Source organism: Budorcas taxicolor, chromosome 21 (genome assembly GCF_023091745.1).
Source record: "Budorcas taxicolor isolate Tak-1 chromosome 21, Takin1.1, whole genome shotgun sequence".
Lineage (NCBI taxonomy): Eukaryota > Metazoa > Chordata > Mammalia > Artiodactyla > Bovidae > Budorcas > Budorcas taxicolor.
In genome coordinates this window covers 30,803,569-30,923,210 of record NC_068930.1, presented here as the reverse complement: position 1 = coordinate 30,923,210, position 119,642 = coordinate 30,803,569, and the positions used below count along the sequence as shown (strand labels likewise).

Below are 119,642 nucleotides of genomic sequence, written 5' to 3'. Positions count from 1 at the left end.
AGTTCCCATTGTCCTCAGCTCCTATCTGACCTCACACCCCAGCTGGCACACAAGCAGAGCTGGCAACAGGGCTGAACTCAACTCCACAGCCTGTTGGCAACAACAGCGAGTCCAGCTTTCCCAGAGAAGTATGCTCAGCTGCACCCACCAGGCCTATATTACAACCTGCCCACTGTTTCTCTCATTCTCACAACTTGTCCAGAAATTCTAGATTCACCAACATGCCCCTTTCCTGTAAGTTCGTCTCGGGAACCCGGACCAATGACCTCCTACAGAAGGAAGTGGTAATGATCTGCAGTCCAGCTCTACCTGGCAAGTGTCTCCAGTTCTTTTGTTCTTGGGTCATTGCCCATGACTTTGCCAATCCCAGTGGGAAAGGCTTGGGTTTCCAGGGCGGCTGCCTTGTGGGAAGAATCTGGAGCAGCTGGGCAGAGCTGGACCTACTGGTCTAGGACTCCAGCTGGCCAGAGTCCATGATCCGAAACTCCTTCCTAAAAGGCACAACTCGTCAACACCGAGAAGAGACTCTCTGAGAGCTTTCAGTCTGCCATCCCATGTCCATTGCTGCCATGCTGGTAACAAAATATGGGTCTCCCTCATGTGGGTGACCTTGAACTTCATTTCAATCCTAGCTCCTCCACTAAAGGGGTTCCGAATGCCCTGTCTTGAAAGTAGCTGCTGGACTTCCCTGGTGGTCCAGTGGTTAAGAATCCATCTGCCAATGCAGGGAGCATGGGTTAGATCCCTGGTCTGGGAAGATCCCACATGCCTGAGGCAACTAAGCTTACGTGCCACATCTACTGAGCCCAGGCTCTGGAGCCTGTGTTCCGCAACAGGAGTGGCCACCACAAGGAGAAGCCCACACACCACAACTAAAGAAAAGCCCCCGCTCACTGCAACTCAAGAAAGCCTGAGTGCAGCAACGAAGACCCAGCGCAGCCAAAAATTTTAAAAAGTAAAAATAAAAAGAAAAGAAAAAAGTAGCTGCCAGCACTCCGGCTTGCTTCTGGTGAGTTGTCAACAAGACTGGATTAAAGTCTTTGAAGCCATGTCCACGTCCTCGTGCCCCCGTCAGAGCTTTCTAGCCACTCAGATGCATTGTGTTCTTGAGAGAACGAAAAATTGAGAGAGGAAGTTGGCTAAAACTCCTGTTTCTGGATGTCCTCTGGCAGTATTTGGTTGAGCCAATCCCTGGTTTTTCATGCTGATTTCTACTGCTATTTTCTCTGCTGTACAGAAAAATTCCTGATTTTTAGTACTTGACGAGGAGTCAGCTTGCCCATTCTTCACCAGGAGAAAAAAACTTGACAACCAACTTCATCACATATTCAGTCGGTGACTTTGAGCAAGTTTTTGCCCCTCTCTGTGCCTCTATTTTCTCACCTGTAAAATGGGGATAGTACACCACCGTCTGGGCTTCCCAGGCGGCGCTAGTGGTAAAGAACCCACCTGCCAATGCAGGAAACATAAGAGACATGGGTTTGATCCCTAGGTCAGGAAGATCTCCTGGAGGAGGGCATGGCAACCCAGTCTAGTAGGGTTGCCTGGAGAATCCCATGGACAGAGGAGCCAATGAGCTACAGTTCATAGGGTCACAGTCAGATTTGACTTAGCGACTAAACAAAAACAACAAAATTAATAACCAATTTAAGAACCCCAAACCAACAGCATCCCTTGCTCCATCACCTCTCCTACTCTATCAGCCCTGGGTGTTGGGGTGTCCAGCATCCCTTTGAGTTCACCTGTCAAAGACAGCAGTCCTCACTCTCCAGAAGCAATCCAAATGTCTATAGAATTTCTGGCAGCCAATTCCATATTAGGTTTATGTAATGGCAACCCACTGCAGTGTTCTTGCCGGAGAAATCCATGGACAGAGGAGCCTGGCAGGCTACAGTCCATGGGGTAGCAAAGAGTCAGACATGACTGAGCGAGTGAGGATAATATTCTTCAGAGACCATATCCTCCCATGTTTCCCGCACGAGGTCTTGTGCAGCACCTGACCTAGATAACTTGGCCATGGCCCAAGTCCTCACACCTTCTCAGACCCAGCCTTCATCCCAGAGCTCAGGTGCTAAGACCTCAGCCACTATTTTCTGCTCCTCTCTCTGGATGAGGATGTATTTTTGCCAAATAAATCTGTAAACCCTGGCACCATTTTCCTAACGGTTTGGCTGCAAAGATAGAGTCCGTCTCTGGCTCAGCTCTAGGGGAGGACGAGATTCAGGAATGATTAAATGCTTATCTCTGTTCAAAATCCAGATGGTAGGACTTCCCTAGTGGTCCAAGTGGTTAAGAATTCACCTACCAATGCAGGGGACACGGATTCCATCCCTGGTCCAGGAAGATTGCACATGTCACAGAGCAACTAAGTCTCAGGGCTGCAACTGCTGAAGCCCACGTGCCACGGAGCCTGTGCTCCACAATAAGAGAAGCCACCGAAAGGAGAAGCCCGTGCACTGTAGCTGGAGAGTAGGCCCTGCTCGCCACGACTAGAGAAAGCCCAAGTGCAGCAACAAAGACCCAGTGCAGCCAAAAGAGAAAGGACTCAAAAAAAATACAGATGGTACTTGCCATCCCCCAAATATCCTCAGAGCAATACCTTCTACTACAGAAGAGAGCAGGAGTACAGCTTGCAATGTGAGGTGGTCAGTTCAGGCACATGCTTAGATTCCTGGGGAATGTCCAGTCATTGTCTGTCCTTACTCTGAGCTTTGGAGGATGTCTGGTATTCAAGCAGAGTTGCAAAACATCTCTGCCAGAAGGACCCCAAGCAAGCAGCAGATAGAGAACCCGGAGGGACAGGCCAAAGGAGTTATCCTTGACACTCAAGGTCGCGCGTGCACTGGCATCACTATTCCAGTTTTAACACTGACTGGCTTCCATTCTGTTTGGCAAATAGCTGTTAACGTCAAACTGCTTACCTGTCCCTCTGCTGCAGGAGCTTTCCCAGACTGAGGCCCCAGGCCACCCAAACATCACCTCCACCACCATTATTCAACAATTAAGGATAAATATTTGACACAAGAGGAAGTCCCTACACCTCTGTCCCTGTACTACCTGTTTCTTTCTGGTTGGTCGGGGCAGGCTGTGAAATATATTGCCTAGGACTTCCCTGGTGGTCCAGTGGTTAAGAATCTGCCTGCCAATGCAGGGAACAGGGTTCAATCTCTGGTCCGGGAAGATTCCAGATGTTGCAGGGCATCTAAGCCCATGTACCACAACTACTGAGCCCCTGCTCTGGAGTCTGCCGGCTGCAACAAGAGAAGCAACTGCAATGAGACGCCCTCGCACCACAACTAGAGTAGCCCCTGCTCACTGTAATTAGAGAAAGCACAAGTGCAGCTATGAAGACCCGCACAGCCAAAAATAAATAAATACAAAATAGAAGTAACTGTCTCCACCCTTTGGGGGGGGAGAAAAAAAAAAAATATATATATATATATATACACATAGGCTACCAGCCCAGGCTGGACCCATTCACAAAAGGAAGATTGAACTGATCGGAAATTTGATATGGAAACTTTGCTCCAGTAAAGTAGCATTATGAAAAACGAAACGTACAGATCTAAGGATTTCCTAAACTCTGACCTTGAGCCAACCAAGCTGGTGGCCAAATCCTTGAATTGTAACACAGACTTGATCAGCCAGTCCTCCACCACAGAAAACAAAAGAGTCATCCCCATTCAGAACAGATCAACTGGGGGCTTGCTGGGAGGTGCTGGGGCAGGGGGGTGGGGGGCGGTGGTGGTGTCACAAAAGCATATTTGAGGAGAAAATACCTGGCTAACTCAAACCTCTTTTTGGTAAGAATGAGAGCTCCTAAGAGAGAAAAATACCTTTTTTTTTTTTTGTAATCCAAGGATAAAGGAAGATGCCTGTAATGATCTAGGCATATAAAACTTTTTGGCAAAGGAATAAAAGTGGAGCTGGTCCCAAACTCCTTGCCGACTGGATCAAAAAAAACTCTGAGTGGAGGAAAGTGTGGAAAGCAAGATTTCAAAACCCAGCAAGTTGTTGTTCGTGATTTAAAGCAATAAAAAGACATTCCAAGGTATGTATCAGTTCAGAATACGCCTGTTAGGTACCTTTCCTGAAAAATATTATGCAATTGAGCTATAAATCAAGTTAAAGAACTCAATAATAAGGAGGCTGCTTTATAAAAGGACTCATTATATAAACACTGAAAAGTGTGTATTAATATAAGCATAAAATAACTTAAGCATAGAACTAAGGTGAAATAATTATAGTGACTAGAGTGACAAAATGATACACTGTTATGTCATTCTTGAAGAAAAAGTGCTTAATAATAATGAACATTCAATTTGAATTTTTTTTTCATAGTCAAAAATTCCAGACTATACCAATAACCTAAGAGGCAAGCAGAAGTGGAAGAAAATAAAAATTGAAATTTTCTCCCTATAATAACTCCTATGGCATGTTCAGAAACCATTTTTAACACTTTATATGTGTGTATTGTCTTATCTGGGACTTCCCAGCAGGCGAAGTAAATAGAATCCACCTGCCAATGCAGGAGACCCCAGTTTGATCCCTGGGTCAGGAAGATCCCCTGGAGCAGGAAATGGCAACCCACTCCTGAATTCTTGCCTGGGAAATCCCATGACAAGAGGAGCCTAGAGGGCTACAGTCCATGGGGTTGAAAAGAGTCAGATATGACTGACCATGCACATTGTCTTATTTAGTTTAATCTCACAGATCTATGAGATAAAGGTCACCCCCATTTCATAGATGACAACGTGGCTGCAGAGAAGTAATTCCTTGTATAAATAAAAGGAAAAAAATAGAAATATGACAGACATGAAGAAGACCTTCATGTCTACTAAAATAGTTTTAAAAATAAGAATTTGGAAGGACTTCCCTGGTGGCCCAGTGGCTAAGACTTCGTGCTCCCAATTCAGGGGGCCAGGGTTCAATCCCTGGTCAGGGAATTAGATCCCACGTGCTGCAACTAAAGATCCTACATGCCATAACTAAGGGTTTGCATGGCACAACTAAGACCAGGAGCAGTCAAATAAATAAATTTTAAAAAATAAGGATTTCTGAAATGGTATCATTAATAAGTTTGACTTATTACATTTTGCCCCTCTGCCTTTTGGTTTCCTTCTCTGTCACAAGGGGGATGGGACTTCCTTCCCATTGATATGTTCTAAGCGTGCAAAGTGGACACTTCATCTCAGCAACCAGGCAGGTCAGGCTATTTGTGGAGCTTTCAGAATCAACAGGGCTTCCCTGGTGGCTCAGATGGTAAAGAATCCACCTGCAATGTGGGAACATGGGTTTGATCCCTGGGTGGGGAAGATCCCCTGGAGGAGGAAATGGCAAACCACTCCAGTGTTTTTGCCTGGAGAATCCCATGGACAGAGGAGCCTGGAGGCTATATAGTCCATGGGGTTGCAAAGAGTCGACACAACTGAGTGACTAACCCTTTCAGAATCTCTGGCCCATGATTTCTAAGGCCTGAGATGATCATCCCAGAATTCTGGACTCAATGGGAAGAAAGGACCAGCATTCCCCTTTGTTCTCAACTTCAGAAGCAACCTTTGCTCCTCCAGTTCCAATGTCATCAAGGGTCCTGAGAGGGCCTGCTGAGATCCTGCTGAGGGTCCTGGAAGGGTCTGGCAGGAAGGATTCCTCTTGAACACACCAATGACAGTGGAGGTCTCCGTGTCACTGGTCCTCAGCTGATGACCCTCGCCCTGCCTCCTCTGGCTAACTCATTCCCTCTGGGATAAACAGTTGGGCAGGGCTCCTCTCTGGTCATCTGCTTCTGGTGATAAGTTCTTGATGACTCTCTGCAGCCTCCCGTTGGGGAGATAAATATCCTATTTGGGAGGAAACCACACCCCCTCTTCCCCACCCAAGTGGCCGCATCTCCTCCGCCTTCAGCAATGGTGGGAAGTGACTACACCCACTCTTCCCAACCCTGGGGGATTCCAGCATTTGAAATTGCAGAGCTGGAAAGATAAACATCACCGCCGATCCCTCACTCCCTCTTTGTTCCTCTTCAGCAGCAGAAAAGGAACTGAGAACCACGAGGCACGGAAACTCTCCCCATCTGCTGGCGTTGTTAAGGGAACCAGTGCTTTAATTTACACTCGCAGCCTCCTCCCTTTCTTCCTCATCAACACCCCCAACCATTCCTTAAGGAAAAAAAAAAAAAAAAACTCGAATTCTTCTGTCCAAGGTAAGCGTCATGAGCCTGGCCCTTCAAACCACTCTTGCTGTAATTCCAGAAATGAAACTTAAAAAAAAAAAAAGGATATATTGATATATTGGAGCCAAATTGTATTTAGCAATTTGCAAAGTGAGAGTGAAAGTTGCTCAGTTGTGTCTGACTCTTTGTGACCCAATGGACTATACAGTCCATGGAATTCTCCAGGCCAGAATACTGGAGTGGGTAGCCCTTCTCCAGGGAATCTTCCCAACCCAGGGATCGAACCCCCATTGCAGGAGGATTCTTTACCAGCTGAGCCACCAAGGAAGCCCGAGAATACTGGAGGGGTAGCCTATCCCTTCTCCAGTGAATCTTTTCAACCCAGGAATTGGTCTCCTGCATACCAGCTGAGCTACCAGGGAAGCCATCAATTGCAAAGTACAGGCTAAGTTGCTTCAGTTGTGCCCGACTCTTTGCCATCGTTTGGACTATAGTCTGCCAGGCTCCTCTGTCCACAGGATTCTCCAGGCAAGAATACTGGAGTGGGATGCCATGCCCTTCTCCAGAGGATCTTCCCAACCAGGGATCAAACCTGGGTCTCTTCAGTCTCCTGCTTTGGCAGGCGGGTTCTTTATCACTGCTGCTGCTGCTGCTAAGTCACTTCAGTCGTGTCCGACTCTGTGTGACCCCATAGATGGCAGCCCACCCGGCTCCCCCGTCCCTGGGATTCTCCAGGCAAGAACACTGGAGTGGGTTGCCATTTCCTTCTCCAATGCATGAAAGTGAAAAGTGAAAGTGAAGTCGCTCAGTTGTGTCCGACTCTTCGTGACCCCATGGACTGCAGCCTACCAGGCTCCTCTGTCCATGGGATTTTCCAGGCAAGAGTACTGGAGTGGGGTGCCATTGCCTTCTCCAGAGAATCTTCCTGACCCAGGGATCGAATCCGGGTCTCCCACATTGCAGGAAGACGCTTTACCGTCTGAGCCACCTAGGGCCACCTGGGAAACCCCATATTGAAAAGTACACATCCCCGTATGATGATCCCTCCCTCCCACTGCCTCCTTCGTGGGTCTTACCTACCAACTGAACTAAAGTCCTCCTGTTTTTGCCAATATGGGGGGAGAGGACAGTCTATCTTTTTGAGATACCAGTCTTTATTCAAACTGTTCCTTTGATCAGAAATGTCCTTCCTTCTCCATCTCTTTTTTTTTTAAATCCTTTTCATCATTCCCAGCTCAGTTGCTATGTCCTGCCTCCAAAAGCCTTCCCCCATCTTGCTGTCTTTTTCCAGAGTCACGTGGCATGCTCTCTCTTTCAGAACTCCTCCAACCTTTCCTTTGTCCCTTAATGTCAGTGCTGACCCTGCCTTGAATATACTTCTTTGTCCATCTGCTTATCTTCCCAACAGACCAACTGTAAGCAATCCACAGGCGGAGCCATGTCATCATTGCACTCCCAGGGCCTGGCATGGAGCCTGGACGGGGGCCACGGCAGTGGTGATACTGAGAAAGGGCCCGGGGTGAGAAGGGGGTAACTGGGACATGTATATATGTGTGCATGCATGGTGTTTATCTAGGGGACATTTACTCCTCACTCTTTCCTAAAAGACTCTAAGAAACTTTAGAAACCAAACACAACTCCAAGAAAAATCCAGAGTAAAAGAGAACAATGTGCTTCAAAGCACCTGGGAAGAGTTGTTTACTACAGTAGATGGCTGGATTTATCTCTCAGTTTCCTGGATGAAAGGGGGAAACGCGCTGGCTTGTGTATTTTGCATTGTACAAAAAAAAAACCTCTGGAATCAGATTGGAAAGAGAAATTTTTCCTGGCACCGAGTTCAAGGAGAAATTTATCAAGCGAGTGCTTATATAACAGACATGAGGTAACCCAAGGAGCAGCATCTCCAACTGGCTTTCTACAAAAGGACACAGATGTCCTCAGAAGAGCAATTCTCCTGCTCAGCGCAGCTAGGAGACAGAAGGGATTTCTGCGAGAATATGAGACAGTGTGGCCCGCATCCAGGGCCTTCCCTATGTCTGTAGAAGTTCTGAGAACCCAGAAAGAAGGAAAAGTCGATATGAGTCCATTTAATATAAGATCTCAAAGACCCCATCTAGATTGATCTTAAAGATCTTGGTGGCTTGGGCTTCCCTGGTGGTCCTGTGGTTGGGAATCCGCCTGCCAATGCAGGACACATGGGTTTGATCCCTGATCTGGGAAGATTTCATGTGCCGAAGGCAACTAAGCCCGTGCACCACAACTACTGAAGGCCGCACACCCTGGAGCGAGTGCTCCACAGCAGAAGAAGCCACGGCAATGAGAAGCCCAAGTAACGCAACTGGAGAGTAGCCCCCACTCGATGCAACTAGTGCAGCCATGAAGGCCTAGAGCAGCTAAAAAAAAAAAAACCAAACAAACTTGGTGGCCAGACTGTACAAAGTGCAATCTGGCTCCAAGTGGGCAGAAGCAGAGAGTGAGCCAGAAGTTTAGGTAAGAAACTGCCCCCTCTCAAGGGGCAAACTCCAGAGGGGCTGGTGTACACTGAGTGGGCAGGACTCTGTGCTCAAGGACACAGTGTGTGTCCCTCCACAGATGAACTCAAGTGTCCCATCATTCACCGGGAGGGCAAACCTCAAAGGAGATTTGAGAGAAATATGAGAGCCACACAGATGTCCTGAAAGGCAACAAGACACTTGGGCAAAGATACCGTTCAGGACAGTAACACCAAGCCCCAGGCAAGACCACCAACATGGCAGACAAGGATACCTATATCCTGTGTCCGGGGGGGCAGGAGCATTGGGGCGCCCATCTGTGAGTGTCACAGGCCAGAAAGAGAGGTGACAGTTGGTCATTTTAACCAACCTCCTTACTTTGTATGGGAGGAACTGTTGTTCAGCCATTAAGTTGTGTCCAACTCTCTGCAACCCTATGACTGTAGCACACCAGGATCTTCTGTCCTTCACCATCTTCAGGAGTTTGCTCAACTCATGTCCATTGAGTCAGTGATGCCATCCAACCATCTCATCATCTGTCGCCCCCTTCTCTTCTTGCTCTCAGTCTTTCCCAGCATCAGGGTCTTTTCCAATGAGTCAGCTCTTCACATCAGGTGGCCATAGTATTGGAGCTTCAGCATCCGTCCTTCAAATGAATATTCAGTGTTGGTTTCCTTTAGGATTGATTGGTTTGGTCTCCTTCCTGCCCAAGGGACCCTCAAGAGTCTTCTCCAGTGCCACAATTTGAAAGCATCAATTCTTCAGCTCTCAGCCTTCTCTAGGGTCCAATTCTCACATCTGTACATGACTACTGGAAAACCCATAGCTTTGACAGAGAAACGAAAACTTAAGTGCTCCCATCTCTGGCCACCACAAAGAAAACTGACCATCTTCAATCCTAAGCTGGCCGATTTGTCTCCACATAAAGATGGGAGGGTTTGCTTTATGGGGCATCCCATGTTACCTGAGGAACATTGGCTTCTCACCACAAGCCCACGGCTGAGATGTCTCTGGGGCTTTCAGCTTGAGAGCTCTGTGTCTGGAAGGAACTCATTCTACAGCTAGAGCACCTCCTGAAAGGCTTACTTTTACTCTTTTACTCTTACTCTTACTCACGTGACTCCAAAAGCCTGAACCCTTCTCTCTGAAGGCATTTCTGGATGAGAAGAAGGGCTGGTCTCTCAGTATATCTGCCTCCAATGAAACCTCAGAATTGAGATCCCATCATCACCTCAGGCCACCCACTGACATCATAGGAAAGGTAGGCTTCCTGTTGTCCTTATTAGTAGATGCCATGGAAGAGGAGAGTTCAGAGGTGGAACCTCAAAAGGCCCAAGGAAGGGACCACCAGGATACCCAGAAGGAAAAGTACTCCTGTATTCCCTTTCCTGGTAGGTGCTTTGGCTTTTTCCTGGGCAGCCCCAGTGTGGGCATTTTGCAGCTACGCCAGGGCAGTTCTTCCTCTGCATTTACTCAACAGTGTCCAGTTGATAGGGGCTTCCCAGGTGGCACTAGTGGTAAAGAACCTGCCTGCCAATGCAGATGACAAAAGAGACTCAGGTTCAATCCCTGGGTCAGGAAGATCCCCTGGAGGAGAGCATGGCAACCCACTCCAGTGTTCTTGCCTGAAAAATCCTATGGACAGAGGAGCCTGGGGGGCTAAAATCAATGGGGTCACACAGAATCGGACACGACTGAAGCAACTCAGCATGCGTGTGTGTCCAGTTGATAAGACTGACGATGGATTTCCACTTAAGCCTGAAGTTTGGGCATAAAAACCAGTGTGCCGGTGAGGGTCACCAGGTGGCTGGCACAGTGAGGATGCAAGTCCTGTCCTGCTCCATGGGAAGCTGACACTAGAACCCGGTGCAGACCTCAACCTCTCATTCTTCTCATTGCCACGGTCATTACCACTGCTAATGGCAGCAATGGTAAGAGTGGTGTGATAGGTCAGAACAGCTAGGCAGTCAAGAACAAAACTGCAACAAGGACTTCCCTGACAATCCAGTGGTTAAGACTCCTCTGCAGGGGATGTGGGTTTGATCCCTGGTCTGGGAATTTCTACCTGCGTTGCGGTATGGCCAAAAAAAAGTGAAACCTTGGACTTACTTCGTGGTTCAGTGGCTAAGACTCTGCACTCCCCATGTAGGGGGCCCAGGTTCAACCCCTGGTGGGGGAACAAGATTCTACATGGCAACTAAAAGTTCACATGTTGCTACTAAAAGATCCCGCCTGATGCAACTAAGATCTGATACAGCCAAGTAAACAAATAAATAAAACATTTTTTAAGATGGCAACACATGTTTTCCCAAAAGAAATTAGATTATGCTTTCATTCAGCTGAACAGCTCCGAGCATCAAATAAATGAACCGATTAAATGTTTTCTTTAAAAAAAATCCTTAATAACTCATCCTATTAAATGACTATCATCTTAGGCATCCTCTCTGTGTCCATCACTCTCTTAGGCACTTTCCATGGAGACCACATCTGATCTCCATGACAACTCTGCAGGCAGATCTACCCACTCTCATTGTAGAGGAAATAGCACTGAGAGCCTGGGTACCATGGGGCCCAGGGAAGTTAGGCAGCTCTTCAGAAGCTACTTAGAGGCCTCCCCAGTGGCTCAGCAGTAAAGAATCTGCCTGCAATGCAGGAGACTTACAGGAGATGCAGATTCAACCCCTAGGTCGGGAAGATCCCCTGGAGAAGGAAACGGCAACCCATCCCAGTATTCTTCCCTGGGAAGTCCCATGAACAGGGAAGCCTGGTGGGCTGCACTCCATGGGGTCACAAGAGTTGGACACAACTGAGCGACTGAACAACAACAACAAAGAAACTACTTATCAGGACTGCTCTGGTGGCCCAGTGGTTAAGACTCCGAACTTCCATGCAGGGGCTGCTGGTTCGGTCCCTGGTCTGGGAATTAAGATCCCACATGACACTTGGCCAAAAACTGAAATTCAAAAAGAAGCTACTTGTTACCACTCATGGTCAGAGTACCCTCAGAACTGCTCTCTGCATGCAAACCTAGAAGGGGACTGTGAAAACATGGAATAAAGAAATAACCCTCAGAGCAGCTTCCAATGTAGTAAGATCTCCTGAGGCTGAATCCAAGACCAACCAGACCAGAAAATCACCCACGAATGTTTCCAACTAGACCTGGGTTCAGTCAGTCTACCCGAGCACCTCCTGGGTGCCCTCGTATACTTCACTTCGTTCCCTATCCCCGAATAACCTTTGAGTTTAATTTCTCTGTGTTGCTTGTAATGAAACAGAGGTCCAGCCAATTAGGGAAGTTGCTCAAGATCCTGGTTCATCTGCAACAAAGCTGGGACTCTAATCTAGTCTGTTCACAGATAGAGGCCAGCTACTGAAATCCCTGATCAGGAAAGATCATAATTTCATTTTTTTTGAGATTTTTTTTCGAGTGTTTTCTTTATCTTTCGGGAAGCCCATGGGTACACACTGCATAGCAGCAAAGAGGTAAGTATGGTTTTTGTCTTCTTTCCCTCTTTTTTTGTTCTCTTTCTACCTACTCCTCACCTTGTCTAAAAGGGACAGGGTTAGGACTTCCCTGGCAGTCCAGTGGTTAAGATTCCCCACTTTCAATGCAGGGGCATGGGTTCAATCCCTGATGGGGGAACTTAGAACACGTATGCCTTGAGTGCGTGGCAAAAAAAAAAATAAATAAAAAGGTTAAATAAGAAACTAAAAATAACAAGGAGAGGGTCTCTGTCTCTTTGCAGGGCTAGAGCTCCCTTACTGCTTGCTGTCTCCCGGGCACAAGGTCATCTGGCACCCACGTGATGGCTGCTATAATTATGAGCGCATTTGTGTGGCTCAGGGTGGAGAGAGAAGCGTGAGCTCACCGAGGGGCTGGGAAAGGAATGGCCTTGATCTGAGCTGCAGCCTGGTTCTAATTTTAGCAACGACGGAGCCCAGGACTTCCTGGACAGATCGCATTGCCCCGTGCTCTGCGCTCCTTGTGCTGGGCTGACACCAGACATGTGGAAAAGATTCGGATCACAAGAACCACCAAATCGGGTCACACCCATGGCTCATCCGGCCCAGCCGCTGTTTCAGAAAGTGGGGACGGGATGTCTCAGATGGCCAGAGCTTAGCCACCTCCTTGTAAAATCCCCTTACTTTATCAACAAGGACAGAGGTAAACAGCTATCCACAATGAACAGCCAGCACAGCCGGATCTCCAATCCCCAGTCTCCAGCATCCATGCTTGTATGTTACCTGTCTTGTCACCTTCTCAAGGTTGGGGTTGCAGTCTGAGGTTTGTCTTTCCCTCTTGAAGAATGAGCCATGAGGCATATTTTTAAATAATTTTCCCTCCTAATGCTACATATCTTTAATAAGGTAAAGTTTACATACAGTGAAATGCCCATCTCTTGTGTATATGATGGGATGAATTTGAAAAACATGTGTCTCCCTGGAGACAAAGAACACAACCAGGGGACTTCCCTGGTGGTCCAGTGGCTAAAACTCTGTGTTTGATCCCAGGTCAGAGAACTAGGCCCCACAGGATGCAACCAAGACCCAGCGCAGCCAAATAAATAAAAATAAATATAAGTTTAAAAAGAAATAATCTATCAGCCTCCCAGAATTCCATCATGCCCCCTTTCCAATCAATTCATAAGTCCAGGGACTTCCCTGATGTCCCAGTGGTTAAGACTTCACCTTCCCGTGCTGGGGGTGCAGGTTTAATCCGTGGTTGGGGAGCTAAGAGCCCACATGTATCATGGCAAAAAAAAAAAAAACCAAAACATAAAACAGAAACAATATTGTGACAAATTCAATAAATATTTCAAAAATTGTCCATATAGAGAAAAAAATCTTAAAAAAAATATTCCCTGAGTCCTCAACAAAGGTGGGCTTCCCTGGTGGCTCAGATGGTAAAGAATCTGCCTGCAATGCCGGAGATCTGGGTTCAATCCCTGGGTTGGGAAGATCCCCTGGAGAAGGAAATGGCAATCCACTCCAGTATTCTTCCTTGGAGAATTCCATGGACAGAGGAGCCTGGCAGGCTACAGTCCATGGGGTCACAAAGAGTGGGACACGACTGAGCAACTAACACTTTCACTTTCAACAAAGACAATTGCAGTTCTGATATCCACTGTCATAATTAGCTTTCTGGTTCTTCACTTTAAACAGAGGGCACCTTGGTGTCTGGGAAACAGAGAAGATGCTAACCAACCCTCAGCTTCTTGCAGGTCCTTCACTGGGTGGTTTCCATTGCATGGCTCTTATCCAAGCCTCTTCTTCTGGGACTCAGCAGAAAAGACCCTTAACTCTTGAGTCTCCACCCCCTGAGGCCCCAGTGAGGAAAAGGAATTCAAACAAGGCCCTGTGATCCCTGTTATACAGTCAAGTGAGAAGTCATTCGTCTAGTTTCCAGCCACAAGAGAGGCTGGTCCCTCCTCTTTGCTCCCTCCTTCCCGACCTCCTGGAACAAAGTCTGCAAACCTTCTCGTTACTTAAGAATGAGTGTTCATCCCACAATTAACCTGAATGTTTTTCTCATTAGAACACAAGCCCATTTCTTCATGCTCTCTCTCCCCAGGAAAGCTGTTGAACATTTGGTCAATAGAACAAGTAACTCAATGTGAAAGCTCCTTATATTTAATTTCATGATCTCACTGGGCAGAGATTTTCTACATCCACTCTGAAAATAATTTAGCATTGAAATGTTGTGTGTCATAACTGCTCCATCCTCACTTGGGTTTGAACTTTAATTCTACCAGTGACTGGTCCTGTTCTTGAGTCGTCATGTGTGTGTCCCCGGCAAGTCTGTTGTTGCCAGGGGAGAGCATGTGTGCATCAGCAAGTGCTACCTCCTTGGGGACATTACGCACTTGGGCTCACCTACACTGTCTCTCCTCTCAGTAACAATGAGTCTTGCCTTGTCTTCTTGTATGTATATTACCTCAAAGAACTCTCAAAGTGTTCTCAAGAACTTCTGAAAGGACATTTCTATATTCCCAGCGTTCAGAATAAGGAAGGCCTGGCTCAATAAAAGCTAATCAATCAATCAATGAATTACATTGTGAGAGTTGAGGCTGATCACTGAAGAATTGATGCTTTTGAACTGTGATGTTAGAGAAGTCTCTTGAGAGTCCCCTGGACTGTAAGGAGATCAAACCAATCAATCCTAAAGGAACTCAACCATGAAGACTCATTTGAAGGACAGATGCTGAAGCTCCCTGTGGCCACCTGATGTGAAGAGCTGACTCACTGGAAAAGATCCTGATGCTGGGAAAGATTGTGGGCAGGAGAAGAAGGAGGGGACAGAGGATGAGATGGTTGGATGGCATCACCGACTCAACGGACATGAACTTGAGCAAGTTCTGGGAGATAGTGGAAGACAGAGGAGCCTGGTGTGCTGCAGTCCATGGGGTCACAAAGAGTAGGACATGACTGAGTGACTGAACAACAAATAAACTACACTGACTCCATCTGGGGAAGAAGGAGAGACAGGTTCTCCTAAGCATTGTCTCCTCCCTTCCCATGAACTGGAGTACTGAGGTCGTCCAATGTCACTGAACCATCCCAGACTCCCCCTCAACTCTCCCCATCACCTGGGTGCCCATCTTTCAGGAAATCACAAATGTGCCCCTCTCACCACCTTTTCCTTTGTCTCTGTCAGAGGCTTATCTTGGGTACCCTGTTCAATGGACTGTACCAATCACAAAATAAGGAGTAACCAATTCCTTAAAGAAAGTCTTCCAGGGGCTTCCCTGGTGGTCCAGTAGTTGAGCATCTGCCTTGCAATGCAGGGGATACAGGTTTGATCCCTAATCAGGGAACTAAGATCTCACATGCCTCAGAACAAGTGAGCCCTTGAGCCACAACTACTGAGCTACCGCACTACAACCAGAGTCCATGCACCGCAATGAAAGATCCTGCACGATGCAACTAAGACCGGAAACAGCCAAATTAATTAATCTTTTTAAAAGACTTCTGTTTTCTTAATGTCATTTCCAGAACCATAATTCCATCAGAAAAGGGTACCATTTTGTCAATGGTGAGTTCCACTGAGCCCTCACCTTTTCCAGTATCCCTAACAGTTTCCCCTTCAGTTCAGTCAGTTCAGTCGCTCAGTAGTGTCCAACTCTGCGACCCCATGAATCGCAGCACGCCAGGCCTCCCTGTCCATCACCATCTCCCAGAGTTCACTCAGACTCACGTCCATCGACTCAGTGATGCCATCCAGCCATCTCATCCTCCGTCGTCCCCTTCTCCTGCCCCCAATCCCTCCCAGCATCAGAGTCTTTTCCAATGAGTCAACTCTTCGCATGAGGTGGCCAAAGAACTGGAGTTTCAGCTTTAGCATCATTCCTTCCAAAGAAATCCCAGGGCTGATCTCCTTCGGAATGGACTGGTTGGATCTCCTTGCAGTCCAAGGGACTCTCAAGAGTCTTCTCCAACACCACAGTTCAAAAGCATCAATTCTTTGGCGCTCAGCTTTCTTCACAGTCCAACTCTCACATGCATACATGACCACAGGAAAAACCATAGCCTTGACTAGACGGACCTTTGTTGGCAAAGTAATGTCTCTGCTTTTGAATATGCTATCTAGGTTGGTCATAACTTTCCTTCCAAGGAGTAAGCGTCTTTTAATTTCATGGCTGCAATCACCATCTGCAGTGATTTTGGAGCCCAAAAATATAAAGTCAGCCACTGTTTCCACTGTTTCCCCATCTATTTCCCATGAAGTGATGGGACCGGATGCCATGATCTTTGTTTTCTGAATGTTGAGCTTTAAGCCAGCTTTTTCACTCTCCTCTTTCACTTTCATCAAGAGGCTTTTTAGTTCCTCTTCACTTTCTGCCATAAGCGTGGTGTCATCTGCATATCTGAGGTTATTGATATCTGAACAGTTTCCCCTTAGGCTCCTCAAATTCGTGCTTATGGTTCTATTCAATGCTCCTATAAGAAAAAGAGGAGTCTCCTTTCCTTGTCTCACCAGCCCTACCTCCATCCTGAAGTCTGGCCCTACATCACAAGAGTCCTGAGTTGTTCCCTGAAGCATGTGATCTTTAGCCAGAAGCAGAACTCTTGCTCTGTTGGGTCTGCTCTGCACTGAAGAGACAAAATGAATAATAACTCCTTGTGCAAAAAATGGCTAACCTTGAGCTGTGCATTTTATGAAGCAGGAACGCACACTCCCCCTGCTCTGCCCTGAACTGCTGTCCCAACAGCATCTGAAACCTTCCCCAGGGTCATCCGTCATCACATGGCACAGTGTGTCAGCCAACCTCTGATGGAGGAGCTAAGAGCCCACATGCCTTGGGGCCAAAAATCCAAAACATAAAACAAAAGCAATGTTGTAACAGATTCAATAAAGACTTTAAAAAATGGTTCACATTAAACAAAAAATCTTAAAAAAAAAAAGAATGGGTGTGTGTGTGGGTGTGTGTGTGGGTGCGTGTGTGCGCACGGGCATGTGCGTGTGTTCCTACAGGAACACACATAGGTTGGGGCGATCAGACTGTGCAGAGGAAAGAAAAAAGTCAAATGGGAAGCGCCCAGACAGCAGCAGCAAGGCATCTGGATGCCCCTCCTTTGGAAACAAACATAAAAGCAGCAAGGCTGCGCTGAAGAAAGCACGAAGAGAAGACGAAACCCCCCACAGTCCTACACTGCTGTAACAACCACTCTCCGTTCATTTCCAACCACCATCCGAACAGACATTTTCACACACTGCTGTCAGTGTGCAGGTCATTTTGTAACGTCTGTTTATTCAATATGGTATACAGTCAGTCCTCAGGATCCACGGGTTCCAAATCTACAGATTCAACCAACTCAGGATCAAAAACATTTGAAATGAGGAGCTTCCCTGGTGTCTCAGTGGTAAAGAATCTACCTGCCAATTCAGGAGACACGGGTTCAATCCCTGGTCCAGGAAGATCCCACATGTTACGGAGCAACTAAAGCCATGTGCCACAGCTCCTGAGCCTGTGCCCTAGAGCCTGTGCCCTAGAGCCTGTGCTCTGCAACAAGAGAAGCCACTGCAATCAGAGGCCCATGCACAGCAATGAAGACTAGCCCCCACTGACTGCAACCAGAGAAAAGCCTGCGTGCAGCCCACCATAGCCAAAACATAAAATAAATAAATAAATAAAAATATACTTGAAAAGAAAAATGCCACAAAGTTCCAAAAAGCAAAACTTGATTTTCACCCTGCACTGGCAACTATTCACATAGCATTTGCATTGTTATTTACTATTATCTACCTAGCATTTATATTGTATTAACTATTATAAGGAATGTAGAGTTTATTTAATGTATGTGGGAGAATGTGCTCTAAGACATTTTATATAAGGGATTTGGGCATTGCTGGATTTTGGTATCCATAGACGTCTTGGAGCCAAGCCCTTGAGGATATATTATGGGACAACTGTATACATATTTTTTCCGAGTGGACGGCCCAGCTGGGAAGAGAAGATGTATATGGAGGCACCATTATTTTCTAACTAATTCCCTGGGGGTTGGATATTTAAGATGCCTTACAGATTTTACATAGTAAAATTGAAAAGGTGAAGAACCCTATGGTCCTTGTGCCCCACGTCCTCTGCCTGCCTTTTGTCTGTGGTTAAACTTTAGCCAAAGAATAAGTTTAATCAGAGAAGTGAGAACATGCGGAAACAAAGGAAAACAGTCAGAGGAGACCATTATTATAATAATGTAGTCATTAAGCAAAATCAAGGACCTTTATTTATTAGTTCCTTCTCAAGGGCTATAGATAATATTCTGAGCCACATCCTGTGAGATGTCTTATAGATACTAAAACTGTCACCATGTAGAAGAAGTTAACTACATGATGTTAACTACATAACCAGATTGTAGCCGTGACATAAGCTGCCAGAATTCTGAGAACTAGCCTTAAGGAAACGGGAAAAAATTGATCCCAGAACTGATAATTAACTGTACTTAAAACAGTCAAGATGATGCTGTTCAGACCACTGATGACCCGTTTCAAAATGACTGTCCTATCTGTGCTGTTCTGCATGGAGCCCACTCACTCAGCCTGTAAGAGCTATTGCCCCCTGGTTGTCAGTGGGGGGAGTCAGCCTTTGGACAGCAGTCTGTTCCTCTTCCCCCCACCAAAATAAAATATTTTCCTTTCTACCAACCTGGTTTCTTTAATAGCTTTTGAGCAGCAAGCAGCCAGACCCCACTTTGGGTTACAAAATGGACAATGACAATGAAGGTGGAGCTTTTTCTCCTTTCAAATTATTTGTTTGGGATAATTCCCAGGAGTGTAGGTCAAAAATGATGCAGTGTTTTGAGTCAAACCCCAAAGAGTTCCAAACAAGGATACTCTCACCTTAGCAAAGAGGAGACTCCATTTCACCAGAATAGTCCTCAGAAATGGAAGATGACTATTTTAGCAAGACTGTAAAACCCTCATGTGCAAGGACCAAGTCTGCCAGCTCCAGTGATGTATAACACCGAGCACAGAGTGGATGACCAAGGCTGATCCAGGCTCATGACACCTGAAGCTTAAACAAATTAAGGAACCATCTTTAAGAGGAAGAATATGAAATCACCAAAACAAAACTAGGTATGAGAACGACCTTTTCAAAAATGGTGGGGGTGGGGTGGGGTGGGGTGGGTAGGTGTGTGCTAAGTCACATCCGACTCTTTGCAACCCCTTGGACTCTTTGCAACCCATCAGGCTCCTCTGTCCATGGGATCTCAGGCAAGAATTCTGGAGTGGCTTGCCATTTCCTTCTGCAGTGGATCTTCCCGACACAGGGAATGAGGAACCTGTGTCTCTTGTGTCTCCTGCATTGGCAGGCAGATTTTTTACCGTTTCACCACCTGGGAAGCGTTGGGAGCAGGGAGTGGGAATCAAAACAAATTACCATTGTTTAAAGAGCCAAAAATGCAACAAATTCAAAAATTAAAAAAAAAACAAAACACAAATTCACAAAATTGAAAAAAAAAACAATTTTCACAAAAAAACCTGCTTGCCTGACACCCCGCTGTAATACTTCCCCCCCCCCCACCCACATCATTAGCTGCATGATTTTTGGTATCTTTTCCATATGATGACAATTTTCAATGTCCTTTTCTGTAGCAAGAATAGAAAACAAATTGTCTTCTCTCTGGCATGGCTGATCAAAATTGTTTATTACTATCATTGGTGTTCAGTCACTAAGTTGTGTCCAACTCTTTGTGACCCCATGGACTCCAGCACGCCAAGCTTCCGTGTCCTTCACTGTCTCCTGGAGTTTGCTCAGACTCATGTCCACTGAGTCAATGATACCATTCAACCATCTCATCCTCAGTTGCCCCCTTTTCCTCCTGCCCTCAATCTTCCCAGAATCAGGGTCTTTTCGATTGAGCCAGCTATTCATATCAGGTGGCCAAAGTACTGGAGCTTCAGCTTCAGCATCAGTCCTTTCAGTGAATATTCAGGACTGATTTCCTTTAGGATTGACATGGGTTATAAAAGTTTTTTTCAGCATCACAACTCATTATTAGCAATATCACATACAGTTTTAGAATGGTAAAATTGAGGAAAACCTGTAGGTCAAGTTTTTTTTCATATATGAGAGAAATTTATCTCCATTCATTGATCATAAGTTTAAACCAGAATTTGTTTTCCTGATTTGGGCAGATCTCTTGGAATTGACTTTATGATACAGTTGCATGTGGAAAATAAGCTCAGCCAAGTTTGAATCTATTTCAAACTTTGTTTCTTGCCCAGTATCCACATACATCCTGTGCTGGTGGCTGCAGGGCATATTCACACGGGGTACAACGCCTGTCCCTACACTTAGTGACAACAAGGTCCTGATGAATCAGACAATGAGTGTTACTGAAAACCATTCCTATATGGAGGATGGGGAGCAAGGATGTCACTCTACTTGCAAAGGACTGTGAATCACAAAAAGGTATCCCACCAAACCTAAGCTAGATGCATCGCCAAGTCCATTCCAGAACCCAAATAGACCTGAGTCACTCCAATGCCAAGTGACACAAAGGGAAATTAATAGAGAGGAAGTCAGAGTGGAAAGAGATAGCAATCCTAACCAGAGGTGGTTAAAAATATCATGTCTGTTCAGATTGTGCAAACACACACAGCCATGTACACACATTCCTAGGGCTCCTCCTAGGGCCCTGGAAGGGGTTCATATGAGGCTGAAAATGACTTTGCTTCACCTGTGCATTACTCTGAATTAATTCATCCATGTGTTTGATATACCAGGAATGTTTCATTACCTTCATTGTACTAGGGTGTTCTGTGAATTTTTTTTTTTAACTGCAGTTGAGAAATTCTGCTGAGGGAAAACACAGTTTGCATTTCAGGTGGTGTTAGTGGTAAAGAACCTGCTTGCCAGTGCAGGAGACATAAGAGATTCAAGGTGGGAAGATCAATCACTGGGTTGAGAAGATCCCCTGGAGGAGGGCATGGCAACCCACTTCACTATTCTTGCCTGGAGAATCCCATGAACAGAGGAGCCTGGCAGACTACAGTCCATAGGGTCGCAAAAAGTTAGGCATGACTGAGGGACTAAGCACAGCACAAACCCTCCCCCCTGCAGAGATGACTGAGAGGGAACTGAGTTCCATCCTCCTCCTCCTCCCACTCTATTTAGCAGACAGTCATAGGGGACTGGGAAGGAAACTGGAAAACTGGTTGGAATCAGAAGCCTCTGAACTATTTAGAAAGTTTGGGGAGGAGGGACGGTTTACAGCCCCAAAGCCAAATGATGGGTGGTCCAATCTGTTGTTCTTGTTGTTGTTTAGTTGCTAAGTCATGTCCGACTCTTCAGGACCCCATGGACTGTAGGCTGCCAGGCTCCTCTGTCCATGGAATTCTCTGGGCCAGAATACTGGAGTGGGTTGCCATTTCCTTCTCTGGGGGATCTTCCTGACCAGAGCACCATGCATAGTGCCTGGGGGGCTTGACATAAGAGGAAATCAACATCTTCTTCCAGCTGAAGTGTTGCTTAGTCACAGTTGGGCTGAAGTGCTTCCATGCCTTCCATTGGAATGGGAGGGGAAGAGAACTGGAGAGGAATGGTAGGTGGAAGGAGGGGTGGCAAGTGGCCATTTGAATTCCCACAATTTGCAGAATCAAGAATACATGAATTTCCTGGACCTAGAGACTACTATACAGAATTAAGGAGTCAAAGAGAAAACAAATAGTGAATATTCATCCATATATGTGGAATCTAGAAAAATGGTATAGATGACTTTATGCAAAACAGGTACAGGCACAGGTGTAGAGAACAAACGTACGGATACCAAGGTGGGAAGGGTAATGGGAAGAATTGAGAGACTGGGATTGACATATATATACACTACTGATACTGTGTAAAAAATAGATCAGTAGTGAAAGCCTCCTGTATAGCACAGGGAATTCTGCTCAGTGCTCTATAGTAGCCTAAATGGGAAGGATATCCATAAAAGAGGAGATATATGTATACGTATAGCTCAGCTGGTAAAGAATCCGCCTGCAATGCAGGAGACCCCAGTTCAATTCCTGGATCAGGAAGATCCCCTGAAGAAGGGATAGACTACCCACTCCAGTATGCTTGGGCTTCCCTGGTGGCTCAGCTGGTAAAGAAATCTGCCTGCAATGCGGGAGACCTGGGTTCAAGATCTGGGTTCAATCCCTGTGTTGGCAGGATCCCCTGGAGAAGGGAATGGCTACCCACTCCAGTATTCTGGCCTGGATAATTCCATGGACTGTATAGTTCATTGGGTCACAAAGAGTTGGACACAACTGAGCAACCTTCAATTTCACTTTCATAGCTGATTCACTGTGCTGTACAGCAGAAAATAACACAACATTGTAAAGCAACTATACTCCAATAAAAATTAATTAATAAAAAAGAAAAATTTTTAAAAAGGATACATGGATTTCTCTTAGAATGGCAGGGACAACAGAAACAGGCAAGACTGTCTTCTTGCCGGTATGTCATTCAAAAGGGATGGTCAGCAGATTGAAAAAAAATCACTAGTGGGAATCTCTAGAAAGGTCATCAAGGTGGGAGCTTAGGGGAATCAAAAGAGGTCAGGCCAGGTCAGAATGGATCTCCTATATAAGGGGGCTGTGAAGGTCAGTTGCTGTTCAGTCACTCAGTCATGTCTGACTTGTTGAACATCATGGACTGCAGCATGTCAGGCTTCCCTGTCCTTCACTATCTCCTGGAGTTTGCTCAAACTCATGTCCACTGAGTTGGTGATGATATTTAACCATCTTATTCTCTGTCACTGCCTTCTCCTCCTGCCCTCAATCTTTCCCAGCATCAGGGTCTTTTCCAATGAATTGGCTCTTTGCATCAGGTGGCCAAAGTATTGGAGCCTCAGCTTTAGAAACAGCCTTCTAATGAATATTCAGGGTTGATTTCCTTTAGGATTGACTGGTTTGATCTCCTCGTAATTCAAGGGGCTCTCAACAGTCTTCTCCAGCATCATACTTTGAAAGCATCAGTTCTCTAGCACTCAGCCTTCTTTATGGTCCAACTCTCACATCCCTGCATGACTACTGGAAAAACCATAGCTTTGACTTCTAAAAGACCTTCCACTAGATTCACATATGGGGCCCTCAAGAGCTGTTATCTGAGCACCTGCTACCCAGACAGCCATGATGGGAAAGCAGCAACACCCACGGAGACAGGCCCCTAGAAGCATCAGTCCCTAGTGCACCTCAGGAAAAGGTGACTCCACAGAGGGAGAGGAGGGCTGTGTACAAGAGAAGCCCAGTTCCATCCACTCCAGGCTCCTCATGCTGAAGCCAAGCTGGGCAAGGAGAGAAGCAGGAATTCAATTCAATGTGCTCGTGACCTTTTATACCAAAACTTCAGACCCGCCTGATCCACCACTAAGGAAAAGGAATGAGCAATCTTTCATAGAACAATTAAAGGCAGAGAGCTGAGGTTTTTTTAAAAGAATTGTCTCTGCCACAAGTTCAGACTGTTCGATGAATTATTCATAAGCACGAAGAATTAGGGAAAATGGGTTAGGAAATCTGCTGTGGGACAAGAACCATCTTTCAAACAGGTTTCTCTGTTCTCTTCCACATCCCGCAGAAGTGCTGGCACAAAGCTGTCACTGTCAGCTTTGGTCTAATGAGCACCCCAGTTTAGCAGAAGAAACATTCTCTAACACTTCTCTGGTTTCTTCATCAGAGTGATAAGGCATGAAAAAATAATGGTTAAGAAAAATGGGTGCTTTTATTCATATGTTTTATCATACATAAGTCTTCCACACATAGTGGGAAGTTCAGATATGCAATGACCTTTTTCTCCTTTGGGATTTCTCGTGACTATCCAAGCAGTGTGAGGCCACAGGGATGAAAGGGACAGTCCCTGGTACACCTGGATTCCAGGTCCTACTCTGTCGGCTGTCAAGGGGAAATATTTGCCTCTCTGGCAGAGACTTTCCCCTGTCTCAAAGGAGGTGTGCGACTTCTCTGGGGTTTCCAGATTGCCAAGGAGCAAAGCTACATCTCAGAACCAGGTCTCCTGACTCCAGAGAATCTGCGTGTACCTCTGTTTTAGTGGTCATCCCTATATGGCCTGTGTCCATTCCATATGCTCTGAAGGATGGTGATGACATCCTTCCATAATCATATCCAGCAGCTGTCAATGTCCCTGGTGTTGAGTGGGAACTCACAAAATGTTAAAACAATGACTGTAAAAGCCATGCAACCGTGTGCAAACAGAAACCGCGCATCAGCATTCACTTAAGTAGCTCCCATGATAAACAATGATGAGCCCACCCTTAACCTTCAAAGTAAAAAAAAAAAAAATGGAACTAGTAAAAAGCAGAAAGTGAAGGATGACATCTTTCATGATATGGTGGACCAGGGATTTCAACAGTATCATTGATAAAATGTACCCATCACCCAGCAACATGCCACTTGTATCAGCGAAGGGAAAATTTGCCTTCAAAGCTGGTTGTGGGGGCTTCCCTGGTGGTCTAGTGGTTAAGACTTGGTGCTCCCAATGCCAGGGGCCTGGGTTTGATCCCTGGTCAGGGAACCAGAGCCCACATGCTACAACTAAGACCCAGTACAGCCAAATAAATAAATGAAACAAATATTTTAAATAAATTTGGTGGATTGTAAGTGTGTGAATGTTTCCATAAGAGTGCCCTTTCAGTGCCACATACCTCGTTCCACCTACAAACAACCTTAAGTATTCTTTCTTGCTGTGTGAAACATCTGCTCCTCTTCCTTAAAAAAGAAATCCATTAGAGGAAGCCAGATGGAGTCCATGATATTTTTATTTGTGACAGTTTGATGGCTGGCCAGAAGGTTTGGAGAACAAGAGTCGGCCAGCTTGTCTGTATCTGTTCCCTGAGCACTTGATCTTAAGAGTCTCTGGAGGGACTTCTCTGGCAGCGCAGTGGTTAAGACTCTGTGCTTCCATTGCAGGGAGTGCAGGTTTGATCCCTAGTTGGGGAACTAGATCCCAGGTGCCAAGTGGAAAAAGAAAGTCTCTGGAGGCTCCTCCATGGTCATTTCTGTCGATACAAACAGCGGTCCCCACAGGAAGGCTAGACATGGTGGGGGTGCAAGGAAAATGGCTTGGCTGCCCCACGCATGAGAAGCTCCCACAAAAGGACCCTGCTGGGACTCCCCTGGTGGTCAAGTGGCTAAGACTACAAGCTCCCAATGCAGGGGGCCTATGTTTGATCCCTGGTGGGGGAATTAGATCTCACACACCACAACTAAAGATCCTGTGTGCTGCAGTCAAATAAATAAACAAAAGTAATAAAAAAAAATTTTTTTTTAACGGACCCTGTTGCCGTCTTGTTCCAGCTTCTCTGATCTTCTAACCAGTTATTCTCTATACCTCCCTCAGGCTACCTAAGGGTATGGGAAGAGGTGCTGAAATGCACTGTTGGTTGGATGCACAGTGGATCTGAACAGAGGCCAGCGCCTGACTGGGTGCTCCCATGGGACTGCTGGGCCATCATGTCATCTGAGCGCATCCACCATGGGGTTTCACCTGGCAGCGTCCCAACTTTCTCTGGCTTCCAGTTCAGAATTCCTCACTCTTTGGGTGGTCTCCCCAACCTTCCCACCTGCCTCAAAGAAGAGGCCCTTTTCTCCAGCATCCACCCTTCAGTTGCTCCCTTTTCCCAACTTTGTCTCTTTTCTCTCAGGTTAAATCAAAACCGCTCTCTCCCTCCTCTTCAGCTTTACCTATTGTCCACCAGCTCTCACACCAAGACCTCAGGGCCCAGGGAGCTTCCTCGTGGCATCACTTCCTTCCTGAGCCTGCCGGAGCTCTGTCCTCAGCCACATAGCCAGCTCGCGCATCAGGAAATTCTGAGCCCCAAATCAGTACCAGTCCAAGTGTCTGCCACCTCTGCTCCTTCACCCAGCAAGAACCCAGCCAGAGGCAAACAAGAGAACCACACAAATCTGCATCTTTACTTTCTATTCCTTGCCGCTTCTAGGCCATGACTCTGAGCAAACTTCCTAATCACAACCAACTTTCATTCCTCTCATTTTTTATCCACCCCAGTGAATGTCCTTTTTGAGAAACATGTTGGTTCCTTTCTCCTGGGAGGACACGTCCCTGAGATCTGGCTGAATCACTTACCAGGCATGAAAATAACACCTATTATTGACTAACAGCCACTGAGACGGAGACTATTAGTGAGAGAAATGAACCATAACCAGGGGTGGGTGTGGATCTATATTTCATGCCAAGAGTCCCCTAGAAATAGATCATTGGGCAATCCACGTCCACTTGACTTTATTGATGCTTTCCTCCCTTCTAAAACGTTCAGTTCTCTTGGAGAACAAAGGCCTTGACAGTAGTTTGGTAAATAGTCACTTTGGAACCTACTGCATGATTCCATTTCCTTTTGCACTTCAATAAAGTGAGACTATGGCCCCAAAAGCAGTGGTTAGATCTTCTATTGTTCATGCTGTTCTCATGACAGGACTGAGTGACTGAATTGAACTGAACTGAGACCTTCTACATCATTAGTAGGAATATAAACTGGCGCGGTCACTATGGAAAACAATATAGAGGGTCCTCAAAAAACTAAAAGCAGAGTTGCCATGTGCTTAGTTGCTCAGTCATGTCTGACTCTTTGAAACCCTGTGGACTATAGCCCACCAGGCTCCTCTGTCCATAGGATTCTCCAGGCAAGAATACTGCAGTGGGTTGCTATGCCCTCCTCCAAGGGATCTTCCCAATCCAGGGATCGAACCTAGGTCTCCTGCATTGCAGGTAGATTCTTTACCACCTGCGCCACCAGGAAAGCCCAGGAATACTGGAGTGGGTAGCCTTTCCTCTCTCCAGGGGATCTTCCCTACCCAGGAATTGAATCGGGGTCTCCTGCATTGCAGGTGGATTCTTTACCTGCTGAGCTACCAGGGAAACCTTGCCATAAGACCCAGAAATCCAACTCCTGGACATACATCTCAACAAAACTATCATTCAAAAAGATACACACACCCCAATGTACATAACAACACTGTTTATAATAGCCAAGACATAGAAGCAACCTAAATGTCCACTGACAGATAAATAGATAAAGAAGATGTGGTGTGTGTGTATATATATATATATATGTCATAGAAAAGAATGAAATAATGCCATTGGCAGCTAAAGGATGGACCTAGAGATTATCATACTAAGTGAAGTAAGTCAGAAAGAGAAAGACAAATACATAATATCATTTATCTATGGAATCTAAAATACAACACAAATGAACATATCTATGAAAGCAGAAACAGATAAACAAACATAGAGAACAGACTTGCGGTTGCCAAGGGAGATGAGGGGTGGGGGAGAGATGGATCGGGAGTTTGGGATTAGCAGATACAAACTATTATCTGTAGGACAAATAAACAGCACAGTCCTACTCTATAACATAGGAAAATATATTCCATATCTATAATAGACCATGCTGTTGTTCAGTCACTAAGTGATATCTGACTCTGTGATCCCATGGACTGTAGCCTGCCAGGCTCCTCTGTCCATGGCATTTCCGAGGCAAGGATACTGGAGTGGGTTGCTATTTCCTTCTCCAGGGGATCTTCCCAATCCAGGGGTTGAAATAGCATCTTCTGCATTAGTAGGTGGATTCTTTACCACTGAGCTACCTGGGCAGCCCTGTAATAAACCATAAAGTAAAAGAAAAAAAGTAGTTAGAGCCTAGGAATGGACAGACAAAAGGACAGACAAAATGTTATAAAAGTAACAGATAATCAAGGTAAAACTCAGAGCAGGATGATTTGGGTCAAGCCCTAATGCTCCTACTGAAATTTCATAATAACTTGAGGCAGATCATTTAACTTCTCTGAGCTTAGCTTTTATAACTATAAAATGAATGTAAGCCAAAGGTTTCCAGTTCCAACCTTTTCCAACTTTTCTGGATCCCTCATTCCTCTGATGTTCAAGTTGAATGGCTTGAGCTCCTAGACCCTAAATTATGAGAAATCAAAGAGGATTCTCCCCCAAGAGTTCCTCACATTCCCCTTGTTTTCCATTGAGTTGGTAAACATTTATTGAGCATGTACTATGTGCCAAGCTCATTCAAGCAGAGAACAAGATGAAGGAAATGTAAGGTATATGTAAGTCCCCCTGGTCTTCTCTCATTCTGGGGATACCTTCGGAAACCCCAATTCTCCCACATGATCAGGCAGAGCAAATTAGTGCTTCCTTCAACTCCTCTCTGGCACCTAGGCTGTGCTCAGGGGGTTTTGTCTTTCTCAACCTCATCGAGATGTTTCTTCAAAAGAAATCATCATTTCGTATGAAACATACCACTCACGCTCCAAGAAGGCAAAAGTGAATGCAGATTATGATTGTCATAAATAGAAACCAGTATTTCCTAATGTTAGGTAGGTAGAATAGGGAAAAGGAGTCCAAAATGGCGGTGGCGAAAAGACAAAGAAGGGAAAAGCCCACAGAAATAGAACAAAAGAAGGTCCAAGGACCGGAGTGAGGACCTCAGGTAAAACAAACAACACTCCTGGCTGGCCCAATTTACATAGGACAGGCCCAGGGAGAGATAAACATATAAAAAGAGGAGCCGAAGCTAGCTCTCTCGCTAGCTCGCTCTCTCTCTCTCTCTCTCTCTCCCTCCCGCGCGCTGGGGCGCTCTTCTCCTCCTGTCTTTGGATCGATGTGCCCTCACGCCTCAAAGATAAATTTTCCTGCTATCTTCTAAATAAAATAGAGCTGTAACACTGATTTGTCTAAGAGCTATAACACGGTCCATTCAAGACCTGAGAGCTGTAACACAGTCTATCCAAGACCTGAGAGCTGTGACGCGCCGAGGGGGCTTTAATGTCCATCACTCCAAATCTTTGTTGTGACGAGACAAAAAACCGAAGAACATACACTCACGTGACACTAATCTACTTGGGATTTGAGCAGCTCAAGAAGAGCACTGGTGAGCTTTATAAAAATATAAACTAACTGGCGTGTATACAGAGGCTTTCGTTTCACTTTCTCAATGTCTAAGGTTATCATTTCCCTATGTTCTAATGCTCTGTTCTTCCCCTTTCTTAACCCACGAGGGAACAATGGAGTTTGACCAGACAGAATACATTGAACCTTATGGGAACACTTCTTTAAGGAGAAGAAATCTTGTAGGAGTGGTGATTTGGAGAAACGTGACTCCTGGCTCCAGACGTATGATGAGTTAAGCTAATTGTGGCTTCCAAACAAGAGACCAACTCTTCCAAATACTTCAGGGGCTGACGTTCACATCTGACAAGACCCAGGGAAGACCCTGACTCCTATATGACAGAAGCTAATCAACATCCTAAAGAAACACAGTGGCTCCCTTCTGTTCTCTGTTTCTCTCTACACAGAATAATAGTTTTCAGCATAATTTGTAAAGGCAGAGACCAAAGGGGATTCCAGGGATCGTTTTGGCTTTGAACCTCATTAAACAGCTCTAATTTCTTTCTCCTTTGTTTAAGTAGATAACAATATTGCCAATAAATACAGTCCAGTGAATCCTCTGCCAAAAACTGAATCAGACAGTACTTTAATAAAGTAAAAAATGATCAGGAATAGGAAATTTTACATTCCACAGACAATGAGAGTCCAGAGAATACAGGGAAACTGGCCTCTGGCCATAAGAGATGTGAAGACAAGGACAACAGAGTTATTGAGCACAGGTAATTCAACATTCAAAAAACTAAGATCATAGCATCTGGTACCATCACTTCAAGGCAAATAGAAGGGGAAAAAATGGAAGCAGTGACAGATTTTATTTTCTTGGGCTCCCAAATCACTGCAGATGGTGACTACAACCATGAAATCAAAAGACGCTTGCTCCTTGGAAGGAAAGCTATGACAAACCTAGACAGCATATTAAAAAGCAGAGGCATCTCTTTGCTGACAAAGATTCATATAGTCAAAGCCATGGTTTTTCCAGTAGTCATGTACAGATGTGAAAGCTGTACCATAAGGAAGGCTGAGTGCTAGAGAACTGGTGCTTTCAAATTGTGCTGGAGAAAATTCTTGAGAGTCCCTTGGACTGCAAGGAGATCAAATCAGGCAATCCTAAAGGAAATAAACCCTGAATATTCATTGGAAGGACTGATGCTGAAGCTCCAATACTTTGGCTACCTGATGCGAAGAGCCGACTCATTGAAAAAGACCCCGATGCTAGGAAAGATTGAAGACAAAAGGAGAAGAGGGAGACAGAAGATAAGGTGGTTAAATAGCATCACTGACTCAATGAACATGAGTTTGAGCAAACCCTGGGAGATAGTGAAAGACAGAGGAGCCTGGCTTTCTGCGGTCCATGGCATCAAAAAGAGTCAGACACAACTTAGCGACTGAACAACAACAAAGTTCTTAACAGAAGAAAATGGCCACACCATGAACAAGCATAACTAGAAGGATGAAGGAATGGTAGAGTTTGTCAACATTCCAAATGGAAAGGCAGGCATTGCTGTGGAAGGGAACAGCCTTGAAACTGGTATGTAGAATTCTTAAAAGGATCTGAAGAAAAGAAGAAAAGCCTAATACATTGACCTCTTTCTTCAACATAAATAATTCAATTCATTTCAATCTTACTTAACCATTCCAATCAATACCAAGATTTGATTGTGGTTGCCAAGGGAAGGCAGGTGGGAGAAGGACAGATTGGGAGTTCGGGGTTAGTAAATGCAAACTATTATATATAGGATGGATAAACAACAAGGTCTTACTGTAGAGCACAAGGAACTACATTCAATATCCTGTTATAAGCCATAATGGAAAAGGATATGAAAAAGAATATATATATACATATACATATATATGTATGTATACATATATACACACGTTATATGTATATCATACACAACATAAATAACAAAATATGTATAACATACATATAAAATCTGTACAACAAAAACAACATTGTAAATCTACTATGCATCTGTGCTAAGTCCCTTCAGTAATGTCCATCTATTTTGGACCCTTGGACTGTAGCCCACCAGGCTTATCTGTCCATGGATTCTCCCGGCAAGGATGCTGGAATGGGTTGCCATGCCCTCCTCCAGGGGATCTTCCCAACGCAGGGATCGAACTTGCATTTCTTATATCACCTACCTTGGCAGAGGGGTTCTTTACCACTAGCACCACCTGGGAAATAAACTGTACTTCAAAAAAAAGAAAGACCAAGATTTTAATTTATGTATTTAATCTTCCTATTCCCCCAAATTTCAGTGAAATGACCAAAAAATTTTGCTTTAACCTGGGAAACACCATGTGGGCAGTAGCACCTTGGGAAAGGGGTGCTCTTAGCAGCAGTCCATCCAGTGAGTCAAGCCTCTGCATGCTGGAGAGCCGTAGGGCTCAGCCTGACCCCTTCCCCACCGATACTCACTCTCCAGCAGAAGCCGTGAAGTGTGGGGCTCTGTGTGTGATGCATTTACTGTCCCAGATGGGTCTCATGTCTTCCTGGACTGTCATTCTTGCCTCCATTCTGGTCCCCCTCCTTCCCACTCTTCACATAGCTGCTAGAGTGCTCCTTCTAAAATCCAAGTTAGGGGACTTCCCTAGCGGTCCAGTGGTTAAGACTTCAAGCTTCCACTGCAAGAGGATCCCTGGTCGGGAAACTATTTAAGATCCCACATGCCTCCCAGCTGGCGCTAGTGGTAAAGAACCCACCTGCCAATGCAGGAGACATAAGAGATGTGGGTTCAAAACCTGGGTTGGGAAGATCCCCTCGAGGAGGAAATAGCAACCCACTCCAGTATTCTTGCCTGGAGAACCCCATGGACAGAGGAGCTTGGCGGGCTACAGTCAAGGGTCACAAAGAGTCAGTCATGACTGAAGTGACTTAGCACGCATGCATGCACATGCTGTGAGGCGCAGCCAAAAAAATAAGCACAAAATAAAATAAAAATTTTAAAGGACGATTTTAAAAAAATAATAGAAACAAAACTCGAGTCAGATCATCTCAGTGTCTCCTCAAACTCAACCATGGCTCACATCCTGCTCAAGGGAAAAGACAAAACTTAAGAGAATCTGTGGGGCCCCACCTGATCTGACCTTGGCTACCTCTGTGTCCTAATCCCCCAGTGTCTCCCTCCCTCACTCTCCACTCCATTCCAGCCACACTGATCTCTCTCTAGTTCCTTGAACATGCCAAGCTCTTAGGACCTTTGCCCCTGCTGTGTCCTCTGCCTAGAACACACTTGTCCCAGAGGCTCATATTTATTTTGCCTCCTTTTCCTTCTGGTCTCTGTTCAAATGTCATTTTGTCAGAAAAGCCTTTTAAGGTCCCTGTTTAAAATTATATTCCTGGGACTTCCCTGGTGGTCCAGTGGCTAAGACTCCATGCTCCAAATGCAGGGGGGCATGGGCTCGATTCCTGGTCAGGGAACTAGATCCCACATGCTGCAAGTAAAAGTTTTCATGCCACAACTAAGACCTGGCACAACCAATAAATAAATATAAAATCTTAAGAAATAGAGTAAGAGTCCCTTACTTCCTTTATTCTCTATCTCTTTAACCTAATTCTATTTTTTTCCCACTTAATGTAGCATTATCTATCACTATATTATATATTCATGTGTTATTTTGCTGTCTACCTTCCCTTTTGTTGTTGTTTACTTGCTAAGTTGTGTCCAACTCTTACGACCCCATGGACTGTAGCCACAAGGCTCCTTTGTCTATGGAATTGTCCAGGTGACAACACTGGAATGGGTTGCCATTTCCTTCTCCAGGGCATTTTCCCAACCCAGGGACTGAACTCACCTGCATTTGTAAGCAGGTTCTTTACCACTAGTGCCACCTGGGAAGCATAAGGTTTGAATACTGTGTCTCCAAGTCTTGGACCCATACCTGGGCACAGTGTAGATGCTCAATTAATATTTATGAATGAATAAATGAAATAAGTCAATTAATTGACATGCTATATATCTTTTTTTGGTTCGTTTTTCCAGCATGGAAGAGGGTTGAATCTGTAGCAGACTTACAAACACCTAAAACCTGGTCAGGAAGAAAAGAGGGTCATAGTGCCACAATCTCACTTGGAAATGCTGGATTCTCCAGGCAGTGAAATAAAAAGACAACTAGCAAGTAAAGTAAAAATAACAAGATAAGCAGTGAACACTGAGATGGGCAACCCAGATCCCTCTTCAGGACAGATGGCCAGTGTCCCCCAGTGGCTGGATTTGCTGCCAGTGGTCAGCCCTCTTCTGAGAGAGGCTGGACTGATGAGAGCTGTCTTATCCAAGGCCATACTCCCTTCTTTGGGCTTCTCACACCCCATGACTGTTAGATGCACAGGTATGTTACTGATCCCAACTCACAGCTCCAGAGGGTCCTCCTAGTGTTAGAGGCTTCTTAAGACTGACTAGATGGACGTGAGCTTTAGTGAACTCCAAGAGATGGTGATGGACAGGGAGGCCTGGTGTGCTGCGATTCATGGGGTCGCAAAGAGTTGGACACGACTGAGAGACTGAACTGAACTGAAGTGAAGACTGACTCAGCCTAGTTCTTCCCTCTGCCCATCCTGCCAAGACATGGAAACAACCTAAGTGTCCATCAATGGATGAATAAAGAAACTGTGCTCTTTGTACACAAGGGAATGCCACTCAGCCCTGAGAAGGAAGGAAATTTTTCCATTTGCAACAAAATGAACGACCCCTGAGGGCATTATGCTAAGTAAGATGTGTCAGAAAGAGAAAGACAAATACTGTAGGATCTCATTTATATGTGGAAACTAAAAAAGCTGAACTCTCTAGTGTAGAATAGTGGTTACCAGGGTCTGGGAAATGGTGCGGAGGTGGGGGTGGGAGTGGGAGTGGAGGGGTTGGGGGCTGGGGAGGGGGAAACTGGGGAGATGGTGCTTACGATACAACGTGTTCTGGGAAACAAACTCACTCAGAAGGACAATGCAGATAGTGGAGTACAGTTTATTACACCAGCAGACCCAAGATAGAGTCTCCTCTTAGCCAAGGACCCAGACCAGTTTTTGTGAAAACCTTATATACCCTAAGTGTATGTGCCCAAATCCACCTCCCCAAATTCCCTGAAACTAGTCTGAACAAAGAAAAAGAAAGATACAACAAAAGTTCACCCGTGATTCATATGCCTTAAGCCTAGGTAGTTAACAGTAGACAATTATCAGTAGGCCTGTGGTCATACCCCAATAACCATAATAGAATGTATGATTCTATTCGGTTACACAGATAATTAATGGCAACCCACTCCAGTGTTCTTGCCTGGAGAATCCCAAGGACAGGGGAGCCTGGTGGGCTGCAGTCTATGGGGTCACACAAAGTCGGACACGACTGAAGTGACCTAGCTTAGCTTTAGGCGATGGAGAGTCTAGGTACTAGTCCCAGGGCTCTTCCTTCCAGGGGCCTGGTTTTTCAGTTGGTATGTCATTTCCATAGATACTGGGCATGTAGCTCAAAGTCCACAGTCAGGCACAAAATGGAGTCCTGCTTTCAAGACAGAGTCTGTTCTGTCTGTTTCCTCCTTCATTTAGAAGGAAAATTTTCAACTAATAGATAAACAAGTCCCAGAGATCTAATGCAAAACATAGAATTTACAGCCAGAAGACTGTATTATAAATTTCAAAGTCGCTAAGAGACTAGATCTTCATAGTTCTTACCACAAAAATGAAACGTTAATTATATGAAGCAATGGAGGGGATGAAGAGAAACAGACTAGTCTCTCACGGCCCCTGCTTGTCACAGCATCCTGACACCACCAGCACTTCCTACATGTTGAGATCCTCTCTACAAGGGAACTCTGAATGAATCCTTTCTTTATCTGCTCCCTTGTTCTCTCAAGCATCCACCTTAATTACCATTTTTTAAAATTCAGACACCAAAAATAAAAACCATGCTCACTAAAGCAAGAAAAGTCAAACTGAAATTCTAACTCAGAGAAGCTGCTCTAAAATCTTCCATGACCAAGCAATGACTTAAATCCTTGAGGAATCAGAGGTGCAGAGCCAATGCAAAATCTGTGATTACATGTAATCTCTCATAACTGTCCCTGAGGAGTAGTAGCCCATTAGTCAGGACTCTTCAGACTCTCCAAACCTGATTCAAATGAGCTTAGCAAAGTTGGAACCTATCAACCCAATTGTCAAATCATGGGAAAAACTGGGTGGAGCCGGCTACAGAAATTAGTGGAACCCTGAACTCTTTTTTTTTTCCTCTCTCATGGCTCTTTCTGCTGGTCTCATTCCCCTATGATTCACTTTTCACACTGACCACAGGACTCTGACGTTAAGAAAATCGAGCTTCTTTCTTCCAGATCCCATTTGAAAAATCCCATAAGAGGACTTTGCTTTCCTGGCTTGGATCATACGTCCATCATTTTGGCCAGGAGGTCAAGCTCTGTTACCATATGACAAAGAAAAGGGCTGAGCAGACAAAAGCAGGAGATGTCCACTCCAATTTACCGCAGTTGCAGCCCATGTTTATACAGACACTGGTCCCTGAAAATCTGGTTTCAGAACTGTATTTTCTGGCTATCATGGCCACAGAAACATAAGATCTGGATCCAGTCCTTGTAAATATTCAAGATTCCTTCATCTCTGCTCCATCCTCAGAGCCTCATGAGTCCTTTCTTAAGCAGGCAGGACTCTATACCATTGAGTTATTTCTTACAAAAGACTTTGTCTAGAATGCTGAAAGTTTATCTAAGCAGATTTTTTCAGGTTGGTTATAGCAGGATAAAAGTCATTGTTAACAGATTCCGAGTCAACTTTCCTTCACTGATTCCAAACCAATGCAAGGAGCATCTCTACTATGAAATGCATTTATGATCATTTGTTGCTTTTTACACTGACTTCCACAAATTTGGGTTTCCTTAACTTTGGAAACCACAAACTTCCAGAAATGCTGACAAAGGGGGAAAAATGGAAGACGCTAGAGTAGTGAAGCATAAATCCCAGCTTCTCTCCTCTGCCTTCCACACTGGTCGGAAAGAGGGAAAGCTGGGTGGGCTGGAGAGAAGCTTGGGAACTGTCGTTGCTATCCTCCAACTTGGAGTGACGTTGACCTAAGCCAGCAATCACATAGCTGGGGAAAATGTGCAAAACCCTTGCCAGTAGGAGGCCTGACTTGCCACCTGGGCAGCCAGTAGAGCTGGAAAGACGTCCAAGGGCTGCCAAAACAGTCTTCAGGCACAGAGCTGAGTTGGGAAAATGACATGAAGGTCAAAGATGGGTCTCCCACCGCCAGGAAACAGATGCACACCCTTCTGCTTGAGGAGTGAGCCTTGGAAGGGTCCAGAAAACATTTCAGATCAAAGTCGAGTGCAGGCCTTGGGGCCAGGCTGCCCACAAACTGACATCTCCCCACCCTCAGGCCACAGGAAGGTGGACACAGTGAGCTATTCTCAGACTGTAGCTATGATGGGAAGGCAAGCAGGCTCCAACAATTTGGGAAGGGGAAAAACTTCTGGAAAAAAAAATTTAAAAGGCCTAATAATAAGTACCAAGGCCCAATATCTGCATAGGTAAATCCTTTCTTTGACCCTTCCAAAAAAAGAGCATTCCATTCTTAAGCTCAGAATACCTGAAAAGGACTGAACAGAAAAGAAAACAAAGGAATCACAAATTCAAATGACTTCACAGACCAGATAAGAGACACAAATGCGTGACTCTGACCAACTGAAAATATGGGCTGTGCACATGTGAGTGCTGGGTCCTGGGGGGATTGGAGAGCCTGTCGAGTTTAAAGCCCTTGGACATGAGGTGAAGAGCTGACTCATTGGAAAAGACCCTGGTGCTTGGAAAGATTCAGGGCAGGAAGAGAAGAGGGCGGCAGAGGATGAGATGGTTAGATAGCATTATGGACTCAATGGACATGAATTTGAGCAAACTCTGAGAGACAGTGGAGGACAGAGGAGCCTGGTGTGCTGCAGTCCATGGAGTTGAAAAGAGTCAGACATGACTGAGGGACTGAAGAACAACAACAACAACAACCTATCCAATCCTCAGACCGTCTTTTCCATACAGAGATTCAGGCTCACTGAATTTACCTAGTTTTTCAAGAAGACCTGGATCTTTAACCCTCCAATTTTTAAAATATCAGTAAGTGGTGGGCTGCCATCTATGAGATCGCAGAGAGTCGGACATGACTGAAGCGACTTAGCAGCAGCAGGACAAACAAATATCAATAGGACAAACAAAATTTATCAGCTGCCTGGATATGAATCATGAACCATCAGTTTTCTGATACCCATTGACAAGTCATACTTACAAATATTGACCTAAAATACTATTTTTAAAGCAAATATGTTTTAGCAGTACATTAGAAAAATAATTTTAAATTATTCTAACCCAATCTAACCCATCCTTAGAATATATCTAGTCATTATTAGGAAATCTATTAATATAAGATATTATATTAACAGAAAGGGAGAGAGCATAAGAATATACCAGTAAGCACTTGACAAGCTCCAATATGCATTTTTGATTTTTTTAAACATTCTTGATTTTTTTCTGTTACTGGAACAGAAATGCTTAGATTTCCTAGACTGCTCCAGACTTTTTTTTTTATTTCCCTGTGCTATACAGTAAATCCTTGTTGCTTATCTATTTTATATTTTTATTTATTTAAAAAATTTTTGGCCATGCCACATGGCATGTGGGATCCTAGTTCCCCAATCAGGGATCAAACCAGCGCCCTCTGCAGTGGAGGTGCAGGAGTCTTAACTACTGGGCCACCAGGGAATTCCCTGCTTGGGACTTTTGATTGCAAGAGATAAAACCCAACTCATGTCATCTGCAAATAGTGAGAGTTTTACTTCTTCTTTTCCAATCTGGATTCCTTTTATTTCTTTTTCTTCTCTGATTGCTGTGGCTAAAACTTCCAAAACTATGTTGAACAATAGTGGTGAGAGTGAGCACCCTTGTCTTGTTCCTGAAATAAAAGGAATCCAAATTACAGAAAACTATAAAACACTGATGAAAGAAATCAAAGATGACACAAATAGATAGAGAAATATACCATGTTCATGGATCAGAAGAATCAATATAGTGAAAATGAGCATACTATCCAAAGCAATCTATAGATTCAATGCAACCCCTATCAAACTACCAATGGTATTTTTCACAGAGCTAAAACAAATAATTTCACAGTTTGTATGGAAATATAAAAAACCTCAAGTAGCCAAAGCAATCTTGAGAAAGAAGATGGAACTGGAGGAATCAACTTGCCTGACTTCAGAGTATACTACAAAGCTATCCTCACCACGACAGTTTGGTACTGGCACAAAGAAGGAAATATAGATCAATGGAACAAAATAGAAGGCCCATAGATAAATCCATGAACCTATGGACACCTTAACTTTGACAAAGGAGGTAAGAATATACAATAGAGAAAAGACAATCTCTTTAACAAGTCGTGCAGGGAAAACTGGTCAACCACTTGTAAAAGAATGAAACTAGAACACTTTCTAACACCATACACAAAAATAAACTCAAAATGGATTAAAGATCTAAATGTAAGACCAGAAACTGTAAAACTCCTAGAGGAAAACATAGGCAAAACACTCTCCAACATAAATCACAGAAGGATCCTCTATGACCCACCTTCCAGAGGAATGGAAATAAAAGCAAAAATAAACAAATGGGACCTAATTAAATGTAAAAGCTTTTGCACAACGAAGGAAACTACAAGCAAGTTGAAAAGACAGCCTTCAGAATGGGAGAAAATAATAGCAAACGAAGGAACTGACAAAGAATTACTCTCAAAAATATACAAATAGCTCCTGCAGCTCAATTACAGAAAAATAAATGACCCAATTAAAAAATGGGCCAAAGAACTAAACAGACATTTCTCCAAAGAAGACATACAGATGGCTAACAAACACATGAAAAGATGCTCAACATCAAGTAAACAGACATTTCTCCAAAGAAGACATACAGATGGCTAACAAACACATGAAAAGATGCTCAACATCACTCATTATCAGAGAAATGCAAATCAAAACCACAATGAGGTACCATCTCATGCCAGTCAGAATGGCTGCTATCCAAAAGTCTACAAACAATAAATGCTGGGAGGGTGCAGAGAAAAAGGAGCCCTCTTACACTGTTAGTGGGAATGCAAACTAGTATAGCCACTGTGGAGAACAGTGTGAAGATTCCTTAAAAAACTGGAAATAGAACTGCCATACGACCCAGCAATCCCACTGCTGGGCATACACACCAAGGAAACCAGAATTGAAGGAGACACGTGTACCCTAATGTTCATCGCAGCACTGTTTACAATAGCCAGGACATGGAAGCAACCTAGATGTCCATTGGCAGATGAATGGATAAGAAAGCTGTGGTACATGTGGCACAATGGAATATTACTCAGCTGTTAAAAAGAATGCATTTGAATCAGTTCTAATGAGGTGGATGAAACTGGAGCCTATTATACAGAGTGAAGTAAGTCAGAAAGAAAAACACCAATACAGTATATTAACACATATATATATGGAATTAAAAAGAGGACAATGACCCTATATATTCGAGACAGCAAAAGAGACACAGATGTAAAGAACAGACTTTTGGACTCTGTGGGAGAAGGCAAGGGTGGGATGATTTGAGAGAATAGCATTGAAACATGTATATTATCATATGTGAAATAGATCACCAGTCCAGGTTTGATGCATGAGAGAGGGTGCTCAGGGCTGGTGCACTGGGATGACTCTGAGGGATAGGATGAGGAGGGAGGTGGGAGGGGGGTTTCTGGATTGGGAACACATGTGTGCCCATGGCTGATTCATGTCAATGTATGGCAAAAACCACTACAATATTGTAAAGTAATTAGCCTCCAACTAAAATTAATTAATTAATTAAAAATAATTACAAGCAGAAAAAAAAAAAACAGCTTGGTATCTTAAGGAGAAACATAGAAGAAATTTTTAAAATTGACTCAAATAGGTGAAAAGTCCAGGGGTATCTTTGCTTTAGGCCTGGCTAAAGTGAGTGAAAGTCACTCAGTTGTGTTCAACTTTGTGCGACCCCATGGACTAAACAGTCCATGGAATTCTCCAGGCCAGAATACTGGAGTGGGTATAGCCTTTCCCTTCTCCAGGGGATCTTCCCAATCCAAGGATCGAATCCAGGTCTCCTGCACTGCTGGCAGATTTTTTATCAGCTGAAACACAAGGAAAGCCCAAGAATACTGGAGTGGGTAGTCTATCCCTTCTCCAGGGGATCTTCCAACCCAGGAAATGAACCAGGGTCTCCTGCATTGTAGGCAGATTCTTAACCAACTGAGCTATGAGGGAAGCCCTAGGCCTGGTTGGAAACCAGGGCTTAAACAGGTCAGAACTGACTAATTGGCCATGACTTACCTCTACTCTCTTCATGTTGGCCTCATTCTCTTCAACTGTTGGTGGGTTTCTCCTTGCAGCTAGAAAAAGATGACTACAAGAAACTCTCATTTAATTCCTATTTAAAGTTGGTGAGAGGGAATTCCTTGGAGGGCCAGTGGTTAGGACTCCACACTTTCACTGTCAAGGGCCCAGATTCTATCCCTGGTCAGGGAACTAAGATCCTGTAAGCCAAGGCATGGGAAAATTAATTAATTAATTAATCTAATTGGTGAGTATCAAGGGAAAAAAAAAGAATGTCTCTTCCCACAGTTTCAGTAGGAAAGGTCATTTCTAATTTGCTTAGCTTGGGACACAAATACAAGTATCTAGTTAGGGATTTGTATCTAGAACATATAAAGAACTCCTAAACTCAATAATAAAATGATAAATAACCCAATTAAAAGCTGGCAAAGGATCTGAGTAGACACTTCTACAAACAGCAAAAAGGTACATGGAAAGATGGTCAACATTATTAGTCATTAGAGAAATGAGAATTAAAACCCACAATGAGATGCCATTTCACATCAACTGTACTCAAAAAGACAGATAATACAAAGTTTTGGCAAGGGACTTCCCTGATGGTCCAGTGGCTAAGACTCTGCATTCCCAGTGCAGGGGGACTGGGTTTGATGCCCCATCAGGGAACTAGAACCTGTCTGCTGTAACTAAGACCCAGTGCAGCCAAATAAATATATAATTTTTTAAAGTATTGGCAAAAATGTGAAGAAACTGATACCTTCATACACTGCTGGTGGGAATGTAAAATAGTGCAGCCACTTTGGAAATCAGCTTGGCGGTTTTTCAGAAAGCCAAACTCCGAGTTACTATGAGACCCAACAATTTCATCCCTAGGTATGCACTCAAGACAAATGAAAACATGTTCACACAAAAACCTGGACACAAATCTTCATAGCAGCATCGTTCCTAATAGCAAAAAAAGTGAGAGAACAATCTGAGTTTCCCTCAACAGATGAGTGGATAAGCAAATAGTGCAACAGACTATTATCCAGTCATAAAAAAGGGATGAAGTACTGATTTACATCACAACACGAGTGACCCTCAAAAACATTATGCTCGGTGAAAAAAGCCAGACACAGAAGATTACATGTTTGTATGATTCCATTATGTCCAGAGCAGACATAGAGACAGAAAGTAGATTAGTGTCGTCAGGGGTTGGAGTACGCAGTGACAGCTATGAGAATGTTCTGGAATTAGACAGTGGTGACCATTGCACAACTTTGTAAATACAAAAGTTACTGAATTAATTGCATAACTTAAAATGGTGAATTTTGTAGTATGCAAACCATATCTTAATAAGCAAATTAATTTTTAAAAAATTTGTTAGAATGACTAGCTACACAATTGATATATAAAAATGAATAGGTTTTCTGTAGAAATAATAATCAAGAATAAACCACACTGAGAGAAAATCTCCCATGGACTATACCAACTAAAAAGATAAAGTACCTAGTAATAAACTAGGCAAGAACTGTGCAAAACCTATACAAAAAATCTTTTTAAAATACAAGTAAATTGAAAGACACATCTTGCTCTTTGATCGAAAACTTCTATTTTTCTTAGAGTTATAGCTGAGCTTCCAAACACAATATCAAAAAGATTATTTTGAAACTCAGTAAGAAGTTAAATGTATCTGGAAAAATACTCCTGCAAGATTAAGTTGGTAAGAGAGAATTACCCAAGCAGTTTCTGAAAAAGAAAATAACAGACTGGTGGAGGGATTGGAAAGAACTATCTCTAAGATATATTGATTAAAAAAGGATAATAAATATGTGCGTATATATATATATAGTTTTACTAAAGACCAGAACAGAATAAAGGGCTCATGTGTGTGCTCAGTTATGTCCAATTCTTTATGACCCCATGGACTGTGTAGCCCACTCGGCTCCTCTGTCCATGGGACTTTCCAGGCAAGAACACTGGAATAGGTTGCCATTTCCTTCTCCAGGGGATCTTCCAGACCCAGGGATCGAACCCACATTTCCTGCATTGGCAGGTAGACTCTTTACCACTCTGTCACCTGGGAAGTCCAAAGTGAAAGTGAAAGTCGCTCAGTCATGTCTGACTCTTTGCGACTCCACAGACTAAACAGTCCATGGAATTCTCTAGGGCAGAATACTGGAGAGGGTAGCCTTTCCCTTCTCCAGGGATCTTCCTAACCCGGGGGATCGAACCCAGGTCTCCAGCATTGCAGGCAGATTCCTTACCAGCTGAGCCACAAGAGAAGCCCAATAATACTGGAGTGAGTAGCCTTTCCCTTCTCCAGGGAATCTTCCCAACCTAGGGATCGAACCCAGGTCCCCACATTGCCATCAGATTCTTTACCACCTGAGCTACCAGGGAACCCCAAGAATACTGGAGTGGGTAGTCTATCCCTTCTACAGTAGATCTTCCCAAACCCATGAGTCAACCCATGGGGTCTCCTGCATTACAGGCAGATTCTTTACCAACCGAGCGATCAGAGAAGCCCAAAGGATTCATAAATACACTTAATTACATATATAATTTAATTCATCATAAAATTGGCATTTCAAATGGGGAAATTAGAAATTATTAAAAAAATGATGTAGAGATAACTAAGTCTTAAGAGAAAATTAAGTTGAATCCCTGCTTTACTCTTTCTACCAAAATAAATAATAGACAGATCAAAGCTTTAAACAAAAAGTAAACCATAAGACTTAAAGTATTGGAAAATCCATGGACAGAGAAGCCTGATGGGCTGTATAGTCCATGGGGTCAAAGAGTCGGACACAACTGAGTGACTGAGCATACACTGTATTCTTATATTCTCAAAGTGATGAACACCCATGAAGTCCAGAGCCATAAAAAACAATAAAAACAAAAAAATTGGTTTGTATCATTATGTAAAAATGTGTGACATCTGTATACAAAAAAATTTACCCAATAAAACAAAATATATGACAAATTGGGTGAAATATTTGCAGGACATATGAAATAGAGATAATTGTTTTCATTTATGAAGCATGAATGCAAACTAATTTTTTAAAAGCTCATCAATCTGATTGAAAAGGCAAAAGGTGTGAAGAGATATGTCACAGAAAAATAGACACAAATGACGAAATTAGCACAAACAAGTGTTCAACCTCATTTATGATTTTTTTAAAAAGGAAAATATTTTTAAAGAGATGCTATTTCTCATCCTTCAGATTGATGAAAATACAAATGCTAGCAGGGGTGTGAGCACCTTGGCATTCTTATCATGAGTGCATGAACGGATACAACGTTTTGGAATGGCACTTTTCCAATAGCTACCACATTTTGCTTCTTTGTGAAACACATGCATGTCCCATGGCCAGATATTTGCTCCACAATTACACAGACCAAAGATTACCACGCTCTGTGTGTAAGAATGCCCATTGCAGTGCTGCCAGTCATAACAGAAAATAAGGCAAAAGCAGGACAAAAATCAATGGAAACAATGAAGGAATCCACCTGCAAAGAACAGATTAAATAATTAGCACTGTGTCTTCCTGAGTCAGACCAGTCTCACCTCTGGCTGGGGTTTTTCAGGAACCTCTATATGATTCTTCTTTTTAGAGTTGACTGGGGGAGCATGCCATATGGGGATCTTAGTTCCCAGACCAGGGCTTGAACCAGTGCACCATCTCACCCTACAGTGGAAGCACAGAGTTCTAACCCCTGGACCACCAGGGGAGTCCCCCTAAATGGTTCTTCCTGTGTCATCCCCTTCCCACCCCGCTCCAATCTCAAATCCATTCCCCATTCTGCAGTCAGAGACATCTTTTCAAAATGCAAATTGTGAAAGTTCTGATTATTTTACACCCACACACATCCCGCTTGGCAGAGCTTTAAAGGCTTCCCATTGCTCCAAGATAAAACTCTGGCTTCTCACCACAGTGTATAAAGTGCTGCCATGGTCTGGTCTGCCTGCTCCCCAAGCCTTATCTTGAGCCACAGTCTAGCCTCAATCTCACTCCTTCAAACTTACAATGCCACCTCCACCCCTGGGCCTTTGAACCCACTCTTTTTCATCTGCTCCGAGGTCTATTTTTTATTCTTTGTGAGTTTGTATGTAGGGGTGTAAGTCTATATTATACTTTTTACTTTATGTGCTGTGCTAAGTTGCTTCAGTCATGTCTAACTCTTTGTGACACCATGGACTGTAGCCTGCCAGGCTCCTCTGTCCACGGGATTCCCTAGGCAAGAATACTGGAGTGGGTTGCCATTTCCTCCTCCAAGGGATCTTCCCAGGCCAGGGATGGAACCCACGTCTCCTGCGGCTCCTGCATTGCCAGTGGATTCTTTACCTCTGAGCCACTGGGGAAGCCCTTTTACTTTATACCTTCCTGTAATTAAAACAAAAAACTAAGGACTTTCCTGGTGATCCAGTGGTTGAGAATCCACCTGCCAGGGACATGGGTTCAATCCTTGGTCCAGGAAGATCCCACATGTCATGGGGCAACTAAGCCCGTGCACCACAGCTACTGAGCCTGTGTGCTCTGGAGCCCGTGCTCTGCAAAAAGAAGAGCCTGAGAACCACGACTAGAGAAAGCCTGAGAGCAGCAATGAAGACACAGTGCAGCCAAAAATAAATAAATTAATTAATTTTTAGAAAAACTAAGAGATGTTGTAAAAAATCTTCAAGCAACAGCATCAGTCCTATTATTTGCTTGCGTGCATGTGTGCTTAGTCGCTTCAGTCATGTCTGACTCTTTCTGCCAGGCTCCTCTGTCTATGGGATTCTCCAGACAAGAATATTGGAGTGGGTTGCCATTTCCTTCTCCAGGGGATCTTCCCAACCCAGGGATCAAATCCAGGTCTCCTGCATTGTAGATACATTCTTGCATTGCAGGTGGATTCTTCACTGACTGAGCTATGAGGGAAGCCCCTAATTTTAAAAATCCTGTTGAATAATTTGGCCCATCTTTTAAAAATCATCTATTTAAAGAAAAATCATAACCAGTCATCAAATTCCAATACCTGTTGAAATGGAAAATAAGGCATCTGGGAATCCATGATTCAGGGGCTGGATTCATAGGGAAAGACAGAGGATTTCCCTGGTGGTTAAGTCTTGGTGCTGCCAACGCAGGGGGCACAGGTTCAATCCCTGGTCAGGGAACTAATGTCTCACAAGCCACACGGCTCAGAAAAAATATGAAAAAAGAAAAGTCATAACTAATGCATTTCAAAAGCAAACTTTAAAAATTTACCAAAACAAAAATGCTAAGAAGAAAAAAAAAAAAAACATGCAAGAGAGCATGCATAACACGATTTTACCCATGTTTAAAGTTTTTTTAATCATCTATAAAGTTACAGAAGATGTAAGAACCTAGTGCATGTGTCTTTGCGACACCATAGACTGTAGCCCACCAGTCTCCTCTGTCCATGGAATTCTTCAGGCAAGAATACAAGAGTGGATTGCCATGCCCTCTGCCAGGGGATCTTCCTGACCCAGGGATCAAACCCACATCTCTTGCACTGGCAGGTGGATTCTTTACCACTGAGCCTCCTGGAAGCTGCAAGAACCTAGGACAGTTTTAAACGTTAAGAAATGAAAATGGTGAGCTTGGGGTAGGAGGATGGGGCAGCAAGAGTATTTTATTTTTTGTTTTTTCCCATTCTGTATTTTTAATGTTGAAATTTTTACTATAAGCATGTATGATTTTTAAAATTTATACAACTAGCTCAATCTTCTCTTTTAAATTTTCTGTAATGACATGATCTTTCTCTTGGACTTTCCATGCTGCAGAACTTGGCTCTAGTATATCTGGAGTATGACAGGCCTGGGGCTGCCTCCCACCTGGGAGAGCCCCACCCAAGAAAGGACAGCTGTGGGCGGCTTGGGCCAGCTGTGTCAAACTTTTTGTTTTTTTAAATTTTTTTTAGTTCTACCAGTTTATTGCTACCAACCCATCTCCCTCCACCCTCATGCACACATGCTCAGTCATGTAACCCCATGGACTGCAGGCTCCTCTGTCCATGGACTTTTCCAGGCAAGAATACTGGAGTGGGTTGCCATGTGCCAAACTTTAGGAAGAAATGAAACATGCTCTTCCCCTTAAGGAGACTCTCCTCCTTGTCCCGCCTCGTCTCTTCTCACCATTGGACGTCAAGGGCCAAGACGAGGGTGTGGACCTTGAGGAAGGGGCCAAGGAGGCTGCTTAGCCTTTAATTCTGGCTTTGACCAGAGGAGCCAGGAGAGTTCTGCGGCTCACATGTGGGCCTGGGTAGCTTGCCAGGGCCACTGGGTCCACAGAGGAATTTGGGTCCAAGGACCTCACTGCAAATAAGGGAAACATGTCTGGCCTGATCCATTTTGCACAAATTTCCATACAAAACATGTAGGCATGGTTGATGTCATAGCTAATAGCCAGTGTCAGCTACAGTGTGTCCAGTCCAAATGACTCTGTCAGATGCCTCTTGCCAGCCCTTCTGATCTCCCCCACCACCACCACCCTGACAGCCCCACCTAGGAAGCTGATGGTATGCACTGTGTCAATAGGCACCCCCGCCCCCCCCAACACACACAGCCCTCTGGTTTCCTGTTGGGTTTGGCCAATGGGAGATCCCAGAATAAGGGAAGAAGAGTGAGCTCAGGGTATTTGTACTCCAGGTTTGGATTTTCCAGGCAAGAATACTGGAGTGGGTTGCCATGCCCTTCTCCAGGGGATCTTCCCAACCCAGGGACTGAACCCAGGTCTCCTGCATCGCAGGTGGATTCTTTACCATCTGAGCCGCCAGGGAAGCCTTTCTCCCTTTGAACTTACCTGCAATAAACTGTCTCTCTCTCTCTCTTTTTTAAGATTAAAGATTTTCTTTTTCTTTTTTTTTTTTTTTGGTCCCACTGTGAGGCATGTGGGATCTTAGTTCCCCGACCTGGGATCAAACCTGTGCCCCCTGCACTGGAAGCACAGAGTCCTAACCACTGGACCATCAGGGAAGTTCGTTGATTGTGTCTCTCTCAAAGCACCTTCTGTGAGAGACTCTCTCCCTTCAGATTCCTGTGACTGGTCCCTTCTCTTGTCTCTTTGAGCTTACTGCACTATTGCCTTAATCTCCACTCCCGTATAATCACCCTGTTTATCAAATCTTCCTCAAATTATCCAAATTTGAGTGTGCCACTCATTTTCTCTCGGGACCCTGCTGGATAAAATATTTATCTATAAAAATACCCGGGTGGGAGTTTACCTCTGGAAGTCATGTAAAGGCAAAAGCATGGGTTGAAAATGGTGAAGCCCACTGCAGGGGGCACAGGTTCAATTCCTGGTTGGGGAACTAAGATCTTGCATGCCATGTGGTGAAAGAAAAAAGGGAGGGAGGGAGAGAGGGAAGAGGTGAGGGAGAGAGGGAGTGAGCGAGGGAGGGAGGGGAGGAAAGGAGGGAGGAAGAAAGAAAAGAAAGAAGGAACGAAGAAAGGAAGAAAAGAAGGAGGGAGGAAGGAAAGAAAGGAAAGAAAGAAAGTGGTAAAGCCCACTCTATGAATTGAAAACTATAGAAAATGTATGTACATGCCCATATCCAACCATCCACAAGCTCCTTCCCCCTAGAGGACTGGAAAGAACCCATGATCAGTGTGAGAAGACTGGTTCTGGTCCAGTCCATATGATCGCCTGTGTGTCCTACACCGTCCCTGTCTGTCCAGGTGTAGGACATCCCCCTTTAGCTTCAGGGAACTTCTCATAGCCTTGGCTTCTGCACTGTCCAGTGTGCATCTTGAAGTCACTTGATATCTGCAGGTTCTGCATCCTTGCCACCGGTGCTGAGTGTTTCCACTGCTGGTTTTACCACAAAGAAATGGACTGCTTGATGCTGCTGCTTTGTCTTTCCAACTTGAGCTGCCATCACTGTGGTGTGGTCACTGCTCTCAGAAGAGGAAAGAAGCGTTCGTGCCTTCTGACAGGCTCACCTTCTACAGGTAAGCTCCTCTTCTACAGGCAGGCTCTCCTATAGGTAAGCTCACAGATAACCAGCCTCCTCATTAGCACTTCCTGTTGTTGCTCAGTTGCTAAGTCCTGTCTGATTCTTCATGACCCCATGGACTATAGCATGCCAGGCTACTCTGTCTTTCACTGTCTCCCTGGAAACATTAAATATCTCCAGCTAGGGATGGTGAAAAGAAGTCCAGGGCCATACCACTGTCCTTCGCTTCCTGTCTACAATGACGTAGGGAGAAAGAAGTTGGTCCAAATTCTCTAGAAGCTGGAAGTTCCTGCTGCCTTTTTCTTTTAGAAACACACAAAGTTCTGCTACCTGGTAGGTGAGACCTGGAGTCCACATAAGAAGGTCTGTAAGACAGTATAAGAAGAAAGGGATTCAAATATTCATCTCTGGGGATGCCATGATCCTGTAAATGAAGAAGCCTGAAATCTAACCCGATTCAGCCACTGATTTGCTCTGTAAATTTTGAGAAGTTATTTTCCTTTTCAGGCCTCCATGTTCCCTTTTGCAAAGTGGGAGCAATTGAACAAGAATGTCTAAACTCTTTCAGAGTTAAAAGATTTAATGTGGGGATTTCCCTGGTGATCCAGCACTTAAGACTCTGCACTTCCACTGCAGGGTGTGTGGGTTCGATCTCTGTTTGGGGAACTAAGATCCCACATGATGCATGGTGCAGCCAAAAATGTAGATAAATAAATAAAATCCTACTATATAGCACAAGGGCTTCCCCAGTGGCTCAATGGTAAAGAATCCACCCGCGATGCAGGAGCCGGAGACACGGGTTCAATCCTTGGGTCGGGAAGATCCTCTGGAGGAGGGCATGGCTCCTCGCCACTCCAGTATTCTTGTGTGGATAATCCCATGGACAGATGAGCCTGGCAGGCTGCAGTCCATAGGGTTGCAAAGAGCTGGACACACTGAAGCAACTTAGCATTCACCCATGTATAGCACAGTGAACTCTACTCAATACTCTGTAAAGACCTACATGGGAAAAGAATCTAAAAAAAACAGAGTGGATGCATGTATATGTATAACTGATTCACTTTTCTGTCCAGCAGAAAGTAATACAACTTTGTACATCAGCTATACCCTAATAACAATTTAAAGAGAAAGAAAATTGGAAGGGAATATATATAAAATGTGATCATTAAGGAGGACTAGAGTCTTCCTTTTTAGGTATCTTAGACTATACAATATCACCTGTCCCAGATGCTCTGTCCCCTGTCCTGAGACAGGGGAACAAACAAAGCTCATTTCTACTCAACATGGTCACTTTCTGCTGCAGACCGAAGAATAAGGGAGCTACCAAGAATCAGTTCCATTGACTTTCATGATCCCTGACATCTGTGAACTCCTGGTTGCCAAATTGGGTCTTGACTTATAGAGAAAGTTACGACTTTCTTAACACAAGGAGTTCTTACTCCCAAAGCTGCCTGTGTATTCAGACAGCAGTACAAATTAGTCACAGTGACTCTGTTCTGCATGAATGTTGGAAACCCGTCCCAAGCGAGTCTGCTACGCAGGATGCTGGAGCTAGTGGGCCATCCTTCCAGCACAGCAGGCATTGCATCGCTGCAGGGCTGGCAAGTGAGGCTCTACAGGACAGGGGTGGGCGAACTGGCCTCCTCTCACAGGAAATGGGTGAAGCCCGGCTCGAAATTATTACTCAGACGTTTTTGTGCTGCGAAGGAAATGTCTTCTGATAGCACAAAGCAATTGGTTTCCTGTTGTGAACTGTGACTTTCTGGCCAGCCCAAGAATGGACAGGAAAGGAAAGGGTGGTTGTCCCTGGGAAGCCCTTATTTAATGAAAACGCCAGCTCTACGCTTCCCAGGACACTCCAAAAGGCCAGAAGGAAGGCTGGAGGTTGGGGATAGGTCACATTAGTAAGAGAGGCAGGGTGAAGGGGAAGAGTGTGAACAAGTTAGCTGTGGGACAGTTCAGCTCCACTGATGTTTGTTGAACAATTAATTCTGCGTGCCTTACACTGTGCTGTGTGTGTTGGGTATACCAGATGGCTCAGCCAGACCTCTCCCTCCACGTGACAGTCTTACTGGTGGAAACTGATACAAAAATAACTTTTGAATAATATGATAAACACGAATACAGAGCTATCCAAGGAACTTCCCTGGTGGTCCAGTGGCTAAGATTTCATGGTCCCAATACAGAGGGCCCAAGTTCCACATCCCTGGTAAGGAAACTAGATGCCAAATGCAGCAACTAAGACCCACTACAGACAAATAAAATAAAAACTAAAATCTTAAAAAAAAAATACACAGCTATCCCACAGTACTATGGCAATATATTTTCTTACCTTTACACCTTTCTCTTCACACCATTTTCATTCAGTTTCCCCTTGTCTGTAATGAGGGTAGGAGTAGGAATACAACTTTTAGAATATTTCTAAGATAGCAGTTTTAACTATTGAGCACAAAACCTATTCTAAGTGTTTCTTGTGCACTTTCTCATCGAATCCTCACAATAAGCCTATACTGAGGTTGGGTGAGGTTTAGAAAGGATGAAAATGTGCTGCAGGTCACAGTCAATAAGTGGCACAGCTGAATTCCAGCATCCTCCTTTCCATCTCTACTCTCCATTCTAGAGACTTCCTTCCTCAGTATATTTTGGGATGATAGGATTTGCCGTAAGTCCCAAGTCTAGTCCTGAGTCATTGTTTTGACAGGGTGCACCATTCTGCTTCTGTTGGCCATCACTATCTTCATGGTTGGTCCAGCCCCACAAGTTTAGGAATATCCACGTTCAAGCAGTGTTACTAGGGAATTGTTGGTGACTCAATGGTAAAAAATACACCTGTCAATGCAAGAGACTTGGGGTTGATCCCTGGGTTGGGCAGTTTCCCTCAAGGAGGAAATGGCAACTCACTCTAGTATTCTTGCCTGGAAAATCCCGTGGACAGAGGAGCCTGGCAGGCTACAGTCCATGGGGTCACAAAGAACTGGACAATGACTTAAAGACTAAATCAAAGCACTGCAGTGTTACTACTACTGCACTGGTTTCTGAAGGGTGATGTGGGAACCCCAACCTTCACTTAGAGATTCTCCCAGAAGCCCCTAAAACAACACCTCACAGGACTGTATACATGACGTTTATTTTACTGAAGAGCCTGGATAACTAAAGGGAATTAAAATGTAGGGAAAGAAATTTCCAATGAAATGTTCTACCATTAAAAAAAAAAAACCCTCTCACCCAGGAATTAAAAAACCACCAGGGGGTGATGCCAGTTCCTAAGCTTGCTTCCTGTCTCTGAGCTTACCCTTCTCTTTTCTCCTCACTGGATACCCTCAAAGTGTTGCTGGCTTTGCCCTAGAACCCCATCCATTTTGCTCCCACTAGTAAGACACTAGTAACCTGTAGAGAAGGGCAGAGAATGGACCTGAGCTTTCGTGCCCTGACTGCTGCTGGTTCTCACCCTTACAGGACAAATCCTTGCTTCTTTGTGCTTTTATACCTGTGTGTTGCATTAGATGGCTGGAGAGGAAACAACCTTCTTTGTCTGATCAAAAAAAAATGACAACTCTTTATTCATGACAACCTGTTCATGCTGAGTGAACAGAAACAGACTCACAGACTTAGAGAATGAACTTAAGGTTGCCTGTACACACTGCTATATTTAAAATGACAACCAACTGGTGGCTCAGTGGTAAAGAATCTGCCTGCCAATGCAGGAGAAATGGGTTCAGTCCCTGGGATGTGAAGATCCCTTGGAGAAGGAAATGGCAACCTACTTCAGTATTCTTTGCTGGGAATATCTATGGACAGAGGAGTCTAGCAGGCTACAGTCCATGGAGTTCCGAAAGAATCAGACATGACTTGGTAACTAAACAACAACATCAAACCAACACAGACTTCCTGTATAGCACAGAGAACTCTGCTCAGTGTTATGTGGCAACCTGGATGAGAGGAGAGTTTGGGGGAGAATGAATACATGTATATGTATGGCTGAGTCTGGGAGAGAAGCAGTTCAGTTCAGTTCAGTCACTCAGTCATGTCCCACTCTTTGTGACCCCATGGACTGCAGCACACCAGGCCTCCCTGTCCATCACCAACTCCCGGAGTTTACCCAAACTCATGTCCTTTAAGTCAGTGATGCCATCCAATCATCTCATCCTCTGTCCTCCCCTTTTCCTCCTGCCTTCAATCTTTCCCAGCATCAGGGTCTTTTCAAATGAGTCAGTTCTTCACATTGGGTGGCCAAGGTATTGGAGTTTCAGCTTCAGCATCAGTCCTTCCAATGAATAGTCAGGACTGATTTCCTTTAGGATGGACTAGTTGGATCTCCTCGCAGTTCCAAGGACTCTCAAGAGTCTTTTCCAGCACCACCGTTCAAAAGCATCAATTCTTCGGTGCTCAGCTTTCTTTATAGTCTAACTCTCACTTCCATACATGACCACTGGGAAAACCATAGCTTTGACTAGACTGACCTTTGTTAGCAAAGTAATGTCTCTGCTTTTTAATATGCTGTCTAGGTTGGTCATAACTTTCCTTCCAAGGAGCAAGCGTCTTTTAATTTCATGGCTACAGTCACCATCTGCAATGATTTTGGAAGCCAGAAAAATAAAGTCTCTCACTGTTTCCCCATCTATTTCCCATGAAGTGATGGGACCAGATGCCATGATCTTCGTTTTTTGAATGTTGAGCCTCAAGCGAACTTTTTCACTCTCTTCTTTCATTTTCATCAAGAGCCTCTTAGTTCTTCGCTTTCTGCCATAAGGGTGGTATCATCTGCATATCTGAAGTTATTGATATTTCTCCCGGCACTCTGGATTCCAGCTTGTGCTTCTTCCAGCCCAGTGTTTTTCATGATGTACTCTGCATATAAATAAGCAGGGTGACAATGTATAGCCTTGACATACTCCTGTCCCAATTTGGAACCAGTCTGTTGTTCCATGTCCAGTTCTAACTGTTGCTTCCTGACCTGCATACAGATTTCTCAAGAGGCAGGTCAGGTGGTCTGGTATTCCCATTTCTTTAAGAATTTTCCATAGTTTGTTGTGGTCCACACAGTCAAAGGCTTTTGCATAGTCAATAAAGCAGAAACAGATGCTTTTCTGGAACTCTCTTGCTTTTTCAATGATCAAACAGATGTTGACAATTTGATCTCTGGTTCCTCTGCTTTTTCTAAATCCAGCTTGAACATCTGGAAGTTCATGGCTCATGTACTGTTGAAGCCTGGCTTGAAGAATTTTGAGCATTACTTTCCTAGCATGTGAGATGAGTGCAATTGTGAAGTAATTTGAGCATTCTTTGGCATTGCCTTTCTTTGGGATTGGAATGAAAACTGACCTTTTCCAGTCCTGTGGCCACTGCTGAGTTTTCCAAACTTGCTGGTATATTGAGTGCAGCACTTTCACAGCATCATCTTTTAGGATTTGAAATAACTCAACTGGAATTCCATCACCTCCACTAGCTTTGTTTGTAGTGATGCTTCCTAAGGTCCACTTGACTTTGCATTCCAGAATGTCTGGCTCTAGGTTGGTGATCACACCATAGTGATTATCTGGGTCGTGAAGATCTTTTACGATCAGTTACATAGAGGTGAAGAGAAGTCAAGCTGGTCTCCACAAAGCTAAATGCCAAGCACACCATGGAGTGGTGCTTACACAATTCTGAGGATGAATCAAAGCTCAGATCTAAGGGAAAGACATAGTTTGAAAGAACTAAGAGAGAAGTTTGAAATAACTAAATGTGAGCAATGAAATCATTTAAACATGGAGTTGTCTTCCGAGATAGCCTGCGGTTTTTGGTTTTTTTTTTTCATATATTTTTTATTTGACTGCCCCAGGTCTTATTTGCAGCATGTGGAATCCAGTTCCCTGACCAAGGATTGAACCTGGGTCCTCTGCATTGGGAGCACAGAGTCTTAGCCACTGGGCCATCAGGGAAGTCCTCAATTTACTTTTAAAACATTTTGCAAGGGTAAAGAGATAGTTCTTTAATGATGATGCATGTTGTAAAAATAATCATTATTTATATACATACATACACGCATACATACATACATAAATGTTGGACTATTTTTTCTATTGCTCTTCTAACTCCTGGGCCAGCGTAGGCTCCCTTGGGCTGGTGGTCTTTGCATTCCTTTTTCAGGAATGAACTTCTCTTTGCTCTAGGAGCAGGTCCGAGGTCACCCTGACTGAGAAGCCTGTGCCTTTGTTGTTGTTCAGTTGCTAAGTCGTGTCCAACTCTTTGCGACCCCATGAGCTGCAGTGCACCAGGCTTCCCTGTCCTTCATCATCTCCCAGAGTTTACCTCAGATTCATTCAGGACCCAAGTAAGCCCTCCTTTCTGCTTTGTCTGGCAACTTTGCCAGTTTAACCAGTAGACACGCTGGCCCTCTGGAACCGAATCTTCTGCTAACCTCATCCCCACATCCTCTTAGTTGCTCTGACTCTCTTTCTGATCTTCCATCACCTCTGACCCTCCACATGGAATGAGCTTCCCTTCAACAAATTGGGAGAAGTGACTTATCCCATCCTGGGATTTCAGATTGCAAGGAAGCCATTTCAGGACAGTTCCCCCTAACTGCATTTATAAAGTCCGAGTATCCCATGAGATATTAATAGGTGACCTAAAAAAAGCTCCACTGCTAAACCCGGAGAAGGCAGAGTTAAACTGAGTTCTTATCATTGCAAATCATCTCAGGGTTTTTCTTAGGTTAATATTTATTGTAAATATTATACTCCGAACTAATTTGAGGCTCTGTCTTTGTGGAAATCCTAGTTTCATGACTCTGAATTCTAGACATTTATAGGAGAGTTTGGGGAGAAATACTGCTCCGGGGTGAGGGGTCCCCAAGGAGTCACAGATTTCTTTCTCTGTTTCCCTTCGTTTCCCTGCTGTATTCCCAAAGCCCGGCTGGTGAAGGAAAGATGGCTGTGTTCCAGGATTAAGAGTCAAGCTCCTTCTGTGAAAAAAAGGAGAAGGAAGCCACCCAGTCCTTTGAACAGTTGGCAGTGAGACTGTGAACTTGCAGGGGGCAGGCAGAGGAGGTGGAAAAGGGTGTGGTCTCCCTTTTGTTTTACTGTGATAGAAAACCCTCTGCTTAGAGATGCCTCTAGTCTCCCAGGTTGCTAATGTCTCAAAGTCAAGAACAAAGTAGGTGGAAAGTCGAGAAAACTGGAAATGGGGCAGGAGAGGAGCACAGGGATAAATATAGTGATCTCATTCTAGATGCTCTTCTATTTCAGTCTCTCTTCCCTTCCTCTCTCCCTCCCTTGCTCTTTCTGTCCCAGTCTCTCTCTCCCTCTCCCTCTCTCTCTGCCAATTACCCTAATGCTATTTGATTCTATTTCCCCAGTTGAAGCTGTCTTCTTAAGCCAACAAAACTGTGCTTGTCTAGGGAGGGTGGGATGAATTGGGAGAGTAGCATTGACATATATATACTGGGCATGTGTTAAGTCACTTCAGCCGTGTCTGACTCTTTGCAACCACATGTCTCCTCTGTCCAAGGGGTTCTCCAGGCAAGAATACTGGAGTGGATAGCCTTTCTCTTCTCTGGGGGATCTTCTTGAGCCAGGGATATATACACTCCCATGTGCAAAATTGATAGCTAGTGGGAAGCTGCTGAATAATGCACGGAGCGCATCTCAGTGCTCTGTGATGACTTAGAGGGATGGTATGGAGTGGGAAGGAGGGAGGTCCAAGAGAAGGGGTCATATGTATACAGATGGCTGATTCACTTCCTTGTGCAGCAGAAACAACATTATAAAGCAATTACACTCCAATTCAAACAAAAACAAAACAACTTCACTTATCTCACATTTAGGATTCACTTTGAACAGCAAAAAACAAACAAAAAAAGGAAAAGTGATCATGGAGATAGAAGTTGGGTGAGAAGTCTTCATTGTATTTTTGTATTTTTAACAGGTTCCATGATAAACAAAACCAAAAGTACCTTTGCCTCACTATGGGAATAGGCTTACCTAGCACTCAGAGCTCTTATAAGAGGTTACAGAAGAACCCAAAATTTATAAAACAAAAAACCCAGAGAAACAAAAAGCCCAAATATGTTTGAGATTTTGGCCTTAATTGTACAATTTTAAAGTCAAAGTCCCGGTGGTCATTGATAAGCAACCCATAGCAACTAGTCCTGCAGCTGCCTCCAGACACAGGTTGCAACATAACTCCAGGACCAAAGATGAGAAACTGCCTTCGGACAGTGTTCCCAAAACTTCAATGTACTGTTAAGCTTTTGTCACATCAGAAGCGTAAAGTCTTTGCAACCTGGACTGTAGCCCACCAGGCTCCTCTGTCCATGGGATTCACCAGGAAAGAAAACTGGAGTGGGTAGTCATTCCCTTCTCCAGGGTATCTTCCCGACCCAGAGATTGAACCCCGGTCTCCTGCATTGAAGGCAGATTCTTAACATCTGAGTCCAGAGTGAAGTCCTTAAACCTTTTTAGTTTTGTGAACTTGGAACAACACATTTAAACTTTTTTGTTTCAGTCAATGCTTACCATCTGTGGGAGGGACCAATCTTTTTTTGTCCCCCTAATTTCTAACTTTTAAATTATTGTTCAAAATTCACAAATCCCTTTTGAGTAAACGAAACTTTAAACATTACATCTTTAAAAGACCTCTTCGATATGTCTGTTGAATTTATATTTTTGAAGTTATGAAAGCGTAAAACTACTTCTGGAACAGTTACCTTATATCTTACATATGCATGTGTGCTACGTCGCTCAGTCATGTCCCGATTCTTTGTGACCCCTTAGATCTAGACCTCTAGGCTCCTCTGCCCATGGAATTCTCCAGGCAAGAATACTGGAGTGGGTTGCCATGCCCTCCTCCATGGGATCTTCCCAACCCAGGGATGGAACCCGCATCTTTTATGTCTCCTGCATTGGCAGGTGAATTCTTTTAACACTAGCACCACCTGGGAAGCCCATCTTACCTATGCTGCTGCTGCTGCTAAGTCGCTTCAGTCGTGTCCGACTCTGTGCGACCCCATAGACGGTAGCCCACCAGTCTCCCCCGTCCCTGGGATTCTCCAGGCAAGAACACTGGAGTGGGTTGCCACTGCCTTCTCCAATGCATGAAAGTGAAAAGTGAAAGTGAAGTCGCTCAGTCGTGTCCGACTCTTTGCCACGCCATGGACTGCAGCCTACCAGGCTCCTCTGTCCATGGGATTTTCCAGGCAACAGTACTGGAGTAGGGTGCCATTGCCTTCTCCGCATCTTACCTATGACTGGATGTTAATATATGTCACTAACTTTGGGGAACTGGGGCCAGGTCTTAAAGGGGCTGCGATTTTCCCAGGTCATAGCCTGGGAAGATGGAATTAGCTCTGGGATCCTCTCAAACCCATGTCTGTGTCTACTGCCCCCTCTCTATCACCCCGTTCAAGGATTAGATCCTTGCTGTATTATTGAATGGGAAGGCAGGTGGGGGCATGGGGAGGACGCTTATATTACACCTTTTCACCCATTTTTCTCTCCTCTGAGGACCAAAGGGCTTTCAGATTCCATTTCTGTGTGTGCTTAGGCACTCAGTCACATCCAACTCCTTGCAACCTCACGGACTGTAATATAACCCACCAGGCTCCTCTGACCATGGGATTTCCCAGGAAAGAACACTGGATTGGGGAAGCCATTTCCTTTCAAAATGGTCAACAGTGGGAAAAAAAAAACTGAAATAAAGAAAACAGGCTGACAAAGGCTTATTGTCCTGTTCTGCAGGACTGGGCAACGTGGCCTTCTCATTAAGGAAGCAGGGGAGGAGAAGGTTTCAGGGTCTCATGCCAGCAGGTAAATGCAGCAGCAGGGTATGGTGCATGCAATCACTTCTATTCACAAACCAGTGGCCATAACTTGCCACATGTCTCCATGGAACTACCTAGGGACTGGGAGGTGGGGAACCGTGTTCCAAGGAGAAGAGAGCGGTTACGGGTGAGCGCAAGAAGCGCATACCAGCACAGGCTGAGTCACAATCACACGATTAGAACTTCACTGTTCGGGCCCTCCCAGCCCTCAAGCAGTTGGGTCACTTGAGATCCCCTGACCTCAGGACCACACCGGCTGTCAGATCCCCTGACCCCAGGACCACACCTACATCTTGCTGACTCCTTTCCTACAAGCTGTGTTCTATGTCTAGTTTCCCCCAGCTTTTCTTTCTCACCTCGACCTCCTTGTTGTTTTGACTTCATTCCTGAACATCCTTTTGGGCAATCTGAGTGAAATTTGATTTGAGCAAGATGGCCCTGTTGGGGACAATTTAGAAGACAAGAAGGTAGGGTCTAGCAAAAAAAGTGAAGCAGATGGCCAAGAAGCAGAGGCTTGAAGGATGGTGGAGACAGAAAGCAGACTAAGGAGAGGGAAGTGTCATGCTGGGGCCTTGCCGAAATGTTCCAAGAGTGGTCCTCGCACCAGCTTTGCCTGCATTACCAGGATCTCAGCCACACCCCATTCCACTGCTGAGTCAGAATCTGCATTTTCAACAAGATCTTCCAGCAGCTTCATGTGCACAGAACAGTTTGAGAAGCCCTGCATCAGAATCAGAACACTTCAGAACAGGTGCTGGGAGGGAAGACCTGGGAAAAATCTTTTTCTTTTTCCTTTCTGGCCCTGCCATCGGCTTGCAAGAACAGAATTCCCCAACCAGGGATTGAACCCATGCCCTCCATAGTGAAAGAAAGTCCTAACTGCTGGACCATCAGGGTATTCCCTGGAAAAGATCTTTGTTTTGGGGTGGTTTTAAAAAAAATAATTTTATTTATTTTGGGCTATGTTGGGTCTTTGTTGTGCAGGCTTTGGTTCAATTGCAGTGCCCCGGGCTTCTCATTGCAGAGGCTTCTCTGTTGCAGAGCACAGGCTCTAAAGCACAGGCTCAACAGTCACGGTGCACGGTCTTAGTTGCTCAGTGACATGTGGGATCCTCCCAGATCAAGGGTAGAACCTGTGTCTCCTGCACTGGGAGGTGGACTCCTCACCACTGAACCATCAGGAAAGTCCCTGAAAAAGATCTCTGAAACTCAGTGTGAACTGGCAGACAGATTCAGCCACCCCATATCTCAAAAACAAAGACGCTTTAAACAGTCAGAGGGTATGGAGACTGCCAGTGGTGGTGGCATCATATACATATTTTCAGTAGCAAAACACAATGAAATTACCAGCATCCTGTTAAATCCAAGGAGGAAAGAAATTGTGAAAAGTTTTTACCAAGAGTTAGTCACTCAGTCATATCGGACTCTTTGTGACCGCATGGACTGCAGCATGTCAGGCTCCTCTGTTCATGGGATTTTCCAGGCAAGAATATTGGAGTGGGTTGCCATTTCCTTCTCCAGGATGCCATTTCCTACTCCATTTTTACCAAGTATGTAAAGATGAGCTGGAATTATGTATGTAACACTTACCATCGCTGATTATGACATGCATCTCATGTTACTGACATCCTCCTAATTTAGCACTGTATTAGAGTAAAAGTGTAGAGGATGAGATGGTTGGATGACATCACCGACTCAATGGACATGAGTTTGAGCAGACTCCAAGAGATGGTGAAGCACAGAGAAGCCTGGTGTGCTACAGTCCATGGGATCGCAAAGAGCTGGACACAACTGAGCAACTGAACAGCAAGCCCAAGAGTGCAGGTGTTGCCATGACTTCCCACGGTCCGCTTGCATCTTTAGCCCTTATGTTGTCCTCTTTTTCCTTAAGCATAAGTTCCCATTGGAGGTGCCAGGGTCAAATTATTCCTCCAGCCCCCACCGACTGAAGAAGAAGAGGTTATAGCATTCAGTTTTGTCCCTTTCAAACCCCCAACTTTCTTTCTGCCAACTCCCCAGGTTTCCTTTCTCCAGACTGCAAGCATGGGTGGCCCTTGACTCTATACCATTATCCTTCTCCATTTTAAGAGATCACAATCCCAAACTGACAAAATAGTCTTCACTTTTTCATTTGGTTGATTACTTTCTAACGGCATGGAGAGACGTCTAAGCTGTGGGCAACTTGAGAACAGCCCACATGAACAGATGAAAAGCAAACCGATTTCTCTCAAAGGCTGCTCTCTGCACTCCTCATTGCCAGGCTCATTTCAGTCTTTGGTCTGAAGAACCACTTTACATTGTTATAGAGATATAAATATAGATGTCGGCGTAGACATTTATTTATTCATACGTGGACATATGAATGGGGAAGATTCATATATGGGAAAGACTGAGGGCAGGAGAAGGGGACGACAAAGGATGAGACAGTTGGGTGGCATCACCAACTCAATGGGCATGAGTTGGAGCAAGCACTGGGAGACAGCAAAGGACAGGGAAGCCTGGCACGCTGCAGTCCATGGGGTCGCAAAAAGTCAGACACAACTGAGCAAATGAACAACAACATGGATACAGGACATGTTTCTCACCATGTAGGAAAATCCAGGGCTCAGTGAAAATGACACCAGGACTTCCCTGGAGGTCCAGTGGTTAGAACTTCACACTCTCACTGCTGTGGCCCTAGGTTCAGTCATGGTTGGGGAACTAAGATCCTGCAAGCCATGTGGTGTGGCCAAAAAATAAAAATGAAAATAACACCAATGCACCCAAAGATGCAGAGCAGAACAGTGGAGAAAATTCCTTCAGCATTTAAGGGTCCAAGACTGGAGCATTCCTGAGGCCTAGTCACCCCATCTGGTTTGGGACTCAGACTTTCTTAGAGACCATGGGCCAACCCTGTTTTGTACGAACTCACTGACGCTTGGTTTCTGTTACCTGGAACCAAGAGACCAAAGCCATTCTCTGAGGCCCCACTTCTCCCTTCTCTCTGGATAGGCTCCTAATCTGTATAACATGTGATGTCACTGGAGCATTTTTATTTTTTTAATTATTTGGCTGGGCCAGGACTTAGCTGCAGCACAGGGGATCTTTGATCTTTGTTGTGGCACGAAGGATCTTCAGTTGTGGCATGTGGGATCTAGCTCCCTGACCAGGGATTGAACATGGGCCCCCTGCATTGGGAGGGTGGAGTCTTTGCCACTGGACCATGAAGGAAGTCCCTGGAAGATTTTAAACACAGTGGAAATAGAAGCATGACAACTTGCATTCATATTCTGATGCTAGTCTTGGAATTAACCCATACATAGATTAAGGAAAGAGAAGCTTTGTCCCTCCACCAATCTTACAGACCAAGACAAGCTAGCCAGTGGGAGTTGGAGGGGTGGGGGCTGGAACACGTGAGCAGCTCTGCTTGTCTGTCACCATCTGCAGAACAACTCAGATACATGCCCTGCTAAAGCCAGGCAAGAGGGCATCTCTGGGTCACACTGCAAAACATTTCCACTGGAAGCCTTGTGATGTGGGAGAGGGAGGCATGCCTTTACTTCTGGGGCTGGGTGAGTCTGGGAAGTGGAGAGAATGTTTCTGGAGGATCTCCATGTGCCAGCCTTTGTGCATTGTCTCAACTGGCAACCTGGTGGCTTGCATACACCGTGGTGTTGAGGGTGGAATCACTGTGTTCCTTCTTTTCCTTCAGGAGGAAATGCAAACTCGGTGACACGGTGAAGGTCACCTAGCAGTAAATGGCAGAGGTAGAATTTGAACCCAGATCTGTTAGACTCCCGGGCTTCCCAGGTGGTGCTAGTGGTAAAGAACCCGCCTGCCAATGCAGGAGACTTAAGAGATACAGATATGGATTCGATCCCTGGGTTGGGAAGATTCCCTGGAGGAGGGCACGGCAACCCACGCCAGTGTTCTTGTCTGGAGAATCCCATGGACAGAGGGGCCTGGCAGGCTGTGGTCCCTGGGGTCACAAGGAACAGGACATGACTGAAGTGACTGAGCATGCACATGCATGTGCAGTGAGACTCCAGGGCCCCTTCTCTTCCCATAGAGCAGTGCTTCTCAAACTGTGCCATGCACACAGAGCACCTGGGGATCTTGTGCAAACGTCACTTCTGATCCAGCAGATCGAAGCCTTAGGGCTGGGACTGAGGTCACATTTCTTTTCTTTTCTTAAAAAGGTATTTTATTATTTGTTTTAATTGGAGGATGAGTCCACATTTCCAACAAGCTGTCTGGGGATGTAGACGCTGCCCGTCTCCAGACCTACCTTGGGTGGCAAAACTTTAGAGGACAACCTGGCCCTGAGGACTGCAGATCCCCTAGCATTAGGAGCAATCCTAGGGAGGGACTTTGACTTTCGTGGATCATGGAATCCGTTGGTAGAGGTTGGAGCTGATTTTGCAGAGTTCTTGTGGGGTAGGGAGGCCTCCAGCTAACATCTGGGCTACATAAGTATTTAGTTGTACAGAACACAACTTTTTTTTTTTTTAATTTCCTAAGATGCAAAGAAGTTTGAAAATTCCTTTTTTTTTCTTGGCTACAAGCCAGAGTTTCCCTGGAGAGAGAAGACATCTCCTGCCTGACCCTGTGTCTTCTGGAGCTTGTTTGGACTTCCTGGCTCTCCGTGGTCTGTGGGCACCCAGCTAGCAGCTAGCTGAAGCAGAAACTGTCTGATCTCATCACATCCCTCCCCCACAGCATGATTTCTGAAATGTTAAAAATTACAGCAGTTATGCAAATGGAGAGATGGAATTGTGAGGGATGGTTTAGTATAATGGAGCACATATCATAAACCCAGGGAATAGCCCAACTTTTCAGAAAAAAAAAATTTTTTTTTAATTGGAGGGAGCCACATATTCCAGAAGGGGGAAGGGGGGATAGGCAAAGAAATTTGACCCGGGGATACCCCTAGCTTAGAGTCTAGGAACCTAAAAAGACTGTTGGCAGCTCTTTGCTGTGATGGGTGTGGTCCCTCTCCTGACAGCTCCAATACGCTGCTCAAGGACAGAAGTGGCTTTGAGTTGCATCTTAAAAAACACCATGTTTCTATGGCTTTCTTTCATGACACGAAATGTAAGCTCATCTCTCATCTACAGTTTTAACCCCGTCTCCCAACTTGATTCATAGCTGCCACTTAAAATTCAACCTGTCAGAACCCAAGCACACATTTGGCAGCATCTGTGTAAACTGAACGCACACATGCCCCATGACCCAGCGAGTCCACTGCTCGTCATGTGCTCATGTGCACGAAAAGACACAAACGAGGCTGCTCCTAGAGGCCACAGTCCTGATGGCTCCGAATGAGGAGTGACTCAAATGTCTACTCGGCAACAGCAGATGAACTAAATGGATTATGCTAATTTTTTTTCATAGCAGGTCATGAACATCTTTCTATGTCCATTTATTTCTACATCTAAAATTTCTTTTAGTTGGAGGATAATTGTTTTTACAATGTTGTGTTAGTTTCTGCTGTACTACTTTGTGAATCAACTATATGTGTATATATATAATATATCCCTTCCCTTCTGGACCTCCCTCCACCACTCCCTCCATCCTACCCCTCTGGGTCATCACAGAGCACCCAGCTGACTTCCCTGTGCTATACAGAACCTTCCCGCTAGCTGCTAAATTTATAGAGTGGAATTTTGGGACTGAGTGAACTGCAATTATATGCAACCCTATAAATGGATTTCACCACCATGGAGTGATAGGCAAATGTAATTGAAGGTTTGGGAAGTCAGAATGGTGGTCTCCTCAGCAGACAAAGAGAGGGAAAGGCTAGGGGAACAGAGGAAAGGGTGCTGGGGTGCTGGCCATGGTCAGTGACCTGTTCTGGATGCTGGTTGCACAAGTGTGTTCGCTGTGTGGATTCATTCAGGTGTAGACTCTGGAGGTATGTACTTTTCATGCAGAGATGTTATATTTGCATTGAAAAGTTTATTTCAGAAAAAACGCTGCACACACCCCTCTAAATCAAAACCTCCTTTCCTTGAATGATCATAAAGCAGCCCCTAGAAGGTACCTGAGTCCAGCTTCCCCTGCCCGGCCTACAGTCCAGCTCTGCAGACTCTTCCATGGGACTGGCCTCTTGTCTCCTCCTCTTCCTGCCTCCCAGCCACTTCCCTGGGGGGGGCCTCAGCTCTTCGGACTTGTTATGAATGAAATCACTAGCCTCCCCGCTTCCTGTCTCTCCCTCCTGCAACTTCCAAAGTGATTGTTCTACATCCCTGCTTTCATCATGACCCTTCCTTTGCAAATCTGCAATGCCCACACCCCCACCATCATGGCCATCAAGTCCAGGATAAAACCCAGTTCCTCCGTAAGGCGCTCAAGTACCCTTCTTTATACAATCAGGTCACAAGGTCCCTTCCAACTGCACCCACCCCATGCTCCCTAATGAGCCAGTTCACCAGCCAAACAATTTCCTGGTTGTCACTGTGCCTGCTGTGTTTGCTGCCTACATTCCAAGCAAGCGAGAGAGCCCAGGTCCCCTCAATCTTGTTCATTCTTCCCAGAAGCACCAAGTCAGATCTATCTCTTTAACCTTTCTGGTGTGAACTTGACCTTAGCCTCATCCTGTCCCTCTCTCCCCTGAGCATCAGTCATCTGTAATTGTCCAAACCATTCAGAGGGGAACTTCTGGAAAGGGGCTGGAGAGGAAAAAAAAAAAGAAACTTCTGACCTTTTTTTCACCCAGACACCCAATCGGATTCTGAAACTTCAAAACACACAATGAGTAAACTCAGCAGGGAGAAAACTGCCCACTGACGACTGAAGATGACACAGCATGAGCGTTTCCTCCAGCTACACAATGGAGAAGCTGAGTAATATTCAGAATTCACTAAATGACAGGGACTAAGATCACAGGGCTTTAAGGTCAGCTGAAGCTCGGTTGCCATATTTTTCCTTCCTCTTGGGTAAAGCCTCTCTTAGAAAACCCCCTCACTTTTTCAGAGAACCGAAGCTGGAGTCACTGCCCTGGGAAGCTCCTGGCCTGCCAGGCTGGGCTGAGCACTTCTCACCCCTTCTTCTGGGGTCAGGAGGCAGCAGTACTTGAGACAGAATGAGGCAATGCTGGCAGAGTAGCAGCCAAGGAAGCTGAAGGAAAACCGGAAAACCGTCCCACTTGGCAGTCACAGCCCTGAGCTCGAAAGGAAGCTAGTTAAGCCTTAATTTGCATGCAAACAATCGGGGGCTGAACGGAATTTCTGATCCTGCCTGGGTGCTCCTCCACAGAATGTAATTAACATCCACAAACCAGAAAAAGGCCCTTTTTTTCTTGACCAGAAAGGGGTCCTTATTTAGGAGTCCGGATAATTCTGACTCTCTTGTTCGTTTGCTGTGTGATCTTGGACAAACTGCCTCAAGTCTCTGACTGCTCTTCTGAAAGATGGTGATGACAATGTGCCCATTTCATAGAGGTGTTGTATAAAATGAGAATGTATGTAAAGAGCCTTGCATAAGGCAAGAACTTGTATAGTACAAAACCTCTCTCATAGCTTTGCTTCCTTTATCCTGCATCCTTGCAAACCATGAAGCCTTGAGAAAATCTGGGAGGTGAAAGTGAAGAGGGTAGCACAAGCAAGACTCTCTCAGCAGAGCTGGCCCTAAGGGGCAGACTCCTAGATGGAACTGACCGTGAGAGTGTTAATCACTCAGTCGCCTTCAACTCTTTTCAACCCCATGGGATTTGCCAGACAAGAATACTGGAGTGGGTTGCCATTTCCTCCTTCAGGGGATCTTCCTGACCCAGGGATGGTACCTGGGTCTCCTGCATTGCAGGTAGGAAAGCCCTAAGAAGGATTATTCTATTCCTAAATATCTCTCCCATTACATTGTCATATTATCTGAAAATCTACCCATTTATTGGGTATCCTTTTACATTTTTTTATTATTTGTCTGCTGTGTGTCTTAGTTTTGGCACTCGGTGCTCTGTGACGACCTAGAGGGGTGGGTTGGGGGTGAGAGATGGGAGGGAGACTCAGCAGGGAGGGGACATGAGTATACCCTACAGAGGATTCATGCTGATGTATGTCAGAAATCAATACATTATAAAACAACTATCCTCCAATTAAAAATCAATTTAACAACAAAAAGAACGGTGGGCTGCCCAGGGATCCTGAGCAGTAGTTTGTCTACATTTTCCACAGGCAAAAGGCACTTTATGTATTTATTTATTTTTATTATTTTTTTATTTTTACTTTATTTCACTTTACAATACTGTATTGGTTTTGCCAAAAATATGGAATGCTTCACGAATTTGTGTGTCATCCTTGCGCAGGGGCCATGCTAATGTTCTCTGTATCGTTCCAATTTTAGTATATGGGCTGCCGAAGCGAGCACCAAAATGCACTTTAAACTGCAGACTTTTTCCAAGGATTTTGTGGTCAGGGCCTTATGCGGCTCATCCTGGAGTATCCCCATGAAAACATAAAATTGCAGGAGGGGAAAGATACACACTTGTGACAGAAAAAAAAAAAGTAGTGGAGGGACTTCCCTGGTGGTCCAGACATTAAGACTCTGCCTTCCAATGCAGGGAGTGCAGGTTCCATCCCTTGTCGGGAGCTAAGATCCCACATGCGATGATGCCAAAAAATCAGAATATGAACAACAGAAATACTTAACAAATTCAATAAAGACTTTAAAAATGGTAAATATAAAAAAAAATCTTAAAAAAAATGGGAGTTAAGAGAAGGTTGCCGGGTGGAAGGGTGTGGTGGGGGGAAGTAGTTACTTTATAAACAGAACACCTAAGGTTAAACTCTTGGAAACAAAGAGATCATTCTGTCTTTTTTGAGATTGCATCCAAGCACTGCATTTCAAACTCTTTTGTTGATTATGATGGCTGTTCCATTTCTTCAAAGGGATTCTTGCCGACAGTAATAGATATAATGGTCATCTGAGTTAAATTCACCCATTCCAGTCCATTTTAGTTCACTGATTCCTAAAATGTTGATGTTCACTCTTGCCATCTCCTGTTTGACCACTTCCAATTTACCTTGATTCATGGACCTAACATTCCAGGATCCTATGCAATATTGTTCTTTACAGCATCGGACTTTACTTCTATCACCAGTCACATCCACAACTGGGTGTTGTTTTTGCTTTGCCTCCGTCTCTTCATTCTTCCTGGAGTTATTTCTCCACTTATCTGCAGTAGCATATCGGGCACTTACGACCTGGGGAGTTCATCTTTCAGTGAGTGTCCTATCTTTTTCATTCCAATCCCCAAGAAAGGCAATGCCAAAGAAAGTTCAAACTACCGCACAATTGCACTCATCTCACATGCTAGGAAAGTAATGCTCAAAATTCTCCAAGCCAGGCTTCAACAGTATGTGAACCATGAACTTCCTGATGTTCAAGATGGATTTAGAAAAGGCAGAGGAACTAGAGGTCAGCCAACATCCGTTGGATCATCAAAAAAGCACAAGAGTACCAGAAAAACATCTACTTCTGCTTTATTGACTATGCCAAAGCCTTTGACTGTGTGGACCACAACAAACTGTGGAAAATTCTTAAAGAGATGGGAATACCAGACCACCTGACCTGCCTCTTGAGAAATCTGTATGCAGGTCAAGAAGCAACAGTTAGAACTGGACATGGAACAACAGACTGGTTCCAAACTGGAAAAGTAGTACATCAAGGTTGTATATTGTCACCCTGCTTATTTAACTTATATGGAGAGTACATCATGAAAAATGCCAGGCTGGATAAAGCACAAGCTGGAATCAAGATTGCCAGGAGAAATATCAATAACCTCTATGCAGATGACACCACCTTTATGGCAGAAAGCAAAGAACTAAAGAGCCTCTTGATGAAAGTGAAAGAGGAGAGTGAAAAAGTTGGCTTAAAACTCAGCATTCAGAAAACTAAGATCATGGCATCTGGTCCCATCACTTCATGGCAAATAGATGGGGAAATAAAGGCAACAGTGAGAGCCTTTATTTTTGGGAGGGGGAGGGGGGGCCTCCAAAATCACTGCAGATGGTGACTACAGCCATGAAATGAAAAGATGCTTGCTCCTTGGAAGAAAAGCTATGACCAACCTAGACATGTGAGACTTGGACCATAAAGAAAGCTGAGCGCAAAAGAATTTATGCTCCAACTATGGTGTTGGAAAAGACTCTTGAGAGTCCCTTGGACTGCAAGGAGATCCAAACAGTCAATCCTAGAGGAAATCAGTCTTGAATATGCATTGGAAGGAGTGATGCTGAAGCTGAAATTCCAATACTTTGGCCAACTGATGCGAAGAACTGACTCATTTGAAAAGACCCTGATGCTGGGAAAGGTTGAAGGCAGGAGGAGGAGGGGACGACAGAGGATGAGATGCTTGGATGGCATCATCAACTCAATGGGCATGAGTCTGAGCAAGATCCGGGAGCTGGTGATGGACAGGGAAGCCTGGTGTGCTGCAGTCCATGGGGTTGCAAAGAGTTGGACATGACTGAGTGACTGAACTGAACTGAACTGAAGGTTAAAGTTCTCATTCTCACAATTATCCTTCTAAAGAAAGCTCATAAAATCCCCTCATTAGAACTTGACCTAGGCCTTCAGACTCAAAAAACCAGTTAGCTTATTTTGCTTTTCTTTGCATTTGACCATGACCTCACTTTTCCTTGGGCAACACCCTAAAGCAGTTCATGTCTCCTCTTTGAGCTTCAAGTTCCTTATCTGTAAAATAGGGATTAAAAACACTGACCTCCCAGAGCTTTCAGTTCAGTTCAGTCACTCAGTCGTGTCCGACTCTTTGTGACCCCATGAATCGCAGCACGCCAGGCCTCCCTGTCCATCACCATCTCCCGGAGTTCACTCAGTCTCACGTCCATCGAGTCAGTGATGCCATCCAGCCATAGCATCCTGGGTCGTCCCCTTCTCCTGCCCCCAATCTCTCCCAGCATCAGAGTCTTTTCCAATGAGTCAACTCTTCGCATGAGGTGGCCCAAGTACTGGAGTTTCAGCTTTAGCATCATTCCTTCCAAAGAAATCCCATGGCTGATCTCCTTCAGAATGGACTGGTTGGATCTCCTTGCAGTCCAAGGGACTCTCAAGAGCCTTCTCCAACACCACAGTTCAAAAGCACCAATTCTTCGGTGCTCAGCCCTCTTAAAGGTTTAAATAAAATGATGTCGGTAATGAGTTTGGAGATTCCTTACACGCAGCTGGTGGGAGCTATATTGTTACCATTAATAGCCATTTCCAATGTCAACCAAATGGCTCCTCATTAAAAAAGCTCCTCCTTTTAAAAGCTCTTCATTTCTCAATCCCTCTTTGCAAGAAGCATGGACTCCGGAATTCCCAGGGGTTCAGAGGTTAGGACTCTGTACTTCCATTGCAGGGGGCATAGATTCAATCCCTGGTTGGGGAACTAAGGCCCTGAAAAAGCTGAGCAGTGCAGCAAAAAAGAAAAAAAGAAAAAGAGGAAGAAGCCTGGACCCTGCTCCTTCATCAGTAATTTGTTTTGTACAAAGGTATCATCCTAGAGTCCAAGGTCAGAAATGGACCCTGGGCAACTACAATGCCTTCCAGCATGTCCCACAGAAACTGTCCCAGATTGCTAGACATAATTAGACACCTAAAAAAGGAAAGTATACACTCATGCTCACCCACACCCTTCAACTATTTAAGAGGCATAGAACAGCACCATGAGAAGGAACCTAATCCAATAACCTCATTTAAAGATGAGAAAACCGAAGCCTAGAAAAGAACTCACCCAAGGTCATGTCATCTTGTGAGGGCAAGCCCTGATTAGAACCCTTGTCTTCGACTCCCAGGGAGCACTGAGTTCATCTTTTAAGTGTTGGTGGGTCCTAAGAAGGAAGGATTTTGGGAAACCACTTACAGAGATAACTGGAGTAATCTCTTTCTTGAAATTAGAGCTGGTTGCATCTCTACCCAGACTCAGCTACTTGAAGGTGGGAGCCAAGTTCAATTATTTCTCCACCAATTCCTTGTACTGACTAAATACATGTCTCAAAGTGTAGAGACAGTTTCTGTACAACAACAGATAGTTAAAGCTGTTCACTTATTTCTAGAAATCTATCCAATGACCAGAATGATGAAGGAAAGTCACTCGTAAAGATGTCCGTGCAAGGACTACATCATTGACAAGAAATAACCAAGAGGGGAATTCCTTAGTGGTCCAGAGGTTATGGCTCTGCACTCCCACTGCAGGAGACACAGTTCCCTCTCTGGTTGGGGAGCTAAAATCCTGCATGTTGAGTGGCATGGCCAAAAAATAAAATTAAATTAAAAAAAAATTTTTTTTAATAACCAAAATGTCTAACTAGGAGGGAATGACCAATTATATGTTAGTATATCCATGCTACAGAGAGTGCATTTAAATAATTTTACTTAACTTAATTTTAACAAAATGAGAAAATGTTTAGAGAACAGGTTACAAAACAATGTTTTTAAAACAAGTAACCATGTTAAAGAATGTGTATAAAAAAAATTCTTGGAAAGATACACACCAGAAACAAAGAGCCCTTATTCCTAGGTAGTGGGCTATAGGGATTTCTTTTCCTTAGACTTTTTGGTGTCTTCTACATTGTCTATGGTGGGACTTCCCTGGTGGTTCAGTGGTTCAGAATCCGCCTGCCAATACAGGAACACCCGGTTCAATCCCTGGTCCAGGAGAATTCCACATGCCTCGGGGCAACTAAGCCCGTGTCCACAACTATTGAGCCTGTGCTCTAGAGCCCGTGCGACCACGAACTGCAAGGAAGAGTAGCCCCACCTCTCCACAGCCAGAGGAAGCCCAAGCAGTGACGAAGACCCAGCATGGCGATCCATAAATAAAAAGTCTACAGTAAGCATTTTATGACAGAAAAAAGTCACTGTAAAAGGCACAATGGAGAAGCCACTTTTTAGAATATGTGGAACAGATCTCACTGCACCAGGGAATGAGCAACACGCCAGAGCAACTTACTGCTCCCCAAATGGCACGTGCTCCTCTGTATTCCTAGCCTTCTCACAGTTAGGGCACATGACTACTTCTGCTCAGCCACTTTGAGTCACTTCTGGCTGAATCACTGAAGAACTAGCTGCCTACTTCTTTCTCTGCTGCAGGAACAGAGATCACTAATTCTGGATGGTGGAGACTACACCAGCCTGGGTGTTGAGGGACTGTGTGGACCGCAGTGCTTCCCTCTTCTCCACATCCTATTTGAATGCATGTGTGCTCAGTCATGCCCGACTCTTTGTGACCCCATGGACTGTAGCCCTGTCTCTGTCCATGGGATTCTCCAGACAAGAATGCTGGAGTAGATTGGCATGCCCTCCTCCAGGGCATATTCTGGACCCAGGGATCAAACCTGCGTCTAGGATGAGGAATTAACTTTTTTTTTTTAAAGATTCACATCTAATTTATTGTTATTTTGCTGTGGACCATTTTTAAAGTTTTTACTGCATCTATCACAGCATTGCTTTAGTTTTGGCTGAGAGGCCTGTGGGATCTTAGCTCCCTGGCCAGGGATCGAATACATACCCCCTGCACTGGAAGGGGAAGTCCTAACCACTGGACCGCCAGGGAAGTCCCAAGAAATAAACTTCAGTGGTTAACACATAATGATTTTCAGTTTTAAATCTGGGACCTAGTCCAGTATTTCTCAAACACTGCCCCATCACTTGGCCCCTCTTATGAATGCCAATACCCGAGGTATCTCAAATAATCCAATCAGACTCTCCAGTGGTAGAACCCAGGCATCAATGTATAGATATTTTTAATTCCTCAAGTGAATCCAATGTGCAGCCAAGGTTGAGAACGGGGACCTGCTCCAAAGGTTCTCAAAAGTGTGGACCCCAGCACAGAATCAGCATCACTGTGGAACTCCTGTGTGCAAGCATGCCAAGTCCCCTCAGTCGTGTCTGATTCTGTGACCCCATGAACTGCAGTCTGCCAGGCTCCTCTGTCCATGAGATTCTCCAGGCAAGAATACTGGAGTGGGTCCCCATGATGTCCTCCAGAATATTTTCCTGACCCAGGGATCAGACCCACGTTTCATTATGTCTCCTGCATTGGCAGGTGGGTTCTTTATCACCGAACCCCCAACAATAAATTTATTAATAAAACTAAGCTCTGGACATGGAACAACAGACTGGTTCCAAATAGGAAAAGGAGTACATCAAGGCTGTATATTGTCACCCTGCTCATTTAACTTACATGCAGAGTACATCATGAGAAACGCTTGACTGGAAACACAAGCTGGAATCAAGATTGCTGGGAGAAATATCAATAACCTCAGATATGCAGATGACACCACCCTTATGGCAGAAAGTGAAGAGGAACTAAAAAGCCTCTTGATGAAAGTGAAAGGAGAGAGGGAAAAAGTTGGTTTAAAGCTCAATATTCAGAAAACGAAGATCATGGCAGCTGGTCCCATCACTTCATGGGAAATAGATGGGGAAACAGTGGAAACAGTGTCAGACTTCATTTTGGGGGGCTCCAAAATCACTGCAGATGGTGACTGCAGCCATGAAATTAAAAGATGCTTACTCCTTGGAAGAAAAGTTGTGACCAACCTAGATAGCATATTCAAAAGCAGAGACAGTACTTTGCCGACTAAGGTCCGTCTAGTCAAGGCTATGTTTTTTCCTGTGGTCATGTATGGATGTGAGAGTTGGACTGTGAAGAAGGCTGAGCGCCGAAGAATTGATGTTTTTGAACTGTGGTGTTGGAGAAAGACTCTTGAGAGTCCCTTGGACTGCAAGGAGATCCAACCAGTCCATCCTGAAGGAGATCAGCCATGGGATTTCTTTGGAAGTAATGATGCTGAAGCTGAAAGTCCAGTACTTTGGCCACCTCATGCGAAGAGTTGACTCATTGGAAAAGACTCTGATGCTGGGAGGGGTTGGGGGCAGGAGGAGAAGGGGACAACAGAGGATGAGATGGCTGGATGGCATCACTGAGTCGACGGACATGAGTCTGAGTGAACTCCGGGAGTTGGTGATGGACAGGGAGGCCTGGCGTGCTGCGATTCATGGGGTCGCAAAGAGTTGGACACAACTGAGCAACTGAACTGAACTGAACTGAAGCAGTGGTATTGTTATAACAAGGTATGTTGTGGCTCTTTAGAAGTGCTTCTTTACTTGGATTTACCTTTGAAAGAATTTTTACATATACTTTTTTCAAAAATGATTGTACTAACACAAACACATTCCTAAAGAAAAACCCTAGAACTCAAAATATTGCATGAGTGGTCAAGGTCAGTGGTTCTGACTTTAGCATCAGAACCAAAGGTTTTGATGTAACCTTTAGCATCAAATTATTACAATTTTCATGTTCTTCTACTTCTTCCCATGGCCCAATTTTATCTAGGCTGCAAGGCTTAGTTATTTCATCTATAGCATAATTCACATATTTCCCCAATCTTCAATAGTGAAGGTCAGAGCATGTTTATAAGAATGTGCGTAAGGAAGGCATATTTATAAAGACAGAGTTATGTTCAGTCTGACTTCCCACCCCGACTCCAGGAAGAAGCCACCATGACTTTCAAGGGACAGAGTATATGTCTTCTAGAAGACAAGTCACCAAGTACAATCTTAATACATATTTTTTTTTTATCCCTTTCAGTTATGAGTTGGTGGATTGTCAGGGAACTGAGTATGACATCTTCCCTTTTGGTGGGGGTAGCGGGGGGTAAGGCCTGAAACGGATGCTAATAGATGAGCTTATAAGTATAAAGGGAGACAGAGAGATGATTGTTGAGTAGGAATTCAAGGGCTGCTGAGTCCAGATTTCTTTCTTTTATTCTCTTTTGGCCAAGCCACGCACCATATGGCATCTTAGTTCCCCAATCAAGGATCGAACACTCGCCCCTGCAATGAAAGTGTGGAGTCTGAACCACTGGACCGTCAGGGAAGTCTTTGAGTCCAGGTTTCTGTCCCAATATGTTTTGCCCCCAAACACCACCTCAGGTTTATTCCTCAGCCTTTCAGGATTTGAGGGTTTCAGGGCTCACTACCCACATGCAAGTTATGTTCTACAAGCATCAATCTTTGAGCCTAGGGAGTGGGTCTTTTGAATCACTGATGCCTGACCCCAGGGTAGGGCTCTGGGAGGGAGCTGCTGGCTGAAATGGCTCAAGCAGATCCAGGCTGACAGTGGAGAGGAGCCTGGTACACTAGCAGGACCCACTGGATAGGAAGAGAGGCAGCCATGGGTCAGGTGGTCAGGCAGTGAGCAGAGAACTTCCCTCTGAGAAATCAAGGAAGTTGTTCTGAGAAGGTCAGCAAGCCCGCCTCTGCTGCTAGGGGCTAACCTCAGTATCAGGATGCAGGCATCCTGGGATAGGAGTTGGAGTGTCTGGGGAGAGCGCAGGGCAGTGCAAAGACAGAAAGCACAGCCTTCCACCAGTACAGTATGGTGAATGAGTCTGACATCTGTCCAGAATCCAGTCTCTTTCTTTTTTATTCATTTTCAGAATCCAATCTTAAGAAAACTGTTCTATTGTCTGTGTATGTGGTATGATGTGATGTTTGTGTGTGTGTGTGTATGCTCAGTCATGTCCAACTCTTTTGGGACCCCATGGACTGTAGCCCACCAGGTCCCTCTGTCCATGGAATTCTCCAGGCAACCATACTGGAGTGGGTTGCCAGACCCAGGGATCAAACCCAGGTGTCCTGCTTTTGGCAGGCAGATTCTTTACCACTGACCCACCAGGGAAGTCCTCATGTATGTGATATAACTCTAGCAAATGAACTAACCATACACACAAAAAAATCATATAAAAAAAAGCACAGACTTCAACTGCTCACAATCACCCTTTCAGACTGTAAATGGCAATTCTTCCTTTGCCTGGGGAACCAGACCCTACATCATGTCTGAGCCCTGTGGTAAGTTTTTGTGCGTGCTTAAAGCGAGACCACTAACAACATTATTCTTTTCACTTAGTCTTTGCAGTTTTCAAAATTGACCCCACAGTCTGAGAGAAGCCACGTCACTTGGAGACCCTCACACCAAGGCCCCACACCACAGCTGCTCAGTTTGTGACAAAAGGCTTCTGGCCACACCCCAGTGTTCAGTCACACCCAGTGCTCTTATGATCCATCTCACGTCACCAGAAAGGGGACACGATCAACTCAGTTCAGTGTTTGTCGAAATTGTCATAGCAATTCACTGTGGTCATGGTAACCCTATCTGCTTATTACTCCACTGAAACTGGAATGTCCTTGCTGGAAGGGAAAAGTTAAGTAAATAGATAGAATGCCTTTGTTTTAAACCATTCCTTTAATTTTGATAAGACAGCCATCATTTTGTATTTTTAGACAGTGTCAACAATCAAATGCAAAAAGAAACAAAATTAATGAAGCTACTGCCTGCCCATGCAGATGTGGGTTCAATCCCTGGGTCAGGAAGATCCCCAGGAGGAGGAAATGGCAACTCACTCCAGTATTCTTGCCTGGGAGATACCATGACAGAGGAGCCCAGTGTGTTACAGTCCGTGGGGTCGCAGAGTCAGACGTGATTTCGTGACTGAGCAACTCAAGGGGTTAGGTATCAAAAGGCATTTCAACCCTGAAGACCACGTGTTTGCTGCTGACACTGCGGCCCCTGAGGTTTTTGGTGGCCCCCATTCCCAGGGGTGCTTTGGGCAGCACCTGGTTTTTCTTCCCTAAGGCTTTAGCTTTTTGCCTTCACTCATAAGAGCCTGGGCAGGAAAGACGTAAGCAGAGGATGCTGGTGAGCATCCGCCCACCCCAGAGCTCTGCTTAAGTACACTATTATAGCCCAAACCTGATTATGGCAAGCCGTGAGTAATTTCTGTATCATAACAATTATGGGATTGAAAGCCAGAACTCACTCCCTCGGTCAATTCTCACGCTGGTTTCAAGGGCTCCCCGGGGAATACAGTTCTAAGTCCGTTTGTGGGAAAGAAAAAAAAAAAACACCACCTCATTTCGTCAAGTGGTGCCTCATTTCCACATCCCCACCGGGCCAAGTACCACCCTGCAGAGTGAATCCTCACCAGGTCGGCACCACTCCTGCAGCTCACAAACCAAAGCCCAAACTTAGGCTCTGAGGTTAAGACCTCAAGAGACTGTGGTCCACCCAGTGCCCCTCAAGTGTCCCCTTAGAATCCACCCAAATCCCTGGAGGGTCTTCAGAGGTCCTGAGTGCCTGGGCAACCCTTATACAGCAGCCAAGAGTCCTGATCCTAGGACCCTGGAAGCAGTGTGCACTCAAGGGGTTAGTAAGGATTCAGAGGGATGGGAGAGACAGTTCATGCGGAGGCCGACGAAAGCAAAAGCACAGTTAGGGATAAGAGGGCATAGGATCTGAGAGTTGTTACGCTATAACAGTGGCTTGAGCTGGAGGTGGTAGGTGATGGTGGCCACAGCCTGAGTGGAGCCTGGTGCTATCCACTGTGGGTCAGTCCAGTGGCACACTGATGGTACTCAAGAAATGTGCTGAGCTACCAGGAAAAGAACCTGCTTGCCAATGCAAGAGACATAAGGGACCTGGATTCAGTCCCTGGGTCAGGAAGATCCCCTGATGGAGGAAATGGCAACTCATTCCAGTATTCTTGGCTGGGAAATTCCATGGACAGAGGAGCCTGGTGGGCTATAGTCCATGCGGTCAGAAAGAGTCGAACATGACTGAGCACATGCGCACGCATGTATTGGCTACTTGAAGGTGCACTTTAGGGCTCCAATTTGCTGCAGAAAGGCAAGAGTGATGGGCAGGGAAATGAGGAAAGCAGGCCAACCCTGGCCGAGAGGTCCAGGCTACAGCCGATCTCCAGGAGATACATTCTGCAGCATCATCTATATGCAGGTCAGTGAGGCCCTGGACTAGGGTCCTGGCACTGCAGGTGAGGGAAGAAACAGATCCTGAGGGTTCTAGGAAGGAAATTTTGGATAAATTTGGTAACTGACGAAAAGGGACCTAGACAAAGAGAAACGCTAATGAGATCTTTTACTTCTGGGCTCTTCTCTAAAAGCTTGATATGACTCACCAACACATCTGTTCATGCAGAAACGTTTATTGGGGCCTACTATGTGTTGGGCTTCCCAGATGGCTCAGTGGTAAAGAATATGCTTGCCAATGCAGGAGACGCAGGTTTGATCCCCGGGTCGGGAAGATCCCCTGGAGTAGGAAATGGCAAATTTGTTTCAGCAATCTCATGGACAGAGAAGCCTGGTGTGCTTCAGTCCATGGGGCTGCAGAGTCGGCTGAGCACTTTGTGTTAGGCAACTCCATTAGTCACTGGAGACAGAAAGATGACTCTACCATCCAATGATACAGACTGGGAACGTGGATAAGTAAACAGAGGATTACAAGAACTTGATAAACCAACAAAAGGGAAGTCAAGAGTACCACAAGGACTCATTGGAGGGGTGCCACCCAGGCTAGAAGAGTCAGAGGCTGGGGGAGAAAGGCAGGGTGCAGGATGAACTGTCCAAGAAGACACAGCTGAGCAAGAGCTCAGGTAAAAAGAGAATGGCACAAGACAGACTCAGCAGGTGCTATCATGGGTGGAATGCAGCCTGTGGGGAGCAAGGGACCAGATCATCTAGAACTCTCTCAATTAGGAGTCTGGCTTTTATCCTAAAGTCAATGGAGAAACCATGGAGTGCTGCAAGTGGTCAATAACTAAGATATCTGTATTTGAGAAATCCAAGTGGAGGTTACAAGGCAAAGCAGAGGTTGATCTCTGAGCATCCTCCAGGACAACAGGATTGAGCAGCTGGTGGAAAGGCTGAGACTTTATGAGGGAGCCATGGGCAACCAGGGCCCTCTGCAAAAGGGCTCAGACCAAAGGCTCAGGAGGAAACCTACAAAAACTGTCATTAGTAGTTTAGGGGGGACCCGTGCCCAATGCATTAGGAGTCTTAATACAGTGATTTTCTTTTTCTAATGGAGTTGGTGAGCATTTCAACCTCAATAGGCAGAGGGACTCCATCCTAGAAATTCATTCATTTTCTGTAGCCAAGTAGCTGAGAATGCTAGGCTCCACCAGACAGACCTTGATTGTTACCCTTATGCCACTCCTTTCTAGTTTGTGTCCCTGGGAAAGCGGTTTCACTTCAGCATCCTCATCTGTAAAAGGAGAACAACTCTTCACACTTCAAAGTGTCAAGGACTGAGAGATGCAACGTAAAGTTCCTCGCATACACAGGGGCTCAAAAGATGTTGGCTCTTGCTTCTTTCACTGAACAAATGTTTATTGAGTATGCTGGCTACCAGCTAAGGATGACAGAGACGAAAAAGTCCCAGTTCTTGCCTGGAAGGCTCCCAATCTGTCAGCCAGCTCCACTCCCAGCCACATGCATCTTCAAGTACCCCAGCCTAGCTCTAAAGTGAAAGTGGTGTTAGTCGCTTCAGTCCTGTCTGACTCTTCACAACCCCATGGACTGTAGCCTACAAGGCTCCTCTGTTTATGGAATTTTCCAGGCAAGAACACTAGAGTGGGTGTTCTTCTCCAGGGGAACTTCTTGACCCAAGATCAAACTCAGGTCTCCTGCATTGGCAGGCAAGTTCTTTACTGTCTAAGCCACCAGGTAAGCTCAGAGCGAGGTGATCTCCAAAGGTGGTGGGCAGCCGGGCCCAGGACTCCTCTGCAGGTAAGCTGATTCCAGCAGCCCCACCCAGGGCTCCTGATCCAAGGCCAGGCCAGCAGCTCGAATGAAGGGGGAAAAAGCTGTTCTGCTTTCAGTAGAGCAAAGCTGGTTCAGAACAGCCTTACACCCTACATCAACACTACTCAGAATTAACGAGCAGAAGAGAAAATGACCCTTAAGCCTTGGAATACAGCCCACTCTTGAAGGCACCTGCAGTCTCTAACTGAAAACTACCCTCCAGCAGCACCAAAAATAAACTTCATGAAGTCCCCACTTAAATTATATGCAGTCACCTGGCACTGAGAGTAGGAAAGACCAGTTCTGATGCCAACCTCCTTCCCTGGTCACGAATTTGATCAACTCCAGGAACAATAAAGAGTTGGACCATAAGCATAGCTAAGCGCAGAACAATCAGGGCTTTCAAACTGTGGTGCTGGAGAAGACACTGCAGAGTCCCTTGGACAGCAAGGAGATCAAACCAGTCAATCCTAAAGGAAATCAACTCTGAATATTTATTGGAAGAACTGATACTAAAGCTCTAGAACTTTGGCTACCTGAGTTGACTCAATGGAAAAGACCCTGATGCTGGAAAGACTGAGGGCTGGAGAAGGGGGTGACAGAATGTAATGGCATCAACTCAATGGACATGAGTTTGAGCAAACTCTAGGAGATGGACAGGGAAGCCTGGCGTGCTGCAGTCCATGGGGTCACAAAGAGCTGGACACAACTTACAGAACAATAACAAGAAATGACAAAGATCACAAATAGCTAATCCTAGACTAGAGGATTCTCACTGACAGTTTATGGTGCTTATCTCGAACTCTTGTAATCTGTACTCCCTTTCTAGCACTTGTTCTGTATTTTAAGCTTATCTCCATATTCCCAGCTCCCAGGACAGAATCAGTCTTAAGAAATGGCCACTGGAGATGGGTAAAGAGTCCCAGTATCTCAACATCCCCTGAGGCATCAATTAATGTCCTATCTTCTCTAAACAGTATGGGAACCGTTCTCTTTTCAGCTGGGGAAAAAATGGGCCAGAACAGTGGAGGAGGAACAATCTAGGTTAGGCAATCAGGAAATGCTTCAAAAAAATCTAAATGAATTTCCACTGGACACTGCAGAATTCACTTCTCAAAGTGTTAAGAAGGTAGAAACACATCTAGTTTCTCAGCTCTGAGACTTAACAAGGCTCTATTTTGTAACCCACCTTTTGATTATTACCTGTCTACCTACACATCCACCTAAATGTGTTATGCTGTGCTGTCACAGGAGTCATGCCCAACTCTTTGTGACTCTACGGACCATAGCCCACCAGGCTCCTCTATCCAGGGGATTCTATAGGCAAGAATACTGGAATGGGTTGCCGTGCCCTCCTCCAGGGGTCTTCCTGACCCAGGGACCAAACCCGAGTCCCTTATGTCTCCTGCACTGGCAGGGAGGTTCTTTATTACTAGCACCACCTGGAAAGCCCCATCTACCTAAATACCTGCTTGCTTATCTTGCTGATATTGATGATGGGTTTAAATGAGAGGACTTTAGCTTATATAGAGAATATTTTATTTAAATTAAATGAGGTACTCTGGAGGTCAAAGATTTGCAAGTACAGTCATCTCTTGCATCTGTGGGGGACTGGTTCCAGAACCTGCTGAGGACACCAAATCCTTGGCTGCTCCAGAAAAGGGCTTTCATTTTTCATATATATATATAGTTAACTTTTCCCTGGAGCATTTAAACTGAATAATCCTCAGATGCCCAGGAAGGAATCAACCCCCATGATAATGAAACCATCTACGATGTCTAAAAGGGAAGATGCTCTGGTGCATCATGGCAACACCTACATCCTACTCTTCATTCAATGAGTCCTTTGGAAGCCACACTTTCTCAGGTCTGCTTTCTGTAACCACATAGATGTAACACAAAAGAAAGGTATACTTGGAAAACATCTCTGCTGGAAAACAAACCACATCACAAATTAATTGTATTGAGGATGACAAAGGATGAGGCTTCTGGGTCTGTTGGGACTGCTGTATGGCTTTGAGGCATTCCTCTTACATAAAGTGGGCTTCCCTGGTGGCTCACTGGTAAAGAATCTGTCTGTAGTGCAGGAGACATGGGATCGATCCCTAGGTTGGGAGAATCTTCTCTAGAAGAAAACGGCAACCCACTCCAGTATTCTTGCCTGGAAAGAGGAGCCTGGCAGGCTACAACTCGTGGGGTCACCCAAGAGCTGGACATGACTTAGTGACTAAACAACAACATGAACAACATGACTCCATCAAGACAGGTGAGATATCAGATGATCCATTTTTGTCAGTTCTATGGACAACTTCTCATAACATTACTAAAATGCCTACATACCTTAAAATGAAGTTCCAAGTGATGAAACTAGAATCATATGCATGTTTTTAGAAATATTTTTATCATGGAACTTACCGAAGAAGGAACATTTAAGTAAAACCTAGCCTCCAAGCAAACTTTTAGAAAAACTTTTATACCAAAATTCTATCTCAAGGAAGGTACTGGAATAACTTACCTGTTCATTTTAGAACAGGAAGCAGATGGTCAAAGTTGAAATGGAAAGGGCCTCAGTAAGCACTAAACTGACCTACGTTTCCTATATCTCTCTCTAACTTCTAGAGGTCTGACATGAAGGCAGGTCTCCTATACCTAAAGGTAACCAATGTGTGGTTTTCTGCTGGATCAGTATCTTTGCCATCTAAAACAGGCAAATTTGGAATTCCCTGGCAGTCCAGTGCTTGGGGCTCCATGGTTGAACTGCAGGGGGCACAGGTAGAAAAAAAAACTTGGGCAAATTAGAAGGAAGTCAGAAACCACATTAGGTGATATACTGCAATTTTGGCAGAAAAATTTTCAGGGCAATATGCTCATTAACCTTGAATGCATAGAGGCTTCCCTGGTGGCTCAGTGATAAAGAATCCACCTGCAGTGCAAGAGACCCAGGTTCCATCCCTGGGTTGGGAAGATCCCCCAGAGAAGGGAATGGCTACCCACTCCAATTTTTTGCCTGGAAAATTCTATGGACAGAGGAGCCTGGTGGACTACAGGCCATGGTGTTGCAAAGAGTCAGATACAACTGAGCGACTAACATTTTTTTCTTTGCCCAAAACAGAGGATTTTTTTTTAAAGTTCTCTATGTCCTACCTCAGCAAAAAAAAAAAAAAAGTAAGTTATTAGTGAATACTTAGAATAAAGCTTGAAATCAGTAAATAGATTTGCTATTAATGAAACTGTACTAACAAACCTAAATAGCATTTAAACACTTCCTGGAAGTTTGACATTTTGAAGAACTTTAGACATTCAACATTTCCAAGAATCTGGATAGGTTTGCCCCAGAGAAGAACAGAAGACTTAGAAGACAGGGCTATGCTCTTTATTTGCGCCCTCCTCAAGGATATCACAATGTATTTGCTGTGTCAAGTTACTGGAAGAGTAAAAAAGAAGATCCTTAGGGGAAACTGACTTTAACATAAAGTGTTTCAGATAATATTTTCGATCATCTTGTAAGTGGATAGGACTACTCCGGAAGTCTTGCACTTCATGGGAATTCATCATAAATATTTTTCAGAACAGGAAAACAGAAGTACAAATGTTTAGATGACGTGCACAGTGAGTAATACCTGCCTACTTCACAAGACTGCTGGAAGGAGCCAGTTACATCACATACATGAACACACATGATAAACAGAAAAGATTGAAATAAACATAGTAAATGCCTAGGTTCCTACAGTCGAGAGTAGAGCAAAGATTTGGCCATGGTGGCCTCATATTATCTCCCCAAGCAGTGCTTCTCAAAGTGAGTGTGCCCAGAAATCCATGGAGATCTTGACAAAGCAGATACTACTGGGTAGGTCAAGGGTGGGGCCAAGATTCTGCTATCTGCTGGTGCTGAAGCCAGCTCCCGGGACCACTGTTGTCAATATGAAGGATCTAAAAGATCTTCCTAATTCCTGGTGCATGATTGGCCTTCAAGAACATACTTCCTGAGTATATTGCAAATTTTGGCTTTTCCCTAAAATGAGCTTTGGAATAAGTCTGTATGCTTCACTTGGTTCTGAATAAAGTACTTTACAAACTCAAGAGCAAAGTGTTCTTTCTTGGGCAGCCAAAGAGCTGAAGGGTTGATTTTTAATTAGGTTGTCTGCTAGTTCCAGTTTTCTAGGACAAGAGTCAACAGCATGCAAAAACATAGAAAGCCAAGTTGCCAGTTTACTATTATACGACTTCAGTTCATCTGCAAAGGGAGTTAAGAGAACAAGGACTCTGTACTTGTACACACATACACATACACAAACCCCCCAAAGAAAAACCTGCCAATTCCAAATTGGCAGGAGAGCCTAAATTATCCTAAGTGAAGAAAAGGGCTCAAAATATCCAGGAAAAAACAAAAAACACCTGAGCAAACAAGAAACTTGTAGAAATGCTGCTACCTCCGGATACAGAAGCACTGAGATCTTACAGGGTCCACAGGGAATAAAAAGGAACCAGCAGGCCCTGCAGACTGGGCCTGGGTCAGAACCACCTGGGAGGGCTGGAGGAGACTCAGATTTCTCCACACCCCATGTTGCTAACAGAAATAGGCCAGAGGTAGGGCCCAGGATTATGATGGGGATGTTACTGCCAGTCCATCGACCAAGTCTGGAGCAGCACCCGACTTTCTACAAAAGGAGGAACCATGACCCCCTCAGAGCTGGACCCCAGGACCTGTGACAGTGGCTGGCACATACTGCTGGTCCCCTGCTCTACAGTCGCTGAACAAGGCCCACTGTAACTTTCATTTCCAGAAAAAAAAAGTGGGCTTCCACGGTAGCCTGATGGTAAAGAGTCTGCCTGCAATGCAGGTAGACCCGAGTATGATTGCTTGGTCAGGAACATCCCCTGGAAGAGGAAATGGCAACCTACTCCAGTATTCGTGCCTGGGAAATCCCATGGACAGAGGAGCCTGGCGGGCCCCAGTCCACAAGGGTTGCAAAGAGTCAGACACAACTGAGTGACTAACACCTTCACACTTGGCTATACTTGAGGCAGGTATCTTGACACACATTCACTTAAAAAATAAAAATAAAAAACCTGCACATGTGCCAAGTATGACAATCCCTGACCTGAAAGCGCTTTACAGTTCAATTAAATCAACCCCAATCATAGATACAAGTAACACGTTTCCCCCTGCAGCATCAGATCAATCCAATCTTTGAACCTCTACCATTGAGTGGAACCAGACAACTCACCTACCCAAATAAAAACCCTGCTTTCAATAAAAGAAGCCAATTCATTTCACACATAGTCATGCAAAAAAAGAAAAAAAAAATTTTTTTTTCAATCAAGACAGGATTTTTTCTGTAGGGAACACAGGTACCTGTGTTCATCCTGGAACCCGAGGTGGGTTCCTTCATGGCTCTTCCAGGAGTTAGAATTCTAAGCACCCACGGGGATGCTTAGACAGGCCAGGGGATGGCCTGATGGTGAAAGTACCACTTAGGGCTTCACAGATTTCTTCTCTAACTCCTCTCTGTTTACTAAGCAAAGCTCAGAAGAGGCTTTGGCAGGCATTTTTCAAATCCTCTGCCTGATCTGCATGTTACCATAGTCACATTCATTCTGGAAAAAAAAAACAAACAAACAGGTGTTTCTGTTAAAATTAGCTGCTTCAAACTTTAGATCCCTATGCCAGCTTAAATAAAAAAGTTATCTGCAAAATAACCAATCAGTTTTAAATGATGCTTCCAGAATTATGAACTCTAGATATTTTTTTAGAAATGTGACTGAAAAAAAAAACTGGGGTGGAGATGAGGTTGGAGTTCGAAACACATAAACACGTAATTTTTGCATTTCCTAGCATCAACCCAGAAAGAGTAACAGAAAAAGGCCAAGCTTAAACAACCATGGAAAGACAGAGCTATGCTTTTTTTCTAGTGAAGTCTTGTGTTTGAAAGCCTTTTGTCCCATTTACTTCGGTTGACTGTCATAAATAATGGCTTCTGTTCCGAGAACAGTGCCACAATCATTTTCTTCTCTTAGGACCATTCAAAGGAAGGTTTCCAACATTTTCAGTCAGGATGGTGCCCGTTAAGCCCGTGTTTAAGAAAACTTGCCCTTGGAAGTCAGAAGAGCCCAAGGATAGCTGTCTAAATTAACTTTAGGGTGGTTTAATCTGGGGGAAAAAAAAATCAGGCCACTGTGATTTTATTCCTGGAACCAGTATCTCTGCTGCCCTTATTAAACCCAATGAAATAGGTCTCAGATGCTTTCACAAAATCAGGGCTATTTAAAAAACAAATTTAGCTGCTTGGTACATTGGGAGAAGTGGGCTTCCCAAGCGGCTCAGTGGTAAAGAATCTGCTTGCCAAGCGGGAGATTCAGGTTTGATCCCTGGGTCAGGACAATCTCCTAGAGAAGGAAATGGCAACCCACTGCAGTATTCTTGCCTGGGAAATCCCATGGGCAGAGGAGCCCAACAGGCTTACAGTCCATGGGGTTGCAAGAGAGTTGGACACAACTTAACAACTAAAGAACAGCAGCACTATATCAGGAGAAAGTTAAAATATCAAAGACTTGTGCCCAGCTAAGCAAGTGATATAGACACCCAGAGATACTGTGCATTCCTCACTCTACTTTCCTGAAGCCTGTTGAAAAAATACAAGTGGAATTCACTTCAAGCCACCTGCTGGATGACAAATCCTAAACTTTATCTTAGAGATGGAGAAAAAAAGAGGTCAACACACAACGGAATCTTTGATCAATTTCAGTCGACAGATTTCTCAACTACAAGTCCAAAAATCTTTAATATACAGAAACCTTAAAAGCAATGGTCATTTGGCTAAGAGGAAAAGAAGTTTCAAAATTAACTTGGTGACTAGCTAGTTAACTGCATCCAAGTAGATAGGGAAAGTGGGGTTTGTTTTTTTTTTTTTTTTGGCTTGCACTGTCCTGAAAATTGCTTCTGCAAGGAATGAGTCCAAGGAACAATTGGCAATTCTTTTTTTCCTAATCAGATACCAAATTTGCAGATTTCTGGCTCTGGTTTTATTTTACTATGTTCCATTCAGTTGACTCTTTGTGATCTGCACAGGCTAAAGGAAACATGCAATTATAAATGTCAGCATTACTTATGGAAATCCAATGAATAAAAGTAAGTAAAAATTCCTATATGCAAGCAGGACTGTCACTGGCACATAGGTTTGGTAGGTTTTCTCCCCTTAAATGCTTCCTGAACCTGACCAATCCAGACTTAAAGAAGGGCCAGGGGAGAGGAATAAACATTCAAGGTCATTTTCATCTTTTATAGACTTCAGAAATTTAAATCTACCAGGATCTAAGAGAGAAAAAGAACAGCTCCCTTGACCGTTTTTAAAAATGTATACACTCGGCCACTTTACTTCAGAGAAGCTCAAGGAGTGAAATAACCCAACAAAGATTTAAAGAGGTTCTACATGCTGAATACAATGTTCTTGTAATAAATGCAGTCATTCAAGTAAAAACAATCACTACAACTTTCCTCTCTCTAACATATCACAGTGGGAAAATCTTTTTCTTTTCAGCTCTGTGGCAACTGCAAAGGTTTAGGCACAACAAATCCCAAGAAAAAAATATAAAGAAACTGAGCAAATTTAAAGCATGTACTAGTTTTATCCACGTAACTCTCTGAGGATAGGCACAGCAAATACATTTGTTGTTTTTTCAGTGGGAAAATGTTCAAAACTTAGCTAGGTTCAGTACAACCATATACCTCTCCCCCGATATTTTTTTCTTAAAACTGTCTGCAGAAAGGACCCGCTACCTTAAAGGAATTTCAGATTTCACTGAACAAAGCATCCAACATACATGCAACCGGGGCGTATCTTAGACCAAGGTCACAAAGATAACCCCTTCGCCTGCCATCACGCCCTGGGTCTAGAAAGTTATTATCACACTTTTCAGAATACTTCCCCCTCCACCGAACACTCTAGAACAGTCTACATTTGTTTGGTTTTCTAAAATCAACAGCAGTTGGTTCTTGTCTGAACAGACCTATCTACATACTCTCATTTGATATACAGTACTTTTGCAGGTCCATACACATATTCCTGTACATGCCATTCCACATGGGACTAGCAAGAGCCTTAATCTGAAAAAGACACGTGGAATACAAATCAGACTGCAGTTAGCCTGAACCCTGTTCATTAGGACAGAAAGATGAGAAGGGGACAATGGATGCAAAATTACTTTCCGGGAGAAACTAGAAGAAAGACAGGAAAAAAAAAAACAAAGAAAACCCGAACAGCCACTCTAGCACTATAGGTAATCTAACCACTGTATGTGTCCCCTGCCTTTACAAGGGGACAGCTTTCTTTTTACAAACAGTTCCCTCTTTAATCCCAGGCTGTTCAAATAAGTTAACTCTTCAGGAAAAAGCATAAAGCAGACCCACCTCACTACTAGTGAAGTGAAACCTTTCTAGGGTGCATTTCCAGGAATGACAGGCAGCCTGCAACATTACAATTATTGAGAAATCAACAATCATTGCAGAAAGTCATCTGAGAAACATAACATTTTAATAGATGAAATAAATACTCCAGTACATGCAAGGTAAAAACTTGACATGGGGGGGGGATCACTCTATAGTGTAAATTAAAAAATAAAACACACACTCACAGTAGCTTTCTCCCCCCATTTGCAAATCACATGGCAAAGTCATACTCTTTCCACACCAAGTATACGCCTAATCCATCACGACTGCTTAAAAAAATAACAACATACAAACAAAAGGTAGCTACATCCATGTCTAAGGAGTGAAAACTGAGGTAACCTTTCTTTTAATTAGGGAAGAAAATAAAAGACCAAAAAAGAAATGAACCCATGACCTCCTTCCTGCCCAATTAATAATAAAATTTAGTTGAGGAGTCCCGGAAGGGGAGCTGGGGTAGGGGGCGGGGGTTAACACCGCAACCAACAGATGTCACATCTTCCACCTGCTGGTCCCTACTGTGCTTGGGCTGGTGGGGCACGGGGGCCCTCAGAGTGCGTGCATAAGTGGCATGTATGCATGGCCCTGCCTTCTGGAAGATTCCTCACGAGCATTTAACGGGGCGGGGGGTAGGGGGGAAGCTTCACCGTTGATTTCTTTGGTATAAATGGAAAAGGGCGGAGAATATGTTATCTTCCTTTAGCCTGGGAGTGGGCTGGGGGGATGGAACAGGGAGGGGATGAGGGTGAGGATGGGGGGAGGGGAGTGCTAATTCACAGAATTGGAATTCACTGGCGGTAAAGTCCTGGGCGAAGACCTCTCCCTTAAAGCCTGAGATAGCAGGGTGCAGCCTTCAGACACGGCGCAGGCCGAGTTCCTCAGCCTCTCCCTGTGGTCCGACATCTTGGCGCCCCCGTCGGGGTGCTGCGCCAGATCCCTGAGGCACTGGGTCAGGAGCACGCAGGCCGACACCACGCTCATGGCGCCTCCCAGGATGGCGGTCTGTACCGCCTTGCCCTCGGCGCTCACGGCCGCCGCGCGACCCAGGAACTGCGGCTCGGTGGCGAAGCCCACCAGGGCGCCAACTGCCTGCACCAATGGCCCGCTGAAGAGTGCGCAGCGGCTCCGCGCCAGCTCGCTGGGCGCCGCCTTCACCTCGCGCACGCAGGCCAGCAGCGCCGACGCGCTGGTGCTCATGCACTTGACGCCCAGCTTGAACTGCTCACGCGAGAAGCGGTCCCGGGACTTGTCGCTAGCCAGGGCGCACGCGTCCGTCAGGAACTTGAGGTTGCGCGACAGGCCCTGCGACACCTCAAGCAGCAGCTGCGGGGTCATGTCGGCCAGCGGGGTGGCGCGCAGCACGGCGCAGCCCTGCTCCACCTCGTGGCGGCAGCGCGTCACGCGGTAGCGGTCCACCAGGCCGGGCTGCGCAGGCTGCGCGCCTGGCGTGGCCACGGCCGCCAGATAGGCCGCGTGGGCGGAGCACTCGGTCAGGGAAACCACCAGGTCTCCCAGCTCCACCAGGCTGTCCCCTGCTTCCCCGAAGCGGCCCATGTTGAGCTGGCTCTGCACGTCGTGGGTGAGGATGGAGAGCCCCTTGGTGCGCGCGATGATGGTGTCCCGGCACTGCTCAAAGGACTCGGCGCCGGCGCAAGAGGAGGCGGGGCCCTCGAAGAGCACGGGCCGTGCCTCGCTCGACAGCAGCAGCAGGTCGGCCACCAGCTGCATCTTGCCTTTGCAGTGGTCACAGACGGACACCAGCCTCTTCCGCGGCTGCGACGAGGCCCCGCCGACGGCGCTCGCTGGAGCCGGAGAAGCCGCCTCGATACTGGGCTTCCCAGCGCTGCCGCTAGCCATCGCGCCCGGGGGGCACTGGCATGCCGCTGGGGAGCCCGCTACCACCGCCGCTGCCGATGCCGCCGCCCCCGCGGCCGTCGCGACTCAGCTGGCCAAGGCCGCGGTGCCTTCCCCGCACCATCATGCCATCCACCGCCGCGGGCAGAGGGCACTGGGCTGCGGCGGCCGGAGCCCCGGCGGCGCGGAGCGGGCCCGGGGGCCACAGAACGCAAGAGGCTCTTCGGGGCGCGGTGAGGGGCTGCAGCTTTCGGCCTCTTGGAGGGCTTGCAGGAACCATGAACCGGGGCAGAGCAAACTCACAGACTGCGCTCCTCGTCGCGGGAGTGCCAGGAAAGTCCCTTCCGCTGGGCTGCTGCTGCTGCCGCCGCCGCCGCCTTCCTGGGCATGGCCCGGTCCGACTGCCGGGGCAGGGTGGGGGGGCGGCGGGAGAGGGAAGCTGGGAGTTGTCCTTCCTTCCTTTCTTTGAAATAAAAATCCTTTCCTCGGGGAGGAGCGCGGGCGGCGGCTCCGGCAGGCTGCTGTCAGCCACCTCGGGCTCGGCGGCGCACGTGGGCTTCAGGCGTCCAGACCCCGCCGGGCGGCACTTCCCCGCGACGGCGGCCGGGGCTGGCCCTCGGGGACGCACGGCCGCCCCGTGGGCATCTCCTGCCTCCCGCTCTCGGGAAGCGGCGGCAGCAGGGCCGAGGGTGTGGCCGGTGCTGGCGCGGCCGAGTCAGTCGGGCGGGAGCCTGCACTGATTGCGCACAGCGGCCGCCCCGCTCGCGCTCTCGCCCGCCCGCCACGCCCGGGCGTGCCGGGCGCCGCGGCGGCCCCTTCCCGCCTCGCCGGTTCACAGAGCGCGGCCCGGAGCCGAGGCGGCACGCCCTCCCGGACCGCGCGCCCCACGGCCCGCCGCAGGCTGTCGGCGCGAGTCCATCCCCGTCGCCTCCTCCCCGCCTCGGGCCCGCAGCGGCTGAGCTCTCCCGGGACCGCGGGCCCTGAGCATCGGACGCCGCCGTGCGCGTCTCCCCGGCGGCCCGGTCAACTCAGAAGGTCCCTGCGGCGCTGCAGAGACCCGCCCGGGCCCCGGCTCCTGCCATTTTTGTCAACCTCCAACTTCCGAGCGAACCGGGAGAAACTGAAAGGAAGGGCGGGGGCCGAAAGGCAGAGGGGAAAACACCCGCTTCCTCTCCCCGCGCGGCTTCACCTCGGGGCACGGCCGTGGGTGCACCGCCGCCCGCTCGCCCGCCGGGGCCCCTGGAAGCTTTTCCTCTTCCCGTCCGCGCCTCGCCCCCGGGCTCGCCACCGCCGCCTCGGCCGTAACCTCCCTGGAGCCTATAGAAATCTTTTGTGTGGCGTCACCGCCTTTCGTTTAAATCCCGCTTCCTCCTCTCGCCCTTCCTCCCGCCCCCTCCGCCGCTCCCGGATGCTTGCGCGATGCGCTGCTCCTCCCCCGGGAAGCTGGGTGGCTGCGGGAGGACGCCCCCGCCCAGCGCTGACTCCGCGGGCGCCGGGCCGGTGGTCCCCGGCTGAGACGCGGGGGAGCGGGCCGGAGGGAGGCCCGTCTGGGCCGGGGGCTCAGCGCCCACCCTTGGGAGACCCGGGCGCAGCCGCCGGTTGGGCTTACGTAAGCTCTAAGCCCGACCAGGGGGCTCCGCGCTTCCTCCCCGCCCAGGGAGCAAGTCTCAAAGGTGGCCTGTTTTCTGGACCGAAGGGAGGACGCTTGGCACCATCGCCGAGTGGTGTGCTGGGGTCCAGTCATCGCGTTTTGTGGGCTGTCGATCGGTCGGCCAGGCTCTCCTCCGCCCTTTGTTGTGTTTGCTCCTCTTCCAGGGTGCGATCCTGGAGGGGCTGTGCGGGTGAGCAAAGAGCCCTGGAGATGGGAGTCTGAGAAGAGCAGAGCTGGCCGCTGGCGGCTTCCTCCCTTCAGCTCAATAGCCTTTATATAGTTAGAGCGTGAGTTTTGAACCAGATTTTTTTTTTTCCTGGGGTCAGTCTTCCCCAGCCATGTATGAGTTGTATGACCTTATACAAGTTCTCTCTCCAAGTCTCCGTTTTCTCCTTTGGAAATTAGATACTATGCACTGACTGCCTGAGTACTTGGCTCATAATGTAGCTCTGAGAATTATAAGCCTGTACTGGCACAGTCTGCCCTCCCATAACTTATGTGTCGTCAGCTGCATAATGAAAGAATAGTGACCAACAGTTAAATAAGAGAAGCAGCCTTCGGAGGTAAACACCCCCATTTTACAGACTAGGAAAGTGTTGGTCAGATGCCTCACGTGCCTTCCCAAGGTCAGGAAGATAGCAAATGCGATGGCAAGAAGCCACCCGCCGACCTCTTTCTCATTTGACCCAGCCCTTGCTCTTCAGGAAGTGCTAGAAGCATCCAGGCTTTCCTCATCCCCCAAACCCGCCAGGATTCCAGGGGTCCCCCCACTTCTTAGCCCTGAAACAGGCCATCTAGGTGCCCAGCACAGCACAAGCTGGGTGTTTTCAGCCAATGGAAATGTTTGTTCTTCTGCCCCTTTCTAGAACCTAGTGTCACCTTTTTCCAGCCAGTTGTCACTTGTAACCGGGATGGATGACCTTGCAATTTATTGTCCAAACAGAAGCAGTTTTGATACTAACTGTGAGATGTGTTACTAATAAATTAACCAGTAACAACAGCAGAGAAGGCGATGGCACCCCACTCTAGTACTCTTGCCTGGAAAATCCCATGGACAGAGGAGCCTGGAAGGCTGCAGTCCACGGGGTCGCGAAGAGTCAGACACCACTGAGCGACTTCCCTTTCACTTTTCACTTTCATACATTGGAGAAGGAAATGGCAACCCACTCCAGTGTTCTTGCCTGGAGAATCCCAGGGACGGGGGAGTCTGGTGGGCTGCTGTCTATGGGGTCGCACAGAGTTGGACACTACTGAAGTGACTTAGCAGTAGCAGTAGCAGTAACAACAGAGACAAACTTGAATGGTCACCCTGCTTATAACTTAAAGGGTCCTTGTATATCTTCTTCATTCTATTTATTTTGCAAACTGAGGCCTATAAAACTGCTCATTTTCTAAACTAGCAGTGATTCTGTAAGGTTGATCCTTTTTATTTCTCTACCAGAGAAAAACAGTTGGATAAATCAAGGTCTTTGCAGGTAACCTAGGAATAGCACCCTGGTTTTAGTTAGTTCTGAAAACTTCTGAGAAAGTCAGACCGTACCCTTCACATCCAGTTTTTTTTATTCATAAAACTCCTCTGGGATCAGAGGATTTTTTTCCAAAGCCACTTGGTGCTGCCTAGGGTCCTACTTTGCTTCTACATGTGCACTCTCTTTGGTTGTCGTTGTTGGAATTTCTGAACCCCAACAATGATCTGTGACACATAAAACATCCCACTATATTCAGTGACATTTGGTTTAGCTCTTAAAATCAGATGAAATTGGTTTCTTGGCCCTCCTGGCTTCATTTATCAGATATGGCACCTCTTCCTAAACAAATCCATCCCAGTACTGACCCTACCTTCCTCTGGGTCCCCTTTACTTTCTGCCATCTTTTATCTGCTCTACAAACAAAGGGCACCTACCACATGCCAGGCCCCGTAGCAGGCAGTTACAAAATAATGTGAGGGCTTGACCTCTTCTGAAGAGTAGAGTCCAAATAGGGCAACAAGGAAAACAGGTCATCATGACTACACTATTCTTATAGTGAAAGCAGAGTCAAGAAACTAGAGGGACTTCCCTGGTAGTCCAGGGGTTAAGACGCCCCACTGCCAATGCAGGAGGCATGGGTTCCATCCCAGGTTGGGGAACTAAGATCCCGCATGCCACATGGTGTGGTCAAAATAAACACATAGGGAGATTTAGAAAGAAACTAGAATAGAGTACTACTGTTCACCAAACAGTCCAGTTGCATTCGATGGGACCATGTGATCAGTCCTGAGCCTTGAGATGTCAATGGTAGAGATGTGGGTTGTCTCAGATGGAGGCTGGGGAAAGCCAATCTAATTCTCCACTCTCTTCCCCTGCTGTCACTGATCAGGAAACTGTGTCCTAGATGGTGCAACTACCATAAGCCTTGGTGACCGTGGAGCAAACCCCCTCTACTAACTGTGTTGAACAGGTCACGTGAGCAAAAAGGAAACTCACTGTGGAGCTACTGAGATCCAAGGGTTGTTTGTTGCTGTAGCATATTTTCATCTAACTTGATTAACAGAGGAAGGCTGTGACTGCCCCTGGATTCTCTGCAATAAGAGCATTTTCTTTAGAAAACTCCACCCATTATTTCTAATCCTCATTAAAAAATTTTATTGTTGTTTAGGGCTAAGTCCTGTCACACTCTGCGACCCCATGGACTGTAGCCCACCAGGTTTCTCTGTCCATGGGATTTCCCAGGCAAGAATACTGGAGCAAGTTGCCATTTCATTCTCCAGGTGATCTTCCCGACTCAGGGATCGAACCCATGTCTCCTGCATTGGCAGGTGGATGGATTCCTTACCACTACACCACCAGGGAATGCCTTCTTTTAAAATTAAAATATGCCAAAACAATTAAAAAAAATTTTTTTAACAAGGGACTTCCCTGGTGGTCCAGTGCTTAAGACTCTGTGCTTCCATGTAGGGGGTGTGGGTTCAATCCCTGTCTGGAAAACTAAGATTTCACATACTGCATGGTGTAGCCAAAATTAAAAAAAAATTTTTTTTAATTAAAATATGATGTGAACCAAAGTATTTTTCATTAAAATGAAAACAGACGAAAGCTGAAAAGATTTGGGCTGAAGGACTGGGTAAGGGAAAGCAACTGGGATAGACAAGAGGAAGCTGGAGCTGTGCAGAAAATGGCTTAGCCCCTGCAGAATGTCTTCTCAGTGCCTGGCTCAAGGCCAACACTTAGTAGGCATTTAATAAATAAGTGAGCGAACAAGATGCAAATAGAAAGCTGACTCAGGATTTGGGGAGGAAGCTAAGGTCAGGAGCGGCAAGATTGTTGGAAACATGCTTTTCTTCCTTCTTTACCTGTTCTAGTAGGTACATCCGCCTCCTGGACTTTCAGCAGGTATAAGACAACTGGAGAAGGAAATAGCAACCCCACTCCAGTATTCTTGCCTGGAAATTTCCACGGACGGAGGAGCCTGGCAGGCTATAGTCTGTGAGGTCACAAAGAGTCAGACACAACTGAGTGACTGAGCACACAGAGACAACAGTGTGAGCTTCTGTTTTTTTTTTTTTAAATTGTGGGAAGATATTTATAACATAAAATTTACCATCTCGGTCATTTTTGTGAACCTAGCCACAGTTCCGCGGTGTTAAGTATATTCACTTTGCTGTGTAACCATCACCACCATCTGTCTTCAGAAAAATCTGACATCTCAAACTGAATTCTGTACCACTCCACAATAACTTCTCATTCCCCTGGAAGTCACTATTCTACTTTGCATTTCTATAAGTGTGACTATTCTAAGTACTTTATTTAAGTGGAATCCTGTAATATTTTTCCTTTTCTGTCTGGCTTATCTCACTTACAATAATGCCTTCATGGTTCACTGTCACATGAGTCAGAATTTTCTCCCCTTTTTTAATTATTATTTTTAAAGATATTTATTTATTTATTTGCATCAGGTCTTAGTTGCAGCATGAGGGATCTACTTCCCTGACCAGGGATTGAACCTGGGCCCCCTGCATTGGGACCTTAGAGTCTTAGTCACTGGACCACCAGGAAAGTCCCTTTTCTTTCCTTACAAGACTGAATAATTTTCCATTGTATGTATCTAGCCCTACCAGGTTTGATATGGAACACTGACACTGCAGACTTTATAGACTAACAACCAAGCTGTGTTTGGTCTACAGTGCCACCTGGTGGTCAGTAAGGGGCATTCCCTGCCCCAATGTATCTTAACCTTTGAAGCAGTGTTCCTGTTTTGTTTTTGTGATCATAATTGTCCTTGTGTGTGCATGCGTGCTCAGTTGTGTCAGACTCTTTGTGACTCCTTGGACTGTAGCCCACCAGTCTCCTCTGTCATGAGATTTCCCAGGCAAGAATACCGGAGTGGGTTGCCATTTCCTTCTCCAGGGCATGTTCATAACCCAGGGGTGGAACCCACGTCTCTTGCGTCTCCTACATTGGCAAGCAGATTCTTTACCACTGAGCCACCAGGGAAGGCCCCTGGGGGGGTCTGTAGTCATAGGTGGGCCAATTCATTCTCAGGCATTCTTTCTAACACATAGCTAAACATCTTCCTTACTATGTTCATTTCAATGTCTCTTCTAAAGGAGAGAAATTTGTATCTGGAAAATTTACCCCTACTCTCTTTCCCTCAGATTTAGTCATTCTCCACAGGTGATGCATGAGAGTGACATCTATTGGCCTGTGGTTCATTACAGAGCAGGGTCACGGGGCAACAGGTCACTCTCCTTACCCACCAAGTCCTCTTTCTCTCTGGTATACTTTGTGCTCATACAGTAAAACCACCTGGGCAGGGTCTCGCCTATCCACTCTCATATCCACCCCCCATCCCTACCTGCCCTCCCGCCCTCTGGACTGTCTCTGTTCACCTGAAGCTAGTGTATTTTGAGGGAGGCCTGTGTGCAGGGCCTGTCATAGCATGACAGTTATACCTGTGTCTTCAGTTTCTAAGATCTGGAATTTTCTGTAGTCTGATTTACCAGGAAGCCCTACATGGAAGTGAAGGTTGCTTTCACAGATAAATTCTCTACCCCATTTCCCTGATGGTTAATGACCTTTGGATGTACTTTCCAGAATTCTGTAGGGGAGAAAAAATAAGTACTGAGATCTAGACTCCCCAGACACCTAACACCAATCACGCCTAACTATTTTCTGACTTATGTTTTATTATTTGATTTTATTTTTAATCTTATTTTATTGTTATATAATTTTAATTTATTTTATTTTTATTTTATTATATATATAATTTTATTTAACTAATTCTCTAATGTCTGTAGCTACTGACTGATTTATGTGCTAGAATGTAAATTAGTCAATATAAATAAATAATAAAAGAATAAAAATATAATATATAATAAAATAAAAAGTAATAAAATAAAATTATATAACAATAAGATTAAAAATAAAATAATAAAAAAAACATAAATCAGAAAATAGTTAGGCGTGATTGGTGTTAGGTGTCTGGGGATCCTAGATCTCAGTACTTATTTTATAATAATGTTAATTAAGACTTCCCTGGTGGCTCAGACGGTAAAGCATCTGTCTATAATGTGGGAGACCCGGGTTCGATCCCTGGGTCGGGAAGATCCGCTGGAGAAGGAAATGGCAACCCACTCCAGTACTACTGCCTGGAAAGTCCCAGGGACAGAGGAGCCTGGTAGGCTACAGTCCATGGGGTCGCAAAGAGTCGGACACGACTGAGCGACTTCACTTACTTATAATATTAATACTTGGCTATCGGGCTTCCCTGGTGGTTCAGCAGTAAAAGAATCTGCCTGCAAGAGCAAGAGACGCTGGAGACTCGGGTTTAATCCGTGGGTGGGTAAGATCCCCTGGAGGAGGGCATGGCAACCTACTCCAGTAGTCTTGCCTGGAGAATTCCATGGAGCCTGGCAGGGTACAGTCCATGGGGTTGCAGAGTGGGACAGACTAAGCCTGCATGCACAGAATGACTAGCTTTATTGCTCCTTTACATGGAGCCTCCATGACCCCCAGACAGACTCAAGCATTTCTGCCCCCTTGTACCTCCTGTGCTCTGTGCCTGGCCATTAGCATAGTGTATTTGTAACTGTCTGCCTAACTTTCCCTACCACCCTGTCATCCCTTTAAAGACAGGACTTGATCTGTGTATCTCTGTGACACTGGACTGCCAGGGAAGTCCTATAATCAATTGCATTTTTAAAGGGGTAGAGGATGCACAGAAATGCACTGATGCTTCTAAAATACTGATGATACTGTTCTCACCAGCCACCAGTGCACTGCGTAGTCATCAATAAATAATTTAATGAATTCATTTGCAGTTCCCTGCAAGGAGGTCCTCCTTTCCATGAACCAACATTCTGTTGCCCACAGCTCTTACTGAGTAATAGACAGAAAGTTATGGACCTTCAGAAACCCACAGAGGGGCTTGGCCTGTGTGTGATCATGATCTACAGCTCACAGCTCTTGGATTGAATGCTAGGCCTTTGCTTAGCAGGTGTGTTCAGCCCACTTCCCTTACAACTTGTCTTGGAGAGTCCAGGAAACGAGTTCTTTGGAGAGACTCTAAGTTCTCTAAACATAATTGCCTCTGTGTGTGCTGCAAAGTATAGGAGATGTTTCAGATAACACAGATAAAATTCATACCTTTTCCTCTTAGGAGATGAATTCAAATCACTTCCCTAATTTTCAGGGCAACTGCAGTATTATAGATAATTTTAATTAAGTGTATTATTCTGAGAATTTCTGCTTAGACTTCTCAGTATTTGGGAAGCATCAGTGCCTTTATGTGCATCCCCTACCCCTTTTGGGCTTCCCTAGTGGCTCAGCTGGTAAAGAGTCTACCTGCAATGTGGGAGACCTGGGTTCACCTGCTGGGTCAGGAAGATCCTCTGGAGAAGGGAATGGCAACTCACTCCCGTATTCTTGTCTGGAGAATCTCACAGACCAAGGAGACTGGCGGGCTAAAGTCCATAGGGTCGCAAAGAGTCGGACATGACTGAGCAACTGACACTTTCACTTTCCCACCTCTTTTAAAATACAACTAATTACAGAACTTCCCTGGTGGTCCAGTAGCTAAGAGTCCGAGCTCCCACTGCAGAGGGCCCGAGTTCAATCCTTAGTCAGGGAACTAGATTCCATATGCCACAACGATATACCACATGCTACAACTAAACATCCTGCATGCCACAAGTACAAGATTCTGCATGCCCCAACTAAGACCTGGTGCAGCCAAATAAATAAATGAATGCTGCTGCTAAGTCGCTTCAGTCGTATCCGACTCTGTGCGACCCCATAGATGACAGCCCACCAGGCTCCCCCGCCCCTGGGATTCTCCAGGCAAGAACCCTGGAGTGGGCTGCCATTTCCTTCTCCAATACATGAAAGTGAAAAGTGAAAGGGAAGTCGCTCAGTCATGTCCGACTCTTAGCGACCTCATGGACTGTGGCCCACCAGGCTCCTCTGTCCATGGGATTTTCCAGGCAAGAGTACTGGAGTGGGGTGCCATTGCCTTCTCCAAATAAATGAATAAATATCTAATAAAAAAAATACATGTGACTTAAAATCCCATGCTCAGAAATAGCCATGACATATTTGCAGCTATTTCCCCATATATACATATACATATCATTTTAATACTATGTTATAACATTTTGTCATTTAGTAATATAAACATCTTCAATGTCAATAAATATACATCTGTGACATCATACTTAATGACTGCATTGTTTTGCATTGTAAATGTGGAGTTTTCAGCCTACTGTGGTTGAACATTTAGGGTGGCTCCTGTTTTCTCATCTTACAGAGAGTGTTACATAGGATTGATAACAGTGGTTAAGTGAAGAAATACACATACAGCGTTCAGAAGAGTGCCTGCCACATAGTAAGTGCTGTGGATTATGACCATTTCTATTATTTTCATCGTCTATTTCCTCAGAGTCATTCTTGGAAGTGGAATTAGGTAGTTAAGAATTTTGACACATTTCACCAAATTTTCATGCAGAAAGTCTCCATCCTCTTGAGAGAATGAGAATGTTTTTTTCCTGAGTCTTGCCAACAATGTACACTATCCTAATTTTTATTCTGGCCCTACCAATAAGCAAAAAAATTACATCTTATTTGAATTTGCATTTCTTTGATATCTACTGAGATAATCACTGCTGTACTTTTTAATACACAAATAGGTTTATTTATTTTGGAGAAATAAAAATATGATTCCTCTCCCTTCCCATGTTTCAATCAGAAAGTTCGTCTTTTTCTTACTGAATTGTATGATACTTTTCTCTCTACCATGTTGGAGTTTTCCTCCCAGTTTACTGTCTGCCTTTTAGGTTTTTTTCATGGTGTTTAGCAAAACACAAATTTTAAGTGTTTGATTTAATTATATGAGTCCTGCTCTCCTTTTCACAAGAATGATGGTGAACAGGAACAGACACCTACCTCAGCCTGGGTCAATCACATTCTCTCCTGGAAATCTGGAATTGTTGTCAGAAGATCATCGGTTCATTGCTACATGTGAGTAAATATAAACCTCAGGAGATATGTGATGATTCTTCTTGCATTGGGTTAAAAAGTACAAAGGGAAAGGGAAGGGAAAGGGAAGTCGCTCAGTCGTGTCCGACTCCTTGCGACCCCGTGGACTGTAGCCCACCAGGCTCCTCCATCCATGGGATTCTCCAGGCAAGAGTACTGGAGTGGGTTGCCACTGCCTTCTTGCATTGGGTTAAAAAGTACAAAAGTAAAGTATAATAAATAGGGACTTGCTGGATGGTCTAGTGGCTAAGACTCCACGTTTCCAATGCAGGGGCTTGGATGCATCCCTGGTCAGGGAACTCGATACTACACACCAAAACTAAGAGTTTGTATGCTGCAACTAAAGATCCCACGTGCTGCAAGGAAGATGGGAGATCCTGAGTGCTACAACTAAAACCCAGCACAACCAAATAAATTAATTAAATTTTTAAAAAAAGAACAGTCATGGTCTCCCCTGTTTCCACCTCAGACCCAATCTCAGGACCTTCTTCCCACAACTCCTCATGAATCAGTCTTTAAAGGGTTAATGTTTGGCACCACAGAGCCTCTTGAACCGAGCTGTACCCTCAGGTCACAGGACTGAGTTCTGATGAGCTGGTAACTGTGCCATTCCAGTTTTTCAGTATTTTGAATATCACCCCTGCTCGATTACAGATATCACTAGAGGACTTGCCTGGTAGTTCAGGGGTTAAGAATCTGCCTGCCAACTCAGGGGACATGGGTTACAACCCTGGTCCAGAAAGATCCCACATGCCGCAGAACAACTAAGCTCGTGCTCTGTGACTACTAAGTCTGTGTGCCTGGAGTCCATGTTCTGCCACAAGAGAAGCCACCTCAGTGAGAAACCTGCCTGCCACAACAAAGAGCAGTGCCAACACGCTGCAACTAGAGAAAGCCTGCACACAGCAACGAAGACCCCGCGCAGTGAAAAGAAAAAAAAAAAAAGATATATATATATATATATATATATATTGCTAGAAACTCTTGCTGGACCCTCCAGTTGAGGCATCCCTCTCATGTTGCAGTGTGACACTCGCCAGAAGGAGCCCAGCTAAGGCCACCTTAAGATGGGAAAGTTGGTGGGAGAATTGATTTTACCATTTGCAGCCATTGAACCTCTTAGAGGCATGGTTAATATTAAACCCCAGGGCAATGGTGGCCTCATTTAAGCCACGACCATGCAGTCTCTTTCACTTCTGGCCCCTCCTCTCCTGCCTTACTACATGCCCTCAGATCAGGTTCACACTTTTTTTCTTTATCGAATATGTTACAATGTTGCTTCTGTGTTATGTTTTGGGTGTGTAGGATCTTAGTTCCCTGACTAGGGATTGAACCCGCATTCCCTGCATTGAAGGTGAAGTCTCAACCACTGGACTGCCAGGGGTGTCCCCAGGTTCACATTCTTATCCCATCTGGGTATTCCTGCCTCCAGACTCCTTTTCGATGGGTCTTTCATCTGGCCTCCAGTTCAACTATCCTGAGTGCCTCAATGATTAACCCAAATGGTGCTATGCTGGGAGAAAGATAAACCTGTTCATCCATAGACCAGGGTTCAGGTTCTTCCCTGCCACTTCATTAGCTGTGGGACCAGACAAATGATGCAATTCCAAAATCAGGGTTTCCCCCTATTATTATCATCATATGATAACAAGGACCTCCTGAAATCTGCATTATACTTACTGTGGATTGTTCATCTCCTCTGCTAGTTTGCAGGCTCTTTAGTGCAAGAACCTTGTCATATTCATCTTTCCATTAGTGCCCATCTGGTTCTTGATTGACAGTACACCCTGGACGTTCCTGCTGGTCCAGTGGTTAAGACTCTGCAGTTCCACTGCCAAGGACGCTGGTTCAATCCCTGGGCCCGGAAGTTCCACATATCTTGTGGTGGGGCAGAAAAAAAAGAAAGAAAGTAGACCCTTAGTTCTGAAGAAAGGAATGGCTACCCACTCCAGTATTCTTGCCTGGAAATTTCCATGGATAGAGGAGCCTGGTGGGCTATAGTCCGTGGGGTGGCAAAGAGTTGGACACAGTTGAGCAACACATACACACACACATCCTTAGTTAAAATACATTCTCACAGGGTTGAACTGTGAATCAAGTTCCAAACATCAGATGGGTGAAAATGCAATCAATCCAGATGTTTCATACTTCTGGATAATAAACAATTCATTTCCTCCTTAGATGAAACTAGTCCTGGGATTTTTTATTTTTTAACACAATCCCAACAACTTCTGTAAAACATTAAATGACTTTTTTTTCTGTATCATTAGATACAATGGACCGGGAATCCCAGCACTTTTACACCTTAACTTAGCAGCTGGCAAAATGAATGACCAGAGTGACCCCTCCCAGCAGAGCACATGACCGACCACAGCTGTGCATGTTTGTGAGCATGACTGCACCAGGACAGGCGCTGAGCCACTGGGTGGAGCAGTGCACTCTGGGGAGAAGGCTTATGACATTTCCCCTATGATTTCAGAAAAGAAAAAAACTTTTTCTTATGAGTTGTTTCTGCTCAATGACAATAGAAAATGGCATAGCGTGTACATAGGAGAAGGGGGTAACAGAGGATGAGATGGCTGGATGGCATCACTGACTTAAAAGACATGAGTTTGGGAAACTCTGGGAGATGGTGAAGGATAGGGAAGCCTGGCGTGCTGCAGTCCATGGGGTCCCAAAGAGTCCAACAGAACTGAGCAGCTAAACAACAACAAATACAGATACAGGGTATCAGCCATCCCAAAGTGGAAGAGCTTTAAACATCAATAGTCCCAGGAGTGTGAAGGTGAGGCAGACATTGTTAACTAGTTACTGCTCAACTTTCACTTCCTCTTTTCCCTTAATGACAAAATCCCAGTTTTATTTGGGATGACAATCTAGATAGCCTCCCTTAGAAGGCTAGGTTCCAGCCCATGTGATGTAAATAGAAGTGCTCTGTGGAACATCCAAATAGGCTGCTTAAAGGAAGATGACTCCATTAAAAAGTGTGCTCCTTTTGGCTTTTCTTCTTCCCTCCTTCCTCAGGATCAAAGTCATCTTGCCCTTGAACTTGTGACCTTGAAGATGGAAGCCACAGACCAGTATGAAGGAGCAGGATGAGAGAAGAGACAGGGTGCCAGATGATCAAAGAACAAAAATACAAGCCCTAGATGCTCAGTTTCCAGCTGCTTTTGTGAGAGAAAAATCAAACAATTATCACAAAGGCCTCTGTCTTATTTAAACCATTCTTTTTTTTTACAAATTCAGTTTTATTTTATATGTGGCCTATAATCTATCCAAGCAAGATATGTTAGTTTGCTAGGGTATAAGACTCTTGAGAGTCCCTTGGACAGCAAGGAGATCAAACCAGTCAATCCTAAAGGAAATCATTGTCTGGTATCTTTAGAGCCTTACTCTGTTGAAGTGATTCTCAGCTAAACATTATGTCTGTTTTAACTTTGATAAGTATTTCCACTTTTGTTATTTATTAGTGGTATCTTTTTTTGAAGTGTCAGATGTTGTGACTATTTAAAATAAAATGTCATTATAATTTTAAAAAAAAATCCTAAAGGAAATTAGGATTATATACTCAGGAAATACCCTGAGTATTCATTGGGAGGACTGATGCTGAAGCTTCAATACTTTGGCCACCTGATACAAAGAGCTGACTCAATGGAAAACCCCTGATGCTGAGAAAGATTGAGAGCAAGAGGAGAAGGGGGTGACAGAGGATGAGATGGTTGGATGGCATCACTGACACAATAAACATGAGTGTGAGTGAACTCCAGGAGACAGTGAAGGACAGGGAAGCCTGGCGTGCTGCAGTCCATGGGGTCATGGAGTCAGAAATGACGTAGCAACTGAACAACAACAACAAGGTACAGACCAGGTGGCTTAAACCAGGGGTCCCAAACTTCTGGGAGCTAATGCCTGATGATCTGAGATGGAGCTGATGCAATGTTAACAGGAATAAAGTGCATAATAAATACAACGCACTTGAGTCATCCCAAAACCCCTGCCCCTGCCCCTGGTCCATGGAAAAATTGTCTTCTACAAAATTTGTCCCTAGTGCCAAAAAGGTTGGGGACTGCTGGAATAAACAACAGAAATTTATTTCCTCACTGTTCTGGAAGCTGCCAAGTCCCAGATCAAGGTTGGGCTGGTTTCTTCTGATGCCTCCCTCCTTGGCTTGTAAATGGCCATGTTCTCCCTGTGTCTTCACGTGATCCCTCTATATATCACTGTGTCCAAATCTCTTCTTTTGTATGGATACTGGTCATACTGGATTAGGGTCCACCCCCAACAACTCATTTTAACTTAATTCCCTCTTTAGAGATCCAAACAGTCACATTACCAGGTACCGGAATTAGGGCTTCCACATACAGAATTTGGGAGGATACCGTGTAGTCCATAACACCAGGCGGAAGTAAAGAGGTTTATTATGGCTCTTTTTTCTTTTGGTAATAGTATAAAAATTGGGGTGGTGCTAGTGGTAAAGAACCCGCCTGACAATGCAGGAGACATAAAAGAAATGGGTTTGATCCCTGGGTTGGGAAGACCCCCTGGAGGAAATGGCAAGCCACTCCAGCATTCTTGCCTGGAGAATTCCATGGACAGAGGAGCCTGGCTGGCTACAGTCCATGGGGTCACAGAGAGTCGGACACAACTGAGAGACTAACACAACTGACATGACTGAAGTGACTTAGCATGCACCCATCAACAGGGTAATAAGGAAATAAAGTACAGGTATATTAATACTATATTTTATTAATACTGTACTATACTATACTTCCTTGGCAGTCCAGTGGTTAAGACTTTGCCTTCCAATACAAAGGATGAGAGTTCAAACCCTGGTCAGGCAGCTAAGATCTCACATGCCTCACAGCTGAAAAACCAAAGCATAAAACAAGCAATGTTGTATCAGACTCAATAAAGACTTTAAAAATGGTCCATGTAAAAAATTATTTTAAAAAATCAATGCATACTCTACTGCACTATAGTCAAACTTCACGTCATATTGCTAAGTCAAAAACCCTTAAAATGCTAATACGCATAGCAACTTGTAGTGTGGTCACGTCAGTCATTCAGTCATGTCCGACTTTGCAACCCCATGGGCTGTAGCCTACCCGGCTCTGATGTCCATGGATTTTCCAAGCAAGAACACTGGAGTGGATTGCATTCCCTTTCCCAGGGGATCTTCCTGACCCAGGGATTGAACCCAGGTCTCCTTCATTGCATTCTTTACCCTCTTTGAGTCACCAGGGAAGCCCATGCTGACATAAACACACATATAAATGCAACCGTTTCCAGAGACACTTTGGTGTTTATAAATGTACAGAAAAATGTATACAATATTCTAGAGAGTGATAACTGGTTTGTGTGGGACAGAATTGTGGCTGGTGTAGAAGAGAACATACTGTTTGTACAATGGTCGAATATTTTACAGCTACAGTAAGGGATTCGTGTCTTTCTCATCCAATTAAAAAATTAAAAGTCAGCAGATCAACTATTTAAAATCCGTGGAAAGTATTTCTGGCCTGAAACTTTTAAAGCAAGAAACAAACAGAATAATTCAACCTCCAAAAGGAATAGACAGAGCCGACAATATGAGGTTAAAATCAGAAGAAATACTTAAGTTGTTTTACAGATGAAAAGTTATGATTTTTTTTTTTTTTAAAAACCTTTTTCAGTTTCAAGAGATCACAGTAATATGGAGAGACGGACTGAATTCTTTCTACTGAGCAGCAAATCACTGGGCCCAATCTGTTTGTGCTTTTCTGAGAAAGCTGCGTAACCTGCCACTGGCTTTTTTAAAGGAAATTGTAGGAGACTCAGAGGAAGCGTGTTAATTCGTGAAACGGGCTTTCTTGGAGCAAATGAGCTCCCAGAACTTCCAGCTCCACTTCATTTCACAGGCGAAAACCTGAGGCCTCGTGAGGCGCTGTTGGAAGATTCCTAGAGGCTCTGAAGGAACTTTTGGACCTGACTTACTCGTTAAGACAGAAAAAGGTCGACCGCTGGCAGAAAATGAAGGAGAGCACCACACTGGGCAGAGAGCCTATGCTGGACCAACGGGAGGAGGCGGCGGGGCGGAGCCAAAATGGCGGAGGAGGCGGGGCTTCCGGAGGTGGGCCCGAGGAAATAGGACGGGGCGGAGCCTGGTAGGTTACCGAAGCCTGGGAGGCGGGGCCAAGGGGGTGGCCTTGAGCCCATGGAGGCGGGGCTGAGGGCGTGTCCCGCTCAGGCACCGGCAAGGGGCGGGCCCAGGAAAGAGGCGGCCTGGGGTGGGGCCAGGCTCGCGCAAGTCTGGTCCACGCGGCGGCGCGACGCTGTGCGGCGAAAATGGCGGCCTCCGGCTGGGCGCGCGCCGCTGTGGTTTTTCTCTGTGCCTGTGATCTGATGCTGCTCCTGCTGCTGCCGCCGAGGGCCTTCGCCGCCGAGGGCCCGGCCGAGACACCCGGCGAGGCCACCCCACCTCCCCGGAAGAAGAAGAAGGATATTCGCGACTACAATGACGCCGACATGGCCCGTCTTCTGGAACAGTGGGAGGTCCGCAGCGCGCGCACACCCTCCCGGCTCTTCTGTCCCGGGTCCCTTCCTAGTGACCTCTTACCTCCTCTGTCTTGGGACCCTTTACACCTCCGTCTTGGTGTCTTTCGACCCCTTAACCTCCTCTGTCATCATGCCAATGGCCCTTATGACCCACTCCAGCTACCGCTGACCCTCAGTGCCCTCCTCTGACCACTTCCCCATCAGTGTGCCGACCCGCGCCCAAGCCGTTCATCCCAGTGTCCTCTTTTCACCGTTCCTCGGCCCACTCCAGTCACGAGTCAGCCTCTCACTCTTCAGCCCTATTTGTCATCAGTGCCCTGGTCTCCTCGGCGTTGCTCCCCGTGGTCAGCGAGCCCTTCTAATGAACGGCGGGGGGAGACCACTCCTGAGAACCTGGTGCGTGGGTGGGTGAGGGTTGAGGAGAGGATTATCTTCCAAGAGCGCAGTTTCAGCTTTCGTCGTTCTCCCGTGTTCTAATTAAGGATTCAGTTCTCATTTTGGTATATGTCCCTGCTGAAAGTTTTTGTAAGTTTTGTGCGTGCCTTTAATTTTTTAGACGGGGTAGGAGGGTTTATTAAAGGCTAGTGGTTTTTTGTCGTGGAACTCACATTTTTCGTTCAAGGGAGCAATGACTTGGTATTGTGCGAGTCAATTTTCTGGTTACTTGAATGAGCTGGAATGTGTAATGGCAGGGAGAGGGTATTAACCTTTTTAGGTGAAGTTCACTAACCAAAACCATGGTTGCTGCCTCTTGCCCATCCAAAGGTGGTTGTGTTTTCCTGGTTCATTTGCACTGCTGGTGAAGTAATGTCAGAAACTTGGGTTCCACTGCATGTGTGACCGTGAGTGAGTCATGTTTCCACCCTAGACCTCAGGTTCCTTATGTGCAGAATGAGATTTTACTAGATGATTTCTTCCACTGCGTTTTATTATATTGTGGTTTCCCTTGTGTTTATGTGGGCTTCCCAGGTGACTCAGTGGTAAAGAATCCGCCCGCCGGTGCAGGAGATGAAAGTTCTATCCCTGGTCCAGTAAGATTGCCTGGAAGAGGAATTGGCAACCCACTCCAGTATACTTGCCTGGGAAACCCTCTGGACAGAGAATCCTGGCAAGCAACAGTCCATGGGATTGTAAAAGAGTTGGACACAACTTGGTGACTGAGCATGCATGCACGTGGTGTATGTATTAAATAGAGACTTTCAGACGTGAGTTTTAGTACCATCTGATGTATTGACCTTGGTAGCTTTGTGATCCTCATTTTCCTTATCTTTAAAGTTAGATAGCATCCCACTTTGCAGGGTTCCTTTTAGGTGAATTGAGCTCCCCTTTGCAGACACTGCAAGTGTGAAAGCCCTGCCCCAGCAATTGCAGTCTCTCTGTGGGAGAGCAGATCCATCTCTGGGTGCTTTTTTATCTCATTAAAAAAAAAATTTTATTTTTGGCTGTGCTGGGTCTTCGTCACTGTACACAGGCTTTTCTCTAGTTGTGGTGAGCAGGGGCTACTCTCTAGGTGCAGTATATGGGCTTCTCATTGTGGTGGCTACTCTTGTTGCAGAGCACGGGGGCACTAGTCACATGGGCTTCAGTAGTTGTGACACATGGGCCTAGTTGCTCTTTCTGGACCAGGGATCGAACTCATGTCGCCTGGTTTGGCAGGCAGATTCTTACCCACTGTGCCACTGGAAAATCTAAGGGTGCTTTTTTGAAGGAAGTGGTAACCTCCTCCCCTGGTGGGGGTCCCTAAGGTCTTCCCCCACCCTCTGCCAGTGTGAAAGTCATCGCTGCAGGGAGAGGCCTGCCTCAGGTGTGTGCAGGGGAGTTGCGGGGAGGGGCAGGAACGGTGGAGCTCCTTCCACTGTGGTAATGAGTCCCATTTGGTGTAGAAAAACCAAAGGTGATTCTTACGTTACTGTAACCAGGGAAGGGGTAGGTAGGAAGATAGGAGCAGAGCCAGACAAGTGAGTTTGTACTTCAGTGTCACCCTGTCAAGCCTGTGACCTTGAGTCAATTATTCGCCTTCTCTGGGCCTCAACCACAGCTCAGTTCAGTGTGCATCCTACAGGGTTGTCCTGAGTGAAAGTCGCTGTCCTGTCCAACTCTTTGCGACCCCGTGGGCTATACAGTCCATGGGATTCTCCAGGCCAGAAATACTGGAGTGGGTAGCCATTCCCTTCTCCAGAGGATCTTCCCAACCCAAGGATTGAACCCAGGTCTCTCACATTGCAGGCAGATTCTTTACCGTCTGAGCCACCAGGGAAGCCCAAGAATACTGGAGTGGGAAGCCTATCCCTTCTCCAGCAGATCTTCCCAACCCAGGAATTGAACCAGGGACTCCTTCATGGTAGGCGGATTCTTTACTAGCTCAGCTATCAGGGAAGCTCTGTCCTGAGGTGGGATATACTAAATGAACAATGCCTGTGACATAGTAGCTGCTCAGGAGATGGTAGCTGGTCTTATTATCAAGGAAGGACCTGGGAGGAAGAAAAGCATTTACGGAATAAGGGAGTTCAGCTCTGTAGCTATGAAATTTGAAAAACAGCATTGGAGAAGTGGTGAAGCCAGTCAAAAATGCAAGACTGGCTTGGAGGCAGGGCTGCATAGAGTGTGGGAAAGGCCACTTGGTCACATTCTGCACCCCCAGCCCTGCCTGGGGGTGAAGGTGTGATTGCTTTCAATTTAAAGGAAGCACTAGAACAGGTAAGATTACTCAGGGAAGCAGTGCAGCTAAGAGCAGACCTGGACAGTTGCACCTACATCTAAGGTGGGGGTTTTTCTGTCGGGCCCGGCTCCTTGTGACTCTGTGGACTATGGCCTGCCAGGCTCTGCTTTCCTTCACTATCTCCTGGAGTTTGCTCAGATTCACGTCCATTGAGTTGATGATGCCATCCAGCCCGTCTCATCCTGTCTGTAGCCCACCAGGCTCCTTTGTCCATGGAATTCTCCAGGCAAGAATACTAGAATGGGTAGCCATTTCCTTCTCCAGGGGATATTCCTGACCCAGGGATTGAACCTGGGTCTCCTGAATTGCAGGCAGATTCTTTACCATCTGAGACACCAGGGAAGTCCATACTATCTCCTGGAGTTTGTTCACACTCATGTCCATTCAGTCTGTGATGTTATCTAACCATCTCATCCTCTGCTGCTATCTTTTCTTTTATATCTATGGTACTGTGTTTTTTCTTTTCTTTTTGTAACTGAAACTCACAGTCAGACATATAAAATAGAAATTAAAGGTCCTTGAAAAGATCCTTACTCTTGCTGTGTGCGCTAGACTTCTGATTAATTATATTTTCGTGAAAAAGAAATGGTCCTTGTAAGCTATGGAGTTAATGCCATGACTGTTAGTAGAATCAGCTTGAAAAATAAAAATATTCTAGGTTGTTGACCCAACTAGAAGTCTTGACATATTTTAAGGAGACCATAAATAGGTATTATGGAGAAATAGAATAGAATACAGTCAGAAACAGCCTGTGAGTTTGGCCACCAGGAGTTCCTGTGTACTTTAAGAGGGTGATTTCAATAGTTGTTTGGAAGCTGGATTACAGAGGGCCATGAGTCTCAGCAAACTCCAGGAGATGGTGAAGGACAGGGAAGCCTGGCATGCTGCGGTCCATGAGGTCACAAAGAGTCTAACGTGACATAGTGACTGAACAAGTGGTAACAGCACCATGTATTAAGTATGTGCTGCTTGCCTTTTATGTCATTAAATTCCCAGACAGCTTAGCGGGGAGATCCTGTGATCACCTCCCTCCCCATTATAGGTGGGGGCCACACCCAGGCCCACGCGACAGTGCAGCTCATTTGCTTTCCTGCAGGTCGCCAGCAGCTCTTCCAGAGCCAAATGAGGAAGAAATGGGTCAGTTAAGAGGGTGGCAGAGTTGAGGAAAAGGTTGGCCCCACACTGCTAGGGCCGTGGGGATCACCCAGTTCTGCTTTTCGTTTTATACGCCAGGAGACAGGCCTAGAGGTTTATGAAGTCTGGTCCAAGGCCATGCAGGTGAGTTAGGGAGCTGAAGCCAGATCAAATATGGATCCCCTTCAGAGACGGCTTTAGAATTATCTTGTTCTCTTATTAAAAATATGTTTAATACAGGACATTACTGTTGGTGTCTTAAGCCTCGGCCCTTCAGTGATTTGTCAAGAGGCCCACGTAGTGCTATATAGGGGCTTTTTGTTTCATTTTAGGTTGTTTTGTTGTTGTTTTCAGTAATAGCTTTATTGTGATATAATTTACATGCCTTTTAGTTCACGCATTTAAAGTGTACATTTCAGTGGTTTCTGGACTGTTCAGAGAGTTGTGCAGCCAGCACCACAGTCAATTTGAGAACATTTGCTTCACCCCCAGAAAGAAACTGTGGTCTCAGTCACCCCTCCCCGCGTTCCTCCCCGCCCTCCAGCCAGCCCCAGGCAACCTCTCATCTGCTTTCTGTCTATAGCTTTGTCTACTCTGGGTGTTTGGTATAAATAGACTCCTGCAGTGTATATGTGGTCTTCTCCTTCACTTTCTGTGACGTTGTCAAGGATCACACATATGATAACATCGAGCAGCACTGGTTTCTTTTCCTTGCTGGAATTAGTCTTTTCTCCAAGGAACAACTGGTTCTTTTGTGTATTTTTAATTCATTTATCTTATATTAGTTGGCATTCTGCCATTAGTAATTAATTGTCTTGTTTATTTCTGTGGGCCTGGATCCAGTAGTTCTTACTTTGTTTGGGAAGTTCTAAACCATTCTGTCATTATTTTGATTTTCAGATTATTCCCAGTTAGGCCCACAAGCTCTGCTTCATGCTGGCTTCTGTGTCATCCTGACACATCCCCCCATAACTTCCCGAGCACTTTCTTTCTTTCTAATACAAGAAGATGTTTCAGACTAATTTTCTGTTTCCTTTGCCAGAATTAGCTTTTCCCCCGTGGAACACTAGTTCTTTTAAATATTTTTATCTTGTCTATCAAAAAATCATAGGCTCCTTCTGCTGCCTCCAATTCCAGCCCAACACCATGGGTGCATTCTTCTACTTTTGTATTTATAACTCCCCACCCAAAGGGAAGGACCCCGCTCTCATTATCCTCAGCGCATCAGTAGGTGTTCCCTTCTCAAGCCCAGAGTTCACAGATCGTGATTCAGTTGCTCAGTGGCATGTGGGATCTTCCTGGCCCAGGAATCAAACCCGTGTCTGCTCCGTTGGCAGGCAGATTGTTAGCCACTGGGCCACCAGAGAAGCCCTTCTGCTGTGATTTAGATCAGAAACCTACACCTGGCCCCACATGCGGACATCCTTGCCTTTGCCGACTGCAGTGCACACTCTGTGTGACGCTTCCCTCCCCCACCCCCCATCCTTACAGAAAGACGACGACATAGAAGAAGGAGACCTCCCAGAGCACAAAAGACCCTCCGCACCGATAGACTTCTCGCAGATAGACCCAGGCAAGCCCGAGAGCATACTGAAGATGACGAAGAAGGGCAAGACGCTCATGATGTTTGTCACCGTGTCAGGAAACCCCACCGAGAAGGAGACGGAGGAGATCACCAGCCTGTGGCAGGGCAGCCTTTTCAACGCCAACTATGATGTCCAGAGGTAAAACTACAGCCTTCCTGAGAAACATGGGCTGTGCTGGGCTTCATCTCTGTTGGTTTAATGGGTGCCATTCCTGGCACCACTTAGCAGGGCCCTGGACCTTTCCTGTCTAGCCTGTCTGCTTTTACATTTATTTACCTAGTTTACGTATTTTTCTTTGAAGAAGACCACTCTGGTTTGGTCAAAGCCAGTAAATTTATTTGTTTGTGTTCATATCTCATTTGATCCAAAAGCCATTTATCTATGTATTTTGAACTTCTCTGTTATCTGAGTAAGAAGCTATATAGCTTAGCCTCTGTGGGGGGTGGAAAATTAGTTGACGTTTGACGGTGTGCCTCTTGCTTTAGAAGTCCCTGCCCATGGGAGAAGCTCTTCTGTGTAGCTGTGTTCACACAGAAGCTTGGACCAGACTCTCTTACTTTAAAGTGAAGGAGTCTGGTCATCACGGGTCAGTATGATCCTGAGATGCAGTTTTGAGGAATTTCCTTTTTCTTTGTCAATAACAGTTTCTAAAATGTAGTGTCTTCCAATATTTTAGTTCAGGAAGTACAAAAGGAATCAAAAGGAATACTCAGAGTGTCTAGGGTGGCAGAGTGCTTTTGTGAGCAAGTAGACACTTGTGGGAATGAGTGAGTGCTGTGGTGGTGATGCGCCCAGAGCGCTCACTGATGCATGGAGGCAGGGGTCGGGTGGGGGGTTGCTTTACACACGCCCGGACTCTGTTCTGTTCCTCTCTGCTCCTTGGGACCTGCGGAGCGTGGACATGCTTGGCTGCTAGCGATTAACCTCCAGGGTTGAGTTCTGTCCAGTCACCGAGCATCCTCCTGAGCCCTTTGTGGACCTCTTGTGACCCAATCCAAACTTGTGTTTGTCAGTCTCTGTCAGCAGAAGCCTTTTGTCACATGAAACCTTAACTGGGCACTTAGGACTGTAAAACAGACCCAAACATCAGCCTCCCCTCGATTCCCTGGGAGAGGCCCTGAGCCCCGCCCATCTGCAGCCTCCCAAGGCCCCCTTCTGTCACCTCCCTTCCCATGAGTAGCCCCTGCATCACACACACAACCCAGGTCCTCTTTCTCTTTTGATCTGAGCCAAGTTGTTAAATAGTTTAGCCAGCTAGTACTTTCCAACAGTGAATGTCAACAGCTTCTAGGCCTGGGGAAATAGGACACTTTGTTCTGTGTTCATGTAGAATTTGAAGAGGATTCTTTTTTCTTAGTTGAGTGCCGCAGGCCTGTTTTGAACTGTTAGCCCTGCACCAACTGTGTGCTAACCGTGGTCCCCTGTGTCTGTCCAGGTTCATCGTGGGGTCAGACCGTGCCATCTTCATGCTGCGTGATGGGGGCTACGCATGGGAGATCAAGGACTTCCTGGTCAGTCAGGACAGGTGTGCCGACGTGACCCTGGAGGGCCAGGTGTACCCTGGCAAAGGGGGAGGAAGCAAAGAGAAGAATCAAACCAAGCAAGAGAAGGGCAAGAAAAAGAAGGAGAGAGACCCGAAACCCCAGGCTTCGAAGGAAGACAATCGGGCTGGGAGTAAGAGGGAAGAGCTGTGACGGGATGGCCTCGCTGTGCAGAGGAGGAGGGCATGGGCGACCACACACTCACAGGCTTCCCGTCTCCGCTGAGAAAGGTCTGCCATGTGGCCAGTTTCTGGTCAGCAAAAGAATTACTGTTTAAAAGGCTTCACGTAAAGAGGACAGAGGTTTTGTAATTAACATGGAACACTGACAGATTCACGTTTACCATAAAATCACTTTCAGTGGAAACCTGCAGGTGTGGCTTTTTCCCACTGAAATGTGGAGGCGTCTCTGGCTGGACTGTGGCACTGCACCCCTGGCCTGACCTGCAGCCGTCTGTATTGTTTCTCTTAAACAAAAGGATACCAGGTTCTCATCAGACGAACTTAAGACTCTCAAATGCATTGAATCAGGCTCTTGCAGACACCATGTCCATTACTGTGAAATTAAAAACAGGCCACAGGAGCACCACTCAGTGCTCCACACCTACATACACAGTCAGGACGCCAGGACACGTGAATCCCGAATCTCTGCAGAAGACACAGAACAGAAAATCATGCAGCTTGAAAATCCCAAGTAATCACTTGAAATTTATTGGATTTAAACCCCTCTCATCAGTTACAGAGAACTCTTGATATCAGTCAGATTTTGCGTGGTCTGTGAATCCAGGGGTTCTGTCCAGACAGGACCTTACTTAGGACAGTTGTGCTGGTGTCACGAGTCATGTGCTCCATCTAACGTGACAATTTTCCAGGGTGTGAATCGGGCATCGGCCAAGCTTCTAAACACGTTCCTTCGATAAAGTGCCTGAACTTGCGGTGATTTTGTATGGTACTGATACGATGTGCTACCTGTTACTGTCTGGCATTGCTGTGTCACAGCCTGCTCTGAGTGAGAGTTACAGAATTTATATCCAGCTGTCATTTCTAAGAACTAAAATGATGTGTTAAAGGCTTCCATCGTCATTTTAGCAAATTCAGAGAAGTTTAGAAAACATCATCATTAAAGAATGGTAGAGTGAAACGTCTCCCCCTTCCCCCCGCTGCCACTGCCTTGACCCGTGGAAGCTACTGTTAGTTTGTTTTCATGAAAAAAAAACAAACACACTGACTGGTTTATAGTGATCTGTAGGATGATATGTGTTTGTTTTGGCCTCATGGTACCTAGGTCCCCTTATTTTGGTAACTTATTTTCTAATTTCCATGTACTGATCCATGCACTCTTCATTTTCTGTTCTGTGCTGGGTTGGTGGGGCGGGGGTGTGGATGTTTGCCCTGTGGGCCCCCCACTCCATGGTGGAATTAATCCTAGGGTGAGTTTGCATGAGCCACTTCAGGAATCCCTGGTGACTCAGACGTTAAAAGAATCTGTGATGCAGAAGACCTGGGTTCAGTCCTTGGCTCAGGAAGATCCCCTGGAGAAGGCAGTGGCAACCTGCTCCAGTATTCTTGCCTGGAGAATCCCATGGACAGAGGAGCCTGGTGGGCCACAGTCTATGGAATCTCAAAGGGTTGGGGACACGATTGAGTGACTAACACACACACCCCCTGGGAAGAGGTGTTTTCTGTTTCTTGCACAACTTGCACCCAGGGGAGTGAGGCTGGAGCTGCTATTGCCACCTTGTCCCTCTCTAGGGGAGAACTGTCTCAGGCTGGAGGATGAAGCAAGCAGTGGGGAGAAGTAGGGAAAGAGCAGAGTCCTGGTGGGGTCAGCTGAACGCCTGCATCGAGCCCTGCCTGAATTCGCCAGCCCTGCCACAGGTGTTTTCAGTTTTCACTTGGGCCTCTTGTTAGGTTTCTGCCATCTGTGCCTGTAGTGGCCTGGGCCACTGTCCTGATCCAATGTATATCTTTTTTAAACAGAAGGGCGTTCCTTCACCCAACCCGACTCATGTTCCCTTTGAACTGTCACAACGTGCCTGTCCGTCTCTGCTTCCCATGGGACATGCAGCCACATCAGCCTGTACTAAAGAAGCGTCTGTTATGTGCTGGGCTCCACTGAGTGCCAGGGACAGTGTGCCCGCAGCCCCTGCTTTCGTGAAACAGTGATTTGGTGGGAAAGACAAATGGTAATCCTGTACACAGTGACACGGCAATTGTTAGAAACAGGAAGGAACAACAGTGCCAAGACGTGGAGGGATCTGGGGATAGTCAGAGAGGACCTCAGGCAGGAGGAGGGAGTAACCAGGCAGAGGAAACAGTCCATGCAAAGGCCCTGTGGCTAGAAGTGACAGGAAGGACAGCAGCAAGGCTGATGGAGAGTCTGGGGCGCAGCACAGGACCAGGCTGGACGGTGAGTGACGAAGGTTTGTGGGGGCTCTGAGCTTAGGCAAGTTTGTGGGATCTCTCAGAAACAATACACCTTTATGAATGAGAATTATGACAGCAAAGATTTATTTAGAAAATTCCTATGCGGGAGGGGTCCATTCACTTAGAGAATCTGCCTCTGGGGACTTCCCCAGGGGTCCAGTGGCTAAGACCCATGCACTCCCAATGCACGGGGTCTGGGTTCCATCCCTGATCAGGGAACCAGATCCCACATGCCATGGCTAAGATGTGGAGCAACTGAGTAAATACTTTCAAAAAAGGAAATCTACCTCTGCAAGGTGGTTGGTACGGTATGGGACTACTTCACCAGGCAATAAAGCTTGTTACCCTGGCTAGCCTGCCCCCCACGCCCTCCCTGGGAAGCCCCAGACCGTGCATACCCCAGTAATGAGGGTGAAGCCTGGAGCAAGAGTGTGGGGTGTGCAGGGTCTGCTGGAGATTGGAGAGGCCTAAAGGATTTTAGCTGTGGTGGGGTAGATTCGAGGGGTTATCCGGTTTGCACTGGTGGACTGATTGGAAGCCAACAGGAATAGGGGTGAGAGGCAGTTTGGGAGGGTATTTCAGTGGTTTAGGCCTAGGTCAAAGGTGGTACAGTGAGCTGGGTGGTGAGGTGTGACCTACGATTCACGTGCACAACCCCTGCTAATGATCGCTGAGTTTTCAGGGTCTCACTAGTTTGTACAAAAATGCTGCCATGAACATTTTAAAAAATGTTACCACATACTTTGGTAAACTTGTGCTTAAATCTGAGGGGCAGACTCCTAGCAGTGGAATTGCTGGAACAACCGAATTTTCACCTTCTGGTATGTTATTGGTGAAGTGGCCCTCCAAAGTGGTTTTGTTAACTTAACCTTTGCTGGCAATAGACCTCAAAACCCAAGCAGCACTAACCATTATACTTGCCATTAAGATGTGAAAACCAGGGTTTCCCTGGTGGCTCAGTGGTTAAAACAGAAAATCTGCTTGCCAGTGCAGCGGATGTGGGTTGGATCCCTGGTCTGGGAAGATCCCAGAAGTCTCAGGCACGAAGCCCTAAGCCCAGGTGCCGCAACTGTTGAGCCCACGTGGTGCAACTATTGAAGCCCATGTGCCTACAGCCCATGCTCCCCAACAAGAGAAGCCACTGCAATGAGAAGCCCGTGCACTGCAACTCAAGAGGAGTCCGCATTTGTGGCAACTAGAGAACAGCCCGTGGCAACCCACTCCAGTGTTCTTGCCTGCAGAATCCCAGGGACGGGGGAGCCTGGTGGGCTGCCGTCTATGGGATCGCACAGAGTCGGACACGACTGAAGCGACTTAGCAGCATCAGCAGCAGCAGAGAAAAGCCCGAGCAGCAACAAGGATCCAGCACGTACAACCAAAAATATAAACAAATTTTTTTTAAGAAACTGGAAACCGCATCTTCATTGGGTCCCCTGAAGCCACCAGACTGGAGAGGCCATGTGCAAAGGCCATGCAGAGATAGAGATGCCCAGAGAGCCGCACTTGGTCCAGCCCCACCTGGGGCCTTCATAGCCCAGGTGCACACAAGTGAGCAAGTGAGTCTTCAGATAGCCCCAGCCCTCAGGACGTCACAGGGATGCAGGAAGCAGAGAGGAGCTGCCCAGAAAAGCCATGCAGATTCATGAACAAGAGAATTGCTATATTTAAGGTGGGGAGTGGGATTATATATGATTCATATACACATGCACATATATAAACTCATTTTTACTCCTGCATGTTTGTTTTCACCCTGAATATTCATTGGAAGGACTGATGCTGAAGCAGAAGTTCCAATACTTTGGCCACCTGATGTGAAGAGCCAACTCATTGGAAAGACCCTGAGGCTGGGGAAGATTGAGGCAGGAGGAGAAGGGGATGACAGAGGATGAGATGGTTGGATGGCATCTCTGGCTCAGTGGACACGAGTCTGAGCAAGCTCCTGGAGATAATGAAGGACAGAAGCCTAGCGTGCTGCAGTCCATGGAGTCACAAAGAGCTGAGCGACAGAACAATAACATGCTGTCGTGTCTCTTGCTTTAATACGGTCACATGGCCTCTCTGACTATCAGCTATGAAACATGGAAACTTAATAGGCCTCCTTCTACCTCCCTCGGTTCTGATGATCAGACTGTAGTTTTTATACTTCTGGTGGTTTCCTTTACCTTGTTAAACCTCTTCCCTGGTGGCCAAGATGGTAAAGAATCTGCCTGCAGTGCAGGAGACCCAGGTTTGATCCCCCGGTCAGGAAGATCCCCTGGAGAAGAAAATGGCAAACCACTCCAATGTTCCTGCCTGGAGAATCCCATGGAGAGAGGAACCTGGCAGCCTACAGTCCATGGTCTCACAAAGAGTGGGACACGACGGAGTAACTAACACTTTCACACTTTCAGTGTGTGTTAACTCCTCATCAAGCTGGGGGAATTCTCTAACTTCCTTCTGTCTCTGGATTCTTCTTTAAGAGGGTTATTTGCATGATGACAAGGTGTGTAATGTGTGCATGGCTCCACTGGAGTGTTCTGAGGCCAGGGTTATCTTTTCTCTTGAAAGTGACTGTTCTTTCTATTAAATACTGGAGATCCTGCCTCATTCCTATTGATAATATTCAGTAATTTTGCTAAGAAGTCCTAGGGTTGATGTTTCTTTTTTTTTTTTTTAATTATTTATTTATTGCTTCGGATGTTAGTTGCAGCATATGGGGTCATTTTTCCTTTTTAGTTTCGGCACGTGAACTCTTAGGTGTGGCATGTGGGACCCACTTCCCTAACTACAGATCAGATCCCGGACCCCTGCGTTGGGAACATGGAGTCTTAACCATTGGGCCACCAGGGAAGTCCTTGATTTTTCAAAGTATTTTTTTATTCTCCTAGAATATGGCGTGTCATTTCCAATTGCACATTTAGGTGGCTTTTTTTTTCTCCCATCATTTGAAAAAATTAATTTTCTATGGTTAACTTATTTTCAATTTGTATTCGTATTTTGGGCACCAATTTTTTTCTTAGCTCTGACATAAATTTTTTAAAAATCTCATTCTATTTTCAATTTCATTGAGCTGTTTTTTTTAGAATTCAAGTGTTTATTAAATTCTGTGAATTCAAGGGACTCCCTTGGTGGTCTAGTAGCTAAGACTTTGTGCTGCCAATGCAGGGGAGCCCATTCCATACCTAGTCAGGGAATTAAGATCCCATATGCCACAACTAAGACCCAGCACAGCCAAATAAATATTTTAAAAAGCAATTCAAAAGAAAAAGACTTTAAAAAATACTCTGTGAATTCAAGAAGTCCAAATGGAGTCTCTACAACTCGTGTTTTTTTTTTAATACAAGTAATTTCCAACTTTATTTTTGCATCTCATTTTTTTCATGTTTGCTTTTTATTTACTGTTAAATTTTATAGAAGTATAGTTGATTTACACCTTGCGTTATGTTTGTTTCCCCAGAATAGAATATTTTTCTGTGCTTGTGTGTATATTCCTTTGTGGAGGTTGTTTCCTAGTTGCAGCTTGTTTGGAGACAGTCCACGTCTGTTTTTTCCTCTCCTGTTTGTGCTTCATAGACATGGCCTTTCCCAGACCTTGGTCCTGAGCATCTATCTTAGGTGAATTCTCCTGACTCCCTTCCCTCCTTATCAGAGCATTGTCTGCCTTCCTGGCGCTGCAGTTCAAGGTCTGAGCCCTGCTTTTTCTCAGCTTTTCTATAACCGAACAGGAAGCGGAGGGACTCAGTCTGTGGGTGGCCTTGCTTTGCGAGTAGGCTTGCCCTTCTGTGATTCTTACCCAAAGTCCTAGACCTTGGAGGGGGTCAGAGAGGTAACCACTCTTCCTGTCCAGTCTTCAGAATTCCTCCAGTCAACAGCAGACTTGGGAGCCCTGGCTGCCCTCTGTGGGGAGGGGTCAGGCTGAGTGGTCCTTGCCTCACTCCCCTCTTTCTGATAACCGTGTTTATCCTGCCCCTGCAGAAGGAGGAAGGATGTGCCAAAAGCTGCTTTTGACGTGGGCAGTGGGGCACATGATGTAAGAGGCATTCCAAAACTCAGTAAAAAGCAATAATATTTCAGTGCTGTATTTTAAAAATCAAGTTAATGTTAAGAAAACAAAACCTGATGATGAAAATGTTAAAGACCGGACCAGTCAGAGTGAGGATGAGGGTGAGACAGTGAGGCTGTGCAAGTGTAGGGTCCAATCTGGGCTTTTAAACCAGCAGTCCTTAGGATTTTTTTCTTCTTCCTTTTCCCCCCTATTTTTTGGCAGTGCAAAGTGACATGCAGGATCTTAGTTCCCCAGCAAGAGATCGAACCTTCACCCTCTTCCAGTGGAAGCCTGATGTCTTAACCTCTGGACCACCAGGGAAGCCTCAGTATTTCTTCATATTTTCAGAGTTGATATTTCCTAACTTCTCAGGTTCATGCTCTCAGAGTAAAACTTGAAATCCTTGTCATAGAGGTGCCACAAGATCTCTATGAAAGAAAGAAATTCACTTCATA

At 45.5% G+C, this 119,642-nt stretch overlaps 2 protein-coding genes and 3 non-coding genes across 5 annotated transcripts; 2 read left to right on the top strand and 3 right to left on the bottom strand.

Moving 5' to 3' along the window:
- Positions 1–24,607: 24,607 nt before the first annotated feature.
- TRNAG-CCC (transfer RNA glycine (anticodon CCC)) lies at positions 24,608–24,680 on the top strand. The gene has a single exon. It is a non-coding gene; the product is annotated as a tRNA-Gly (tRNA).
- A 29,554-nt stretch (positions 24,681–54,234) lies between these two features.
- On the bottom strand, positions 54,235–54,307 carry TRNAG-CCC (transfer RNA glycine (anticodon CCC)). The gene has a single exon. It is a non-coding gene; the product is annotated as a tRNA-Gly (tRNA).
- A 12,117-nt stretch (positions 54,308–66,424) lies between these two features.
- On the bottom strand, positions 66,425–66,531 carry LOC128067157 (U6 spliceosomal RNA). The gene has a single exon (XR_008201359.1). It is a non-coding gene; the product is annotated as a U6 spliceosomal RNA (small nuclear RNA).
- Positions 66,532–87,323: 20,792 nt separating this feature from the next.
- Positions 87,324–89,584, bottom strand: TLNRD1 (talin rod domain containing 1). Its single transcript, XM_052659843.1, has one exon. The coding sequence runs from the start codon at positions 89,066–89,068 to the stop codon at positions 87,980–87,982; it is 1,089 nt and encodes a 362-aa protein (XP_052515803.1). The 5' UTR covers positions 89,069–89,584; the 3' UTR covers positions 87,324–87,979.
- Positions 89,585–105,547: 15,963 nt separating this feature from the next.
- Positions 105,548–113,960, top strand: MESD (mesoderm development LRP chaperone). Its single transcript, XM_052659720.1, has 3 exons — positions 105,548–105,754; positions 111,102–111,334; positions 112,632–113,960. Exons 1-3 carry the CDS (start codon positions 105,548–105,550, stop codon positions 112,888–112,890), a joined length of 699 nt encoding a protein of 232 aa, XP_052515680.1. The 3' UTR covers positions 112,891–113,960.
- The last annotated feature ends 5,682 nt before the right edge of the window (positions 113,961–119,642 follow it).

Coding starts and splice junctions, on each gene's coding strand:
- MESD (XM_052659720.1), top strand. CDS start 105,548: ATGGCGGCCTCCGGCTGGGCGCGCGCCGCTGTGGTTTTTCTCTGTGCC. Junction 105,755..111,101: donor GTCTTCTGGAACAGTGGGAG/GTCCGCAGCGCG, acceptor CCATCCTTACAG/AAAGACGACGACATAGAAGA. Junction 111,335..112,631: donor GCCAACTATGATGTCCAGAG/GTAAAACTACAG, acceptor GTGTCTGTCCAG/GTTCATCGTGGGGTCAGACC.
- TLNRD1 (XM_052659843.1), bottom strand. CDS start 89,068: ATGGCTAGCGGCAGCGCTGGGAAGCCCAGTATCGAGGCGGCTTCTCCG.